We start from the raw sequence: 143199 nt of genomic DNA, 5'->3' as shown, positions 1-143199 counted from the left end.
CTTCCCTGGCTACATTCGAATAAGAAGAATTGTCTTGGGCCACACATAAAATATACTAATATTAACAATAGTTGATGAGCTAAAAAAAATCATAAAATATCTTATAATGCTTGAAGAATGTTTACAAATTTGTGTTGGGCCACACATGGCCCACAGACCATGGGTTGGACAAGCCTAGTATGGGATAAGAACAGAAGAGGACCCAGGATTTAGGAACTTCAACATTTAAAGTTTGGGCAAAGAGGGAGAAGCAGATAAGAAAATAGTTCAAGCTAGAGGAAGAGGTCAGGGGTCTACTCTACTGAATGTTCCTGAGACCCCATTGGACTTATATATTACATAATATGTACAATATATGTTACTTGGGTGATGGATACCCTAATAGCTTTGAACTGACCACTATGCATGGAACAAAATTGCACATGTATCCCATAAATTTTATATAAACAAAAGTAAATAAATGGAAGGAAGGGAGAAAGAGAGAGAAGGAAGGAAAGAAAGAAAGAAGGAAGGAAGAGCAAGGAAAGGAAAGAAGGAAGGGAGAGCAAGGAAAGGAAGGGAAGGGAAAGGAAAGGAAAGGGAAGGAAAAAATGAAGGGAGAGCGAGGAAAGGAAAGGGAAGGAAGGAAGGGAGAAAGAAAGAAAGAGGAAAGAAAGAGAGAGAGAAAGAAAGAGAGAGAGAAGAAAGAAAGAAAGAGAAAGAAAGAAAGAAAGAAAGAAAGAAAGAAAGAAAGAAAGAAAGAAAGAAAGGGAAAGAAAGAGAGAAAGAGGAATAGTGTTCATGATGTTTAGGAATCACCAATTCTGGGGGTGCTGAATTGTGTCCCCCCAGATTCCTATGTTGAAGAGCTGATCCCCACTGCCTCAGAGGGACTGATTTAGAGAAGGCATTCAAAGAGGTAAGTGAGGTCCAATGAAGCCATATGGGTGGACCTTAAACCAATATGGCAGGTGTCCATGTAAAAAGAAATTGAGACACAGGCAACACAGCCTGAGGACACAGCAGGAAGGGAGGCATCTGCAAGGCAGCAGTTCTCAGAAGAAGGCAAACCTGCTGACATTCCATCCTGGATTTCCAGTCTTCAGAGCTGTGAGAAGATAAACCACTCAATCTGTGGCAGCTTGTGATGGAAGCCCCTAGCACTCTTATATGGTGACCTTAGCACAAGCAGTTTCATAGGCTTGATGAAAGTGAAAGCCAAACTGACCTGAATAAAGAGTGAAAGGAAAATGAGCAAAAGGAGATAGTAAATGTGGAAAATCCTTGAGAAAAATTTGCCAAGAAAGGAGGAGATGGCTTGATAGCTAGAAAGACACACAGAGTCAAAATTAAGGTTCCTCCAAGATAGAAGATTTTTTAAATGAAAAATTTATATTTAAATGCTGACCGACTGCATCAAGAAGGAGAGAGATTGAAGATGCAGATGACAAATGGAAAAACAATGAACAGAATCCCTGAAAAGTCAGGAAAAGGAGGGAGATTATTAGAGGGATGTCCTTTTACAGTAAGAGGAATACTTCCTCCACTGGCCCCAGGATTTAAAAAGCTTATAAATCACAGGTAACATTCTACCTAATTATAGAGCTTTACACTTTTCAATAAATTTTGTTGTACATAATACAGTCACTCTATGAATTCAGTGAGACAGTTATCCACATTTTACATAAAAAGAAAGAAAAGGCAGAAAAGAAGTGATTTGCTTGAAGTGACACAGAAATAGCTGGTAGAACCATGCACTGTGTAGATGGCAGGGCTACTGACTTCTCATTTCACACCAGAAATGTAGACAGAATTAGATATAATGACAGTTATTATATTTTTAAACCTTTCAAATAAGAATATCCTTGGAATTTCATTCATTAACAAAGCACAAAGCATGTGATTAGCATCTGAAAATGTTTTATTATACAATCACTAGACACAAAAAGAGGTTTCCATTTTCCTGTGTATTTGAAAGAGTTCAACAGCCCTAAGTCACACAGTTGGAGGAAACTCAAACAAGGGAAAGTTCGTTTGAATTGATGAAATTAGCAGGATGAAGTTTACAATACAAAGATTTTTGTTTCAAGACTCTGAGGTTTTGTAGGGAGGAAGGGGAAAGGCAGATGACACCAAATAAGACTGGTCGGAGAGGGGATGAGAAGCATCAATTAGAAAGCTCTTCCAATTCAAACGGACCGTTCAAACCATCCTAGGACTAGACTCCAATCGGGAAAGACTCTGAAGGAAATGATCTCCTACTCCCACGAGATGGCTAACGTGATTTAGGTAAAAAGCTTTTAATTTTATGGCTGGAGAGGTAGCAATGAAGAAAATGAACCTCCTGCCAGTGATTCTTTTTCAAGCCCTGCCAATTCCTGTGTCTGGGGAAGCTATAAAGAATGCCCAACCTCATGTCAAAAGAATTGCCACAGATCTCCAGCTCACCTGCATTCAAACATTGAAACATCCCTAAGCCTGCTCCTAGGCCTGCCTGGAACAGAGAATCCAGGAGAGTCTTTTCTGTTCTGCTGCTGCAGCTACACTATCTACTTGTTAGCATAACCAGGGCCACCAGCAACAGATGCTAGAGAAATACAGGGAGCAAAAATCAGCAGCTGATGAAAAGCAGAATCTTTTCTTTTTGGCAGCAATACCAATAGCATGAAGCACTTCCCTTTTGGAGCTTTCCAAACCACTTCAAAAGCGAGTTTTCTGGTGTGGATCAAGAAAGCTAGCCAAATTGCCTCTGAGTGCATAGCCAATGGCCAAGATATTGATGACTGTAGGCAGCTCAGGACCCATCCTCGGCCCCGGTGCTGTCTTTCTCAGAGCTCTGTTTAATTCCATCAGGCACAGGCAGCATTTGCAGAAAGCTGTGTTGATTTTTGTGATCTTCAGCCAGCACAGAGGTGGCCAGTTCCCTAGCCTCCTAGCACCGTCCTTCTCCTGCCCTGCCCCTTCACGGCCTGCCTGGGCTCACTGGACCCAGACTTGCCTTTCGCAGCTGTCAAAGCCTCACAGTCCTGTGTGTCTGTTTCCCTTTGAACTACGCAAACTAACTAATTTGGTGAACCTATTAAGTGAACTTCTTTATACTCCTGGTCTAGAGTGCATTGAACACTAAAGCATTTGCTAGAGATTGTCAAAATCAATTCTGTCTTCTTCCAACTGGACCAAGGCTTCTTTGAGTTAATAAAACTCTGAGAAATCTGAGTTGATTTTTCGTAGTACCTCTTTCTATTCTTTTGGGGTTTTTTTTGTTTGTTTTTTACTTTTCATGGAGATTTTCCTTAATTTAACCCAAAAGATATACCCATATGACATTTGAATATGAAAGAGGTAGTAGGACAAATAATTTGAAGACAGTCTTTCAGAGCCCCACAAAGTACTTGAAATTTATCAATAAACCCCTCCCGGTGCTTCCCACCATGTTCCACATTCCATCTCCATTTTAAGCCATGAACATTCAAGTGGCATCTCCTCCTGTGAAACCTACAGTTTGGAGATAAATTATTGATGACTAATGACTCAGAAGAACCAAAGAAAGGATCCTCTAGTGGAGACACAGCATAGAAATGGTGGTCCAGGGTGAGAAGGAACTGCTTCCAGTCCCAGTGCCGCCTGTGTGGTTCCAGCTGTGTACTTCTCTTCCTCTAATCTTGTTTACTCATCTCTAATACGGGACTAATAACATACACATCAGACTATTGTGAGGGTTGAATGTAACGATATTCCAAATTGTTGCATGTGTCCAGTACTTAACATAGTGCCAAGAACAAAGCATGTATCAATAAGTATGAACAGCCTTCCCAGCACACACCTCCAAACAGTGGATTTCTGGCCGGTGACAAGCAATGGTTCCCAGTGGTTCTACAGGTTATGGTTTAACTTACCACTAGCCAATCAGTAAGTTTGCCTCAGACCACATCACAATTCTTTTGCAAGCCTGGAGCTTGGTGAAAAACAAGGGGGAAAATAATCAATGTCCCTAAGGCAGATGCTGAAAGATTAACCTCATAACATAATTCTCTCACCAGACTTGTTTCCTGAATGTCTATTTAAATTTTTATTCTGCAAATAAAATAAAATTGGTAATAATGAAGGTGATTAAGATGGCATTTGTCCAGGGAACGAATCTCCTCACAACATACCTAAGAAAGAGATATATGTACAGAAAACGAAGCACAGTAAAATACCTCTTCATTACTATGGGAGATTTTCCCCAAACACAGAGAAAGCTCTACAGAGCTGAGCTTAAGCCAGAACTCTGTTATTTACTTGGTCTAATGCCAAAACAGGCCAGAGACCCCTTTCACCTACTTCTCTTTAATCCCAAACCCATGTCTCTGTTTGATCTAAGAAAGAGCCAAATGCCCAGGAGGCGCCATGGTAGAGAAAAGCAGCCAGCCAGAGAGTGGCCTCCATGCCAGGGGAGTGTGTCTGAGCTTTGCTTTATTTTTCTTATTTGTCTGTAGTTGTATGATTGGTAGAAGAGAGTAGATATGAAGTCTACTGACACAGGATTGGTCTTCAGGAATGTCTTACCAAGCATTTGAGGGAACAGAGGGGTTTCACAAATAAGAGAGCAATGATCAGACTTTTTCTAAAAGGAGCAGCCATAAGCTACCTTAACTCTCCAACTTGCCCATTAATCTTCACCTAGAGTTAGGAAGATTTCACCATTAGCTGTGGCCCATAAACGATCCTTAAGCTTGACCAACCACAGAGGTCCATCTCCTTGAGGAGGAAGTGAAAGGGGTATGGATGTGAACTTTCTGTCCTCTGCAGGACCCCAGCTGTGTCTTCTACTTCTTGTACAAGATAGTCTCCAAATGATGTTTTCTGGCTGACAATGCCACAGAACTGATCCTTATCTCACTATGGAAATGAAAGATTTCAAAGAATTTTGTTGCCTGAAATATGGTGCCATAATCACGTATTAATAAAGCTGCTATCCAGAAATAAGGCAGATTTCAAAAGAAAGGCTGTTAGCATTCTCAGGGACCTAAAATGTACATATTGTAGAACAATGGTAAATAGATCTTGGAATCAGGTAGACTTTAATTCAAACCCCAGATATGCCACCTATTAACTTATGTGACATTGGGAAAGCCTCTCAAATTTAGATTTGCAAAACCAGAATAATATAAGTAGCCAACAAATAGGGTTTAATGGAGGTAATAATGAAGGTTATTAAGATGATAAAATTAAATAGTGAATATAAAGTGCTTAGCATTCAATAAATTTATTGTATGATTTCAAAGCACATGCTTTTACCTACAGTGCTATAAAGCTGCTTGCAATTGTCAAAGCTAATAGAAGCTCTCGTCAGAGCTAATAGAAGCCTTGAGTATGTAATTATTTAAGAATTCTGTAAATATACACAATAGGGTAGGAATGAGAAAATCTTTAGAGGAAATATTCAAGTATGTTTGATTTCTAGCAAATCCAGATAGATAGTTTTGGCAACAACCAAGTCATAATTTGAAGTCTTTTTATAGGAGCTAAAATTTTATTCAAGGGACAACTGACTTGATTAGATAAGATGCTGTGCACTGCATGTTTGCATCAACAAATGCACATGTTGAAACTCTAACAATAGAATGGCATTAGAAGGAGGACCTTTGGGAAGTAATTTGGTTTTGATGAGGATGGAGTTCCCACAATGGGGTTAGCATCCTAATTAGAAGAGTAGGAGACTAGAGCCCTCTTCTCTCAGCCATGTGAACATACAACAAGAACACCTGCAAACCAGTAAGAGGGCCTTCACCAGACACTGGTTCTGCTGGCCCAGATTTTAATCTTTGAATTCCCACAACTGTGAGAAACAAGTATGTGCTGTTTAAGCCACTCAGTCTACAGTTGTTTGTGGAAGCAGCCTGAGCAGACAAAGACATAGGGTTCCTTTTATTTTCAGAATTCGGTTTAGCTGTAATCACCTACCATCCTGAGATGCTGTTTCCTCCCTCCTCCCTTGAAATATAAGCTCTGGAACTATAGCTTCATGGACAAATTCTGAAGAATTTGTCTTTGCTCTTGTGGGATGCTAACCTAACCAATCAAGGAATGTTTGCTCAATGGAATGAAACATCTTAATGCAGCTCACCAGCCAATATCTGCAGAGCACACCTCATGGGTTCTGGCTGGCTTGGATTTCTGAGACTACTTCATCCTACTCATCAGACTGTGGACTCAGATTGAGCCAGGAGGCCCAGATTCTAGCGTCAGTTTTGCCCTTGGGATACAAATGCACGTCCTGCTTCACTGAATATGAAACCCTATTTGGCCATTATTCTGGCAATTGTCCTTTCTCCCTGTGCCAATTGCCAATCAACCCAACTCCCAGGCAGCCTTGACAGTTATGTTTGCTTGGCCTGCTGTAGCAGCCAATGACTTAGTAAAAGTCAGAACATAGATCTGCTAGCTCCCAGTCCAGGATTTCCCCATAACTCGTCCATGTATATATTAAACAATTAGCCTTGCTTTTAAAATTCTTTTTCATTTAGCCTCTTCTTGGAACTTATCATTTTGAGAATCCTGACCTGCCAATATTCCATAATCTTTCTGAAAGTGACACAGCAAGTACGATGCATGCACACTGCTAACTGCAGCTGATTTCATTTTCCATCATCTATAAAGCACATAAGGTAATTTCTAAACCAGCAGTAAAATCTATTTATAAAGATGCTGATTTGTTTTCTGCACTTTCCAAAACAGAGCTTCAATTTATTTCCTTAACATAAAAAACCATTACTTTTTAAAACAATCATAGTTAGTATATTTTCTAAATGTTTTAATTTTTGTAAAATCCAACTTGCAAATTGGAGTGTAAATAGCTTTCTTAAAATGGAAGGGACCGTGTTAGACCCAGTATGCTGATTGATGACTTCACTGTGCTTCAAAGCAGACGATTTCACAGTCATTGGGTATATTATGCAATGAGTTTTTATAAAGTAATTGATATCACTAAAAATATAATTATAATAAATAAAATCATAGGGAAAAGGAAATCATTCTGACAATGCCAAATTTTTTATCTAACTCATTGCTAAAAGATTATGTTTCTACATGAAAAATTTTACACATTCTTTCTATGAGATAAACCTGATAACATCTTGAAAACTTAATAGTTATGGAAAAGTAACTACTATGATTTTTTTTAGAGAATGTCGTGTTCTTGGTGTTCTTGAGTGAGCGGTCTCATGTTATTAGAAGGGAAACAGCAGCATCTTGTGGACAAACAAATAAAGTGAATAAATTTTTAGGACCCGGTGCAGTGGTTCAGGCCTGTAATCCCAGCACTTTGGGAGACCTGGGCGGAGGGTAACTTGAGCCCAAGAGTTCAAGACCAGCCTGGGCAACACAGTGACACGCCGATCTTTACCAAAAATTGAAAAATTCTCTGGGCTTCCTGGCTCATACCTCAGGTCCCAGCTACTTGGAAGGCTGAGATGGGAGGATCACTTAAGCCCAGCAGGTCAAGGCTGCAGTGAGTGTGATCATACCACTGCCTTCCAGCTTGGGTGACACAGCAAGACCCTATTTCAAAAAAATTATATTTATGTAGCACTTTCTACAAGGAATACAGTATCATGTTTGTATTTAAATGACATCAGGACCAGCATGGTGGCTTACACCTGTAATCTCAGCTCCTCAGACGGCAGAAGGCAGGAGGATCGCTTGAGGCCAGGAGTTGGAAGACCAGCCTGGGCAGCATAATGAAACCCTCATTTCTACAAAAATAATAATAGTAATCAAAAGCTAGACGTGCTGGCACACACCTGCAGACCTAGCTACTGTGGAGGCTGAGTGGAAGGATCACTTTGAGCACAGGAGTTTGATTGTATTGTGTATTATGAGCTACGATCGAGCCACTCCACTCCAGACAACACGGCAAGACCCAGTCTCTAAACAAAATAAAGGAACATCAGAGCATTGTTTATAGAGATGTATAAATGATCCCAAAATGTCTTCAGGGAGATAAATCATCTAAATATAGCTATATCGACTCTTCCTAAATTCCAAATTTCGGTGGGAAAAATAAATGAGATAGAAGACTTCTTGAAATGTATCAAGACTCAGGAAGACAAAACAAAAACTTTCATTAGGCAGTATCAAGAATGTTCATTAATGCTATTTCTAATTTATGATACGATCATCTAAAGAGGACATCCCAGCAACAAGAGGCCAAAGGAAAGGGAAAAGAAATGAAAAGAACGACCATACTTTCTACACATCCAACCTCTTCTCTACCACCTCTCAGCAAGACCTCCCACAGCCAATCACTGCTTTCTCTTGCGGACTTACCCTCTACTCTGTGAACACATGAGCCAGAGAACCCTGAGAAGTCCCTGAGTCCCTTCCAGGGGCTCTGCAAGGTCAAAAGTCTTTTCATAAAAATACACAGGTTTTGTTTACCTTTGCCACTTTCATTCTCTCATAAGTATAATTAGACTTTCCCAGAGGCTACCTGACATGGGATGTCACAAGAAATTAAACATAGAAGCAGAAAGGAGAACCAAGTTTTCTTCTATTAAACCAGACTTTAAAGACATACCTAAAAATATAAAACAACGTCACTGTTCTCACCAACTTTACTGCTTAAAAATGATAATTTGAAATAAAAATGTGATTTATGTAAACATATATTATTTTATTTGTTTTAATTTCTCAGTTTTAATGTTTAACATGATAAATATAGATAGATATAATCCAAATAAATAAATGCTCTTTGGGGTCCTCAATAACTTTTAAAAATGTAAAGTGTTCCTGAAACCAAAAAGTTTGAGGACTGATGCTCTAAAGCTCATACCCTTTGATGTAGCTTCCACCCAGGTCATTTCTTAAATACTTGATCAATCATTTCCCATGTCCCTCACCCTATACTTGTTGCAAAATTCCATTTTCCTACTCCAGCACTCCCTGTCATGAGAAAGTTCCCAGGTGGTAGATATGATTCACTAAATCTTTCTTAACAGCTTTATGATGATAACATGACATATACAAATTGTATAAATTTAAGGTAACTTAATGTTTTGATATTTCTATACTTTTTGAAATGATCACCACAATCAAGCAAATTAGCATATTATCTCTACATATTTACCATTGTGTGTGTGTTGACAGTAATTAATTTATGATCTAGTCCTTTAGCAGAACACAAGAATATGATACAGTGTTGTTCCATGTTGTACATTATATCTCCAGAAATTATTATAACTTGAACATTGCACAATTTAATTAACATCACCCCGTTTCCCCTCCCTGAGCCCCTGGCAATCACTGTCCTATTCTCTGTTTTTATGAATTTGACTGTTGTAGATTCCTCATGTAAGTGAGATCATGAAGTAGTTGTCTCTGTGCCTTGCATTTTTGCTTGGCGCAATATCTTCCAGCTCCATCCATGTTTTCACAAATAGAAGGATTTCCTTCTTTTTTAAGGTTGTATAATATTTCATTTTATGTATACACGTCACATTTTCTTTACCCATTCATCTGTTCCTCTGCCAAAGGACACTTAGGTTATTTTCATATTTTGGTCATTGTGTGTCATGCTGCAATGAACAGGGGATGACAGACACCTCTCTAAGACTCTTATGTCAATTTCACTGGACATACATCCAGAAGTGAAATTGTTGGATTATGTGGTAGTTCTTTTTTTTTTATTTTTGAAACCGGGTCTCACTCTGTCATCCAGGGTAAAGTCCAGTGGCAAGATCATAGCTCACTGCAGCCTTGAACTCCTGGGCTCAAGCGATCCTCCTACCTCAGCCTCCTGAGTAGCTGGGACTACAGGTGTACAACAACATGTCTGGTTAATTTTAATTTTTTTTCATAGATGGGGTCTTGCTATGTTACCCAGGCTGGTCTGGAGCTCCTGGCCTCCTGCCTTGACTTCCCCAAATCCTGGGATTACAGGTGTGAGACACCACACCAGGCCAGTGCTATTTTCAATTTTCTTTGGAAGAACCTCAATACTGTTTTCTGTGTTTTACTAATTTGCATTCCCGTCAATAGTGTATAATGGTTTTCTTTTCTCCACATTCTTACCAACACTTATCTTTTCTCTTTTTGATAATAGCCATTTTAACAGGTGTGACATGATATCTCATTGTGGTTTTGATTTGCATTACTCTGAAGTTTAGAGATGTTGACAACATTTTCATATACCTGTTAGCCATTTGAGTTTCTTCTTTTGAGATGTATTTATTTAGGTTATTTGCCTTAAAATAAAATTAGGTTATTCATAATTTTGGAATTGATGTGTATGTGTCCTTCTTATTTTTTGAACTCCTTATAAGAGATATGGTTTAAAACATTTTCCCCATTTCATAGGTTGCATTATCATTTCATTAGTTGTTTTCTTTGCTGTGCAGAAGCTTTTTAGTTCGATGTAATTCATTTATCTATTTTGCCTTTGTTGCCTGTGCTTTTGGCATCATATCTAAACAAATTATTGCCAAGACCAATGTCAAGAATGTTTTCTCTTGTCTTCTTCCAGGAGTTTTATGGTTTCAGTGATTACATTTAAACGTTTAATCCATTTTGAGTTAATTTTTACATAAGGCGTGAGCAAGGGATCCGATTTCATTCTTTTACATGTAGACATCCACCTTTCCTAACACCATTTGGTCAAGAGCATATCCTCTCCCTATAGTGTCTCCTTGTCACCTTCCAGGGTGATCAATTGCTGCAAATGTGTGGGTTATGCCTAGGTTCTCTATTTTGTTTCACTGGTTTATGTGTCTGTTTTTATGCTAGTACCATAGTGTTTTTTCTTTCTACAGCTTTATAATTTAATTTGAAGTCAGGAAGTGTGATACCTGTAGCTTTGTTCTTGCTCAAAATTGCTTCTGCCACTCAGGGATTTTTGTGATTCTATATGAATTTTAGGATTTTTTTTTCTATTTCTGTGAGAGATACCATTGGGATTTTGATATGGATTACATTAAATGTGTAGATTGCTTTGAGTAATATGGACACTTTAATAATACAGTACTAACTCTTTCAATCCATGGGTTGTCTTTCAATTTACTTTGGTTTAAATTTCTGTCATCAATCTTTTATAATTTGTAGTGTTTAAGTCTTTCACTTGTTTGGTTAGTTAGTTCCAAAGTAGTTTATTTGATACTGTTTTTTAAATTTCCCTTTCAGACAATTCTTTGTTAGTTTTTAGAAATAGCAATGATTTTTGTATGTCGATTGTGTATCCTACAACTTTAGTAAATTTATTATATAGTCAGTCCTTCATATCCATGTGTTTTGCAACCATGAACTCAATCAACTATGAACATAACTTGTACACATTTTCCATCTGTGGTGGTTTGAATCCACAGATGTGTACCCATGGATACATAGGGCCAACTGTACACGATTTTATGTGAGGGAGTTGATCATCACAGATTTTGTTATCTGAGGGGGTCCTGAAACAAATCCCCAGCAGATATGAAAGACTGACTATATTATTTGTAACCATTTTCTGTGGAGTCTTTACAGTTTTCAATGTATAATAATCATGTTTTCTGTTAACAGAGGTAACTACATCTTTCCTTTCAATTTTGATGCCTTTTATTTCTCTTGCCTGATTGCTCTGGCTAGGATTTCCAGTACTATGTTGAATAGGAGTGATGAGAGTAGACATCCTTGTCTTGTTCCAGATATTAAGAAAAAGCTTTCAGTTTTTCCCCACTGATTATAATATTAGATATAGGTTTTTCATATACAGCCTTTACAGTGTTGAGGTAAGTTTCTTGTATACTTATTTTGTTGAGAGTTTTATCATGAAAGTATATTGAATTTTGTCAAATGTGTTTTCTGCATCCATTGGAATGTTATTTTTATCTTTCATTCTGTTAATGTGGTATATCACATTATTAATTTTTACACATTGAAACATCCTTGTATCACATAGATAAGTTACAATTGGTCATGGTGTATGACCTTTTCAATGTGCTTTTGAATTCAGTTTGCTAGTTAGTATTTTATTGAGAATTTTTGCATCTATATTCGTTAAGGATACTGGTCTGTAATTATTTTTTCTTGTGTTGTCTTCGTCTAGCTTTTAAGTCATGGTAACATCGGCCTCATGAAATGAGTTTGAGAGTATTCTCTCTTCTATTTTTTCTGAAGAGTTTAAGAAGTTTTGGTGTTAGTTCTTCTTTGAATGTTTGGTAGAAGTTGCCCATGAAAGCATCTGCACCTGGGCTTTTCTTTGTTGGGAAATTATTGATTACTGATTAAATCTCTTTGCTTGCTTTTGGTCTGTTCTATTTCTTTTTTGTTCCATTTTGGTAGATTGCATCTTTCTAAGAATTTATCCATTTATTCTAGGTTATCCAATTTATTGGCATATAATCGCTTAATTGTCCTTTATAATCATTTGTATTCCTGTACATTTCCTATAATGTCTCCATTTTCATTTCTGATTATATTTACTTGAGTTTCTCTTTTTTTCTTAGTGTAGCTAAGGGTCTGTTATTTTTGTTTGTATTTCCAAAAATTCAACTCTAACTTTGTTGATTTTTCTATTGTTTTCTATTTTATAGTTATTTTATTTATATTCTAATCTTTATTATTTACTTCATTATGCTAACTTTGGGTTTAGTTAGTTTCTCTTTTTCTAATTGTTTATTTGTAAAGTTAGGTTGTTCGAGTTAGATCTTTCTTATTTTTTAATGTAGGTATTTAACACTGTAACATTTCCCTCTTAGCACTTCTTTTACTGAATCCTGTAAGTTTTGTTGAGTTGTATGTTCATTTTTGTTTGTCTCAAGATATTTTTAAAATTCCCTTTTGATTTCTTCTTTTACCCAATGGTTGTTTAAGCATGTGTTGTTTAGTTTCTGCATTTTTGTAAATGTTTCTGTTTTCTTTGTTATTGACTTCTAATTTTATTCCATTGTGGAATGAGAAGATACTTGGCATTATATCAAACTTCTTAAATTTGTAGTATGCCTTGTGACCTAAGATTTGATCTATCTCAGAGAAGATTCTGTGTGCACTTGAGAAGAATGTATATTCTGCTGCTATTGGATGGAAAGTTGTGTATCTGTCAGTGTTTAATCTACTGTGTTGTTCAAGTCAGCTGTTTCCTCTTTTTTTATTCCCTCCTAGATGTTCTATCCATTATTGAATTTGGGGTACTGAAGTTGGCTACTATTATTTTAGTGTTACTGATTTCTCCCCTTAGCTTTGTTGATATTAACTTTATATATTTAGGTGTTCTAATGTTGGGTGGATATATATTTTCAATCTTCCCATTGGATTGAACTTTTATCATTATATAATGACATTCTTAGTCTCTAGTGACAGTTTTTGATTTCAAGTCTATTTTTTCTGATCTAAATATAGATACCCTTGCTCTTTTTTGTTTACCATTTGTGTACAGTATCTTTTCCCATCCCTTCACTTTGAGCCTCTACGTATCTTTATATCTAAAGTGACTCCCTTATAAATATGTACTGATGAGTATCTTTTATGCATTGTGCCACTCTATGTCTTTTAATTAGATAGTTTAATACTTTCACATTTAAAGTCATTGTTGATAGGTAAGGAGTAACTTGCGTTTGGTTAATTGTTTTTCATATGTTTTGCAGTTCTTTTTTTTTTTCCTCTCTTGCTGTCTTCTTAGTTTGGTTATTTCTTGTAGTGGTTTGGTTTCATTTATTTTTCTTCACATTCTGTGTAGCTCCTATAAGCTTTTGATTTGTGGTTGCAAATTTACATCTTCTATAAGCAGATGTCTTAATGTTATCAGCTTTTTTGGAATCATTTTCTTTCTGTTTCCTCTTCAGACATATTTGCAAATACTGTTTTTCAAGACACAAGTAAATAGGGTTCTGGTTAGAAATTTATCAATACGAAAAAAAAGATCCTCTGAGTCTTTTGATAAGTTAGAAAATAATGAGAGACTGCGGTAGAATGTCATGTATTTCAAGCTCTGTCATCTATGTTACTCTGCAATATATTTTCTGTGTGTATTAGTCAGTTATATATTTATAAGGTAAATCCATAAAGCATACATTCTAGAATGCCCTAACTTAAGTCCTTAAGAGATATGCTCCTTATAGCCTTCTTGGCACTCCTGAAGTGTTAAATATTTCCATTGAAGAAGGTTGTATATGGCTTCTGAGATGAAGTCTAGACAGGTTAGGATTATTTTTTGCTCCTTTTGCCCACACAGCACCCACTGTCCCCTCCCTTTGTTATTAGCCATTATCTGATACCCTAGATGAAGCCATCTTCTATCCTTCAGTTTTGGCGTGGTGGCTGATTTCACCCCCAGTTTCAGGAATAAGCACAGGACAGCTACTAACAAGTATGTTGTTCACTCAAGGAAGAAACCCAGCTAAGGGAGAAAGGGGGGTTGAAATCCAGCCTGCATGCTCTTCTCCAAGCCACATGCCCTGATACAGGGCTGCATCTAACTGGAGAAAGGGGAGCCATTTTCTAATACTTGCAAAGGCACTGTGTGGACAGTGGAAACCCTGTATGAGCTCATGACACAGGCCTGGCCAATGAATATACTTCTAATCCTGGCACAGATGAAACTAGAAATGGACATGAAATCCAAGCCTCACACCCAAAGTCAATCTCTAGTCTCTTATTGAAACTATTAGAAGTGTTTCTGTTTTTGCTTTATTCTGGGGCTGTGGAACTAAGGAAATGTAAACTGGGGGAGTGATGATGGCCACATTGCAGCACAAAGGGAAAACTTGTCTGAGAATAAAATCAATGGGGAAGAAAAAAGCAAGGAAGCTGAGAGGAGCCAAGTCCTGAGTCCCTACATTCAGCCATTCTGAAGCTACACCCTGGATTTTTCCATTATACGAGTCCACAAATTAATATTTTTTTTTGGCTTAGACCAGTTTGAGTTTGAATTCTATTATTTATAACCAAAGGAGTCCTACCATATTATCTTAGCCGGATTTTCATAAACACGGTATATGTTGATCAACAAACTTCCTAAATGTTTCAAGTTCACTCCAAAGAGTGAGGGGAAAAAAGAAAGAAGTGGAAGAAAATAGTTACTTATCATCCACAGTAGTCAAGGAAGCTTCAGAAGCATCAAGCAAAAGCAGCAGAAGTTAGCTTTGTACTCCCACAAACCCTGCTCTGAAGTACTCCGCCTAGTGGCCCACAGCAGAAGCTGCATTTCTAAAATCTTTAAAAAGACAGAAAAGGAATCGCCACTTACCCTGGGAACCCTAACAGGGGAGCAGGCCATATGGGAATATGTCCCATTGGTTTGAGGTCGATAAGTCCATTTTCAAAGCTTTAGTAATTCCAGAAACAAGAACATGTTTATTTTACTTTGATCACACAATGCCTAGTTATATTAAAAGGAGACATTCAATAAATACCTTTTATGGAAATAAAAACAGACAATTTAGGAGAAAATTAACTATCGATGCATTGTTTTCAAAGGTAAAGAAAAAAAGAAATTATTCTGAACACACAAAACTATTTTATCAAGTATCATGGTAAATTAGCATTATATACTAGGTCACTTAATAAATTTCCAGAGATGATTGGAAAGAGTTTCCACAATAGATTTTGTTTCACCCCAGGAAGAAGTTTCACAAAAAGTTAGTTACTTATCTCCATTGTTACTAGTACCAAACTAATCCTATCATTCTGAGTCTAATTACAAATAACGTCCACACTTTTCTCCAGTGAGATCACAGGAGATGCCTAAGTGGAGTGTGTTTTAATGTGAGGGGATAATTGGTTTATATTTTTCACTGAAAATATCAAATTCTAGACAACTTAAGCGAAATAGGAATTCGATGAAAGGATATTGAATAGTTCACAAAATCACTGAAGATGCTGGAGAAGCAAGGTAAGAACTGAGGGAAACTCAGCACAGCCAAGCTCATTCGATGGAAGCAGATCTTGGGATGCCACCACTAGGATGTTGCCATTTGACACTTGTCACCATGTAGCTGGGCTCTGCTGAACCTAGGACCTTGCTGCCACATTCCTGGACCTGCATCTCTGCTCAATGTCTCAGAATCATCTCTGATTCTTTCAGGTCTTTTGCATCATTTCATCGGGTTCCAAGTTCTAATAAAGAGACATCCGTTGGCTGGGCCTAGATATGTGCCCACACGTGAGTGGCCAAGAAACTGGAAAAAGGATCATGCACTCCTTTCAGCTTTTGTAATGGAAGGTGGGGCCTGTCCTCATATTTCGCTTGGGGTTCAAAAAACTAGGAAGGGTGTTTTGTTGAAATGAAACCCAAAATTATAGCTATCCATTTATAGCAACTTATTTGTACAGGAAGAAACCATGAGACAAAATGTATAAAAGTGCATGGGAGGTATAAACATATGAGGGGGTTTCTGAGGAGAGAAAGATCATACTTGATTGGTGCCATGGTTTCACTGTGCCTCCTCCAAGATTCAGCGTTGACAATGTGATAGTGTGGAGATGGAGCCTACAGGAATTGATTAGGCCATCAGGACTCCTACCTCAGGAATGGGTTTAGGAGCCCTCATGAAAGGGCTCCATGGAGGGAGTTCATCCCTCTTGCCCTCCCGCCTTCCACAATGTGAGGACACAATGTTCCCTGTCTCTGGAAGATGCAGCATCAAAACACCATCTTGAATGGAGAGAACAGCCCTTTCCAGACATCAGACCTGCCAATGCCTTGATCTTGGACTTCCTAGTCTCCAGAACTATGACAGATAAACGTCTGGTTTTCATAAATTGCCTAGTCTGTGTTATTTTGTTGTAAGAGCATAAATTGACTAAGACAATTGGGGATTAGAAAAAGTTTTTTGAAGTGGCATTTGAGAAGGGCTTGATAGATAAGATCTCTACAAATAGAAATAGAGAGATGGTTTGAAATCACCCAGGTGAAAGGAGTAACACAGCCATGTTCAGTCTGAATGCAAAACGGAGATGGTAAAAAGTACATAGGATTCCACCACCAGTGGGAGGACAGAATTGCAATGTGGCAGCAATCTGTAAATATAATATTTATCACTCATTCACATTTATTTAGAGTCTAATGTGTCCTAGGCTCCGAAATTAAGCAAAGAAAATCTAGATATGCATAAGTCCAAGACTTTGCCTTTGTGACAGTCAAAATAATGACCCCATAAAGATGTTCTAGTCACTGGAATCTGTGACCATATTACTTTACATGGGGCAAAAGGGACTTTGGAGATGTGATTAACCCTTAAGTTAGGGGGATTATCCTTGATTATCTTGGGAGCCAATCTAATTGCATGTGTCTATAAAATCAGAGAATCTTTCCTAGCTACAGTCAGAAGGTGATATGGCTACAGAACAATGGCCACAGACATCCCACATTACTAGCTTTGAAGATGGAGGGATGGTCCCATGATCCAAGGAATAGGGACAGCATCTAAAAGTTGGAAAAGGAAATGGATTCTCTCTAGAGCCTCCAGAAAGCAATACAGCCCTGACAACACCTTGACTTAAGCCCAGTAAGACCACAGTCAGAGGTTTGCCCTACAGAACTATAGGGTTGTAAGTCTTTGATTTAAGCCACAAAGTTGTGGAAGTTTGTTATGGCAGCAATAGAAAATTAATTTTAAGAACTTTATTATTTGGAAGATAGGCAGACCAGACAATCCAAATTATAATATAATTCGATTAAAACCTATGGAGATTTGGGCTAGGTGTTTTAGAAAAGAATTGAGTATTAACAGACTAACAGAAGAAATGTTCTAAAATTTACACACTAAGTACATCACATTTTTCTAATGATCACTTTGACAGAGCAACGTTGATCACGTTGATAGATCACGTTGATAGAGCAATCCATGGTTTTAACAAACCAACAGGCTTATATACATATATATAAAATACTATATATATAATATATGGCATAGCCCCATGGGCATGGGTAGCCCTGGGTCAAAGGGCGGCACTGTACTAGCAGCCCACACCCCACCTCACCTGCCTACCCTGAGCTGACTTGTCTGCTAAATGATAAATAAACCTGTCAACCTGTCTGTTTTAACTTAGAAGGGCCTGGATGCAACAAGCCTGAGGGCTGTGACTGGGGGAAGAGAGAGCACAGACGGAGCTCCTCCTCCTTCTTCCACTGCCCACCAACTGAAAACCACCAACTGAAGTATGCTTAGATTCTCAGCCTACACCTTGTTCCCAACAAAACTCATGCAATACTTTGGCCCCCACTACAATCTCTGGAATAAAATATTCTACAGATCTGCTTTTTGAGCTGCAACTTATCTTACTAAATTCCAAGAAGCTTATGTAAGAGAAAACCACCAGATAATACAAGATTTTCAATGTGATCATCATTGCTACTTTTAACTGGAAATTATCCAGTAAATGTATTGTGAACTGCTTTGGGACTATGGCGATTTGTTTAGTCTTTCTGATCCTTGGTTTGATTATCTCAAATACATGAGTATCACCAATTTTATAAAGTTGCTCTAAAAATTAAATGAAAGAAAAATAATCCTCCTTCTCCATATATTGAACACTTACAAAATTATTGGCATTGTGTCCAGGTTTTTATATACTTACCAGATAGAAGTCTCCTAACAACGCTCTCTTTTAAATTACAAGCATTTTGCCATGGCATTTACACATGTACGTTATGGAAGCCTCGTAAGAATCACATCTTTTATAGATCGGCAAACTGAGGCTCAGACGAGTTAAAAACACATTCACCATCAAATCATAATGAGGGATGGAACTGGGATTCAAATCCGGTTCTCTCTGATGCCAAAAATGGTGCAATTTAACGAGCACCAAGTTACAGCCAGAACATGGAGGGATCAAAATATGTGGATTCCCTTTTCTGCCCCCTCATGTGGGAATTTCAATAGCTTTCACTGCCTCAGAGAAATCCTAAACTCCCTCCCAGGTTGCCTTGCAATGGCCCCCTTATTCGTGGGGATGATTAGGAATCTGCATTTTTGGACCACAAGCATCTATAAAGAGTTGTGTTGATCAAAAAATAAAATTTTCTAGGCCATAGGTTACTGTGAATTATCTAGCTTCTCTGCAAAAAATAAAGGGGCTATTCCATGTAAAAAAAACACAGGATCCACTGAATCTGTGCAGAAAGACATAGAACTATACTGCAGAAGCATCTTACAGACAGCTGCCCCTGAAGACCAGCCGAAACACACAAAGCAAGAGCACCTCCAATGACCAGGTGTGGTGGCTCTTGCCTGTCATCCCAGCAGTGTGGCCAGGGGTTTGAGACCAGCTTGGGCAACACAGTGAGACCTTGTCCCTACAAAAAAAAATCATTTTTTATTATTCGAATCAAGAAGAGTACCTCTAACCCCTTGCCGTTGCTTTAGGGTTGATAGCTCTGGTCTAGAACTCAAGATATGAAACTGTGAGTCCCAGTGTAGCTACTTAAGTTTAAATACAAGAGCTGTCAGACATTTCCTCTAAAGCAACGAAATCTGTAGCATCCATTTTGTACTTTGAAAACTTAGTTTTTGGCCAGCCTCTAGGAAGAAGAAGAGGGCCCATAACTGGGCATATGGGTAGGGAGGAGAAAAGAAACCAGCTGGATGCAACAGGGAAAGACCAAGGGATGGAGACGCCAGGCAGAGCCAGTCCTCATGCTTGGGGCCTGGGCCTAGGAAAGGAACTAGGTGAAGAAGGGAGGAGCCCCAGGCTGTGGATGTCTCTGGGGGAACCTTGGTTCAGCAACGGCCAGAGGAGCTCCTGAGGCCAAGTGGTATCTGTCGCCTCCCTACCTTTGGGCGTCTTCTGGTCTTCAATATGCTGCAAGTCATGGCTCCGGAATCAAATTGGGCTCAAATTGTGCGAGCTCCAACGCAGTGGAGCCTGGCGCTACTCCCACCTCCTCCTCGTGGATCTCAGAGCTGCAGGATGGCTCTGCCCACCGCACCCTAAGCTGGCCCCGCTTGGGGCTGGCATTGGGGGACAGCATGTTCTGGGCGTCTCTGCTCCTTTCTGCTGGTGCCTGTGCCTTTGCTGGCCGACGACTCATAGATATCAGAGCCACAGGACGGCCCCGCAGAACCCCTGCGCCGGCCCTGCTGGGGGCTGGCTTTGGTGCACATGCGACCAGTCATCGTGGTCCCCATGGGGCATCTCTGCTCTTCTCGAGGCAGCTTGGGCCTTCGCTTGCCCCTACGTCTGCAGAGCTGAGCACCTGCCACCTCTCCCCAGGAAAGGCAACCAAATGCCACCAACTTAAGGCACCCACTGAAGGCCACCAACTGAAGGCCGGTTGCCGTGCCAACTTGATGGTGTCCTGCTTAGGAAGAACCAATCAGGCCTTGAGTTCCCTCCATGCGCTGCCCTTCCATTTGTGACGTGGGAGTCCAGGCACTGGCTCACAAAGCCGCGCCCCCCAGCGACCCCGCCCCACCTTTCATTTATTGGTAGCTGGTAGCAAATTTCAGGTTTCCTCACTGTGAATTATGGATATGAATTATGATGCAATTACTATATCCTAATGTACCTCATGCACTATCTGACCACCAAAGTCCCCTCTTCCCCCATGGCCTCTGAGTTTTTTGGAAACTAGAAAGAAGATACATTTCTGCAGGTGCTTTCAGAAAAAAACATTGCCACGATCTAAGGTTACTCTGTGATGTCAAGTCATATTTCATATGCCATATATATTCATATTTATATTCATAATTCAAAATGCACATATTCAATCAAAATAACAGGACTAAAAAGGAAATTTTCTAAAATTTATACACTAAGTACATTATATTTTTCTAATGATCACTTTGATAGAGCAAACTTAGAAACTATGGTTTCAACAAATGAAGAGGCTTATGCAAGAGAAAACCACCACCTAACACAAGATTTTCAATGTGATCATCATTGCTACTTTTCACTAGCAATTATCCAGTCAATATATTGTGAACTGCTTTGTTACTATGGTGATTTATTTAAACTTAGTGATCCTTTGATTATCTCAAAAATATGAATAATACCAATTTTATAAACTTGTTCTAAAAATTAAATGAGAGAAAAATAATCCTCCTTCTCTATATATTGAAAACCTACAAAATTAGTAACATTGTGTCCAGATATTACACACTTACCTTATTGAAGCCTCATCACAACCCCGTCTTTTAAATTACAGGGATTATTCCCAGATTTTTAAACACTTACCTTATGCAAGTCTCATAACAATCCCATCTTTTATAGATGAGCAAACTGAGGCTCAGATGAGTTAAAAACACATTCACCATCAAATCATAATGAGTGATGGAATTGAGATTCAAATCCAGTTCTCTCTGACACCAAAGATGGTGCAATATAATGAAGACCAAGTTATATCCAGCACATGGAGGGATCAAAACATGTTGATTCCCTTTCTCTACCCTCTTACATGTGAATCTCAATGACTTTCACTGCCTCAGAACAATCCTAAACTCCCTCCCAGGTTGCCTTGCAGAGGATCCCTTCATTTTGGCGACGATTAGGAATCCGCATTTTTGGACCACAGGCATCTATAAAGGGTTGTGTTGATCAAGAAACAAAATTGTCTAGGCCATAAGTTACTGTGAATTGTCTAGCTTCTCTGCAAAAAATAAATGGGCTATTCTCTTTATTTTTTACTATTTCACTATTGAGAATAGCCTAGAATCAACCTAAGTGTCCAAGAAGTCTTGGTTTAACCCTGAGGATTACTAATGTTTTCACTGTGGTCATTGTGGTAGATTATATTATCATTCTCCCATTATCTGGTCTTCCTACTGCAGTGACCCTATCTCCTAGAAGATTATACATTTCTGTCCTATTGAAGGAAGGGTCAGATTTAGATATGTGACCTGTTAGGCCACTGAAATGCAGGTAGAAGTGGCATGTGTAACTTGTAAGCAGAAAATTTCCTTTTTCAAGGATCTGGGAGCCATCCCTTTCAAATGTAATCCTCCAGAAAGATAATACCTTATTTCCCAGTCTCCATGAGAGAGTAAGAGCCTAATCTTGCTCCAAGTTGTAAAAATTATCTTATATCATAAAGATAAAAGAAAGTTTATTTTTCCTTTGAGAAAAGACAGTTAGCAAAGACAGGTGGCCTATGATCGCCCCCTTACCCTCACTTTCAAAAACTCCACGGCCCTTTGTATCAGGGGAGCTGAGTTCAGACTAGGTCTGGCCTCTCTCCTGTATTGCAATAGCTTGAATAATATCTTCCTTACTTATTTAAATTTTTCCAGTGCAATTTTTTCTTTGACTCTTTCCTCCCTCTCTAAAACTTACATTGAAATTTTAGTAGGATTCAAGGCAGCCAATCTCGACCCTTGAATATGTAAAAGAACCCTTTAAGATTAAAAAACCCATGTTATCTTCCATAAATTATTTCTCCAGACTATTGCCTTATTAAAAGTTTCTATTTCTTATTTTTGCATTGAAAAGGAGAATGATGATTTTTAAATAAGTTCCTACTCACTTTTAATTTCTACTATCACAGTTTTATTGCTTTTCATGGCAATAGATTCCTCTGGTTCAACAGGAAGGCCAGAACAAGGAAGTGCAGAAACATCTCAATATATCTCAAAAAGTTATTTAACATGGAGAGTGTCATTTAGTATCTTTAACATCTTTATCAAACGGATGCTATTATTATCCCCCTTTTACAGGATATTAAAACTTACATACTGTAAATAACCAGCTGAAAGTCATATAGCATGGAAAATACAATAAGCATACAAAGAAGCAATGGTATTAGAAGTGGAGGAGGGTGAAGGATTAAAAGGCTAAACTTAGTTTGGTTAAGAAAAAAGAAAACTAGGAGGTGGCAAACTCTTGTTGGAAAGGGGAAGGATTTGGGCAGAGCAAGGTAGTGGAGTCGATCTCTCCAGTAATCATACCCCTATGGACACATCTATATGAAAAACTATCCACATATGAAATTACCTTTACAAGAGCTAACGAACCCTGAATACATGAGTGAGTCTATGAAGCCCCTTTGGACTGCAAAGAGGAGTAAAACCATGCTTGGACAGTAAGGGAAACAGTACTCTGTGACTGTGATACTTCTCCCCCTGGACATAAAGGTATTATATGCACAAAGTCCTACTGAACTCACAGTTCTTACACTGAATAAAGTGAGCAGAAGTTGAATATTTTTTTCCACCATACTGAGTGCCTTCACAGTAGACTCACTCCTGCATCAGCCCACAAGCAGCACCATGAGTGTCAACAGAGCTGAACCACCAGAGGCATGCTAGGGACATAGAGAAGGGATTGGGTTAGCGATACTTACTATATGAAACTTAGCAGTGGCTAGCCATTCCTACCAGAGGAAACATTATACCAGACAGGTTGTTTATGGGCACCACGTTGTGGGAAACATGATACACAGACTGTCCAGATTTGATGGCCTGACTTGTTCTCCCCCAACAGACAGCAGCCTTTCTGTGGATCACCCATGGGCCCGTCCATTTACATTGTATCAGTGGTGAAGCCCTATTGCAAGACTTATGTCTAACCTTTGCTTTGGGCACCTCCTAATGCTAAAATGGAATATAATGGAAATCCACACAGAATTTCTAAACAAGCCCACTGAGAAACAGTCAAAAACAAACCCAGACTGAGAAGACTGAAATAAATATTTAATTCATCAATGTGTAGAAAGAGATGTACATCTACAAAAAATAAGAATAGCCTAGGAAAAACTGCCTCACCAAATGGAGAAAACAAGGTGTCAGCAACTGAACCTAAAGACATGCAAATGAATGATGTGGCAGACAAAAAAATTCAAATAGCTGTTTTTTTTTTAAAAAAATCTGTGCACTTCAACAAAGTACAGAGAAACAATATGGAAATTTATGAGAAATTCAACAAAGAATTTAAAATAATGGGAAAAAATTATACCAAATCATACCAAAGAAATGTTAAAGAACAGTCTTCAAACTGAAAGAAGAGGGCACTAATTTGTAATACAAAAAATTGGAAGGTATAAATTTGCAGGTAAAAATAAATATTCAGACAAATTCAGGATGCTCTAATATAGTAATAATTGAATGTAAACCACTTACATGTTTTTAGTAAGAAGGTTAAAATACAAAACAAAAATAATAACAACTACAATAATTTGTTAAGAGATAAGTGATATAAAAGATGTAAATTAAGACATCAAAAATGCAAAATGTGGGGGAGTGATTGAGTTAAAGAGCAGAGTGATTGCTTTTCCCCATTTCTTATTATCAAAATTAAGTTGTTATCCATTCAAAATTACCTATTGAAACTATAAAATATTCTTCGCATGCCTCATAGTAACCAAAAGGCAAACATTTTTATTAGATACACTAAAAATAAAAGAACAAGAAACAAAAACACACAGAGAAAATCACTTAACTACAAAGGAAGACAACAAAGGGACAAAAAGGTACAAAAATTCTAAAAGACAAGAAGAAAACAGTATATGGCAGTACAAGTCCTTATCTATCAATAATTACCTTGAATGTACATAGATTAAATTATCCAGTAAGAAGACAGAGAATGGGTAAATGGATTAAAAACAAGACCTAACTATATTCTTTCTACAAGAGACTCCCATCACCTGTAAATACACACATAAATTGAAAGTGATCAGATGGAAAAATATATTTTATGACAATGGAAATCAAAAGAATGCAGAAGTAGTTATATTTATATCAAATAAAATAGACTTCAAGTAAAAAAAACTGTAAACACAGACAAACAAGGCCATTATGTAATAATAAAGGGGTAAGTACAACAAGAGAATACAATAATTGTAAATATATAATGCCCTCAACATTGGAGAACCTAAATATATAAAGCAAACATTAATAGATCTAAAAGGAGAGACCAAAAACTGTACAATAATAGTGAGAAACCTCGACATCCCATTTTCAGCAATGAACAGATCATTGAGAGAGAATGTCAACAAAGAAACATTTAAACTGCACTCTAGATCAAAAGAATTTAACAGTTATTTACATAACATTTCATCCAACAATTGCATAATTCACTGTCTTTTCACCTGCATATGGAATATTGTCCATGATAGATATGTTAGAGCACAAAACAAGTCTTAGCTAATCAAAAAATCAAATCATATCACTTGTTTTTTTTGACCATATGGAATAAAGCTAGACATAAACAACAGAAGGAACTTCAGAAATTGTTCAAATACATACAAATTAAACAACATATCCCTAAACAACCAAAGGGTCAATGAAAAAAATTTAATTTTAAAACATCTTAAGACAAATAAAAATGAAATCAGAACATATGAAAACTTATGAAATACAGCAAAACAGTTCTTAGAGGGAAGTTTATAGCAATACATTTTGACATCAATAAAGAAGAAAGATAATGAATAAAGCATCTAACAATGTATTTCAAGGAACTATAAAATCAAGAACAAACTAAGACCCAAATTAGCAAAAGAATATAAAGATCAGAGCACAAATATACAAAATGAAGACAAAAAAATACAAATGAGTCATTAAATGAAGGAATCTTCTTTGAAAAGGTAAAATTGACAAATGTTTTGTCAGACTAAGAAAAAAAGAGAAAATTCACATAAAATCAGAGATGAAAAAGGATATACTATGATAGACTCTAGAGAAATATAAGGAATCGTAAGTACTACAAACAATTATATGTCAATAAATTGAAAAACTTAGAAGAAATACGTATGCTCTGGACACATATAACCCATCAAAATTGAAGAAAGAAGAAGTAGAAAATGTGAACACACCAATGAAAATTATTAGATTGAAGGAGTGATTTAGGCTCTCAGTCAAGAAAAATCCAAAAGACTTTACACAGTAGCTCACATCTGTAATCTCACAGTTTAGGAGCCCAAGGCAGGAGAATCACTAGAGGCCAGGAGTTCAAGATTAGCCTGGGCAACACAATGAGACTGCATCTCTAAAAATAAAAATAAAAATTCCCCAGGTATAGTGGTATGTACTTTTACTCAGGAGGCTGAGGCAGGAGGATCACTTAAGACCAGGAGTTTGAGGCTGCAGTCAGCTATGACTGCACCACTGTATGCCAGCCTCAGTGATAGAGTGAGACCCTGTCTCTAAAAAAATAGAGGAAGAAAGAAAAATTCATGACTTGGTGGTTTTTGCTGACAAATTCTACAAAACATTTTAAAAACTTATACAAATTATTTACAAACTATTTCAAAAAAATGAAAAGGAGGGAACTCTTTGTAAACTCCAGGCCAATATCATTGATAAACATAGATGCAAACATTCAAAACCAGCAGTTCTAGCAATGATAATTCAAAAGCACATTAAAAAGATTATTCACCATAATCAAGTGGTATTTACCCGGGGAGGTAAGGATAGTCTAATACATGTAAATCAATAAAATGTGATACATCACATTAAACAAAGAAGGATAAAAAGCATATAATAATTTCAATAGATGCAGAAAAAAGCATTTGACAAAATTAGACATCCTTTTATGATCAAACCTTTTAACAAATTAGTTATAAAAGAACATAATAAAATAAAGACCATATGTGATAACCCACAGGCAACATTATACTGAATGGTGAAAACTTGAAAGCTTTGCCTCTAGGATCTGGAACAAGACAAGGATGTTCACTTTAATCACTTTTTTCAACATAGTACTGGAAGTCCTAGTCATAACAATTATGTAAGAGAAAGAAATAAAAGGCATCCAAATTGGAAAAAAAAGTCAAATTGTCCCTCTTTGCAGATGACATGATCACATATGTAAAAAACCCTAAGTACACCACTGAGAATCAGAAATAGTAAGTGAATATAATAAGGTTTCAGGATACAAAAGCTACATAAAAAATCAGTAACATCTCTACAACAATAGCAGACTATCTGAAAAAGGAATCAAGAAAATAATCCCATTTAAAATAGCTATAAAAAACCAAAATACCTATAAGTAAATTAAGCCACAGAAAGATGAAAATTATTAAACATTGATAAAAACAATTTAAAGAATTAAAATAAATAGAAAGATATCCCATGTTCATGGACTAGAAGAATTAATATTGTTGAAATGACCATACTACTCAAATCAATCTATAAATCCAATATAATCTCTATCAAATTTCCAACTTCATTCTTCACAGATATTAAAAAATATCTTAAAATCCATGTGAAACTACAAAACACCCCAAATAGCCAAATAAATCTTAAGCAAAAAGAGCAATGCTAGAGGTATTACACTATCTAATTTCAAAATATATTACAAAGCTATCCTAACTAAAACAGCATGGTATTGGCATAAAAACAGACATGTAGACCAGTGGAACAAAAATAGAGAGCTCAGGCATAAATGCACATATTTACATGCAACTTATTTTAGACAAAGGTGCAAACATTCAATTGGGAAAAGACAGTCTTTTCAACAAATGGTTCAGGGAAAAGTGCATATCCACATACAAAAGAATGAAAGTAGACCCCTATCTCTCATCATATAAAAAAATCAACTCAAAATAAATTAAATATTTAAATGTAAGGCCCCCAAACTATGAAACTAGTAGAAGAAAACATAGGTGAAATGTTATATGTCATTGGTCTGGGCAAGGACTTTTTAGAAAAGACATCAAAAGACATGCACAACAAAAGCAAAAGTAAACAAATGGGATAACACCAAATAAAAACTTCTGCACTGCATAGGACACAATCATGAGAGTGAAGAGACAACCTACAAAATGGGAGAAAATATCTGCAAACTATTCACTTCATAAGGGGTTAATACCCCAAATTTATAGAAAACTCAAACAACTCAATAGCAAAAATACAAATAATTGGATTAGAAAACAGTCAAGATAGCTGAATAGACATTTCTCCAAATAAGACAAAAAAATCACCAACAGGTATATGAAAAAATGCTCACCATCACTAATAATCAGAGAAATGCAAGCCAAATCCACAGTGAGATATCATCTCACCCTGCTTAGAATGCTTTTTATGAAAAAGTCAAAAAATAACAAATGCTGGCAAGGATGTGAAGAAAGGGGAATGTTCATACACTGTTGGTGGAAATGTAAATTAGAGCAATTGTTATGGAATACAATATAACTTCCAAAAACATTAAAAATAGACTTATCACATAATCCAGCAATCCCACTACTGGGTATATATTCAAAGAATATTAAATCAGTATGTCAAAGAGATTTCTGGACTCTCATGTTTATTACAGCACTATTCACAATAGCCTAGAATCAACCTAAGTGTCCATCAATGAATGAATGGAGAAAGAAAATGTGGCATATATGCTGTATTTGGTCATTCTTGCATTGCAAAAATAAAGAAATACCTGAGATTGGATAATTTATAAGAAGAGAGACATAATTGGCTCCTGGCTCCATGGGCTGTACAGGGAGCATAATGCCAACATCTGCTTGACTAGTCAGGAAGCTTGGGAACTCGTTCACTATCATGAGGATAGCACCAAGCCATGAGGGATCCACCTCCATGACCCAAACACCCCCTACCAGGCCCCATCTCTAACAGTGGGGATTACAATATAACATGAGATATGGGTCAGGACAAATATCCAAACTATATCATATGCACATTTGGCCATAATAAAGGGTAAAATCGTGTCACTTGTGACAACATGAATGAGCATAGACGACATTGTGGTAAGTGAAATAAGCTAACCACGGTAAGACAAATATCACATGATCTCATTTATATGTGAAATCTAAAAACACTGATCTAATAAAGAGTAGAAGAGTGGTTACCAGAAACACTGATCTAATAAAGAGTAGAAGAGTGGTTGCCAGACTGGGAAAGATAGGGAGGAGAGGTTTTAACAATGCATCATGTATCAAAATACCACATTGTACCCCATCAACATGTGAAATTATCATGTATCCACTTAATAAAAGCAAAGAAAAAAGAAAATGGAAGAGTCAAGATACTGAGGCACTGGAAGAGATAGAAGAGAAGGTGAATTGGCAGTAAGGAAGAGAGAGTCTGAAAGAGCAGGTCACAGAGTGGGACATTAAAGTTTATAACATTAGAAATCAATTTTTAAGTGATTGAAAAGTTAAGTTTATAGCCATGAAAGTGAGTAGCTCAATTGAAGTGAAAGTAAAAGTCAATGAAAGATTAAATTAGAAAATATATTGCTTGGCATTTAGTAGTTACTTCAGAAATATTAATAAATCTTAAGAAAATTAAGAACACCAAAGCATTCATAGTGGGCCATTATCATAATATGAATTTATGTGGTAATATTTTATTCTTTCCAGTGAAGGGAGTAATTCAGTCTTGATTACAGGTTAGAAAATGATTTTTCCAGGTGTGACCCACTGACCACATTCATTGTATTTGAATTGCTTGAGCAATTTGTTTCAGGAGAAAATGGAAAGATTTTAAGATGGACCAACGAAATTACCACTGAGTGTCTTTAATGGAAATCTCAGCCTTGTCTAGAATAACCTGAGTTATCTGTTTCTATGGGGTCTCTGTGCCTTTTGTTTTCTTTGTTATTTGCAATTCTGTTAGTTGTAGATTACTGATAGTAATGCAAATATTCATGTTTATAGACAGGCAAATGATTGATTTTGGTGGAAGTATAATTAATTTTCCTTTTCCCACCTTCCATCAAGAATTCAGTTTTGAACCTATCAAGCAAATTTATTTCAGTGTTCCTTAGTGCCTAGATATGTGTGGCTCTTTTAATTTTCCGTAAAACTCAGTATAACATCTTACTGGCTCCTTCATTAAACGAAAATCCTAGACAAGTGTTCATTTTATATTTGTAAGTTATAATTTACCCTATTTTAAGCAATTTTCCTTTATCATTCCTAAAAATACAGATTCCTATGCCCCATGCTAGACCTATTGAATCAAAATCTCAGGCCTAAGGCACGAGAATTTACATTGTTAGTAAGCTTTTCAAGTGATTTTTAGGCATACTAAATTGTATTACCCATTACCATTCTAATTATTTAAACTTGAATTATTGTATTTATAATTCCATCTTCATCAAAGTAAACTTTTGGTTAGCAAAAACGGTAGAAACCCCCTTATTCAATCAGATTGGGACCAGTAATAAACAGATTAATCACAAATTTAAGTTAGCTGGAGGAATCATAAGAAGTATTAGATGTAAGTCCTTAAAACTTAACTTTAATTTAAAAGACATGTGTAAATAAATTTGCCAGAATTTTGATGACAAGGTCAAACCCTTGCACGGATTCAGAGTGGAGTTTCTTGTGGAAACTATGCCAATGATATGTTGTCATTGATTTCTTGTTCACTTTCTGTGAAGACAACTGGGGTAAAGCAATCTGAAATCCTAGATTACACAATTTTTCCCATTTGTTTCTAGTTGTCTTGCCAACAGTTAAGCTGACAGCAACTGTTGAGTTTCTCATTTTTCCAACATATTTAGTTTATTTATCAGAGAAACAACAATACTACTCTTGTTATACTCATTTTCTCAGTTTACGTAATATTTATTTATTTATTTATTTATTTTGAGACGGAGTCTCGCTCTGTCACCCAGGCTGGAGTGCAGTAGTGCGATGTCTGCTCACTGCAAGCTCCACCTCCCGGGTTCTTGCCATTCTCCTGCCTCAGCCTCCCCAGTAGCTGGGAGTACAGGCACCCGCCACCACGCACAGCTATTTTTTTTGTATTTTCAGTAGAGACGGGGTTTCACCGAGTTAGCCAGGATGGTCTCGATCTCCTGACCTAGTGATCCGCCCGTCTCAGCCTCTCAACATCATATTTAATTAAATTGCATAACTACAAGAACAAGAACAAATGGCGTAAACATATTTAGGAATGAACACAGCTTCCTCTTAGAAACTGTACAATTTCTGTGATGGAAGGAGAAATGTACAGGCATTAAAAGCAGCTCAAAGGCTTTCCATTTGCAGTGGACATCAGTCAATAAGTTGTACAGGGGTACAAGAAAGTGCTGATTGTAAATCAGTTAAGTGGAGGTCAGTTAAGGCAACATCCACTGTATCTTAATTTGTAAAGTGAATGTTCTAAAACTGGGTTCACTTTTGCTATAAAGGACCAGATGAAAAATATTTTAGGCTTTGCAAACCATACGTTCTCTATAGCAACCATTCAACTCTACCATTGTAGCAGGAAAGCACCATAGATCCATGGATGTGCTCCAATAAAACTTTATTAAAACAGGCAGCTGGCCTGAAGGCCATGTATATATCTTGCTGTTTTCATACAATTTTCTAAGTTAGTAGTTCCTTGCTTTTCTAATAATCAAGGATTACTTTTAATCCTCTCGTCTGATTTTATGTTTCAAAAGCCTTAAGAAAAACCCACAAAATATATTTATTTTGTAATTTTGGGGGGGGGTTTATTTTACTAATAAGTAATCAATGATATATAAAGGCTACCCATTAGGTCAGTATGAAATAATCAACATTATTAACTCTAATGACTTAGTACTGGATAGAAATAAAAAGTATTCAACTATATACATATAACTTAAAACCTGTATAGATTTTTCTGGTGTAAATATATAACTTTTCGAGATTTTTCAAGTATTAAGTACAACTTTTAGGAATCCTCACACCTGGCTCCCTATGATGACATTCAAGAATTCCTTAGGATTCTGGGAATCTTCAAATGAAAGTCACTGCTCTGTAGGAATGAATGAATGAATGAATGAATAAGAAAGGGAAGGAAGAAGAAAGAGCATGTCTACTAAATGTAAATTAATCATCAAGGAATGTTTATTTATTAATAAATTTGTCAACTTTAGGTTGCCAAATCTAACAAGAGACCAACATGGCATTCATGGTGATCACACCTCTAGTCAAATTTTATTTTAGTTCATTGGCTATACTATTAATATCCTGTAATACTCAAAAATTTTGTCTTAATTCTGTGAATAATTGACTTATTAATCACCCTATACACTACTTAATGAATGGAATGGTGCTTGGAATAAAGATAATTATAGGGCTAAAAGGGTTTTCTCTAGAGGCAGGTTATAGGATTTTTTTGTCTGACTGGAATAAAACAAAATTAATCAATATTTTCTGCAACCAATGGCTTTTGACTTAGTCATCTATTAATATCTATCAATCACTATAACCTCAGTCCTATTTCCTCCATTCTTCTTTTTGCTATCATAAAAACTGGTCCATTTTTTTCCTGTTAGATCTATATGTTTCACCTCTTTTCTTTTCATCCAAACAACTGGTCATCAACTTAGTACAGATAATGCAATTGATCCAAACCCTACAGAACTCACTGTTTCAATTTACATAACTTACATAACTGTCAAGCTGAAATCACTCTCAAATTTTTTAATTCAAAATTTTAATTTCATTTAATCATATTTATTTATTCATTAATTAATTTATTTTGAAAATAATTTTAACTTGTATTTTACATTCAGGGGTACATGTGCCAGTTTGTTACATGGGTATATCCCATATTGCTGAATTTTGGGGTATGAATGATCCCATCATCCAGATGCTGATTTGGTATGGTTTGACTCTGTGTCACCATAAAAATCTCATGTTGAATTGTAATTCCCAAAGTAGGGGGAATGACTTGGTGGGAGGTGATTAGCTCATGAGGGCAGATTTCCCCCTTGCTGTTCTTAGGTGGTAAGTGAGTTCTCATGAGATCTGATGGTTTAAACATATGGCACATCCCCCCTGGCTCTCTTGCTCTCCTGCCACCATGGTAGAATGTGCCTTGCTTCCCCCTTCACCTTCTGCCAAGATTATAAGTTTCCTGAAGCCTCCCAGCCATGCTTCCTGTACAGCCTGTGGAACTGTGAGTCAGTTAAACCTCTTTTCTTTATAAATTACCCAGCCTCAGGTAGTTCTATATAGCAGTGTGAGAACAGATTAATACATGAGCATAGTACCTAATAGTTTGTCAAACCTTGCCTTCCTCCTTCTCCCCTCTAGTAGTCCCGGTGTTTATTCTTTCCATCTTTATGTCCATGAGTACCCAGTGTTTAGCTCCCACTTATAGGTGAGATCTTGTGGTATTTCATTTTGTATTCCTGCATTAATTTGCTTAGGATAATGGCCTTCAGCTGCATCCAAGTTGCTTCAAAGGACATGATTTTGTTATTTTTATGGCTGCATAGTATTCCATGGTGTGTGAAATGGTTTGGAAGGTGGCCCCTATAAATTTCATGGTGAAATGTAATCCTCAGTGTTGGAGGTGGGGCCTGGTAGGAGGTGTTTGGGTCATGGGGGTGGATCTCTCATGGCCTGATGCGTCCTTGTGATAGTGAATTCTTTCAAGATCTGGTTGTGTAAGGGTGTGTGGTACTTACCCCCACTCCCATTCTCTCTTGCTCCTGCTCTGGCCATGTGATGTACCTACTCCCTCTTGGCCTTCCATCATGAGTAAATGCTCCCTGGAGACTCCACAGGCGCCAGGCAGATGCCGTCACCATGCTTCCCGTACAGCCTGCAGAGCTATGAGCCAATTAAATCTCTTTTCCTTACAAATTACCCAGTCTCAGGTATTTCTTCATAGCAATGCAAGAATGGCCTAATAATACTGTGTGGATGCACCACATTTTATTGATCCAATCCACTGTTGATGGGCACCTAGGCTGACTCCATGTCTTTGCTATTGTGAATAGTGTTGCGATGAACATGCAAGTGCATATCTCCTTTTGGTAGAATAACTGACTTTCTTTGGGTCATATACCAGTAATGGAGTTGTTGGCTTGAAAGGAATTTCTATTTTAAATTCTCTGAGAAATTTCCAAACCGCTTTCTACAGTGGTTGAACTAATTTACATTCGCACCAATTATGTGTAAATGTTCCCTTTTCTCCACAGCCTCCCAAGAGCTGCTGTTTTTTGATTTTTTAATAGTAGCTATTCTGACTGGTGTAGGATGGTATCTCCTTTTGGTTTTGATTTGCATTTCTCTGATGATTAGTGATGTTAAGCCTAATCTTTGCCACCAGAAAACTGGGAAAATACAGTGTCGCTTGTCAAAATAAATTGTTTTACTTTGCTTTAAAAATAATCAATTGAGTAGTATATTTCTTCCAGCAAAATTAAGAAGTAAACATTTAGAAATGTACAGTACCTTGCTGTTAAGTCTTCGCATAAGTATACCAATCGAACATAAAAGCCACCTTAAACTTTCATTTGAAATGAAAGACAATTTTTAAGAGGTTAAGGGCTAGTAATTTGTTAAAGTCCTGAAGTTAAATTAGCTCAAGTAAATATAAAGACTTTCCTTTAATTAAAGCCTTTTAAATGAACACTTTAAAGCATAGTTGGTTTCTCCCTCAAATCTTGTCCAAAGCCACTGTTTACAACTCAGTATATCAAAGAAGGTTTCAGACATGATTATGAAGCTCCCTCAACTTACAACGTGCTATTTGCAACCTTAGATGCTATCATTCTGGCTTTTCTAACTTTTAGCAACAATAAGCACACCCTTCCCATTTCTCCCCCACCCTGACTTACCCCTCTTTGCATTTAATAGATAATTTTTCTCAGAGTGTTCTTACACATCTTCAACTGTAAATATGACAAAAGCACACAGTATAGTACATGTGCCACATGTATAAATGTTGTATCTAGTCATACAATTTTGCTTTTAAAAAAGAAATATTTTATTTTCAAAAAGCAAAGACTCTAGGAATCTTTTCCAGCTGCCAGTCATAAAAACATGAATTTCTGGTTAGAGCCCCAAATTTCCCTGACCATAAGAACCACTTGTGGTATTTGTCAAACACATGTATTCTGAGTCCCATCCGTGATCTCCTGAATCAGAATCAGCAGGAGAGAGGCCTGGGAATACACATTTTAAACAAATGTCCACAGTGATTACGATTAGTCAAGCTTGAAAAAAATTTCACTAGGATCATTATGACTGAATAACCTCACAAACATAGGAAAGTTACTGGAGAAAAATACGAGCAGAATTTCAGAATTCTGCCTTTGCTGAAAGTGTTTGTTCCCTCCTCCTCTACTCATCAAGACCTGACTGCTTATGTAACTCCCCCAAACCACCAACACCTGGGAGGAGTTGAAAATGATTTTAATGAAGAAGAAAAGCTGATGTTTAATTTCAAAACTGACGGTGACAATAGAAGGGAGAGGCATGAATTTATCTTGATTCTAACACAAAGCATTGTATTTGAGTCAACAAACAAAATTGGTTTCATTTTTATTTTTTGTAAGTTTTCACCAAACTCTATGCATATATAGAGGCTGGGCAAGAAAGAAAGAAATCCAGAAATATGGCATATGCCATCCCTTATTTATTTCCCCATGCGACCAGCCAACAGCTTCTTCACCTAGTCCCTGCTTCAAGCTGACTTTGTGTCTACTTCTCTATCGGAAATGGAGCTTCCCTAAAGACTGCCTCAATGTCAGTTACCCAGAGGCCTTTTTTCCATCTTGTGTTCCTAAACTTCTATGATATTAAATGATATTACCCTTTCTGGAAATTCTCCTTAGCTTTGATTTTATAATTTTACTCTAACTGTTTCATTCCTTCTTTTATAGCCTTTCTTTTCTCTATCCCTTTACTGCAGACATGTTGTACGGCTTTGTTCTTGACCTTCTGATCTCTCCACATTCATTCCCTCAGAGCATGTATCCATTTTCTTGGTGTCGGCCTTCCTGACTATCTGATTATTACCATCATATAACGATGTTGGTGATGAGCATAGCTAACATATCCTAGGCATTTTCCATGTAGGTTATCATAAGCACCCTATATAATTTGTACCATTTAATTCTTCAACCCTAAATGATACTATTACGAACCACATTGTATGAGATGAGGAAACAGATTTTCATCAAAACCATGGAAAGCCAACGTGAGGAGCCCCTGTGTGTCTCCTTTGTTAATGCCTCTGGGCATCATGGCATGTGGATTGCCCTAGAATGGTGATTAGGAAGCGCAGCACTGTGAAAACACCAGAAAATACGTTATGATAGCGGGTAAGGATGCTCATCTCCGCCCATTGAGATGGTTTTGTTTCTGAGTCAGGTTTGAGATGAGCCAATCCTGACTCCATGGTGCCACCAGGGATCACGAATTTAATAAGATCTTCGTGGATGCTTGGAACCCAACTGATCTCTGTTTTCTACTTTAGGGAAAGAGTCACAGCTTAAATTGGGTGGTTTTGGTGTCACATACGCTATCAATAATACCCACCGTTTTGGTGTCACATACGCGATTAATAATACCCACCGCTGCAGAGGAATCACCGTGGACTACTGCTTGTTTCATCCCATGATCTTGCGATGGATCCCTCTCACCTGTTTACTGATTTCATTCAAATTCTTCAGCGACCACAGGACCCCGACTTGCCTTCTCTATCCTGGTTCCCATCACGCTGATTTACAGGCCTGGCCTGCTCGCGGCTCCTCACACCAGCACTGCGCGTCTCCCTCCACGCCTCTGCCCTGTTTCCTCCATCAGACAGGACTAGCTTCCTCCATCTCTATTGGGCAAAAGCCTGCCCAGCGTTCAAGACCCTCCTCAGATGCCGGCTCCATGATTAGGCTTCTTCCTGACTCCTGACCCTGTAACACGCGCCACCATAACTCTCCACCTTGGCCCACATTCCCACAGCACTCGCGACGTCCGCGGCCCTCAACATGGCGCTTCATTCCATTTTAGGGTATTTCCTGCTTGTTTCCTGCACACACAGTCGCGCGAGGCACAGCCCCGAGTGACCCGCGCACGAGTGGCCCGCGCTCCCAGACGCACTGCCGCAGGCCAGGAGGGCAGCCTGAGCCGCTTCCCGCCCCCGCGGGACCGTCACCAGCCCACAGCTCTAGCGGGAGGCGGTTCCACAGCGTGCCCGGCAGCCCCGCCACCGTCAGCACCGAAGCCTCGGGCGGGCTTTCCCCACCTCTGGGAGGCACGAATCCTCAGGGGCTCCTCGAGAGGGTGCCAGGGAGCAGATGCGTGCGGACACCTTTCGGCCCTCTGCAGCCGCCGTAGCTCCGCCCCCCCCCCGCCCCGGGAGAAACCCGGAAGTGGAAATCTCAGCCATTCAGCATTTGGGTGAAGACGGAGGTGGGTTCTGGACAGACCTACGCTGTCAGGGAGTGTTTACTTCGCCTACACTTCTGTTCCTCCCCGCCCTGGTGCTGCTCCAGGTCACATACTCGTCCTGAGCTGGCTTCAGCCTCTGCACAGAAGTCTCCCGGAGCCATGGCCTAGTACTCTTATGTGAAGTCTACCAAGCTTGTGCTCAAGGGAACCGAGGTGAAGAGCTGGGTCCTGCAGCTCCGGCGGGAGCCTCCTCAGTTCTTTTCGGACGCACTCCACCCCCGCGAATCCGGTGGGAGCCGTGGTGCGGAGAGCCGGCTTCGTGGCCTCCCAGGCTTCGCTCTGACCCTGTCTGGGCTGGACGGAGGCCGGACCACCCTTCCTGGCGCCTGTGCAGAGAGGGGAAGCCTCCTGCGCGGACGACCCTGGAAACAGGATAGACAGGCGGGTGACCCGTGGCCCCGTACCCACGAGTTTGGGTCCCCTGAGGCATCTCTCCAGGCCTCTGCCTGGTGGGTGTGCGTTAGTCTGATCTTGTAGTTCATTATAATAACTTCCTTTATTAGGGATTATTCTTTTCTCCATTGTCTCTTCCTGGAAAAATTATTGATTAATTTTTTTCTAAGCTAATATGTAGAGTGAAACCAGGATGAATCACACAGTGGTTGAGGTGTATATGGACTTTGATAGGGATATGGGCTGGAACCTGCACTCTGTCATTTACTAATTTTGTAATTTGTGGCAAATTGGTTAATATGTCTGAACTTCCATTTACTCATTAAGAGATCAAGTATCTGAACCTCCGTTTACACATTTATACTTTCAGACCATTTTTTATACCTTTAGAAGACTGTGAGGATTAAATGAGAGAACATACATGCAGTAAATAAATTGAGCCAAATGTGAGGAGGATGTTGTAGTGGTAATTTATTAGCTCTTTAGGAGAAAAATAACTGTGCATTCATATCCCTGCTTCTTTTTTAACTGGCAGATTTGCCTGAGGTTGACTGTACATACAAATATTGAGCATTTCCTCCTGGCCTCCGTGATAAACAGAAGTTTTGATATTGTTAGGCGAGATGGAAAGAAAGTATCAAGGAGTGAGCTGAAGCCACTGCCCTTGAGAACCCTCTCGAGGAGTCTGGCCTCATGAAGATGCCAGAATAAATGGCAGGTATATCCTGAATGAATGTGAGATTTTTACTCTGTGAATTTCCTATGAGGAGTGGTGAGTTATCTTCTGAAAACTTTATGATGAAAATGCAGACAAGAGTGTCTTAAGATTATCGTAATAATCATAATTAATGCTTATATAGCACTTTCAATGCGCCAAGAAATTGTTGTAGGCACTTTGCACATTAACTTTTTTCAAATCCCTCTTGGGTTTTTATTTTTTTATTGCGATGTAATTCATAATTATAAAATTCACCCTTTTGTACAGTCAGTGGTTTTTAGTATATATTCAAGAGGTTCACCACTGTCTAGTTGCTCAGCATTTTCGCCACCTCAGAAGGAAATCTCTTCCTACCCATTAAAGCTGTCACATCCCATCTTCCCCCTCTCCTAGTCCATGGCAACCACTAGTCTGCTATCTATGTGAAATTGCCTATTCTGAATATTTCCTAAGAAATCATGCAACATGTGGCCTTTTGTATCTGGCTTCTTTCACTTACAACATTCTTGAGGTCCATCATTGTTGTAGCACTTGTTCCTTTTTATGGCTGCGTAGTAGTCCATTGTATGGATGTAATATTTTGTTCATCCATTCATCAGTTGATGAACATTTAGATTGTTTCCCCTTTTTTACTATTGTGAGTAATGCTAGTGTGAATATTCTTATGTAAGATTTTTGTGGGTGTATGTTTTCATTTCCCTTGGGTATACATATTTAGGAGTAAAATTCCTGGGTCATATGGTAACTCTTTAACTTTTTGAGGAACCCCAAACTGTTTCCTGTAGATGCTGCACCATTTTACATTTCCACCAGCAATGTGTGAAGATACATATTACCTCTTAATCCTCACAATAGCCTTAAGAGTTAAGTTGTTATCCTAATTTTTTAAATGGGGAAACTGACTCACAGAGACATTCAGTATCTTTTCCAAAAATTGCAGAGCTAAGAAGTGACAGAATCAGGATTTAAAATCTGGAGGTGTGGCTCTACACTCTGCTTTGAACTTTAACATAATATATACAAAGCCTGAAGCAAATTCTCAGTACTGTATTTAAGAGGGCATAGCAATGTAAGTCTTCCTAAATCAATAATTTATAAATGAAACAACTTAAAAGACTTCCAAGTTTCAATCTTATGATACTTATTTATCACACAAATCAGTATACTTAAACTCATCTATATAAATTATGTCCTGTAGTAAGAAGAAAAAGAGCAAAGATAAGAAGAGAAAAAGAGAAGAAGATGAAGAAACCAGCTTGATATGTTGGTGAGTCAGTTTTCAGTGCTTTATTCTGAAAAAAGTTAACATTTCTTGAGATCTCATTGAAAATATTTTCCTAGTTAGAAATTTATGATGTATTCATATTTGTCTTAAAGTGCTTAAATATTACCTACAGTTGTAAATTCCATTTATTCTTTAGCACAGTAGATGCTACTGATGCCTTTACTTCATTATCAGAACAGAGCACAGGAAAGAAGAATTACAACTCTCTGACTTAGTAGGCTCCATTAGACTGCTTAATAGCCGGAGATTCTGATACATAATTTTAAAGGCTTAATGTAAATGTTATTCAACCAAATATATTTTACAAGCTATTTTCTTTGAACATGTGTACATTTTAGTTGTAGAAGTCAGTTGTCTCTTAAACGAAGTATCTTCACAGGAAAAATCATTATTTTGTGAACTCTGAAATGAATGAAAATTTTAAATACAATATCAGGGTAGCCTGTAAATGATACTAGAAATAAACTGACCCAAACACACTTAACCAGCCTGTTTTCCGTTTAGCTGTTTCCATACTTTTTTTTCTTTTAAAACTTGGCAAGTTGCATTTTGAATCTTCATAAATTATGGTAGCTTAAAAAATATATAAAATATGGAATGGTGTAAAGCTAATGTTCTGGAAGAATCATTGCTTTTGAAATGGCAAATCAACAATTCTAAAATTAGGGTAAATATCTAGGGTAGATATGTAGATGTGGAATTGCTGTGTCAAAGGATAGGTGAATGTTTAACTATATAAGAAACTGTCAAAAATTTTCTAAAGTGGTTGTGCTATTTTATCCTCCCACCAAGAATGAATTAGTTCTCCAGTTACATCCCTGCCAAGAGTTGATGGTGTTATCAGTCTTTTCCCCCAGTCTGAGTTTTACCTTTTCAGTTTCTTAATGGTGGTTTTTGGATGGACAGCTTTTTTTTTTTTTTTTTTTTTTTTCCGAGATGGAGTCTCGCTCTGTCACCCAGGCTGGAGGGCAGTGGCGCGATCTTGGTTCACTGCAAGGTCCACCTCCCAGGTTCATGCCATTCTCCTGCCTTAGCCTCCCAAGTAGCTGGGACTACAGGCATCTGCCACCATGCCCAGCTAATTTTTTTTGTTTTTAGTAGTGACAGGGTTTCACCATGTTAGCCAGGATGGTCAGAAGCTTTTAATTTTTATAAAGCTTAGTTTATTTTTTTTCTTTTATGGTTACTGCCTTATCTCTTTGATCTAAGAGATCTTTGCTTATCCCAAAGTCAGGAAAATATTCTACATTGTCTTTTAGAGGAATCATAGTTTTAGTTTTTACGTTAAATCTGTCATTAATCTCAAATTAATTTTTGGCATGGTGTGAGTTTGGTTTCAAGATTTACTTTTTTTTTTTTAACATCTTGATAGTCATTTGTGCCAGCACCACTGGTGTTTCCTTTTTCCATTAATCCAGTTTCTTATCTTCATAAAAAGTCAATTAACTTTCCATGTATTGGTCTATTTCTGGACTCTGTTCTATCGATTGTCTGTTTTTCTTTTGGTATATTTCTCTTGATTGCTATAATTTCATGAAGTCTTGAGATCAGGTAGTGTGTGTCCTCCAACTTTGTACTTACTATTAGTTTATTAATTTCTACAGTGAAGCCTGTTGGATTTTCTCGGAGAATTGTATTGAGACCAGATCATTTGGGGGAGAATCAACATCTTAATATTGGGCCTCAATATTTCATAATTTTCAATGTAGCAGTCTTGCATGCCTGTTTAAAAATTTATTCTTAAGTATTTTATAATTTTACATTACTGTCAGTAGAACTTTTGGATTTGACTTTCCAGTTGTTTGCTGTCAGTATGTAGATATACAATTGATTTTTGTATAGTGACTTTATAGTCTGATAAGTCTGTTTCACTTATTACTTCTAGTGGTTTGTTTATATAGAAAACTAAGAAATTTGCAATTATGTTTCCTGTGACTATTGTTTTACTTCTTTCTTTCTAATCTTTATGTCTTGTCTTGCTTTTTATTGGTTTATTATACTGTCCAGGACTTCCATAGTGTTGAACAGAAGTCACGAGAATGGGCATAATTGCATTGTTTCCAAGCTTAGGCAGAAAGCTTTCAGTAGTCCACCATATGGTATGATGTCTGTACGATCTACAGAGAAAACCTTTATCAAAATGAGGACATTCCTTTTAAGCTTTGTTTCTTGGCAGTTTTTATCATAACGATGTTTAATGCTGTCAAATGTCTCTTTCTGTATCTGTTGAGATGATTATACAACTTTCTTCATTCTGCCAATGAATTACATTGGTTTCATTTTCAACTTTTAAACTAACTTTACATCCCTGAGATAAACCCCACTTGGTTGTGGTGCATTGTCCTTTGGAATATTGCTAGAGTTGATTTCTAGGTTTTTTTTTTTTTTAAGATTTGTATATTGGTGTTGATGGAGATATTGGATTTTTGTATCCTTTTCTTGTAATGTCTTTATTTGATTTTGGTGTCAAGGTGATATTGGGTGTCATAAAATTAGAAGGGAAGTGCTGTCTCCTTCCCTGTTTTTGGAAATAGCTGTGTAAGATAGGTATGATTTCTTCTTTACATGTTGGATAGGATTTACCAGTGAAGTAATCTGAACCTAGAGGGTTTTGTTTGGTTTGGTTTTAGTTTTTTGTGGGAGAATTAAGATTTTTTAGGAGATATTTTCAGATTTTTCTGTTGTCAGTTTTGGTAATTTGTGTCTTTTAGGAAAATTTCATTTCATCCAAGTTGTTGGATTTATTGGCATAAAATTTTTCAGAATATTCCTTTAATATCCTTTTAATGTCTGTAGAATCTAATCTGTATTGCAGTCTCTTCATATTGGTAATTTTTGTTTTTTCTATTTTTTCCTGGATCAGTCAGTCTAGCTGGAGGTTTATCAATTCTTTATAAGATCACTTATTTTAGATAATTAATGATCTTTTAGTACAGGGGTATTCACTCTTTTAGCTTCCCTGGGCCACAATGGAAGGAGAAGAATTGTCTTGGGTCACACATAGAATGCATTAACGATAAGCTGATGAGCCAAAAAAAAAAAAGGAAAAAAAAATCTCATAATGTTTCAAGAAAGTTTACGAATTTGTGTTGGGCTGCATTCAAACCTGGCCTGGGCCACATGCAGCCCTCAGGTTGGACAAGCCTGTTTCAGTATTACTTATTTTCTCTTTTTTTCATTTTTTATTTCATTTATTTTCAGTCTTTTTTTTCCCTCCCTTTAACTTATTTTCAGTTTACTTTGCTCTTGTTTTATTGCTTCTTAAGAAGAGAGTTAGATCTCTTCATTCCACGTTAGTTTTAGTTATAGTCAACACATTTTGCTTTCATTTTCATTCCATTCAAAATATCATCTAGTTTTCCTTGTGATTTTTCTTTTCATGGACACTAGAGTTATTTAAAAGTGTATTGTTTTTTAATTTCTACTACATAGAGATATTATAGGTATGTTATTGTTGCTGATTTCTAATTCATTTATAGTATAGTTGGAGAACATACATTCTTAGTGAATTTCCATGTACACTTGAAAAGAATGTGTGTTCTGTAGATGTTGGTTCAGGGTTTTTTTTTTTTTTTTTTTTTTCGGAGATGAAGTTGCACTCTGTTGCCCAGCAGGCTGGAGTGCAGTGGAACGATCTCGGCTCACTGCAGCCTCCGCCTCCCAGGTTCAAGTGATTCTCCTGCCTCAGCCTCTGGAGGAGCTGGAATTACCGGCACCTGCCACCATGCCTGGCTAATTTTTTTTATATTTTTAATAGAGGCGGGGTTTCACCACGTTGGCCAAGCTGGTCTCAAACTCCTGACCTCAGGCGATCCGCCCGCCTCGGCCTCCCACAGTGCTGGGATTACGGGCGTGAGCCATGGCGCCCAGCGGTTCAGTGTTCTTTAGATATCAGTTAGATCAACTGGTGGAGCTTGTGACTATGCACATCTTCTGTGTCCTTACTGATTTTTTACTCATCCTACAATGTATTGAGAGTTATGTTAAAATCTCCAGCTCTAATTCTAGATCTGTCTACTTGAGCAGTTTTTGCTTAAAGTATTTTGAAGCTGTCATGTGTACACATTTAGGATTGTTAAGTCTTCCTTATAAATTCAGTCTTTCATTTTCATAACATTTTAACCTTTATTTCTGTTAAATGTCTTGATGCCTAGTTATATTATTTGACCACACTTTTGCTCCTGTCAAGCCTGGGCCTTTGTTAGTTTGTGATTATTTATTAGGTTTTTGCCTGTAGACTTAGACAGTGACTCTTATTCTAGGAAAGGTTCAACCTCATGGGCCTCAGCCACATGTTCTATGTATACTTGATGAGTTCTCTCCACTCTGCTATGTCCCAAATTTGTGTGCTCTCTGGCATCTCCAGTCAGCCCTCAGAAGTGCCAGCCACTCTGCAGAGGCCTTGTGGAGCCTGCCTGCTGTATGCACTCCCCCCAGCCCTTGTCCCCAGACCTGCAGAGAACTTTTGCATTCTCTTTTGAGGCCTCACCTCTATGTAGTTCCCTCTTCTCCAGTACCTTATTCTATAAACTCCAAACATGTTAGCACTACAAGACTCTCAGCTTAGTGACAGTGACATTGCCTCATTTTTGGAGGTCTCTACCTCTCTCTGTGTGGTCAAGAAACTGCCATTGGGCAGAAAACAGAAGTGTGTGTGAGATTTGCCTCCTGTGTTTTCCTGTTTTCAAATATCACAGTCCTCTTCTGCCTGTGTTCCAATCCCCGAAAACAGTTTTCTCAAATATTCTATCCAGCTTCAGTTTTCTCGTTGGTCATGGTGGGAGGGCAAATCCATCTTGGCTGGAAGAGGAAGTCCTTCTGTGTCTTTTTCTCCTTGTCCCTCTACCTTCTTTTGCATTGTGGATTTTCTAAACTTGCCATATAAGTAAGCATGTGCCTATTTGTGAAGGGAAAGAAAAAACACTTTTAATTTTTTAAAGCTGTTCTGTTGGTTCCTCACAAGGATCTGAAGGGATTGGTAAATAGGATGAAAGAAATTCTGTCTTTCACATGGAGAATACCGTGTGTGACATTAATAAAAATGAGCATGCCTGTAAGCAAAGAGTTTCACTGAGCTCTGCTAGATTCAGAAGCAATTGAACTTACAACATCGTAGTTTGCAAAACACAGATTTGATTTACCCAGGAACTAAAGCTGAGTAAGCTATGGGTTAATAGAAGGTCTGTGAAGGGTACTTAGACTACAGTAAGATTGGGGAAGAAAATTCCATTTCCAAATCTAAGATATATCATTCCTTTGTGCCAAGCACATAATGAAGGTAGAGGTTTAAGGGGGCCCTTAGCACAGAAGCACTGGGTTAGTCAGAAGGTGAGGTGAGCTGTCACACAGCCTTGATGCTAGAATGAGGGTGCCCTGGTAGTATCTTATCAGCCATGACACTGGTGCATCGGGCCAGATTTTTTTTTTTTGTTTTTCTTTGAGACAGGCTGTTGCTTTGTTGCTCAGGCTGGAGTGCAGTGACATGATCATGGCTCAGTGCACCCTCGACCTCTTAGGCTCAAGCAATCCTCTCACCTCGAACTCCCGAGTAGCTGGGACCACAGTCTTCTACCACCATGCCCAGCTAATTTCTTAATTTTTTTGTAGAGATGGGGGTCTCCTTTTGTTGCCTAGGCTGATTTTGAACTCCTGGGCTTAAGTGATTCTCCTGCTTCCACCTCTCAAAGTGCTGGATTACAGGCATGCCAGACATATGGAAACATTCCCAAATATCTGAAAATATGTGAAAAGCTTTGTTATGCATTGTGAGACAATACATCGGGAATATTTCACAATCTGCCTAAGGTTTAAAAGGAAATAACTTTAAGCATGTGTCTAAATAGCAAGTAATGTTTTAGAGCGGATTCTCTTAAATTCAGCTTGGGCGTCTGCAGCATATACACAGCTTGAGCTGTAACCTGACATAGAGACAGGCAACTTCAGTGCCCACTGTTCTTAGGATCCACTGCTTTTTCACAGCTAAAACCCCTGAGTGGCACTGTTAAGTATTATGTTATGTTACTTTAGTCGTTAAACGTATAAGCATACCTCCAAAGGTTGAATGTAGGCCACTTGCAGAAAGTAGGCAGAATGCTCACATTTAATTCTTGATAATACTGTGTTTAGCTTTCTTATTCTTTGAAATCTCATTGAGAAGAAATACTGGCATCTGCTCAAAGTAATTTCTTTTTCTGTTGACAATATTATAAGTAATGTTATTTTATCATTTCCCTACTTGGACAGAGTGTGAAAATTTTGAGGAGCTTGTCTGCCAGAAATTTCTTCTTCATTTGCAAAACATTAATGAGATATTATATTTAAATGATTTTATTTAAGTGTACTTGGTGAAAGTGGCATAGAACATACAAAATAAAACTAATTTAAAATTATTAACTATTACATTTATAAGAAAGACTTGCTAAACATAACATTGTTGATAATGATTCTGAATAAAGCATTATTTCTTTTCCTGAAAACAATTGTAGCTATAACTCAATCATCTAAATTGCTTATTAGTTTTATTTCTTTTTAATTGTCTATTTTGATTAATTTTCTTTTTCTCCATTGGTTTCATGTGTGTGTGGAGGTAAAATATACAGAATATAGAATTTGCCAGTTTTTCTATTTTTACGTGTACACTTCAGTGGCATTTAAATACATGCACCATTTTACCTTCCCACCAGCATTGCACAGGGTTTCAGTTCCTCCACATCCTGCCCAACATTTGTTTTTCTGGTTTTCTTGGTTTCTGTTTTTTATTTGTTTTGATAATAGCATTCTAATGGGTGTGAAGTGGTATTGCATTATGGTTTTGATTTATATTTCCCAAGTGACTAGTGATGTTGAGCGTCTTTTTGAGTGCTTATTGGCCATTTGTATATCATCTTTGGAGCAATGTCCATATATATCCTTTGCCCAGTTTTGAATTGTGGCATTTGTCTTTTTGGAGTTCTCTATATAGTCTGGATATTAATTCCTTATAATGTATGTAGTTTACACATATTTTCTCCATTCTCTGGGTTGCCTTTTATTCTGTTGGCAGTGGTTCTTGATGCACAAAAGTTTTTAATTCTGATGAAGTCCAGTTTGTCTGTGTTTTCTTTTGTTGCCTGTGCCTTTGATGTTCTATATAAGAAATCATTGCCAAATTCATTGTCGTGAAGCTTTTCCCATTTTCTTCTAAAAGTTTTGTAACTTTAGCTCTTACATTTAGGTCTTTGGTCGATTTTAAGTTACTTTTTGTATTTGGTGTTAGATAAGGGTCCAACTTCATTTTAGCTAAAATTTTATGTATTTTAAAATTGATTATGAAAAGCATGAAATGTTTAGTTGAATAGAAAATTTTGTGCAGTGGAATTAACTGAATCTTTAAAAACTTTTTATTATGGAAATATCCAAATTAATTCATACATAGAAGAATATAATGAGTCCCCCATGTGCCCAGGCCCCAGCATTAATTATCAATATTTTGCCAATTTTGTTTCATTTACATACACACCCCCACAAACATTTTTTCCTAGAAAATTTTAAGTAAAATCACAGATATTACATCATTTTATCCATAAGTACATAAATGTACATTGCTTTTTTTTTATTTTTTTTATTATTATACTTTAAGTTTTAGGGTACATGTGCACATTGTGCAGGTTAGTTACATATGTATACATGTGACATGCTGGTGTGCTGCACCCACTAACTCGTCATCTAGCATTAGGTATATCTCCCAATGCTATCCCTCCCCCCTCCCCCGACCCCACAACAGTCCCCAGAGTGTGATGTTCCCCTTCCTGTGTCCATGTGTTCTCATTGTTCAATTCCCAACTCTGAGTGAGAATATGCGGTGTTTGGTTTTTTGTTCTTGTGATAGTTTACTGAGAATGATGATTTCCAATTTCATCCATGTCCCTACAAAGGACATGAACTCATCATTTTTTATGGCTGCATAGTATTCCATGGTGTATATGTGCCACATTTTCTTAATCCAGTCTATCGTTGTTGGACATTTGGGTTGGTTCCAAGTCTTTGCTATTGTGAATAATGCCGCAATAAACATACGTGTTCATGTGTCTTTATAGCAGCATGATTTATAGTCCTTTGGGTATATACCCAGTAATGGGATGGCTGGGTCAAATGGTATTTCTAGTTCTAGATCCCTGAGGAATAGCCACACTGACTTCCACAATGGTTGAACTAGTTTACAGTCCCACCAACAGTGTAAAAATGTTCCTATTTCTCCGCATCCTCTCCAGCACCTGTTGTTTTCTGACTTTTTAATGATTTCCATTCTAACTGGTGTGAGATGGTATCTCATTGTGGTTTTGATTTGCATTTCTCTGATGGCCAGTGATGGTGGGCATTTTTTCATGTGTTTTTTGGCTGCATAAATGTCTTCTTTTGAGAAGTGTCTGTTCATGTCATTCGCCCACTTTTTGATGGGGTTGTTTGATTTTTCTTGTAAATTTGTTTGAGTTCTTTGTAGATTCTGGATATTAGCCCTTTGTCAGATGAGTAGGTTGCAAAAATTTTCTCCCATTTTATAGGTTGCTTGTTCACTCTGATGGTAGTTTCTTTTGCTGTGCAGAAGCTCTTTAGTTTAATTAGATCCCATTTGTCAATTTTGGCTTTTGTTGCCATTGCTTTTGGTGTTTTAGACAGGAAGTCCTTGCCCATGCCTATGTCCTGAATGGTAATGCCTAGGTTTTCTTCTAGGGTTTTTATGGTGTTAGGTCTAACGTTTAAGTCTTTAATCCATCTTGAATTGATTTTTGTATAAGGTGTAAGGAAGGGATCCAGTTTCAGCTTTCTATATATGGCTAGCCAGTTTTCCCAGCACCATTTATTAAATAGGGAATCCTTTCCCCATTGCTTGTTTTTCTCAGGTTTGTCAAAGATCAGATAGTTGTAGATATGTGGCGTTATTTCTGACGGTTCTGTTCTGTTCCATTGATCTATATCTCTGTTTCGGTACCAGTACCATGCTGTTTTGGTTACTGTAGCCTTGTAGTATAGTTTGAAGTCAGGTAGTGTGATGCCTCCAGCTTTGTTCTTTTGGCTTAGGATTGACTTGGTGATGCGGGCTCTCTTCTGGTTCCATATGAACTTTAAAGTAGTTTTTTCCAATTCTGTGAAGAAAGGCATTGGTAGCTTGATGGGGATGGCATTGAATCTGTAAATTACCTTGGACAGTATGGCCATTTTCACGATATTGATTCTTCCTACCCATGAGCATGGAATGTTCTTCCATTTGCTTGTATCCTCTTTTATTTCCTTGAGCAGCGGTTTGTAGTTCTCCTTGAAGAGGTCCTTCACATCCCTTGTAAGTTGGATTCCTAGGTATTTTATTCTCTTTGAAGCAATTGTGAATGGGAGTTCACTCATGATTTGGCTCTCTGTTTGTCTGTTGTTGGTGTATAAGAATGCTTGTGATTTTTGTACATTGATTTTGTATCCTGAGACTTTGCTGGAGTTGCTTATCAGCTTAAGGAGATTTTGGGCTGAGACAATGGGGTTTTCTAGATATACAATCATGTCGTCTGCAAACAGGGACAATTTGACTTCCTCTTTTCCTAATTGAATACCCTTTATTTCCTTCCCCTGACTAATTGCCCTGGCCAGAACTTCCAACACTATGTTGCATAGGAGTGGTGAGAGAGGGCATCCCTGTCTTGTGCCAGTTTTCAAAGGGAATGCTTTCAGTTTTTGCCCATTCAGTATGATATTGGCTGTGGGTTTGTCATAGATAGCTCTTATTATTTTGAAATATGTCCCATCAATACCTAATTTATTGAGAGTTTTTAGGATGAAGTGTTGTTGAATTTTGTCCAAGGCCTTTTCTGCATCTATTGAGATAATCATGTGGTTTTTGTCTTTGGCTCTGTTTATATGCTGGATTACATTTATTGATTTGCATATATTGAACCAGCCTTGCATCCCAGGGATGAAGCCCACTTGATCATGGTGGATAAGCTTTTTGATGTGCTGCTGGATTCGGTTTGCCAGTATTTTATTGAGGATTTTTGCATCAATGTTCATCAAGGCTATTGGTCTAAAATTCTCTTTTTTGGTTGTGTCTCTGCTGGCTTTGGTATCAGGAAGATGCTGGCCTCATAAAATGAGTTAGGGAGGATTCCCTCTTTTTCTATTGATTGGAATAGTTTCAGAAGGAATGGTACCAGTTCCTCCTTGTACCTCTGGTAGAATTCCACTGTGAATCCATCTGTTCCTGGACTCTTTTTGGTTGGTAATCTATTGATTATTGCCACAATTTCAGCTCCTGTTATTGGTCTATTCAGAGATTCTACTTCTTCCTGGTTTAGTCTTGGGAGACTGTATGTGTCAAGGAATTTATCCATTTCTTCTAGATTTTCTAGTTGGTTTTCATAGAGGTGTTTATAGTATTCGCTGATGGTAGTTTGTTTTTCTGTGGGATCTGTGGTGATATCCCCTTTATCATTTTTATTGCATCTATTTGATTCTTCTCTCTTTTTTTCTTTATTAGTGTTGCTAACAGTCTATCAATTTTGTTGATCCTTTCAAAAAACCAGCTCCTGGATTCATTAATTTTTTGAAGGGTTTTTTGTGTCTCTATTTCCTTCAGTTCTGCTCTGATTTTAGTTATTTCTTGCCTTCTGCTAGCTTTTGAATGTGTTTGCTCTTGCTTTTCTAGTTCTTTTAATTGTGATGTTAGGGTGTCAATTTTGGATCTTTCCTCCTTTCTCTTGTGGGCATTTAGTGCTATAAATTTCCCTCTACACACTGCTTTGAATGTGTCCCAGAGATTCTGGTATGTTGTGTCTTTGTTCTCATTGTTTTCAAAGAACATCTTTGTTTCTGCCTTCATTTCGTTATATACCCAGTAGTCATTCAGGAGCAGGTTGTTCAGTTTCCATGTAGTTGAGTGGTTTTGAGTGAGATTCTTAATCCTGAGTTCTAGTTTGATTGCACTGTAGTCTGAGAGATAGTTTGTTATAATTTCTGTTCTTTTACATTTGCTGAGGAGAGCTTTACTTCCAAGTATGTGGTCAATTTTGGAATAGGTGTGGTGTGGTGCTGAAAAAAATGTATATTCTCTTGATTTGGGGTGGAGAGTTCTGTAGATGTCTATTAGGTCCACTTGGTGCAGAGCTGAGTTCAATTCCTGGGTATCCTTGTTGACTTTCTGTCTCATTGATCTGTCTAATATTGACAGTGTGGTGTTAAAGTCTCCCATTATTAATGTGTGGGAGTCCTAAGTCTCTTTGTAGGTCACTCAGGACTTGCTTTATGAATTTTGGTGCTCCTGTATTGGGTGCATATATATTTAGGATAATGTATAAAAGTAAAGAACAAAACAGGTGATGAGAGAAAGACATACCACGTCTTTCTCTCACAAGAAGAAGTGAGCTCTTCTTGTTGAATTGATCCCTTTACCATTATGTAATGACCTTCTTTGTCTCTTTTGATCTTTGTTGGTTTAAAGTCTGTTTTATCAGAGACTAGGATTGCAACCCCTGCCTTTTTTTGTTTTCCATTTGCTTGGTAGATCTTCCTCCATCCTTTTATTTTGAACCTATGTGTGTGTCTGCACATGAGATGGGTTTCCTGAATACAGCACACTGATGGGTCTTGACTCTTTATCCAATTTACCAGTCTGTGTCTTTTAATTGGAGCATTTAGTCCATTTACATTTAAAGTTAATAGTGTTATGTGTGAATTTGATCCTGTATTATGATGTTAGCTGGTGATTTTGCTCATTAGTTGATGCTGTTTCTTCCTAGTCTCGATGGTCTTTACATTTTGGCATGATTTTGCAGTGGCTGGTACTGGTTGTTCCTTTCCATGTTTAGCGCTTCCTTCAGAAGCTCTTTTAGGGCAGGCCTGGTGGTGACAAAATCTCTCAGCATTTGCTTGTCTGTAAAGTATTGTATTTCTCCTTCACTTATGAAGCTTAGTTTGGCTGAATATGAAATTCTGGATTGAAAATTCCTTTCTTTAAGAATGTTGAATATTGGCCCCCACTCTCTTCTGGCTTGTAAGGTTTCTGCTTGAGAGATCCGCTGTTAGTCTGATGGGCTTCCCTTTGAGGGTAACCCGACCTTTCTCTCTGGCTGCCCTTAACATTTTTTCCTTCATTTCAACTTTGGTGAATCTGACAATTATGTGTCTTGGAGTTGGTCTTCTCGAGGAGTATCTTTGTGGCGTTCTCTGTATTTCCTGAATCTGAATGTTGGCCTGCCTTGCTAGATTGGGGAAATTCTTCTGGATAATATGCTGCAGAGTGTTTTCCAACTTGGTTCCATTCTCCCCATCACTTTCAGGTACACCAATCAGACGTAGATTTGGTCTTTTCACATAGTCCCATATTTCTTGGAGGCTTTGCTCATTTCTTTTTATTCTTTTTTCTCTAAACTTTCATTCTCACTTCATTTCATTCATTTCATCTTCCATTGCTGATAGCCTTTCTTCCAGTTGATTGCATCGGCTCCTGAGGCTTCTGCATTCTTCACGTAGTTCTCGAGCCTTGGTTTTCAGCTCCATCAGCTCCTTTAAGCACTTCTCTATATTGGTTATTCTAACTGGGAGGCACTCTCCAGCAGGGGCACACTGACACCTCACACTGCAGGATACTCCAACAGACCTGCAGCTGAGGGTCCTGTCTGTTAGAAGGAAAACTAACAAACAGAAAAGACATCCACACCAAAAACCCATCTGTACATCACCATCATCAAAGACCAAAAGTAGATAAAACCGCAAAGATGGGGAAAAAACAGAACAGAAAAACTGGAAACTCTAAAAATCAGAGCACCTCTCCTCCTCCAAAGGAACGCAGCTGCTCACCAGCAACGGAACAAAGCTGGACGGAGAATGACTTTGAAGAGCTGAGAGAAGAAGGCTTCAGATGATCAAATTACTCTGAGCTACGGGAGGACATTCAAACCAAAGGCAAAGAAGTTGAAAACTTTGAAAAAAATAAATATACATTTCTTAACGTGGTATGTCTTTCTCTCATCTCCTGTTTTGTTCTTTACTTTTATACATTATACTATGTCATTATCAGACCTTGTAAAATTAACAAGAATTCCTTAATATGTCATATCCAGTTAATGATTGACTCATTTCTACTCTAGTTAAAGTACAATTTAGGAGGAGGTTTGAGGATGTTTTTTAACATTAAGATATAAACTTTTATAACAACTGCTAAAATAATTATTGCTAGAGTCTAACATTTATATTGGCAAATTGGACATTAGTATACATAGACATAGATTCTGCTCATTTTGCTTTCAATCTAAAATCGTAGTTAAGATTACTGGCTGGGCGCGGTGGCTCACACCTGTAATCCCAGCACTTTGGGAGGCAGAGGCGGGTGGATCACGAGGTCAGGAGTTCAAGACCAGCCTGGCCAATGTGGTGAAACCCCGTCTCTACTAAAAATACAAAAAAAATTATTTGGGCATGGTGGCAGGCTCTTGTAACCCCAGCTACTCGGGAAGCTGAGGCAGAGAATTGTTTGAACCCAGGAGGTGGAGTTTGCAGTGAGCCAAGATCGCATCACTGCATTTCAGCCTGGGTGACTGAGCGAGACTCCATCTCAAAAAAAAAAAAATTACTATGCTAGAAAGTCTTCCTGTAGAGGCATTTTTAAGAAGCATTATGATAGGCATTGCCTCTGGAAAGCAGGCATGAATAGATGGCTGGGGTCTATCATGAGAGAGACTGTTCTCCATATATCACTTTGTACCTTCACATGTTGCCTTTTGGTTTGTTTTGGTCTTTTTTTGAGACAGGACCTTGCTCTGTCACTCAGGCTAGAGTGCTGTGGCATGATCATAGCTCACTATAACCTTGAACTCCTGGGCTCAAGTGATCCTCTTTCACAGCTCCCCGAGTAGTTGGGATTACAGGCATGCACCCTCATGCCTGGCTGTATGTTGCTATTGTGTATTTTAAAACCTAATCCTGACTGTGCTGGTAGTCGCATGAATCTGTGCATATATATGCAAACAAGTACATGTAAAACTGGTGAAATCTGAATAAGCTTCATGGATTATATCAATGTCAGTTTCCTGATTCTAACAATGTATGATACTTATGCAAGATGTTATCACTGAGACAAAGCGAGTAAAGGATATGTGAGATCTTCCTAGTATTTCTTATGACTGCAAAATAAAGTTTTTAAAACTAAGTTATAATAACAAAGAACTCTGTGTCAAAACTAAAATATAAAGTTGTAATATCAATTTTATTTTTTAGGAATCTGGTGAACAGTAACAAACTTTGGTGAAATTTCAGGAACCCTAGCCATTGAAATGGATGAGGGAACCTATATACATGCACTCGACAATGGTCTTTTTACCCTGGGAGCTCCACACAAAGAAGGTTTGTGTCTGGAACGGAAGATCCTGCCACAAGTGTAGATTTTAGGACATTCATTCACTTAGGCCAAACTCTAACTAGTCTCAAACATTTTCCAAAGGAATGGAACCATTGCATTTGACTCTTCCATTTTTTTAAATTCCTTAATATTTACCAGCCATTGGCAAGTCCCTCTTTCTAATATAAGCATTTGAAAACATTCCGTATAGTTCCAGAAGAGTATCTTTGGAAATCAAAACAATATGAATAATTAAAATAGTAAGTGGAGAGAAAAAAGAAAACCTATTTGAGTCAAACATATTTGAATTTCTTTTTTATTCAGACCTATTACCAAAACTAACTTGGGTGCATTCAACAGTTTGAAGTTTCCACATTTTCTTTAGCCCATTAGAGGAAGCACTAATGAGATATGAAGTAACTAGAAGATAAAAAGCAGTATCATTTCATCAGCAAGGCCATCCATTGAATAAATGAAAGCATTTAGCTTTTTTAAATAAGTGCTTATTTATGACTGTATTTTAAAACATAAAGAGAAGCTATCTTGAAAGTTATTAAATAAGCATTATATCACCCTGTCTCACTCAGTGTATAAAATTAGCACTGTAGTTAAAAGAAGGTAAAATAGATCTTGATTCCAAAGATACAGTATTACAGTGACATCAGTATATCTGAATATTCTTACATTTAATTGCAGAAGAAAATAGCCACATTTTTTAAAGCAAAATAATGTCTTTATATTTATAGCATATGTCAAATTTATTTTCAAATATTTTTTCTCCAATAGTTGATGAGGGCCCTAGTCCTCCAGAGCAGTTTATGGCTGTCAAATTATCTGATTCCAGGTGAACTTATATTGTAATATAATTAGTAACCAGTTATTTTAAAAATTTAATTGTATTCATTAAAAATTTTAGTTTCTGTCTTAAGCCCATGGTAATTTTGATATAAAAAACAAAATAGCTTTTTTGAAAAGTAGATTTTGTGATCTACTTTTAGTGGATTTCCTATCAATATATAATGCTAGGCTGGAAAAAAGATATGTAAGTTAAAAGATGAAGATTAATAATTTCACACACCAAATAAGATAGATTAAAAAATAAATAGTACAAAACCTGGTTCACTGTTGCTATGATATTTAAACTCACTGTTTGGAAGTCTAAAGACAAACAGGAAGACTAAAAAAAAAGGAATATTGTTGAAACCAGCAGAGAATGTTACAGCATCATAACGACCAAAGGAATATTTTTACTCACTATTTTTACAGTCATTTTATAAAGTAACCTTTTTTATTCTCCCCTTGTGCAGAAGTATAGAATGATTCTTCGGGTAAAAGATACTGAAAGTGAATTTACATATTTTAGTAATTGGTTACATCAACATGATAATGATTTCTGTTATATAATCATTAACTTATAAAGGAGTAAAAGTCAATTCTCGCATCTGTGGAGATTCTTGGTAAGGTAAAAGAAATCATAATTTTAAAAAATCACATTAAGATGATTATTTCTATACTTTCTTTGAAAGTCTGATAAGTAGGGTGAAAAAGAATAAAAGCAGAGGAAGAAAAATTCAATAGTTTTAAACTGCTTTACAATTATAAACAAAAAAGGATTATAAAGAAAACTGACAAATGAGAAAATATTTGCAACAATCTTAATAGGCAGTGAGTTCTTACTCTTCATATGTATCTTGTATAGAATTCATAGCACTGAAGACCCCAGTAGAAAAATTGCGAACAATCAGATCTGAATAGAAAAATGGACAAGGAACATTACCAGATAATCTAAAAACTAAAAAGGAAAGGAAAAGAAAAACAATTGTTATTCTAGTTAACTACTAAAATGCAAATTAATAGGATACTGTTTTTTTCATATCAGGTTTTCAAGTATTTTTTTAGAGTCATAACGTTTAAAAAAAAATCCATGATACAAAACATGCTCTGTTAATTTAAGAATGTAAATGGAAGCAGCATTTTCTGGAAAACAGTTTGATGACATAAAGTTTTAGTAATTTATTATTGAAGTTTTTAACTAAAGAGGTATAATTGAAGCGTGATGAATTTTGAAAATATTTATTATTTAATATATAAGGTACAATGTTTCTATTAAAAAAGCAAAATATAAAACTAAATTTAAAACTGTGCTGTCCAATATGGCAACAACTAGTCACATGTAGCTTTTTTTTTTTTTTTTTTGAAGGCACAGAGTCTCAATCTGTCACCCAGGCCGGAGGGCAGTGGTGTGATCATAGCTCACTATAACCTCAAATTTCTGGGCTCAAGCACTCCTCCTGCGTCAGCCTCCCAAGTAGCTGGTATTACATGTGCACACCACCATGCCCAGCTAACTTTTTAAATTTTTTGTAAAGATGGGGTCTCACTATGTTGTCCAGGCTGATCTTGAACTTCTTGCCTCAAGCAATTCTCCCATTGGCTTCCCAAAGCACAGAGATTACAGGAGTGAGTCACCACTCAGCCACATGCATCTTTTGAACACTTGGAATATGTCCAGTCTGGAATTTTAGATATGTACACACCCACACACATACACATGTCCTGTTTTGATGACCTATAATTAATTTTCTCTCAGTTTTTAACTTTTATCTATCTTATTAATGTACAGAATCACCCTGAAACCGGGCTGTGGAAAATATCTTGGTATAAATTCAGATGAACTTGTTGTTGGCGTTCAGATGCAATTGGACCAAGAGAACAATGGGAACCAGTCTTTCAAAATATGAATGCTGTTATTGTTTATAAAAACTTCCTGTCAGTTTAACACAAAGTCTGTAACAGTCAATAATAATATATTTAAAAAGAAAAAGTAGGATGCAATAGTATAATACATTAAATTGGAATAAATCAGTAAGAACACAGAGCCTTAAAGAGATCTCAAAATATAGTGCAACAAAAATAGCTTTAGTACTTTTGCCCACAATTATTTCTGTATACCCTTAGTGCCCGATATGGATCTCATTTCCATTGAAGAACCAGTCAATTTTAGGTCACAGAGTAGGAAAACAGAATCGTTCCTAAGTATCTTCTTTGTAGCAGAAATCATGGATGCTTTCAGAAACTTTAGCGACTGTAAGCGAACAGTGGAGCTAGCTAAGACCAAGTTGTGACAATTTGCTAATAAAATATAAATAATAATAGTTCATTGAAGTAAATTATCTCTAAAAGACTCAGTTCATAAGCTTAAAATAGTGTATGAAAAGATAGTTTTAATATAAGAAGAAAAAACATAATATACTAATTCTTAATTTTAGTAAGTAGACAGTTGTAGTGTATGGATGTTTTGTTAAATCTTTGTTGATACAGTATACATAATTTCCTTTTTCTGTTTGTGTGAGAAGTAAAGATTGAACAAAAATATGTGAGTGCTAAACTGTCTTTAAAAAGTAGATAACTATATCAAAAACAGTAAGGACCATTGGGCACCATGCAGAACAAGCAAATAGAAGATAAGCTCAGCCTTTGAGTAGCAGCTTTGGTTGTATACAATAATGAACTGAAAATAGGAACTCAGCAGTGTTTTCTAAGATGACAGATTAAACAAACATCCCACCAGAAAGAGGTAATCACTTAGACTAATTTCCTCATCCCCTAGGATAAAATCTTAAGTCAGTGACTTGAAAAATGTTTTGACCCAATCCATTGAGAAATGCATTTTTACATTGCAGCCCAGCACACACATATGTATAACTGAAGCAAGAGTTGTACTTAACAATACTTACTTATCCGTGTGTTATGCGTCTTGATATTTCTTATTCTCTTTTACCCCTTCCTCTGTGTGTCTGTGTGTATTCTTCCCCCCCCCACCCAATACCGTTCAGGAAACACTACATTGATTTCATTACCTGCTAATGTGTTGCAACCCCTTTGAGATGATCCTACTAGTTATGATGAGATGCTTCTAATAAAAGTTACACCAGTAGAAAATGCCAATATTTCATAAGACCAGGATGATGACTTAGATAGTACTAATAATACAACACTTTAGGAAACTTCATTTCATTTTATTTTTAGGAAGGACACTAAGTTTCAAAAATTTAAATTTAAATGAAAGAGGGTCTTAAAACTCTATTGCAAAAAGGACTCAGCTGAATAATCTGTGGCACAGGTTTAAATTGCCTTGGACCACACCGCCATGTTCCAGGGCTCACCGGGAGCCATCAAGATGAGAGACCACCCAGCCCTTGTGACTTGACTAAGAAATTAAATCCATGTTATCAGCACGTTTTTAACTGGATGTGATATAAGGTTAACATATATTGTAATCATTGTATTTATAAATATTTTATCTAAATGTTATTGTATTCCTAGTTTTCCAAAAGAATCAACCAAATACAAGTTATAAATAAACATTATATTTGTTACAGGAGTTAAGCTAACCAAATTTATAACCCAGATTTAGATACACAAGAAAATCAGTTTTTAAAGTTTTGTTTAATAGAAAGCAGTGTAATACATCAAACATTAAACAACTAAAAATGTATATGAATATTTATTTTCACACACAAAAGTCCCTCAGACATTGATTCTTAAATTCAAAACACCAAAGGCATTGTATATGCCTTTTCATGTTTTCTAATTGTGAAGAAAATAAATTTTACTTAAAATGCTAATATTTGAATAAAGTATGCATTCATAATTATGTTCTTGTCTTTAAAGCTAATTTTTCAAACAGAACTAAATCAGTTTTATCTTCAGTAGATCTTTTAGAAAGGAAGTAATCCTACCTCATCTAATTAGAATTTAGTCCTACTAGGAAGATACACTACAAATATTTATTGTGGCAATCTTTGAATAGCAAAATGAAAGGTGATTTTGGTTTCCTTTTCTATATGTTCTTGTATTATATTTTTCAGGTTTTTCTCTAAGTTCTTTTCTGTGATTTTTAAATCAGGGAGGAAAAATTCATTCAGTCTAAACACTTAATGTTTCTTCTACAAGAAGTATCCTCATGGCTATTTTGTTATTTTGTTTCACTTAGGGGAAAATGGCTTTGTTGGCCTCAAATAGATGCTTTATTAGATACAATGAAGCAGGGGACATAGAAGCAAAAAGTAAAACAGCAGAAGAAGAAATGATCAAGGTAATGATGACATTTTATACAGATGACTGCATTCACACATGCGATGTGACTGTATCTCTTTAAAATGTTAAGTCATCATTTACTGTCACTTTAAAGATTTACTTAATAGCTTTTTATAGTGTGGTGTTTCAAATAGACTCATTTTTAATTACAAATCCCATAGTTGATGGCTTGTTTATACAATGTGGTAGAGAAATCAGTGCATCTAGGAGCTACCTTGTCATTATCTCCATGGATTAGTATATTTTTCTGGTAGTTCCACATGCTCTTTTTATGCTTTCATTTTCTTGTTTTCTTGCTTGTATTTTAAAATCTAATTTTTAAAATAGATAACATGTACACGTGGTCCAACATTTTTAAATAAAAGCATAGGAAGTTGAAGACATATACCTGCCATGCATCTTACTCACCTGTGTCCCAGTTCCTGTTCCTCTTTCCCTTTGTTTTGTTTTTTTATAGCCTCCTAAAATTTCTTTATAAACATATGAATATATTTATAATTTTCAACTGTCTTACACTAAAGGCAGCCTCCTCTATTGTCTTCTCGACTTTGATTTTTTTTTTCCTTAAAATTGTGTCTTGGAGAGTTTTCTACTATTAGTTTGAATGTAGAAAGTTTTCTCTTTTTCTTGCTTCTCCTCTCTTTCTCTCTCTCTCTTTTTTAACAGCCACATAATATTCCATTTTAGGGATGTACCTTTATTTATTTAGTCTTTTATAGATGGAAATTTAGGCTGTTTCCAGTCTTTTGCTCTTACAAACAGTGCTGCAGTACATAACATTGAATATACATCAATTTGTAGATGTGTGGGTGGACCTGAAGATAAATTTCAAGAAGCAGAATTACCAGGTCGGGGTATACGCGTTTGTATTTACATAATGCTTGAGCTTCTGTGATGATAATCACTCTATGAAACATAAAAAATCATAGCAGAACTTCTGGGGCCTTAGCCCTTACATTTTAAAAATATTTTTAGTAATAGTACCCGTCTTCTTTGCATTAGGAGAAACATGAATCACATAAAACATGATTTTTATTTTATTTTTAAAATTTGTGTGCGTCACTAAGCTGGAAATAAAAGTTCCTTATTCCAGGCTAAATTCCCTCATCCGTAGTCAGACGCGTTATCCATTGCGCCAGTGGTCTGTGCCCTCCCTAATCCTACTCTTTGTTTTACATCATTGTAAAAGTTACACAGACATCTTCATATCAAGGTGAAATTCTAAATAATACTGTTAATATAACCTAGATAAATCAGGTAGTTAACTGGAATTTGATGAAAACATTTAAGGCTTAATTTTTTAGACTCACAAAAGCCACTGATCTTTAATGATAAACATATATCAGGATGTGTCTAAAGAATAACTCCCCCCTTGACACATGGTTTTTCTGTGTCTTGGCATTCCATCGCAGTACTGAGCATCCTGAACCTTGCTTTGTTTGTCTCTTTTGGGAATCACAGGTTGCATCCAGTCTGACCCAGATTTGTTCTGTCAGACATTGTGGGGGCCAGAGTGGAAGGCTCTAAGAGAGGGGGCAAATGCCTTTTCTAAAATGCCCTTCGTTCTTATAATCAGAGCATAAAAATTTATGTTACATTTTTCTCTACTACCAGTGTAATTTAAAAGCATCTATCAATTCTCTGTATGTGCTTCATGTTAGATTTCCAGTCATGTGTTTGATTTTCTTTTTAGAATAGTCTTGATTTCAGATAATTTCAAATCTAAAGCTCAAACAATTTCAATCTAAAATGTAGGTATTTTCTTACAGTTAGAGAAGTGAAGTGTTATATTTTTTCATTGCATGCATCCGGCACATGCGTTGTAGTCTTGAATTTCCATAATGCTCCTGTGAGGTGGATGTGAGCTCAGCCTTACAGACAGTAAGACAGCCTCCGACCCTCCTTACATCCTCGTGGTTTTTGTCAGTCAGTTCATGGAAATCACAGTGATTTCAAGGTGTGGTAAGACAGGATGTGTACCCAGGCCCAGCTGACTCCAGAGGCCAGTCTCAGTATTTCATAGCACATTGCTTCTCAGGAAACAGGTCATTGAGGAAATGCAGATGGGTTTGTGACTTACATTTAATTTAATTTATTTATATTTTATTGTATCATGTTTAAATTATTTTTCATCTGGATATCATCACAAAAGTGTTATTGAAGGCAACAATTGCAAATATATGTGCAGTGCTTTGCACTTATACAAAGATACAAAGATACTTACACAAAGATTGCATTTTTCACTATTTAAAGCAATTTTCAGATGAAATACAAAGTTTTCTGGGTCTCTTTGGTTAGTCAAGTACTTGGAAGTTCTGAACAGTGATTATTTAGGACTCTTTTTGTACCATTTAATTACAGGCTCTCCTAATCTCTGTCAGCCCTTCACCTTTATGACCTTGCCTTATCTATCAGAACACAGATCCCTCTTACTAAAGGTAGCATTGTGCTACAGGCCTTAGCAGGGAATGTTTTCAGGTCTGGGACCCCTCTAATCAAAACTGTCACAAAGATGTCATTGGCACAAACATGTTATTTGTCATCACTTTCTAAGCAGCCCTGGAACTAGACTCTGGCCACAGAGATCCCTTAGGAGACATGAGTCCTTACCATTGCCAATTGCCTGTTCTGTGGGTGATCCTAATTGTTGAATGCAGATCAATTAACTTATGACATGTGATAGTAAACATCTATCCAAACTTAGGAGGATATAAGAAGCTAGTAAAAGAGGTGGGTTCCAATTAATTAAAAAGAAGTTGTGTAATGTTAAAAGTTTTAATACTTTGGTAATAGTCTGTGCAATCTAAAATAGCTATTAAGCTTTCAATTTGATCAAATGAACACTTGTCTACTAGGGATAATTTGATCCTAGTGTATTGACTTGGAGGACAAAATTAAATTAGTTAATGATTGCTTTACTGCCTAACAGGATCTGATGTGTAAAATGTTTCTGAAATAATTTTGTCTGTAGTGTTTCTGACACAAGGGCTGCGGAGGAAGCATGTGATAGCACTTACTCATATAGATTATATATATGAAGTAAAAACACATAGCCAGAACCTGTCTTTTTCTGAATATAGTTGCTCAGTTAATTTTTTCTTCTGCATAAGAAATCATCTCGAATGTTCTTATGTGATACGTAAAGTGGGGAAGGTGGAAGATAAACATATAACCCATTGGATTCTCTTTTCCAATATCTAGATTAGATCCTGTGCTGAAAGAGAAACCAAGAAAAAAGATGACATTCCAGAAGAAGACAAAGGAAATGTAAAACAATGTGAAATCAATTATGTGTATGTATGCTTTTCCTTTTAGACCTACAGATTTGACAGTGAAGTGCTTCTCAAAGTGCTTTCAAAATAAATTACCTAATTAGCTGGGGATGGTGAGGCATGCCTGTAGGCCCAGCTACTCAGGAGGCTGAGACAGGAGGATTGTTTGAGCCCAGGAGTTCAAGGCTGCAGTGAGCTCTGATCACCACTGCATTCCAGCCTGGGTGACAGAGCAAGACCCTGTCTGAAAAAATGAAAACTGATGGACAAGAAGAGGCAACACAACGTAGCCTCTAGGACAGAGCACTGAGCTAAATGCTTTTCTTTTCTTGAGGGTTCATTTTTCCTAATCATCCTAACAGCTCCCAAAGCTAGTCACTCAGGTTAGTCAATCTCTCTATTCATTCATAGAATGGGCGTGATGCCAGTCAAAGGCTGTGCTATGACCAGGACACAGGGGACTCCAGCCAGCATGCCCTAATAGAAGTGGGGCCTTCTGCTACCCAGTCAATGAGTGGCCCTCCTCTTGAGAGGTCACGAAGGTTATCTTTGTTGTTCAAAAGCTCCAGCTTATTTAAAAAAATGTAATTAGACTTTTTTTTTTCTCCCCCAAGACGGAGTCTCGCTCTGTCCCCCAGACTGGAGTGCAGTGCCACGATCTCGGCTCATCGCAACCTCTGCCTCCCAGGTTCATGTGATTCTCCTGCCTCAGCCTCCTCAGTAGCTGGGACTACAGGCACGCGCCACTACGCTCGGCTAATTTTTGTATTTTTAGTAGAGACGGGGTTTCACCATGTTGGCCAGGCTGTTCTCGAACTCCTGACCTCGAGTGATCTGCCTGCCTTGACCTCCCAAAGTGCTGGGATTGCAGGCATGAGCCACTGCGCCTGGCCTACAATTAGACTTTTTTAATAAGTGAAAAAGAAATTAACAGTATTTATAAATTTAATAGTAAATATGTATAATCAGAGTTTGAGGTATTTTTCAATGAAGGCATTTTCTTTGCAGAAAGAAATTTCAGAGCTTCCAAGACCACAAACTTAAAATAAGTAAAGAAGCAGTAAAATTCTTAAAAAGATGCAGAAAGATGGATTTTTGCATGAGATGCTTCTGGACAGGTAGCTATTTATTTACTTATTTCCACTATTTTCAGTAGCCAATAGAAATGGCATATAGAAAACCTACATTCTCTTAAATTACTGTAGTTTTCACATTTTTGCCTTTATTTCTAATTTATGAATGTGGCAATATTACCTAGAGAGGACATCATGAGTTTGGGAAAAGACTGTCAAGAAAGAATATCTAAAAATTATAACCGATTCTAAGCATATACTTTAAGAAATTCAGGTTTGACTGTATCTACTTCATAAATTTATCATTATCTTTTTATAACTATTAGAACCAGAGTTAGAAAGAAGCAGTTTGACTAATATAAAAATTATGTGGATTCTATTAGAGTAGTTCAGGTTCCTTAAAATAAGCATAGATGAACTAAAAAACTAAGTATAAAAGCTAAACAAGTGAAATTGAAGCAGTTTTATTGTAAGATTTGGAAGAGTGCAGGATGTTTATCATAGCACATTATTAATATTTATTACTATTCCTATGTACATAAGTGATGTCCTAGATTTACAACATAGAAAAACAGGTAGAGACATTTAGCTGTGAGTCTACAAGTATAAATCAATTAAGTGCCAGATTTTGATAATCACCAGCCGCTCATTCAAGTCCTATGTTGGAAAGTTACTCTTACCCTTTTTTTACATTACTTGATAAAGGCAATGTTTAATTACATATTTCCTGTTAACCAGCTGGTAGAGTTCATACCTAAAGTCAGTAAATAACGTTAAGAATTTTTTCCAGCTGAGCAAATGAGTATGTATCTAGTTGTAAGAAATCAAGAAGAGGATATAAAATATAATCAGGATGTGGAGTCTAAAATGGAATACGCTTTATGTCCTGTAACTTTTTTCACTTGTAATAATACAGCATTCTCACCCTGTTAAATGGAAATTTAGAGCACCCTTAAATTCCAGAATAATTAAAATTGCTATTTGGATTGAAAAAGCCCTTAGGCAACATTTATTGAATATTAGGAAATAACTTTTATAAGATTAGAATCCATTTTTTATAGAAACCAAATTTAAAAGTATACATATTTTAATATAAGTGTTGTGGTAATACACTAACCAAAATTGAACACACAGTTTTAAAGCTTTTTATATTTAGTAGCAATTGAATATATATGACATGTTTTACATAGATTAATTTTACTATTTTTCTTTATTTAAACAAGAGAACCAAATTGAAAGCCGACAGATACTGCAAATGACTGGGATTTTTGTTTCTGCCTTATCTTTTTGTGTTTTTTTCTGAATAAAATATTCAGAGGAAATGCTTTTACGGAGTTCTTGAGTTGTTGTGAACTTATTGTTTAGCTAGTAGCTAGTTTAACCAGGATTAAACAAGTTTAATCAGGATTCTTCACGGATGTACTTTTTAGCTAACTACAGTTTTTCACATGGAAATGAAACTTACAGTAAACACTTAATGTACCACAGAATTTTTTTCTGGATTTCCGGTGCTGAAGCATGAAGTACTAGAAACCAATTCTTCCTGCGCTACTTGCGGAATCTTTCTTACTGGATCATAATCTTACTTTACTTTATACAATAGATGCTTAATCAGTGCCTTTAATAGGAAGTGGGAAATTCCAAATCCAATCAACAAGGCTTTGATTCTACCTCCTAAGTACTACCCAAATCACAGACAATCCAAATATCAGAACTAGGGGGCTGGGCAGAGAGGACAAATCATCTATTAGGGAGTGGGACAGAAAGTGGAAACATTACAAAGGAGCAAGTAGGCTCAGAACAGAGGGGAGAGTAGTACTGGGGAAACTCCCTACTGAGGACAGGTTTGCCACAGTGGATATGTATGTGATGCTTTTGTCCTCATGGGCTGGAATGGAAGCTGATAAAGAAGTTCAGATGCTACGTGTTGCTTAGGTCTGCTTTGTTGAAGCCTGTCTCTTTCAGAGTTCCTAAACACAATATTCCCGTGGCATCTAATCCCAGTGAGTGCTCCAAATCCAGGCTGTGTATCAGATGCCACGGGAAATTCTGCCTCAGAACTGAGGTTGGTTCAAGCATCTGGATGATGTCAAAAGTCCAAGTTGTGTGCTGGCCTAACCTGAAAGACCCTGTCTAGTTCTGGCCTTTAAATTCCTTCTGTCACCAAATCTAGAGTTACATGGCATCTGTACAAGCTAGGTAGCTGAGGCATGGGATCAAGCTCTATAAAGGAGCTTTTGGAGCTTTTGTTGTAGGTCTAGCTCCAACTTGGCACTCCAGTTCCAATAGCTGGACTTTCTCTCATCGTGTGTTCTGATCCCTGGATTGGGAACAAAGTAACCACTCTGATCTCACAAAGCAGTGGTTCCAGTTCCCAACTGGTGACTATTTTGCCTCCCACGGGACATTTTTGTTTTCACAACTGGAATACGGTGTTAGAGAGTAGAGGCTAGGGATGCTGCGAAGCATGTGGCAGAATCCTGTTCCGCCCAGAATGCTAACAGTGCCAAGGTTATGGAGCCTTCCCACCCGAGGGCTTGGTCTATTCCTTGCTTTTGCCAGCTCCCTAACCCTTAAACACAACAGTTCAAATCTATATGCATAAGCATCTCCTAGGGACCCGCACGTTTCCAATATCGACTACTGAGACCCATCCGTAGAGATGTAGGCTTAGGAGGTCTAGGATTGGGCTCAAAATTTGCATTTTAACAAGTACTCCAGGTCATTCTGAAGCAAGTGATACAAACCACAGAATGAGGAACACCGCCTTCAAGAGACTGAATCTTGCTTCCCAACACTAGCTTGGTATCTGAGACCATCTGCCTGCTGACTGGCTTTCCTGGCACAAACATTCTGCATGTAGGCACAGTGTGTTCCTGGACTCCATGTCAACCCGTTCACCCTCATGTTCCCTTGGTTCCTGTCCCCAGTCCAGCGAGCAGAACTGATTACAGATCTTGACAACAGAAGATACAGATTTAAAATAACTTGCCTGTTCCCGTGGACTTTATCCACTAGTGAAGGAGGACAAGTGGACAAGGGGAGAGGGTAGGTGGGGGCTTCTTCCCTATTCCTCCCATTCCACTTTATACAAACCCCAGCTAGATCACTGGGAGAGCAACGGGGGTTAAGAATGACTCCATCTAAATATTGTCATCTGGTCCACTCTTCTTCCATCTTGTACACAAGGATATCATGAGTTTTGTTTAAATTACTGGGAATTTCGTCTGCTCAGTGTTTGTTTTGTCTGCAGCCATTCCCAGAATTCTAGGGCAAGACTAGCTTCTTTGCCAATGGGGTGAACAGGAAGGAACCCAAGTAGGAATTGCCTTTTTAAAAAAAATCCCTTCCCACCCTCTTAATTACGTAATGCATGCATTTTTATAGCTTTTTTGCTCATTCCATTACCTGAGGTCAGCCACTGATATTTAACCCATCCTTAGCCTCGGAGGAGGACAGAGGAGCACTCGTCATATTGATTTCGCTAGCGGTGACATGATTTCCTCCTGTGCCACTCAAATTTCTCTCCTTCTTTAACTTGATGCTCAGTAGGTTGTGTTTCACTCGTCTTTGCAGATTGTTAGGAAGATGAGAATTAGCTTTCATTTTTGATGTTGCCATAGAGAAGACTCCATGGTAATGTTTATTTGCACAATCAACTTTTTCTTTTCCCCCAGAAATTGCAAATTCTTATGTGAGAGGCAGCTTTCCGGAGTCTGCAAGCATAGATTATCGTCTCTCTTTTGATGGTAAATTTCTTATATCCTCACCAACAATAAAATACTTACATATAATTTTGGCATGTCATATTGATTGCCAACTACAAGTAAGAATATTCCTTGATTTTAAATCTAGATTAATTATGAAAATTTGAGTAGCCACAAAAAATTATTGTGTACAAATTTATAGACCTCTTCTTAGGATTAAATGAGTTAATATTAACTAATATTTGTTGTGTAGTTAAGGTATGGCAGAAGCTTCCTATGTACTATTTCATTTTATACTTAAAACAATATTCCATGCAAAATGCTATAATTTCCCTATACCTCCAATTTGCACATGATAAAACTGGGCCTCGTAAAGTTTTCACCCCAGAGTTCTCTGCTTAGTAAGAAGTAGAAGGAAGTCTAAACCTAGGTCATCTGATTTCAGAGCCCATATAGTTAAAATGCTCTAAATGCAGCTTCCCATGGTGATGGTGACTATGAGAGCCTGTCACATATGATGTAGGACCCCAGTGCTTCCCTGTAACATGTGCAAGATTCCTGTGATGACGGTGACTATGAAAGCCTGTCACATACGATGTAGAACAGTGCTTCCCTGTAACATGCGCAAGATTCCCATGATGATGGTGACTATGAGCCTTTCACATATGACGTAGGACAGTGCTTCCTCTGTAACATGCACAAGATTCCCGTGATGATGGTGACTATGAGAGCCTGTCACATATGATGTAGGGCCCCACTGCTTCCTCTGAAACATGCGCAAGATTCCCGTGATGATGGTGACTATGAGAGCCTGTCACATACGATGTAGGACAGTGCTTCCCTGTAACATGCAGAAGATTCCCGTGATGATGGTGACTATGAGAGCCCGTCACATATGATGTAGGACAGTGCTTCCCTGTAACATGTACAAGATTCCCGTGATGATGGTGAGTATGAGAGCCTGTCACATATGATGTAGGACAGTGCTTCCTCTGTAACATGCACAAGATTCACCCGTGGATCTTATTAAAATGGAAACTCATAGACCACACTTTGACTAGCTAAGATAGGAGCATTTAAATGGATGTCTTGGTGACAGTGCTAAGATGCTACTGTTCATGTGGGCACTGGCTCACCATATTAATGAAGCTTAGGACCTCCAGTCCCGGCTGGAAAAGAAATACAGATACATAGGATGTGACTGTGCATATGGAATGTCTGTTGTGTTCTGGACATTGTACTAGACAATAGAGATAAAAAGTCAAATATCCCTTGCCTCTATCTGAAAGGAGCTTCCTACTCAGTGGCTTCTGACTGCAGTGTATATGTTCTTTTCTGTCCTGGGTGGGTGAGCTCTATCTCAATGTTGGTAACTGAACACTGCCCAATGGGTTTGATGAGGGAGATCATAGCTAGCTGTGCTCCCACAAAGCTATGACCATAGCATATCTCGTGATGCCATTTCCCCCTTGTCAGAAGGGTCCCTCCAGTATCATACATGCTCCCCATGATTATAAATTCTTCCTCTTTGCACTAAATGTTCCTAAATCTTGCAAAGATAAAAACATAAACCACATTCTCATCATATTAGTTATATAAATATATATGCACCCAATACAGGAGCACCAAGATTCATAAAGCAAGTCCTGAGTGACCTACAAAGAGACTTAGACTCCCACACATTAATAATGGGAGACTTTAACACCCCACTGTCAACATTAGACAGATCAACGAGACAGAAAGTCAACAAGGATACCCAGGAATTGAACTCAGCTCTGCACCAAGCGGACCTAATAGACATCTACAGAACTCTCCACTCCAAATCAACAGAATATACATTTTTTTCAGCACCACACCACACCTATTCCAAAATTGACCACATACTTGGAAGTAAAGCTCTCCTCAGCAAATGTAAAAGAACAGAAATTATAACAAACTATCTCTCAGACCACAGTGCAATCAAACTAGAACTCAGGATTAAGAATCTCACTCAAAACCGCTCAACTACATGGAAACTGAACAACCTGCTCCTGAATGACTACTAGTTACATAACGAAATGAAGGCAGAAATAAAGATGTTCTTTGAAACCAACGAGAACAAAGACACAACATACCAGAATCTCTGGGACGCATTCAAAGCAGTGTGTAGAGGGAAATTTATAGCACTAAATGCCCACAAGAGAAAGCAAGAAAGATCCAAAATTGACACCCTATCATCACAATTAAAAGAACTAGAAAAGCGAGAGCAAACACATTCAAAAGCTAGCAGAAGGCAAGAAATAACTAAAATCAGAGCAGAACTGAAGGAAATAGAGACACAAAAAACCCTTCAAAAAAATTAATGAATGCAGGAGCTGGTTTTTTGAAAGGATCAACAAAATTGATAGACCGCTAGCAAGACTAATAAAGAAAAAAGAGAAGAATCAAATAGACACAATAAAAAATGATAAAGGGGATATCACCACCGATCCCTCAGAAATACAAACTACCATCAGAGAATACTACAAACACCTCTACGCAAATAAACTAGAAAATCTAGAAGAAATGGATAAATTCCTCGACACGTACACTCTCCCAAGACTAAACCAGGAAGAAGTTGAATCTCTGAATAGACAAATAACAGGATCTGAAATTGTGGCAATAATCAATAGCTTACCAATATTAGTTATATAATAATGATAAAAGTTCCTTACTTTTCTTTCTTTCTTTTTTTTTTTTTTTTGAGACGGAGTCTTGCTCTGTTGCCCAGGCTGGAGTGCAGTGGCGCGATCTTGGTTCACTGCAAGCTCCGCCTCCCAGGTTGACAGCATTCTCCTGCCTCAGCCTCCCGAGTAGCTGGGACTACAGGCACCTGCCACCATGCCTGGCTAATTTTTTGTATTTTTAGTAGAGACGGGGTTTCACCGTGTTAGCCAGGATGGTCTTGATCTCCTGACTTTGTGATCCGCCCACCTCAGCCTCCCAAAGTGCTGGGATTACAGGCGTGAGTCACCGCGCCCAGCCCAAGTTCCTTACTTTTCATGTGTTTAATATTTTCTCCCAGTTTATAGAATATATTGATTGAGAATAAATTTTAGCCACGCATATCTATTAAAAACTTCATGATACACTTTGCTATTTTTAAATTTCTTATGCTCTTATAAAATGTGTGTTCTGGACTCATGTTGGCTTCCATTTCTTCCCTCTGGCTTCTGTTAGTTTAGGCTATGAGCAGAGATGGACAAGGTGGCTACTGTAATGGATCAAGGCTATGAGCATCTAGTGAAGTAGGATGTTAAATCTGTAAATATCAGAATGAATCCAAACTTATCAATTCAAAACTGCATTGTAAAACAGCTCAAAAAAGACTAAAAACACAGCTCTACACTTTAGGAGGCTGAGGCAGGCAGATTGCTTGAGCTCAGGAGTTGGAGACAAGTCTAGGAAACATGGAAAAACCCTGTCTGTACAAAAAAATATATTTTTTAATTAGCTGGGTATGGTGGTATGAGCCTGTGGTCGCAGCTTTTCAGGAGGCTGAGGTGAGAGGATTTCTTGAGCCTAGAAGGTAGAGGCTGCAGTGAGCTCTGATCACGCCACTGCATTCCAGCCTAGGTGACAGAGTGAGACCCGTTTCAAAAACAAACAAAGAAAAATAACTGAAAAAAACAGGTCTAAACGAAGGTGGCCAGAAAAGTAGCTCAACTTGTTCCTGTCTGGTTAAATACAAACATAAATGAACTACTTATATGCTTCAGTGGCTTCATAATGCTGAAAGCAAAGTCAATTGTTCTAGCAGGTTCTGGAAACCTTATCATATCATGGGGTTCAATGAAAATATCAAATCATAAATAAAATAATCAAATCTGAAAGTGAATCTTGTTTCAAAGACCTCAGAAGCCACTGTGTCGGAAGCTCTTTTCAAATACAGACAAGGGATTATTTGACTCCTTATCTCTGTTGTCTAGCACAATGTCCAGAACACAACAGATATTCCATATGCACAGTCACATCCTATGTATGTGTATTTCTTTTCCAGCAAGGACTAGAGGTCCTAAGCTTTATTTATATGGTGAGCGAGCCAGTTCCCAAATGAGCAGGAGAATCTTAGCACAGTCACCTACACACTCATTTCAATGCTCTGGCCCCTTATCCAAGCTAGTCAAAGTGTGGTCTATGGTTTTGCATTTTAAGGAGATCCCCGGGCGAATCTTGTGGCTGTCAAAGGCGGAGAAGCACTGCCGAAAAGGTGAACTAATTTATCGAGGTAGGCTGGCTATTTATTTATTTATCTTGTTGATGGGAAGATTCAAATTGACATACACAATCACCTCCATAAAGATTTCAGGTAAAAAACAAAGGTTTAGATATCAGATGTGTTTTACAATTACCACACCACTCTTTACTACAGCATCCAGTAGCACATTTCCAATAGACTTAGGTGAAAATTTCTAACTCATGAGCCTTCTGTCAGTACTTTTAAAATTGGATACTCAATAAATAGTGGCCAAATTGAATCTCTTACAGGCATCTCACTCAAACTGCAGTCATACTTTCCAATAGGCCCCATAAAAATCCTTGTTCTGGAGCAATCTAATATATTTATCCACCTCTTTAGACACTTAGGTAAGTATAATAATACAAGTTTGTGTGTGTGTGTGTGTATTGTGTACCTTGTGGCCTCTTGCCCAGTTTCTGCAACACCTGAAGCTGAGGCAAGTTTAATGTAAATAACGTCCAGCAATGTTAGAAATGTTGACTTTTATGTGTCCATCAGGAAAAAAGGATGAATGTTATTGTAGAGGAAATTTTCATTCTGGAAAAAATGCATACTGTTTGAATATTACTTTCATGCTTTCCACAGATATTATACACAGATATTATATTCCAAGGGTTATGTTTCAAAGTCATCAAAAATAGAAAATACCTTTTATATTTCTAGCTGAAAATAATAACAGTGATTAGCCTACCTTTGGAGAAATGTGATAAAAATACTAATGACCATCACAACTGATTAAAAGCATAAAATGTGCAATGATTTAAACTACATGTTCTTTATATGAATTATATGCATAGAAATATAGACACATTTGATAAATTCTATTTAAAGTCTGAGTGCTTTGGTAAATGATTCAGTCATCTGTAGATTGAAGGGATTACTTTTATCTGCCTTCATAGTGAGAATTAGATTTCTATTCTTTATAAAGCAGGGAATATAGATTGTGCATGGAGTAAAAGCATTCAATCATTATTAATAATGATGGTAGCGGCGCTGCAGAGGAGAAAGCCTGTCAGAGTAACGTATTCAGTTTTACATCATAATCAGAGTGTGTCGATCTCTGCTGAAGGCAGAATTAAAAAGCCCTTCAACATTTTTTAAATAATAGATGAAAAACATATCAGAGTCACTTTTAAAAATTTGAATTGACGATTCCACATAACAGGAAAAGGACCAAGAACATCTTAAAGAAATACTTCACGATGAAAGTGATGTTTTAAGTGCAATTTCATCAAGGAGAAGTTTTTCCAGAAAGTCTTTTGACCTCAGGAAGAATCTCATTAGTTTACTCTGGTAAATAGTTTCTAGTAAAATGAGAAAGAGTTGACTTTTTAAAAACAATAAAAAATTTACACGGTTTAATCTCATGTTGTGATTTCGAAAGTGCTGCTTGGGCCCTCATAGTTATGCATGTGTATTTATACGCATTTTCTTGGCTCACTCAAACGCCAATAAAATACTTTACTATCCAGGCTCCTTAAAAGCCAAATTAATTTCTAAAAGTGAGGATTGTATGTATTCTGTGAGGTGTGTGCAGGTGTATGCATGATATGTGTGTGTGGTCTGTGTGTGTAGTAGGTACACGGGGTATGTATATGTGTGTGTGGAGTGTATTGTGGGTGTTATGTGTGTATACTGTGTGTAGTATGTGGGTGGTGCATGGTGTGTATATGTGCTGTGTTTGTGGTGTATGTGTGTTTGGTGTGTATGTGTACTATATGTGATGTGTGCATGTGATATGTGTGTGGTGTATGTGATGTGTGTGTTTTGTGTGTGTATGATGCTGTGTGTGTGCAGTGTGTGTAGTGTTTGATGTGTGCTTGATGTGTTTGTAGAATGTGTGTGTGGTGTGGTGTATGTATGTGAGGTATGTGTTTGCTCTATGTGTGTGGCACTGTATGTACGTGTGCAGTGTGTGGGGAGTATGTGTGGGGTGTGTGGTGTGTGTGGGGAGTATGTATGGGGTGTGTGATGTGTGTGGTGCTGTATGTGTGTGATGTATGTGTAGTAGATTCGTGTGTGGTGTGGGGGTATGTGCACGGGTACATGTACTGTGTGGTGTGTGTGATGTCTGTGGGGGGGTGTGTGTGCACATGATGTGTACACAGTGTGTGTGGTGTCAGAGGTATGCATGTGTGCACATCGTGTGTGTACAGTGTGTGGGGTGTGTGCATGTATACATGGTGTGGGTGCAGTGTGGTGTCTGTGTGTGGTGTCTGTATGGGGTGTATGCATGTGCACATGGTGTGTGTGCAGTAGGTGTGTTTGTGGGGTGTGGGCAGTGGGTATGGGGTGTGTGTGTGCATGCGCACATGGTGTGTGTGCTGTTTGTGTGGTGTCTGTGTGTGGGGTGTGTGTGCATGTGCACATGGTGTGGTGTGTGCAGTGTGTGTGTTATGAGTGACTGCTTTTAGCATGTGGACATCAGTCTTCCAGACCAGCTTTCTCCATGTGTCTGGGAACATAAGAAACAAGTTTCTGCAATAATTGTTACACAGCTTTTCCAGAGAGGGACCAAATCTCTGTCGTGAGTGGGTATCTGCATCATTTCGCAGGAGGGAATGTGATGTCCTGGCTTGGCTCACACCCTCTGTGGGTTTAGGCACGGGTTCCTGCTGGATCCCTCACTGTGGCCAGAGAGGGAGGGCTCTGTTTCACCACAGGGCACCAGAAGAGGACTGGTGCGTGGGAAGACCAGGTAATCATAATGCTATTAATAATAGCAGTAATCATATTGTTTTATACATTGTATATGTCATAAGGATTTTAACTTTCATGTAACATAATTGCTGTAAAAGTTTCCCCAGTTTGTTTTGTGCTATTTACCTGGTGTTAAAATGTTTAAGAATTTACATATTAGGTACGTTAGGTTTATTCCTTTTTATATGGTTTCTGTTTGAAATTTTGGTTTTAGAAGACATTCATTCTCAAGGTCATAAAACACACACATCTAATTTTCTTTTTTCTCTCTCTTTTTTTTTTACATTTAATACTGGAATTAACTTTTATGTAAGGTGTAGGACCATGATTCAATTCTGTCATTTTATATTCTGAAATCATTACCCAATATTTTAATACCACAAATGGAACAATCGCTCTGTTTTGTGGGTTTAAAATGTTACCCTGTTACTAGATAAAATTACACTCAATTTCTGTGTTTTTAATTCTCTTTCATTAATGTGTTTATTTTTGTGCCATTTCAAATTTGTTTAATTTTGGATAGTGATAATAATCTTAAATATCTTATAGTAAATTTTATAATAATGGCTCTCATTGTATGTGTGTGTTCAATATATGGATTTAAAATCACATGTTCTTGTTCGAAAATATTTTTCTTGGAATTTTTATTGGAATTTGAGCATATTTTTAAATGATTTACAGCCAACTAAAGAGTTAATATTATTGAGTCCTGTCATCCAGAATGTGACATGCAAATTCCTCAGACCTCCTTTAATGCCATTTAGTCAGAATTAATATGTTAAATCAATATAAATTAGTATAAATGAGTATAACTAATGATTAAAATAAATTAATGTGTTTGGCTCCACATTTCTGTCTTCTGCCTTCTATCACTGATGTTTTATTCCTATCCTTGTTGTTTTCTATAGTTTCTTTTATTATGTCTTTTTCTGTCTTGTGATTTGAAAACTATATAACACATTGTAATGTTTTAATTTTTCTAATTTTTTGCTTTTAATTTTAACTAATTTTATTTTTTAGAGAAGTGCAGGTTCACAGCTAAACGTAGCAGAGAGTACAGACTTCTCATATGTCCCTTTCCCCACACACAGCCTCCCCACTACAGCTTCCTGCCTCACAGGAGCACACCTGTGACAACCAGGAACCTACCTTGATCCTTCATTATCACTCAAAGCTTACAGTGCACATTCACGTTTACTCTTCACGTTGTACGTTCTGAGTCTTGACAAAAGTATAATGGCAACGGGATATTATTCACTGCTAACAGGAGATGAACTATCAAGCCACAAAAAAATACATGGAGGAAACTTAAATGCATATTGCTAAAAGAAGAAGCCAATCCGAAAAGTCTACGTACTGTTCGATTCCAATTATATGACGTTCTGGAAACGGTGAAACTATGGGATCAGTAGAAAGATCAGTGGTTGCCATGGACCAAGGGGAAGGAAGAGATGGATACACAGAGCACAGAGAATCTTCACGGCAGTAAAACCATTCTGTATGATACTATAATGGTAGATATATACATTTGTAAAAATCTATCTTAACTTTTAATCTTTTAAATTACATTTTTTTTTGATGGAGTCTTGCTCTGTCGCAAGGCAGGAGTGCAGTGGCACGATCTCGGCTTACTGCAACCTCCGCCTCCCGGGTTCAAGCGAGTCTCCTGCCTCGGCCTCCCGAGTAGCTGGAACTACAGGTGCCCGCCACTGTGCCTGGCTAATTTTTGTATTTTTAGTAGAGACTGCGTTCACCATCTTGGCCAGGCTGGTCTTGAACTCCTGACCTTGTGATTCACCCGCCTTGGCCTCCCAAAGTGCTGGGATTACAGGCGTCACACACCGCACCTGGCCGTTTTGTTTTAAGAACTGCAGACAAGCTGGGTGCAGTTGCTCAAGCCTGTAATGTCTGCATTTTGGGAGGCTGAAGTGGCTGGATTGCCTGAGCCCCAGAGTTCAAGACCAGGTGGGCAACATAGTGAGATCCCGTCTCTACAAAAAAAGTATTTAAAAAAAAATAGCTAGGCATAGTGCTGCATGCCTGTAGTCCAAGCTACTCAGGAGGCTGTGGTAGAAAAATCACTTGACCCAGCAGTTTGAGGCTGCAGTGAGCTATGATCATGCCACTGCACTCTGGCCTAGGCGACAGAGCGAAACCCCATCTCAAAACAAAGAACAACCAAAAACCTAGAAGCATACTCAGAGATATTGTGGGTTTGGTTCCAGACAACTGCAGTAAGGCAAATGTTACAAACAAAAACCTACAAGCACACCTCAGAGATAGTGTAAGTTTTGTTCCAGAACACTTCAATAAGGCAAATGTTACAATCAAGTTAGTTGCATAAACATTTTATTTCCCGGTGCTTATAAAAGTTATGCTTAAACTATATTGTAGTCTAATGAGTATTTAATAATTATTAGTTATTAATTAATAGCATGTCTAAAAAACTGTGTACATACCTTAAGTTAAAATACGTCAGAGCTAAAAAATGCTAATGAATATCTGAGACTTACCACGTCATAATCTTTTTGCTGGTGAGAGTCTTGCCTCTATATTGATGACTGCTGGCTAATCAGCGTGGGGGCTGCTGAAGGTTGGAAACCTGTGTCAATTTTTTAAAACAATGAAGTTTGTTCCTTTCACAAAAGATTTCCCTGTAGCATGTGATGCTGTTTGACAGCATTTTATCAACAGTAGAACTTCTTTCAAAATTGGAGTAAACCCTCTCAAACCCTGCTGCTGCTTTATCAACTAGGTTTATGGAATATTCTAAATCCTTTGTTGTCATTTCAACAATGTTGATAGCATCTCCACCTGGATTATATTCCATCTCAAGAAAATATTTTCTTTGCTCGTCCATAAGAAGCAACTCCCTATTTGTTCAAGTTTCATCATGAGTTTACAGCAATTTCATCTCACCTTAAGGCCCTAATTCTAATTCTAGTTGTCTTGTGATTTCTACCACATCTGCAGGGACTTCCTCCACTGACATCCTGAGCCCTCAAAGTCATCCATGAGGGCTGGAATCAACTTCTTCCAAACTCCTGTTAATGTTAATATTTCATCCTCCTCCCATCAATCACAAATGTCCTTAATGGCATTTAAGGATTGCTATTAAGGACATTTGTGATTCACGGGAGGAGGTTCAAATATCATGAAAGGATTAATGGTGAATCCTTTCCAAAAGGTTTTCAATTCAGTTTATCCAGATTCATCAAAGAAATCACTATCTATGACAGCTATACCTTTACAAAATGCAATTATTAATTAATAAAAACACTTGAAAGTCAAAACCACTCCTTGATCCACAGGCTGAAGGTAAATATTGTACTAGCAGCCATGAAAATAACATTAATTTCCAAGTACATCTCCATCTAAGCTTCTGGGGAGCTAGGTGAATTGTCAATAAGCAGCAATCTTTTTTTCTTTTTTCCTTTTCTTTCCTTTGATTTTTTCTTTTTCTTTCTTTTCTTTCTTTTCTTTTTCTTTTTTTTTTTTTTTTTTTTTTTTTTTTTTTTTTTTTTTGACGTAGTTTCACTCTTGTTGCCCAGGCTGGAGTACAGTGGTGCGGTCTCGGCTCACTGCAACCTCTGCCTCCAGGGTTCAAGCCATTCTTCTGCCTCAGCCTCCCGAGTAGCTGAAATTACAGGTACTACCACCATGCCTGGCTAATTTTTTTTGTATTTTTATTAGAGATGGGGTTTCATCATTTTGGCCAGGCTGGTCTTGAACTCCTGACCTCAGGTGATCCTCAGCCTCCCAAAGTGCAGGGATTACAAGTATGAGCCACTATGCCTGGCCAACCAACAATCTTTTTAAAAGAATCGTTTTTTTTTTTTTTCTGAGCAGTAGGTCTCAATAGTGGGATTAAAATATTCAGTAAACCATGCTATTAACAGATGTGCTGTCACCCAGACAGTGATGTTCCATTTCTAGAGCACAGAAAGAATAGATTTTGCATAATTCTTAAGGGCCCTGAGATTTTCAGAGTGGTCAATGAGCACTGGCTGTAACCTAAAGTCACCAGCTGCAGTGGTCCTCAAAGAGAGTCAGCCCATCCTTTGAAGTTCTGAAGCCAAGTGTTGACTTCTCTCTAGCTATGAAAATTCTACATCTTCACTAAGCTTAATCATTTCTAGCTCTGGACTTAAAGTGAGAGACTTGCAAGTCTTCCTTTCATTTGAGTTCTTTGAGGCCACTGTGGTTACTAATTAGCACCCCTGGTGGGTGTCACCCTCCTCCCTCCTCTATCGGGTTCACCTACACCGGGGCGTGGGGAACGTCGCTTCCTGCACCCCACATGCCCTGCGCTCCTGGGGCTCTCCCACAGGGGGCTTTCGTGAGCCAGGAAGCAAGGGTCATCCCCCTGCTCCAGCCCAGCCAGGCTGCACAGGCAGAAGGACTCTCCCAACCTGCCCGAGCATGCGGGGCTTTGTGTTCACTGTCCTGGCCCCTCCCTCCGAAACTGGGGCTCTCCCATCCTCAGACTCCCTGGTGGCCTCCGAACCCCAACAAATGACAGGAAGACCAGAACCCACAGCGCGACGGCCTGCTGGGCGCGTGCTCAGTGGGACAGCTTGGGGCCCCTCAAGCTGAGTCACAGGGGAAAGGTGTGCTTGCACCACCCACGTCCCACCGGAGTCCGTGGTGGGGCTGGAGCCCCAGGTCGCCAGGGCGGCATGGGAACCCGAAGACGGGGCACCTTCACCTCCCGAGCTCGTGACCCCGGAGGCCTCCGCGTCAAGCGCAGATGCCAGCCAACCGGGCACCTCCCAACCGCTCCAGGAGCCGGGGCTCTCGTCTGCACTCACCTCCAGCCTGTTAGATGAGCTCCTGTCAACCCCAGAGTTTCAGCAAAAGGCACAACCTTTCCTAGATCCGGCGCCACTGGGGGAGCTGAAGGACGTGGAAGAGCCCGCTTTGCTGGAACCACTCCTCAGACAGGAAGAACACAGGGCTCTGCTGGAGGAGCAGGTTGGGGCGGGTTTGGGGCAGGGTGGGGGCAGGGTGGGGGCAGGGCGGCGGCCTCTCTTTTGCAGTGAACCTCAGGCTTGGTATGGAGAGGCGTGTCTTCCCTTCCAGCTGACCTCCCTAGGATCCCTGAGTTCCAGGTCCAGCGAGAGACTCCACACAGAGTAGGGCTGTCAACAATGAAAAGAAAGCATTCCTGAGCATCCCGGGGATCCCAGGGCCGGTCCAGGTACAGGGAGGTGGGCTGTCTACTGCGCATGCGCGGGTTTCCAGGCAGCAGCCTAGTCTTCTAACTAGCCCAGGCGGAGCTCTCCTCCCTTTCCCCCCCGCGTTCTTCAATCGGGTTGGCGGAGACCTCAGTCCGCGAAACACTGGGCCGGGGCAGAATCCAGGCCAGTTCTCCTTTCTGTGGCTCAACTCCTCCGCCTCTTCGCTCACCATCACTTGCCAACCCGTGTCCCGCCAGCCTCCTCGCCAGCACCATAGAGCGCCTTACAACTAAATAAAGACCCGAGACCTCGCGCAAACCAGGGTGCTGCCCTTTCCAGGCAAGAGGGAAGGCAGGCAGAGATGAGGACAGGAACAGAGACAGAGTGAGATGGAAGGATGGAGCTAGGCAAGGATGGGTGGAAGGAGGGACCCCGGAAGGGAGAGAAAGAGGGAGGGAGGGAGAAAGGGAGGAAAAAGCCAGGGGAGGGAGGGTAGAACAGATGGAAGGATGGACGGAGAGACAAAAGGAGCAAGAAACAGAGAACAGAAGGCAGAGACAAAAAATGTCTTATGCCTCCAGAACCAACAGGACCCAGAACTCCGGGAATATGTTGGGTGCCCAGTACAGGCTGAGTGCTGGGCCCACAGCCCCGTTGGCCGGCGGGGCGCTCAGCGGCCCTCTGGATCACCAGCCTGGGTTACTTCATCCCGGAGCAATTCAGACCAATTCCGTTTCCGAAGGAATGAGCGAATTCCCCAGAGAGCAATGAGCCGAGACTCAGGTAGTTGTCTGTTTTTCATCCACATGGTTCACAGATGACATATCCCCACGTTGAGCCCTGCAACAGAGCTCGAGGCAGATAGTCCCATCCACACAGGAGTCACACCCAGGCCAACTGAAGCGTGATTCTGGATTCCACGTTTCTTTGCCCTCTGTAAAGGTGCCTGTTGCTCAAGTTTCTGCCCCCCGAAAGCGTGACCATGTTGACTGTTTGTTTCGCGAGCTCTGTGGGGCCCCAGAAACTTCCAGGAATGCGTGGAAGACCAGCATCGTGTCGGTGCTCTCCTTTCCAGTTTTCAAACAGGCTATATTGGAGACTCCACATTGTACAGGAAACAGGAATCCATTGTCAGGCCGTGATGCACGGGATGTTTCTTTTCTCTGTGGTTTCGCTCTCGTTGTCTACGTGAAAATGAACGAGATGAACACACCTGCGTGTGTGAGACTATCACGGCAACTGTGACACCCAGGCGTTGGCAATAGAGTTGGCAGCCTGATCCTGGGACAAAGGTACTGATGGACATCCAGACACACCCCACCACAGTCACTAGCAAACCGACTCCCAAACACACAGACACACACGGGCGCACACGCGGGAACACAAGCACACACACAGACACACAAAGACAGACAGCTTGAAGGAGAGCAAGGGACAGAGGGATGAGAGATAGAAACGGAAGGAGAGAAACAGCGATGGAGAGAGACACAGAGAGGAACCAGGGAGATTGAGAGAGAGAGAGAGAGAGCAAGGTGGAGAGGGAAGTAGGGAAAGGGAAAGGGTGAGGGAGCTTGAGAGGGAGAGCAACAGAGCCTTGGAGAGGGAGGCTCTATCTGGTAGACAGGGGCCCCTTTGGCCAGGGTAGGGTGGAGGGTGCCTGGGCTGGGCTGGAACAGGGGGGCAGGGCCTCCCACTCGGGAAAACCAACGGAGCCCTGAGACATGTTTTTACTTGGATTTGTTGGTTGCTTTGGGGGTGCTTTTCGTAGCGTCATTCCTTTGTTGGCTCCTCCCTGTCCTCTTGGTGCTGTGGGCCCTGAAAGTTGTAGAGTGCGCCCCTCACTGTGGCAGAAGCAGTGGCGCTGAACGTGCCCACGGGCCGCAGCTTGGGTCTCTCTCGTTTTCCAGGTGGTATGGCCGTAGACAATGGCAGTGGCGCCTGGCTGGCCCAAGAGCCCAGTCCAGCTACGCCTGCCTGATTCCAGGCGTCACCACCAACCCGGGAGCGCGAGGCTGGGATCAGGCACCCCGGAGCCGCTTGCCTGTGGCCCGGCTGCTCTCCCCCTCTACGCCCAAGCACCACCATCGCCACGCTGCGCTTTTCGCCGACCTCCCAGAGCGTCCCGATGTCGCCGGCGGCCAGACCATGCGCGAGACAGCCCAGGCGCCAGAGGCCTCCATCCCCTGCCAGGGCTCTGGACTCTCCAGGCGGCCACCCTCTCGCTGAGACTCCAGGCCTTCCCCAGGCTCTTGAGCTCCCGAGCTTCCAACACCTGGGGCCCGCTTAGGACGGGGTGTGCTCCGAGGCGTCAGGGCCCAGGGCCCGCGGTCCTGGGGTCCCCTCCGGTCCTCCGCCTTGCCGCGGAAAAATTATTTTGGATTCCTCGCCGCCCCTCCTGCAAGGCCCCCTCTTGCCCCACACACCCAGAGCCGCCAGGGCTGCCCAGGGGCGAACGGCCGGCCCAGCCCCACGGGCCCTTTTTCTCACAATGCTCACACCATCGTCGCTTGTTCTGACGGGGACCCGCCATGGCCAAAGGGGCAAGAAGGCTCTGCTTTGCCCCGCCCTGGCACTAGAGCCCCGGCAGCCTCATCCTGAGAAAGAGGGGCTGACGGACACCCAGACACACCCCACCACTACCACGAGCAAACCCACCCTGACACACACACGGATACACACGGGTGCACGCGGGCAGACACACACACACACACACCACACCCGGGCACACACACACGGACACACAAAGACAGACGCAGATAGCTTGAAGGGAGACCACCCCTCATATTGTCTTATGCCCAATTTCTGCCTCCAAAGAAAGAAGAAGTAAAATCTAAAAGGCAGAAATGAAATCCACAAGCAGACAGCCCCGCACCACACCCTGGGCCTGGTAGTTAAAGATCGACCCCTGACCTACTCGGTTATGTTATCTATAGATTACAGACATTGTATAGAAAAGCACTGTGAAAATCCCTGTCCTGTTTTATTCTGATCTAATTACCTGTGCATGCAGCCCCCAGTCACGTACCCTCTGCTTCCTCAATCCATCACGACCCTCTCACGCGGACCCCCTTAGAGTTGTAAGCCCTTAAGAGGGACAGGAATTGCTCACTAGGAGAGCTCAGTTTTTGGAGACGTGAGTCTGCTGATGCTCCCAGCTGAATAAAGCCCTTCCTTCTACAACTCGGTGTCTGAGGGGTTTTGTCTGCAGCTCCTCCTGCTACAGAAGGAAAGCAAAGGAGAGAGGGATGGAGAAATAGAACCAGAGGGAGAGAGAGAGACAGCGATAGAGAGAGAGAGAGAGATAGAAAAGGGGGGAGGAGAGAGAGAGGGGGGAAGAGAGAGCACCACAGTAGAGCACGAGGTGGAGGGGGAAGTAGAGAAAGGGAGAGGGTGAGGGAGTTGTGGAGCGACAGCGACAGAGCCTTGGAGAGGGAGGCTCTGCTCAGGTAGACAGGGCACCTTTCAGCAGGCCGGGGTGGGGTGCAGGGTTCTTGGGCCGGGCTAGAACAGGGGGTCAGGGCCCCCCAGCCAGGAAAACCAATGGAGCCCTGAGACGTGTTTTTTTTTCTTGGATTGGTTGGTTGCTTTGGGGGTGTGTTTCATAAGGTCCTTCGTTTGCTTCTTTCTGTCTCCTTGATGCGATGGGCCCCGAGATTTGTAGAGTGTGCTCCTGTGTCTGGCGGGAGCCGTGGCGCCGAGCCTGTCCACGGGGCGAGGCCTGGGTCTCTCTCCTGTCCTCCGGACTGGAGTTTACACGAAGTCGGTGGCATTGGGAAACAGGGTGCACAGGGACGGTTTTCCTCGTGGCTGGCGAAGAAAATGTCCTTCCTCTGGGGAAAGCAGCCCTCGGGTTCTGGAGCGGAGGTCTTGGCTGGGGTCTGTGGCACCCGCTGCCCCTGCTCGCCCCTTCCACCGGCTTGGACGGTTGCAGTGACGCTGAATGAATGAATACAATTGCCTGGGAGTCCGGGGAGCGTGAAGACACCCGGGACCTCAGGGAACCCGCGCCTGCACCCTCGGGGTTGGTCCCGTCCCGCCCGGGTTGGGTGGGGCTGCCGCGAGTCGGAAGAGGTGGGATGCTGCTGCCTGGCGGTGCTGCAGTGGCGGATCTTCAGGAGGAGGACCTGGGCTTCTGCTGGGGCGCGGGGGCGGTCAACCGGGAGCAGAGGCGGGGGGCAGTTGGGAAGCACGGAGACAAAAGGAGGAAAGAGGGAGGGAGCGGGAAGCCAAAAGCCTACGGTACCGCTATTACCAGGCGGAATCCCATCCAAGTACTAAACAGTCCCGACCCTGCTTAGCTTCAACAGATCAGAGGCGAGCCGGCGCGTTCAGGGTGGTGTGGCCTAGACGCCAGCAGCGGCACCTGGCTGCCCCAAGAGCCCGGCCCAGCCAAGCCCGCACGACTCCAGGCGTCACCGCCACCCCGGGGCCGCGGGTCTAGGATCCGGGACCCCCAGAGGTGCTCGCCCGTGCCCCCGGGCAGCTGTCTCCCTCTACACCCGAGGACCGCCGGCCTCCCAGAGAGTCCCGCCGTCACCGGTGGCTAGGCCTGGCTCAGGACCAATATGGCACCACCCTGCTGTTGCTGGGGGGCGCCGGAGGCCTCTGTCCCCTGCGCAGGCTTCCGGCTCTAGGGGCGGCCTCCTTTCCGCCCACGCTCCAGTCCTTCCGGGAGCTCCGGAGCTCCGGGGCTTCCACCACATCTGCCGGCTCAGGACGGGTCGTGTTCATCCCTTAACTTTTTAACTTTTTGTTGTTTCTATTTATATTTTATTGTGCTATGTCTTGAAATGTTGTTGTAGCTATTACTTTTGATTGGATATTATTTAGTATTCCTACTTTAAATAAGAGTAGTTTGCACACCACACAGCTATAGTGTTATAATATTCTGTTTTGTTTTGTATCCTATTAGCAGTGAGGATTTTTTTTTACCTTTAGGTGATCATTTATTACTCATTAATGTCCTTTTCTTCCTGACTGAAGTACTCCCTTTAGCATTCCTTTAGGACAGGTATGGTATTCATAAAATACTTCAGCTTTTGTTTGTCTGAAAAAGTCAGTATTTCTTCTTTTTTTTGAAGAACATTTTCACTGTACATTCTATTCTAAGGTAAAAGTTTCTTTCCTTTAGTACTTTAAATATTTATTGCTTCTCTGTCCTGGCCAGTAGAGTTTCCACTGTAAAGTCTGCTGCCAGACGTGTTGGAGCTCCCCAGTAGGTTATTTGTTTCTTTTCTCTTTCTTCCTTAAGAACTTTTATCTTTGACTTTTGGAAGACTATTGAATGCTTTGAAGTAGTCTTTTTTGGGTTAAATCTGCTTAATGTTCTATAACATTTTTGTAGTTGGATATGGCTGTCTTTCTCTAGGTTTGGAAAGTTCTCTGTTATTATCCCTTTGAATAAATTTTTCTACCCCTGCCTCTTTCTCTACATCTTCTTTAAAACCAATAACTCTTAGATCTGTCTTTGTGAGGCTATTTTCTAGATCCTCCCCTGCCTCTTTCTTTACATCTTCTTTAAAACAAATAACTCTTAGATCTGTCTTTGTGAGGCTATTTTCTAGATCCTGTCGGCATGATTTGTTGTTTTTATTCTTTTTCTTTTGTCTCTTCTATGTATTTTCAAAGAGCCTGTCTTCAAGCTCACTATTTCTTCTGCTTGATCCATTCTGCTATTACATGGCTCTAATGCATTCTTCAGCATGCCAATTGCATTTTTCAGCTCAGAATTTCTGCTTAATTTACTGTAACTATTTCAATCTATTTGTTGAGTTTAGCTGATAAAATTTGGAATTTCCTTACTTTGTTATCTTAAATTTCTTTCAGTTTTTTTTTAAATACAGCTATTTTGAATTCTCTGTCTGAAACATCACATATCTCTTTTTCTCCAGGATTTGTCCCCAGTGCCTTATTTAGTTCACTTGGTGAGGTCATGTTTTCCTGGATGGAGTTGATGCTAGTAGATGTTCTTCAGTGTCTGGACATTAAAATCTTGGGCATGCAACACCATATGAGAGGTTTAAAAAATAAAATTTAAAGAGAGAAAAGGTGAGTATTTATTGTAGTCTTCACTGTCTGGGATTATTTGTAGCTGTCTTTCTTGGGAAGGCTTTTCACATATTTGAAAAGAGTTGGGTGTTGTGATCTAAGCCATATCTGCTTTATGGAGCACCTTATACCCAATAATGCTGTAATTCTTCCAGACTCAGAGAAGTACCACCTTGACAGCCTTCAACAAGACCCAGGAGAATTTTCTGGATTACTAGCTACAGACTCTTTCCCTACCCTTATTTTCTCTCAAAGATACAGTCTTTCTCTCTGTTCTAAGCCACCTAAAGCTGGGAGAAGAAAGACACAAGCACCTCAGGCCACCACCACTATGACTGCCCTGGATCAGACCTGAAGCTAGCACAGCACGGGTCTTGCTCAAGTCCTGCTGCATGCACTTTCTGACGACTCCCTATGTTCACTCAAGGCCTTTGGTCTCTACAATTAGCAGGTGGCAAAGCCAGACAGGCCTGTGTTCTTTCCTTTAGGGCAGTGAGATCCCTCAGTCCCTGGCTGGGTCCAGAAGTGCTATTCAGAAGTCAGGGCTTTGGCCACTTTTTAATAGGGTTTTTTGTTTTTCTCTTGTAAATTTAAGTTCCTTATATTGAATATTAGATCTTTGTCAGATACATACTTTGTAAATATTTTTTCCTCATTCTATAGGTTGTCTGTTCACTCTATTGATGATTTCTTTTGCTGAGCAGAAGCTTTTAAGTTTAATGAGATCCCACTTGTCAATAGTTGTATTTGTTATTTTTGGTGTCTTTATCATGAAATCTTTGCCTCTTTCTATGTCCAGGATGGTATTGTCTAGGTTGTCTTCCAGAGCTTTTATAGTTTTGGGTTTTACATTTAAGTATTTAGTCCATCTTGAGTTGATTTTTGTATATGGTATAAGGAAGAAGTCCAACTTCAATCTTCTGCATATGGCTAGCCAGTTATCCCAGCACCATTTATTGAATAGGGAATCTTTTCCCCATTGATTGTTTTTGCCACCTTTGTCAAAGATTACATAGTTGTAGGTATGTGGTCTTACTTCTAACCTCTCTATTCTGTTCCACTGGTGTATGTGTCTGTTTTTGTGCTAGTACCATGCTGTTTTGGTTACTATGGTGCTGTAGGTTAGTTTGAAGTCGGGTAATGTGATGCCTCAAGCTTTGTTCTTTTTGCTTAGGATTGCCTTGGCTACTTAGGTTCTTTCTTGGTTCTATATGAATTTTTAAATAGCTTTTTTCTACTTCTGTGAAGCATGTCATTGGTAGTTTAATAGGAATAGCTTTGGACAGTACAACAATTTAAATGATATTAATTCTTTCTCTCCATTAACATGGAATGATTTTTCATTTATTTGTGTCTTCTCTGACTTCTTTGAGCAGTGTTTTGTAATTTTCATTGTAGAGATTTTTCACCTCCCTGGTTAGCTGTATTCCTATGTACTTTATTCTTTTCGTGGAAATTGTGAATAAAATTGCCTCTCTGATTTGGCTCTTAGCTTGGCTCTTCTTGGTGTATAGGGATGCTAGCAAATTTCGTACATTGATTTTGTGTCCTGAAACTTTGTGGAAGTTTTTTATCAGCTTAAGGAGTTTTGGGTCACAACTATAGGGTTTAGATACAGAATTATGTTGTCTGCAAACAGAGGTAGTTTGACTTCTCTTTCTATTTAAATACGCTTTATTTCTTTCTCTTGTCTGGTTGCTCCAGAAAGGACTTCTAATACTATGTTGAATAGGAGTGGTGAGAGAGGGCATCCCTGTCTTGTGCGGGTTTCAAGGAGGATGCTTCTAGATTTTGCCCATTTAGTATAATGTTGGCTGTGAGTTTGTCATAGGTGACCTTTATTATTTTGAGGTATGTTCCTTTGATACCTCATTTATTGAGAATTTTTAACATGAAGCTTTGTTGAATTTTACTGAAAGTCTTTTCTGCATCTGTTGAGACAATCATGTGGTTCTTATCTTTAGTTTTATTTATGTTATGAATCACATTTTATTGATTTGCCCATGATGGACCACCCTTCCATTCCAGGGAAGAAGCTTACTTCACTATGGTGAATTAGCCTTTTGATGTGTTGCTAGATTCAGTTTGCAAGTATTTTGTTGTGGATTATTGAATGGATGTTCATCAAGGATACTGGCCTGAAGTTTTCTTTTTTTGTTGTGTCACTGCCAGGCTTTGGTATCAGGATGATTCTGGCCTCATAGAACAAGTTGGGGAAGAGTCCCTCCTCCTCTATTTCTTGAAATAGTTTCAGTAGGACTGGTACTGGCTCTTCTTTGTACATCTGTTAAAATTTGTTAATCTATCAGGTCCTGGGCTTTTTGGGGGGTTGGTAGGCTATTTATTACGGATTCAATTTTTGGAGCTTATAATTGGTCTGCTCAGAGACTGAATTTCTTCCTGGTTCAGTCTCGAGAGAGTATATGTGTCCAGGAATTTATTAATCTCTTCTAGGGTTTCTAGTTTGTGTGTATAGAGGTGATCGTAGTAGTTACTGGTTGTTATTTTTATTTCTCTGGGGTCAGTGGTAACATTCCCTTCATCATTTCTAATTTTCTTTATTTGAATCTTCTTTCATCTTCTTTATTAATCTAGCTAGTGCCCTATCTTAGTAATTTTTTCAAAAAACCTTGATTAAGTGATCTTTTGAACAGTTTTTCATGTCTCAATTTCTTTCAATTCAGCTCTGATTTTAGTTATTTCTTGTCTTCTATAAGCTTTGTGGTTGAGTTCTCCTTGCTTCTCTAATTCTTTCAGTTGTGATGTTAGGTTGTTAATTTGAGATATTTCTAATTTTTTGATATGGGCATTACTTCTTATGCCCTACTCTAAATTTTGGTCTTCTAGAAAACTCAGAACTATGCTTTCTAAACCAATTCAAACTTTCTCAGTGAATCAACCTGGACTCCCTGAGGCCAAGTTAGCAATTTTCCATTACACGTGGTTCTCTTTCTCTGTAAGAATATCTAATGCAACAATGCAAGTGTTTCTTTCCCTCCTGGTAATGCGGGGAACTCCTTTTGGCTGAGACCAAGACTTAAAACCTTGTTCTTTCAACATTAATGAAGATCTATTTAGAAAGCCTCCATTTTTGCAGAAAAGATATATAAACACCAATGAAAATCAATATGAAATTATATGACATACAATTATATTGTGGAAAGACTGAATAAATAAGTGAACTAAGCTCTAAGAAAAAAAGATGATGATATAAAATGATATAGAAGTAAAAACCTGGGCTGGTATAGCATAATTAATGTATCAGTAAAGTATGTACATTGTAGAAGTGGTAGAAAGACAGCATAGAGAGTGAGACCTGACCAAAAGCTTTAAGGAAAGTTCTATACCCTTAAATGAGATTAAAGTGGACTCAGGAAAACATGGGCCACATGAGGGGAAGGACACATGTTCCAGACGAGCCAAAGCTCAGAGCATCTCTACCTTCTCCAGGAGGAAAGAGGAGGCAAAGCAGCAGGCAGAAGACAGCATGGCCAGGTCAGCACAGGGCACCCAGGCCAAGCCAGGTGGGCTCCATCGTACAGGTAGTGAGGAGACACTGCCAGGTGGGCTTTATTCATTAGTTTGTTTTGTTTCCTTTAGTAACGAAGACACATGATCAAAGTTGACCTTTGTAAGTGTTGCTGCAGCTGAACAAAAAGATGGATAAAACCAGTGTTTTAAAAATTATGTTGTATAGAGCACTAGCCTCAGTGAGGTATTAGTAGAACACACAGGCACACACATGCACACACACTCACACTAAGCCCAGATTATTCTGGCAAATGCTGGGTTAAGCAAACTAAAAGAAACATCTTTACTGCTGGACTTCTCAGAACCTGGAATGTGGCTATATGACTCATAAAACAGCAAGGTTAAGACAGAGCATGTCATTTTTTCCCAGAAATGCTGAAACGCTTTCATTCCCTTGGCTTCAGTGTCACCTTCTTTCTCCTGGTTCTCCATCAACCTCTTTGGCTGCTCCTTCTTGATTTCCTTTTTGACAATCTGCTGCTGCTCAGCCATTCTCTTTTCATTCCCCATGGATTTCTCAAGTGCGTTTCTATTCCTGCATTTTAAACTTTCCTTGCTTTTCCTGACACCTCTCCTTGTCTGACCCACCCTTGTTCTAAGGCAGGTGTTCCATCTGTGTGCACTTTTGGCATCCTGGGATGCTCTCAGCATGTTCCCTGCCACACTCCATCAGGTTTTCTCCGCAGACTCTGTGAGGGCAGCAGCCCTGTCTCCACCATTCCTTCAATGCTCAGCACATAACACAGAAGCTGACTCCATAACATTTAGTTGGCCAACCGAGACTAAATATATGTTCCTCTAGATCTTAAAAAGTTACAGAAACACAGCACAATAGACAAAATATTCTCTTTAGTCAGGAGTTCTCTATATATGTACAACAGTTTGAAGTCATTATTAAAGCAAAGTGAAAGAGAAACTGTCACAGAATTCCCTAAGATAAATTATTTTGCTTTAGTCTTCATCATGTGAGATAATCAAGACCATGTGTTATTGTAAATATTTCTAGCTTACAACACAATGACCTGATTTTTATTGTTTGAAATAACCGCAATATAAATCAGTTAATTAAAAATTGCATAAATAATCCTTTCAAATAAAATTCTGCCTAAATTTTACATTACTCATATGTTCAAATGATAATGAGCTCATAGGCTTTTCCAATACCTCAGTCAAAACATTGTACTGATTCCAGCTGTGGGAATAGTATCTGAAAGTTATTTTACAGATGGGGAACAGGTACTTACGTGACATTGGCCTTTGCACTACTGTGCGCTTTTAGGTCAGGAAAAAGCTGTTCCCTTAAAATCCTAAAATCTCTTCTGTCAGGTCTGAAGGGTGGGTGGGAAACACAGTTTTACAAATTTTAGCCACAGATATTTTATTCCTTGCTTAAAGCAGTGACTAGATAAAGGCCACTAGAAGAGTCTCCAATGTTTCTTTAGAAGCGTGTGCCTGAGAACATCTTCCAGAAACACTCCCTTGTCTCTGCCCAAAATCACCTTAGGTAGGAAAATAGAAACTCAGCAGGCTGAGGAGATCCAAGGGGATCACTGAGCTCTGAGTCTTATGAGAGAAGAGAGAGAGGTCTAAGACTTTTTGTGTATAAATTTATGGGTTCCAAGTGTAATTTTGCTGTAAGTATGGATGGCATAGTGGTGAAGTCAGGGCTTTTAAGTATCCATCACCAGAATAATGCACATTGTACCCAGTAAGTAATTTCTCACTGTTCACCCCTTCCATCCCCTCACCCTGCTGAGTCTCCATTATCATTCCACTCTCTATGTCAATATCTACACATCTTTTAGCACCCGCTTATGAGTGATAAAATACGATGTTTACTCTGTGTCTGGCTTGCTTCACTTACAACAATGGCCTCCAGTTCCATCCATGTGTCTGCAAAAGTTATGATTCTATTGTTTTTTATGCCTGAATAGTATTTCATTGTGTATATTTTCTACATTTTCTTTCTCCAATCATTTGTTGATGGGCATTTAGTTTGATTTTATGTCTGTGCTACTGTGAATAGTGTTGCAACAAATACACAAGTACAGTTATCTTTCTGATACATTGATTTCTTTTCCTTTGCATAAATACTCAGTGGTGGGATTGCTGAATCAGACAGAGCCAATAGATGATCAGTAATGGTGGCCAATCATCAGCTAGAAAGAAAGTGCTTAGCAGGGCTTGAAAACACCAAAACTCTGAGACCACTGACCTTCAAAAACTTCAACAGCCCTGAGTGAAAAGCCCAAACACATTTATCTACCATTCAAAGACGCTTCATTGTCTGTTCTCTGTGCATCTCAGTAGTCTCTTTTTACCACACTGTCTATATACTGCATGAGCCATTTATATGAAACTATCTGACACTCCAAGGCATCTTATACTATATATTCAACCATGTATCCCTAGTACCTAGCACAGTCCTGGCATATAGTTTGCTACTAAACTTTTACAGAATGAAGGAATTATCTTGTATCCAGGTTCCAAGTTTTAAGGTGATTCTTCACTAAAAAAAGTATTACAGTTCACAAATAATCTACTTCCCTTTTTACAAATGGGATCAATTTTAATCTTATCTCCTAATAACATTACTTTCATTTACTCTGATCTAAATATACTGTCCTAAGAGAGCAATAAGAAAGAGAGTTGAAGCTGGAGTTTGAAGAATTGTACATGGTCCTGTGATACCCTACCTTGTTTTAACCTGAGTGACTCTCTCCTAGCAGAGAGAGAGCCGGACAGACTCCATTTTAGTTTCTTCACGTGCATCCCCCTTTACCTCCCACCCTTAATTGCATAACTAGTGTAAACTAACTCAAAGCAGGTCCAGGAATGCACTTACTGATAAGATATTGAGGCAAGCTGCACCAGCTGCTCCTGGGTACGCACTCGGTGAATGTCACGCAAAACCCCTGCATTTCTCTCTTTGTGATGGTTTAAGCCCCTGCACCTGGAACTGTTTATTTGTTTTGTAACTGTTATTGTAACCAATTAATTTTTTAACTATTTGCCAGCTCTGCTTCTGTAAAACTTGTTTCAGCTAAACTCCCCCCTCCCCTATTTAGACCACGGCATAAAAACAAAACCAGCCCCTTCCTCGGGGCCAAGAGAATTTTGAGCATTACATGCCTCTTGGTTGCTGGCTAATAAAGGACTCCTTAATTTGTCTCAAAGTGTGGCGTTCCTCTATAACTCGCTTGGTTACAACAGTCCACACTGTGGCCTGAGGTGCATCGCCCACCTGAGCTTCATCTGTTATGTATGTCAGGGAATATAAGCAGGGTGAGAGTGGCCTCATCAGAGGACCCCAGATCTCTGGCTTACCCATCTGGCAAGCGCACCTCTGTGAGCAAAGACTTCAGAGCCAGATGACAAGAACGGCCCAAGCAGTCCACCAGGGAAACCTGGGCCCAGTGTACATCAATGCAGAGCATCAAGCATGGCGTAACAGGTGCACAGTTGCCTACTCCTGTTCAGAGATGACTGCATCCCACATACCGTAAAATGAGGAAATGCAGAGAAGCAGAAGTAACTGAAGAAGACAGCAGAAGCAACAAGGAGGGACAACCAGGACCTAGGAGGGCACCATGCCAGAGACGCCTGGACCCCACGCTAGGCTCAGTGCCTGTTATACTCTTGGGATCCAGCACTTTCCCTCTCCATCACATGGCATACTTGCCATTATTTGTTGTGTAAAATATTGTCCTTAGTTTTCACCTTTCCTAGGAGACACAGGCAGAGCCTGTGACACTACAGCTTCTGGCACACAGTAGGTAGGTGCATCACAAACATCTGCTGAGTTCACACACTCTTGCCTTCTCAAACCTTCCTGTCAAGTCTTCAGTGAAAAGGAATTGCTGATTGAGCAAGAATTAAACTTCTAGAGACTCCTGGATCCACTGAAGTTTGAGACAAGGTGAGATTTGTTTACTGTCATATTCCTAGCTCATAACATATTGTAGTCACTTAAAAAAGTTTGCTGAATAAGTGAGTAAATTGATTCATACGTCATACTTAGCTATATATTTTCTGAGTAGAATTGATAAAGTTAATAGTTTAAGTCTAGTATAATTTTGCTTTACTCATTCAACGAACCTGACAATTCAACTAGGTGCCAGGCACACTGCTGCTGAAGAAAAAGAGGTATAAGATATAATTTCTGTCTACAAGAAAGCCACAGTCTAAAAAGTAGAAACATGAACAAATTGTAACAATAAATAGGCTAAATTCAAAATCAGAGGAGTTTGTTTCTATTTTAAACAGCTCTAGTCAGGAAGTGTTAGAGAGTTCTAAACAGGAAATGTTCCAACACACCATCTAAGCATGAAGCAGGAGACACCCATAATTGAGTTTGCTGCCACCAACCCCAACAGCAAGAATTCCAGTCCTGCTGCTGCAAAGTAAGTGTCACTCTGATTTTATTGCTGCTGTGTAACCCAGTTTTAGACTCTCTGGTTCTCACTTAATGTTCTAAAAAAGTATTAAAGAGAAAATTTTATTCTGGTGATGAGCCCATCCACTGCAGCCATCTCAACATCATACCAATTATAAGCCTATCATTTAAAAAGAAAGCTGTTAGTTTAACTTATTTATCCAAATATCAGTATTACATAAACATATTTGTCATCAGACTTTGGACTTATGGGTTAAATAGCATATAAATATGATTAGAGCCTTAAAGTTTACACTTCTCTGGTTCGCTCAAATTTTTTTCAAAATAGCATATGCCTTTCTAAACAATGGTTAGTATATTTTTCAAAATGAACATTAAAATGTATATTTTCCAAAAACAAAATACAGCTCCCATTGGTAAATGATGCTATTGAGACACAACAGACAACTTCTCTTGGGAACCATTTAATCAGTGCTCACTTTTGCACTCTTTCCAGAAATGTCAATGGCTTTGAAATATAGAAGTATATTATACAAATAAACTTATACTTATTCAGTATTGTGCAATATTTAGTATTTCTTCTAGCCATCTCTTGCTGAATAGTAAGCCATTCCAAAACTTACGGAATTATTTATTGTTTAATATTGTTTATTGTTATTATTTGTTTAGTAATTTTAATAACGTTATTTCTCATGGTTTTGTGGGTTGATGGGCACTACAAAAGTTCTCTTTTGGAGTCTTTCTTGCAGTTGCGGTTGCTTGGCTGCTGCTGAAGTCACCTGAAAGCTCAATTAGGCTAAAGAGTCTAGACGGGTCACTTACATGGTTGGCAGTGCATATTGGCTGCTGAGTGTGATGCCTATCTGACCTCTCCATGTTACCTGGAGTGCTCATAACGTGGTAGTTTGTCCCAAGACACACAGGCAAATACTATAAAGCTTCTTAGGACCTAGCCTTGGAGGTCCTAGAACAAGACTTCTGCTCCATCCTTTTGGAAAAGCAAGTCATTGTGACCAGCACAGATTCAAGAAATGGGAGATTCGACTCTGCCTGTCAATGTAAACAGCAGCATGTGCATGCAGGGAGGAAAGAAATCGAGGGCATCATCTAGAAGACTATCATATCACACCATTATTCCAACTAATGAACATTATGTTTTAGATGGGTAGTACTAGCTACTCATCTCTCCCCCAGAAACCCAAGCTAAGCATGGACATATTGAAGAGAATGTCAGCACCATTAAAAAAAAACTCTAGAAAAATCACATGTGATGACTGAGGTTAATTCAGTCTGTCAATTACATCAATATAATTGCCTTCTTGTAGCCCTAAGTATGGTGAAGCAGAATTGAATTCTACAAAAGTCTTTCATCTGTTTTCCTATGGAATAATTAACAAACCCAATAAATGTATAAATAGCATGAAGTCCGACTTATTTTAGATTTTTACCTCATAATTTCAAAGCTTATAGAAATCCAGAGAACTAATCATCATAATCCATAATGCCTGGACCAGAAGTCCTTGTTCTAAGAGTATCTTGTGGCATGCTAAAAATGTATTACTAACTAGGAAATTTAAAACTTTTTTGTTAGTGGTTTTAAGAGAGCTGACTAGCTCATCACCACAATTCACACAGATTAAGAAAGGAGGTTACTCTGTGGAGTGGATTCATAGTGATCAGAAAAAAAAAAAATCACAAAAGAGGAAAGGAGATAGGGAAGGGGAAAGATACTGTCAATCCCTAAGTGATTTTTCGAATGGTTTGATTTTGTATTTGCAAAGGAAAGGCAGCTTAATGTGATAGAATAAGAATCCCACTTCTGTATCTTTTTTTTTTTTTTTTTTTTTTTTGAGACGGAGTCTCGCTCTGTCGCCCAGGCTGGAGTGCAGTGGTGCAATCTTGGCTCACTGCAAGCTCTGCCTCCTGGGTTCACGCCATTCTCCTGCCTCAGCCTCCCGAGTAGCTGGGACTACAGGCGCCCACCACCACGCCCGGCTAATTTTTTGTATTTTTTGTAGAGACAGGGTTTCACCGTGTTAGCCAGGATGGTCTCGATCTCCTGACCCTGTGATCCCCCCACCCCGGCCTCCCAAAGTGCTGGGATTACAGGCGTGAGCCACTGTGCCTGGCTCGTCTTCTTTTGAGAAGTGTCTGCTTATGTCCCTTGTCAATGTTTTAATGGGGTTGTTTTCCTAATGTCCAACATCACTAATCATCAGAGAAATGCAAGTCAATGTGAGATACCATCTCATATTTGTCAGAATGGCTACTATTAAAAAGTAAAAAAATGACAAATTCTGGTTAGACTTCAGAGAAAATGAAATGCTTATACACTGTTGGTGAGAATGTAAATTAGTTCAGCCACTGTGAAAAGCAGTTTGGAGATTTTTCAAAGAATTTAAAACAGAAGTGCCATTCAACCAGCAATTCCATTACTGAGTATATATCCAAAAGAAAATTAAGAATTCTACAAAAAGAAACCCCACATGCACTTGTATATGCGTCATATTGCTATTCACAATAGGGAAGGCATGGAATTAACTTATGTGTAAATCAATAAATTGGATAGAAATATGTGCCACATATACACCATAAAACACTATGCACACGTTAAAAAGAATACAATTATGTCCTGTGCAGTAACATGCATACGTCTGGAGGCCATTATCATAAGGAAATTAATACAGGAACAGAAAACCAAATACCATATATTCTTGCCTATAAGTAGGATCTAAACATGGGGTACTCATGAATATAAAGATGACAACAATAGACACTGAGAACTACCAGATGAATGAGGGAAGGAGGAGGGCAGGGGGTGAAAAACCATAGGTGCTATGCTTACTGCCTAGGTGATGGGATCAATTATATCCCACAATATATGCTCACTACCTTGGTGATGGGATCAATAATATCCCACATTGCTCAGCATCACACAATATATCCATGTAATAAACCTGCAAATATACTCCCTGAATCTAAAAAATTTAAGGCAGAGACAGAGTAAGAGGGCAGAATAGAAGCCTACATTCTCATCACCACACAAAAACACCAAATTTTCACAACTAACTACATTCAAGAAGCACTGTCAAAGGGACCAAAAATTGGGTGAGCAATCACAGTACCTGGTATTAACTTCATATCACCGAAACAGACATTGGAGAAGACAAAAAAATAAAAGGCGGTCTAGAAGCATGGATGCCACCTCTTTTTCAACCACCAGTAGTGGCTACATCGTGCAGAGATAGTATGTTTGGGAGAGGGAGTGCATAGTTTGTGAGGCTTTGCAATAAACTCAGCACTACCCTGTCACAGTGAAAAGCAGAACCAGACTGTACACAGCTGACATCTGCCAATGGAGGGAGCATGTGTATTGGCCCTAGAAAGAGGAAAACCTCCCATCCTAGTGTTGGGAGCTTGAGTTTTTACAAGTCTTGCCATCATGAGTTGACGTGCTATTGGACTCTAAGGAACTTAAGGGGCAGTCTAGGCCACAAGGACTTCAATTATTAGGCAAGTCATATTCCGAGCTGGGCTCAGAGCCAGTGGAATGTGGAGGGTGGGGAGTATGGGGTCTACAGAGACAGCAGCCACAGCAGCTAAGGGAGTGCTCACAACACCACTCCCCCACCCCCCACCTAGCAGCAGCCACACAACACACAGAAACCTGTGAATTTGGGAGAGGGAGAGCACAGTGACTGGAGGACTTTACATCAAACTCAGTGCTGCCATGTCAGTAAAGACCTGGCAGAATTCATCACCTGCTGACTAAAGAACCCCTGTACCCAGAATAAAAAAACAGTGACAACCAGGTAATACACCATGGGCATTGGGCTCTGAGAAGTGCTAAGTTCAGGTGTGACCCAGTACATTTCTAGCTGTGGTAGCTATGGTGAAAGACTTCTGTTTGAGAAAGGCAGGGGGGAAAGTAAAGGGAACTCTACATTGCACCTGGTATACCAGCTCAACCACAGTGGGGTAGATCACCAAGCAGATTCTTAGAGTCCCTGAGTCCAGGCCTAGGGTCTTCTTGGTCAGCATTTCTGCACTTGCCCTGGGCCAAAGGTCGAGTCCCAGGCATTGCAGAATTTATCACAAGCTAACTAAAGAGTCCTTGGGCTTTAAGTGAGAAAGTGATGATGATTTGGTGGAAACCCCCCATGGGCCAGTAGTGTTGGCAGTCATAGAAGAAGCTCTTCTGCCTGCAGAGAGGGTAAAGAAGAGTAGAAAATACTTTGTCTTATTCCCTAAGTGCCAGGTTAGCTACAATAAAATAGAAGAGCAGCTAAATTCTGAAGATTCTAAGCTTTAATCTCTGGCTCCCAGGTAGCATCTGTGGACCCACTCATGGCTAGGGGAACTTGCAACCCTATAGGCAGAGACACAAACTTGGCTGGCATTGCCAACTATTAATCACAGAGTCCTGGGGCTTTGAATAAACTTATATGGTAGCCAAGTAGTGGTTGCAGTGGGCTTTGGGTGAGACCAAGTTCTGTGCCTACTTCAGGTGTGAACCAGCACAGTCTCAGTGGTGGTTGCCACAGGAGTTCTTCTGTTGCCCCAACCCCAGCTCCACATGTCTCAGCACAGAAAGAGAGACTGCTGATTTGAGAGAAAGCAAGGGAAGAGAACAAGCTTCTCTACTTGATAAATCAGAACAATTTTTCTTGATATTAATCCAAGGCCACCAAGGCAGTACCTCTACGTGTTTGCATAAACTACTGTGCTATTGGGTTTGGGACCCAAGTTTCTTTGAATACCTGAAAAGTGTTCCCAAAGATAATGGACACTAACAAGCCCAGACTGTGAAGACTACAATAAAGACTGAATTCTTCAATGCCCAGATACAGATGAATATCTACAAGTATCAAGGCCATCCAGGAAAACATGACCTCACCAAACAAGCTAAATAAAGTACCAGGGACAAATCCTGGAAAAAGAAAGATATGTGACCTTTCATACAGGAAATCCAAAATAACTGGTTGAAGTAATTCAAAGAAATGTACAATATAACACAGAGAAGGAATTCAAAATTCTATCAGATAAATTTAACAATGAGATTGAAATAAAAAGAATAAAGTAGAAATTCTGAGGTTAAAATGCTATTGTCATACTGAAGAATGGATCGGAATTACTTAAAAGAATTGACCAAGGAGAAGATAGATTTAGTGAACTTGAAGCCAGACTATTTAAAAATACAAAGTCAGAGGAGACAAAAAGGAATAAAAAATAAAGCATGCCTATAGAATTTTAAAAATAGCCTCAAAATAGCAAATCTAAGAGTCATTGGCCTTAAAGAGGAGGTAGAAAAAGAGATGACTTGAACATTTATTTAAATAAATAATATTAAATAATATTAAACAATTCCTCAACATTTGATATCAACATTCGAGTAACAGAAAGTTACAGAACATAAAGCAGACTTAACCCAAAGAAGACCACCTCAAGGCACTAAACTGAACTCCCAAAGGTTAAGGATAAAGAAATGATTCTAAAAGCATCGAGAGAAGAGAAACAAATAACATTCAGCGGAACTCCAATACATCTGACAGCAGACTTTTCAGGGGAAAATTTACAGGCTGTGAGATTGGCATGACATATTAAAAAACTGAAGGAAAAAAAGACTTTTACTTTAGAATAATGTATCTGGCAAAAACGTCCTTTAAACTTGACGGAAAAATAAGAACTTTTTCCAACAAACAAAAACTGAGGGATTTCATTAACACCAGACCTGTCCTACAAGAAATGCTAAAGGGATATCTTAACCTAAAAGAAAACAAGTTAGTGAGCAATAAGAAATCATCTGAAGGTACAGAACTCACTAGCAATAGCACATGGAAAAACACTGAATATTACAATATGGTAATTATGGGGTGCAAAAATCTCAAATAGAGTAAACAATAAACCAATAAAAATAATAACTACAACAAATTTATTTCCAATACATAGACTGTAAAATAGGGGATGAAGAGAAACAACAAAAAGTTGAAAAGAATGGCAGTATAGGGTTTTTATTAGTTGTTTTGCTTGTTTCTTTTTTTATTATACCTTAAGTTATAGAGTACATGTGCACAATGTGCAGGTTTGTTACATATGTATACACGTGAGATGTTGGTGTGCTGCACCCATTAACTCGTCATTTAGCATCAGGTATATCTCCTAATGCTATCCCTCCCCCATCCCCCCACCCCTCAACCGTCCCTGGTGTGTGATGTTCCCCTTCCTGTGTCCACGTCTTCTCATTGTTCAATTCCCACCTATAAGTGAGAACATGCGGGTGTTTGTTTTTTTGTCTTTGTGTTAGTTTGCTGACAGTGATGGTTTCCAGCTTCCTCCATGTCCCTGCAAAGGACATGAACTCATCATTTTTTATGGCTGCATAGTATTCCATGGTGTATATGTGTCACATTTTCTTAATCCAGTCTATCATTGTCAGACATTTGTGTTGTTTCCCAGTCTTTGCTATTGTGAATAGTGCTGCAATAAACATACGTGTGCATGTGTCTTTATAGCAGCATGATTTATAGTCCTTTGGGTATATACCCAGTAATGGGATGGCTGGGTCAAACGGTATTTCTAGTTCTAGATCCCTGAGGAATCGCCACACTGACTTCCACAATGGTTGAACTAGTTTACAGTCCTACCAACAGTGTAAAAGTGTTCCTGTTTCTCCACATCCTCTCCAGCACCTGTTGTTTCCTGACTTTTTAGTGATCATCATTCTAACTGGTATGAGATGGTATCTCATTGTGGTTTTGATTTGCATTTCTCTGATGGCCAGTGATGATGAACATTTTTTCATATGTCTTTTGGCTGCATAAATGTCTTCTTTTGAGAAGTGTCTGTTCATATCCTTCACCCACTTTTTGATGGGGTTGTTTGGGTTTTTCTTGTAAATTTGTTTGTGTTCATTGTAGATTCTGGATATTAGCCCTTTGTCAGATGAGTAGATTGGAAAATTTTTCCCCCATTCTGTAGGTTGCCTATTCAATCTGATGGTAGTTTCTTTTGCTGTGCAGAAGCTCTTTAGTTTAATTAGATCCCATTTGTCAATTTTGGCTTTTGTTGCCATTGCTTTTTGTGTTTTAGACATGAAGTCCTTGCTGATGCCTATGTCCTGAATGGTATTGCCTAGGTTTTCTTCTAGGGTTTTTATGGTTTTAGGTCTAACATTTAAGTCTTTAATCCATCTTGAATTAATTTGTGTATAAGGTGTAAGGAAGGGATCCAGTTTCAGCTTTCTACATATGGCTAGCCAGTTTTCCCAGCATCATTTATTATGTAGGGAATCCTTTCCCCATTTTTTGTTTTTGTCAGGTTTGTCAAAGATCAGATAGTTGTAGATATGCAGCATTATTTCTGAGGGCTCTGTTCTGTTCCATTGGTCTATATCTCTGTTTTGGTACCAGTAACATGCTGTTTTGGTTACTGTAGCCTTGTAGTATAGTTTGAAGTCAGGTAGTGTGATGCCTCCAGCTTTGTTCTTTTGGCTTAGGATTGACTTGGCGATGTGGGCCCTTTTTTGTTCCATATGAACTTTAAAGTAGTTTTTTCCAATTCTGTGAAGAAAGTCATTGGTATCTTGATGGGGATGGCATTGAATCTATCAATTACTTTGGGCAGTATGGCCATTTTCATTATATTGATTCTTCCTACCCATGAGCATGGAATGTTCTTCCATTTGTTTGTATCCTCTTTTATTTCATTCAGCAGTGATTTGTAGTTCTCCTTGAAGAGGTCCTTCACATCCCTTGTAAGTTGGATTCCTAGGTATTTTATTGTCTCTGAAGCAATTGTGAATGGAAATTCACTCATGATTTGGCTCTCTGTTTGCCTGTTGTTGGTGTACAAGAATGCTTGTGATTTTTGTACATTGATTTTGTATCCTGAGACATTGCTGAAGTTGCTTATCAGTTTAAGGAGATTTTGGGCTGAGACGAAGGGGTTTTCTAGATATACGATCATGTCATCTGCAAATAGGGACAATTTAACTTCCTCTTTCCATAATTGAATACCCTTTATTATGACCACTATGAAGGAGTTTATGACCGCTAGGTTTGTTCTTCAAGAAATGCTAGAAAGTCCTTTGAGATTAAAAAATGAGAGTACCAAAAAAGCCATAGAATACTATAAAGCTCTGTTGTAAAGCAAATATATAGAGAAATATAGCATCCTATATTATTGTGATGTTGGTAAGTAATTTCAATCCCCTTATAGAATTTGACACCAATATACAAAAATATTTTATATGTATGTTAAAGAATACATCATGTAAAAAGGCCTAATTTGTGACATCAAGAACCACATGTGTGTTGGGAAAGACAGTCACGCAAAAGACTGGAGTTTTTATATGCTACTGAGATAACATCAGATTAAACTAGTTTGTTATAACTTTGAGACGTTTCATGTCATCTGTATAGTAATCACAAAGATAATACATGTAGAATGTATACAAAAGAAAAAGAAATAAAAACATATTAGTACAAAAATTAATTAGACAAAAAGGAAGACAGCAAGAAATAAAATATATAAACAAAAGAACTACAAAAGAAACACAATACAATTAACAAAATGGCAGTAGTAACTCCTTAACTGCAAATAATAACCTTATATGTAACAATGTTAAATTCTCCAATAACAGACAGAAGGTCACTGAAAAAATAAAAATATAAAATCAAATGAATTCTGTTTATAAATTGTTTATAAAAATAAAAATATAAAATCAAATAAATTATGTTTATTTAAGGATAAACATGGAATGAAAGTGCAGGGATGGAAAATTATATTCTATATGGTAACCAAATCATCCTAAATAGCAACCAAAATAGAACAAAGTGGGTCACATTTACATTAGATGATTAGACTTTAAGCAAAAAACTGTCATAAAGACAAACAAGGACATTATATAATAAAAATAAATCTCCAAGAAGATATCATAATTAAAATATGCACATGAATCAGCAACTATTCCAAACACATAACACAAATAATGACAGAATTAAAAGGAGAAATAGGCTGAGTACAGTGGCTCACGCCTGCTTGTAATCCCTGCATCTTGGCGGGGGCAGAGGCAGGAGGATGGCTTGAGCCCAGGAGTTGAGACTAACCTGGGCAAGACAGCAACACTTCGTCTGTGTAAAAAACAAAATTATAAATAAAAATAAAGGGAGGATTAGAGACCACCACCAAAATGATAGGAGACTTTAATAATGGAGAGGACAACCTGGGAGACCAAATGAAGACAGAGGATTGAGCAAGGAGTGATTCAACCAAATCCAACAGACTTTTAGAAACGGTCTTCTCAACAACAGAATGCGCATGATTCTGGTGCGCACATGGAACATTCTTGAGACTATATCACAAATCGGACCACAAAGAAATCAATTCAAGAAAATTAAAATCATACGAAGTATCATTTACAACTAAAATGGAATGGAACTAGAAGTGAATACCAGAAGAAAATTTTAAAAATTTGCAAATACATAAAAATCAAGTAACATGCTCCTAAACAACATTATGGGTTAAGGAAGAAATCACAGTGAAAATTTCAACATAACTGGAGACAAAGCATAACAAAATAATTGAATGCATCTAAAGCTTGTATTCAATTGTAGTAGTAAATGTGTGCATTTAAAAAAATCTATCTAAATCAACTAGGAAATGTAACCACACATCAGTAAAGAATAAGAATTTCAGCAGTTATAAATAAATAACAATTAAAAGCCATGGAAAAATCAATTAAAGTTTGGTTTTATTGAAAAGATTAAGAAAACCGACAAACAGATTAAAAGAAAAAAGAAGATACCTCAAATAATTAAATTCATAAATAAAAGAGGAGCTATTACTACTGATGCCACAAAAGTAGGAAAAGAAGAGACTATAAAAGTTTAATTCCAAGTATATGCCAAAAATATGATAAGCTAAGAGAAATAGACAAATGTCTAGAAATATAGATTATACTAAAAATAAACCATAAAAAAATCTGAATAGGCATATAAGTAGTAACAACAACCTCCCCTCAAAAAGCCCAGGCCCGGATCACTTCATTAAATACATATTTTTTTCAAAATGTTAAAGCAGGGTTAACACCAACCCTTCTTAAACTACTTCAGAAAAATGAAAAAGATAAAACAATTTCCAACTTATTTTATGAGCCCAGCATTAACACAACACCAAACCCCACAAAGACACTAAGGAGAAAAAAAAATACAACTACAAATCAATTTTCCTGTTGACTATTGATGTAAAAATTCTCCTCGGAACATTAGAACACCAAATTCAATAACATATTGCAAGGATTATACACGATGACGAAGAAGGAGTTATCTCTCCAATGAAAGTATTGTTCAGCACTTGTAAATCAATCTATTTGTTTTTTATTATACTTTAATTTCTAGGGTACATGTGGACAACATGCAGGTTTTTTACATAGGTTTACATGTGCCATGTTGTTTTGCTGCACCCATCAACTCATCATTTACATTAGATATTTCTCCTACTGCTATCTCTCCTCTAGCCCTCCAGCCCCTGACAGGCCCCATTGTGTGATGTTACCTGCCTTGTGTCCAAGTGTTCTCATTGGTAAATTCCCACCTATGAGTGAGAACATGTGGTGTTTGGTTATCTGTCCTTGTGATAGTTTGCTGAAAATGATGGTTTCTGGCTTCATCCAAGTCCCCGCAAAGGACAAAAACTCATCTGTTTTTATGGCTGTGTACTATTCCATGGTGTATACGTGCTGCATTTTCTTAATCAGTTCTATCATTGATGGACATTTGGGTTGGTTCCAAGTCTTTGCTATTGTGAATAGTGCTGCAATAAACATACGTGTGCATGTGTCTTTATAGTGGCATGATTTATAATCCTTTGGGTATATGCCCAGTAATGGAATTGCTGGGTCAGATGGTATTTCTAGTTCTAGATCCTGGAGGAATGGCCACACTGTCTTCCACAATGGTGGAACTAATTTGCAATCCCACCAACAGTGTAAAAGCCTTCCTATTTTTCCACATCCTCTCCAGCATCTGTTGTTTCCTGACTTTCAAATAATCACCATTCTAACTGGCGTGAGATTGTATCTCACTGTGGTTTTGATTTGCATTTCTCTGATGACCAGTGATGATGAGCTTTTCTCATGTGTCTGTTGGCTGCATAGATGTCTTCTTTTGAGAAGTGTCTGTCCATATCCTTTGCCCAATTTTTGATGGTGTTTTTTTCTTGTAAATTTGTTTAAGTTTTTTGGTTTTTTGTAGATTCTGGATATTAGCCCTTTGTCAGATGGATAGATTGCCAACAATTTTCTCCCATTCTGTAGGTTGTCTATTCATGCTGTTGGTAGTTTCCCTTACTGTGCAGAAGCGCTTTAATTTAATTAGATCTGATTTGTCTATTCTGGCTTTTGTTGCCATTGCTTTTGGTATTTTAGTCATGAAATCTTTGTCCATGCCTATGACCTGAATGATGTAGCCTAGGATTTCTTCTAGGGTTTTTATGGTTTTAGGCCTAACATTTAAGTCTTTAATCCCTGTTGAATTAATTTGTGTATAAGGTGTAAGGAAGGGATCCAGTTTCAGCTTTCTACCTATGGCTAGCCAGTTTTCCCAGCACCATTTATTAAATAGGGAATCCTTTCTCCATTGCTTGTTTTTGTCAGGTTTTTCAAAGATCAGATGGTTGTAGATGTGTGGTGTTATTTCTGAGGCCTCTGTTCTGTTCCATTTGTCTATAGATCTGTTTTGATATCAGTACCATGCTGTTTGGTTACTGTAGCCTTGTAGTATAGATTGAATTCAGATAGTGTGATGCCTCCGACTTTGTTCTTTTTGCTTAGGTTGTCTTGGCGTTATGGGCTCTTTTTTGGTTCCATATGAACTTTAAAGTAGTATTTTCTAATTCTGTGAAGAAAGTCATTTGTAGCTTGATGGGGATGGCATTCAATCTGTAAATTTCCTAGGGCAGTATGACCATTTTCACAATATTGGTTATTTCTATCCATGAGCATGGAATTTTCTTCCATTTGTTTGTGTCCTCTTTTATTTCATTGAGCAGTGATTTGTAGTTTTCCTTGAAGAGGTCCTTCACATCCCTTGTAAGATGTATTCCAAGGTATTTTATTATCTTTGTAACAATTTTCAATGGGAGCTCACTCATGATTTGGCTCTCTGTTTGTCTGTTATTGGTGTATAGAAATTCTTGTGATTTTTGCATATTGATTTCTTATCCTGAGACTTTGCTAAAGTTGCTTATCAGCTTAAGGAGATTTTGGGCTGAGACGATGGGGTTTTGTAAATATACAATCATGTCATCTGCAAACAGAGATAATTTGACTTCCTAATTGAATACCTTTGTTTCTTTCTCTTGCCTGATTGCCCTGGCCAGGATTTCCAACACTATTTTGAATAGGAGAGGTGAGAGACGGCATTCTTGTCTCGTGTCAGTTTTGAAAGGGAATGGTTCCAGTTTTACTGATTTAGTATGATATTGGCTGTGGGTTTGTCATAAATAGCTGTTATTATTTTGAGATACATTTCATCAATATGTAGTTTATTGAGAGTTTTTAGCAGGAAAGACTGTTGAATTTTGTCAAAGGCCTTTTCTATATCTATGGAGATAGTCATGTGGTTTTTGTCATTGATTCTGTTTATATGATGGATTACATTTATTAATTTGTGTATGTTGTACCAGCCTTGCATTCCAGGGATGAAGACTACTTGATCGTGGTGGATAAGCTTTTTGATGTGCTGCTGGATTCCATTTGCCAGTATTTTATTGAGGATTTTCACATCGATGTTCATCAAGGATATTGGTCTAAAATTCTCTTTTTTTGTTTTGTCTCTGCCAGGGTTTGGTATCAGGATGATACTGGTCCCATAAAATGAATTAGGGAGGATTTCCTCTTTTTCTATTGATTGGAATAGTTTCAGAAGGAATGGTACCAGCTCCTTTTTGTACCTCTGGTAGGATTCAGCTGTGAATCCATCTGGTCCTGGATTTTTTTTTGTTGGTATGCTATTAATTATTGCCTCAATGTTCAGAGCCTGTTATTGTTCTATTCAGAGATTCAACTTCTTCCTGGTTTAATCTTGAGAGGGTGTATGTGTCCAGGAATTTATCCATTTCTTCTAGATTTTCTAGTTTATTTGTGTAGAGGAGTTTATAGTATTCTCTGATGGTAGTTTGTATTTCTGTGGGATCAGTGATGATATACCATTTATCATTTTTTATTGTGTCTATTTGATTCTTGTCTTTTTTCTTCTTTATTAGTCTTGCTAGTGGTCTATCAATTTTGTTGATCTTTTCAAAAAATCAGCTCCTAAATTCATTGATTTTTTAAGTTTTTTTTGTGTCTCTATCTCCTTTAGTTCTGCTCTGATCTTTCTTGCCTTTTGCTTGTTTTTGAATTTGTTTGCTCCTGTTTCTCTAGTTCTTTTAATTGTGATGTGGGGCTGTCGATTTTAGATCTTTCCTCCTTTCTCTTGTGGGCATTTAGTGCTATAAATTTCCCTCTACACACTGCTTTAGATGTGTCCCAGAGATTCTGGTGTTTTTTGTCTTTGTTCTCACTGGTTTCAGAGAACATCTTTATTTTTGCCTTCATTTCGTTATTTGCCCAGTAGCCATTCAGGAGCAGATTGTTCTGTTTCCATGTGTTTGTGCCATTTTGAGTGAGTTTCTTAATTCTAAGTTCTAATTTGATTGCACTGTGATCTGAGAGACAGTTTGTTGTGATGTCTGTTCTTTTACTTTTGATGAGGAGTGCTTACTTCCAATTATGTGATCAATTTTAGAATAAGTGTGATGTGGTGCTGAGAAGAATGTTTATTCTGGTGATATGGGGTGGAGAATTCTGTAAATTTCTATTAGGTCCACTTGGCACAGAGCTGAGTTCAAGTCCTGGATATCCTTGTTAACCTTCTGTCTTGTTGATCTGTCTAATATTGACAGTGGAGTGTTAAAGTCTCCCATTATTATTGTGTGGGAGTCTAAGTCTGTTTGTAGGTATCTAAGGACTTACTTTACGAATCTGGGTGCTCCTGTATTGAGTGCATATATATTTAGGGTAGTTAGCGCTTCTTACTGAATTGATCCTTTTACCATTATGTAATGGCCTTCTTTGTGTCTTTTGATCTTTGTTGGCCATTTACATTTAAGGTCAATACTGTTATGGTGAACTTGATCCTGTCATTGTTATGTTAGCTCACTGTTTTTCCTGTTTATTGATGCAGCTTCTTCATAGTATTGATGGTCTTTAAAATTTGGCATATTTTTTGCAGTGGCTGGTACCGGTAGTTCCTTTCCATGCTTAGTGCTTCCTTCAAGAGATCTTTTAAGGCAGGCCAGGTGGTCTCAAAATCTCTCAGCATTTGCTTGTCTGTAAAGGATTTTATTTCTCCCTCACTTATGAAGCTTAGTTTAGCTGGATATGAAATTCTGGGCTGAAAATTCTTATCTTTAAGAATGTTGAATATTGACCCCCACTCTCTTCTGGCTTCTAGGGTTTCTGTTGAGAGATCTGCTGTTAGTCTGATGGGTTTCCCCTTGTGGGTAACCCGACCTTTCTCTCTGGCTGCCCTTAACATTTTTTCCTTCATTTCAACCCTGGTGAATCTGAAAATTAGTATCTTGGGGTTGCTCTTATCCAGAAGTAACTTTGTGGTGTTGTCTGTATTTCCTGAATTTGAATGCTGGCCTGCCTTGCTACATTGGGAAAATTCTCCTGAATAACATCCTAAGGAGTGTTTTCCAACTTGGTTCCATTCTCTCTGTCACATTTAGGTACACCAAGCAAACGTAGATTTGGTCTTTTCACATAGTCCCATTTTTCCTGGAGGCTTTGTTCATTTCTTTTCACTCTTTTTACTCTAAACTTGTCTTCTCACTTTATTTTATTAATTTGATCTTCGATCACTGATATCCTTTCTTCCACTGGAGTGAGTCAGCTATTGAAGCTTGTGCATGTGTCACAAAGTTCTTGTACCATGGTTATCAGCTCCATAAGGTCATTTAAGGTATTCTCTACACTGTTTATTCTAGTTAGCCATTGTCTGACCTTTTTTCAAGGTTTTTAGCTTCCTTGCGATGTGCTCAAACATGCTCTTTTAGCTTGGAGAAGTTTGTTATTACCAGCCTTCTGAAGCCTCCTTCTGTCAACTCGTCAAAGTCACTCTCCCTCCAGCTTTGTTCCATTGCTGGTGAGGAGCTGCAATCCTTTGGAAGAAAAGAGGTGCTCTGGTTTTTAGGATTTTCAGCTTTTCTGCTCTGGTTTCTTCCCATCTTTGTGGTTTTATCTACCTTTGGTATCTGATGTTGGTAACTTACAGATGGGGTTTTGGTGTGGATGTCCTTTTTGTTTATGTTGATGCTATTCCTTTCTGTTTGTTAGTTTTCCTTCTAACAGTCAGGTCCCTCAGCTGCAGGTCTGTTGGAGTTTGCTGGAGGTCCACTCCAGACCCTGTTTGCCTGGGTATCAACAGAGAAGGCTGCAGAACAGCAAATATTGCTGCTTGATCCTTCCCTGGAAGCTTCGTTGAAGAGGGTCTCCCACCTGTATGAGGTGTCTGTTGGCCCTTACTATGAGGTGTCTCCCAGTTAGGCTACACGGGGTTCAGGGACCCATTTGAGGAGGCAGTATGTCCATTCTCAGAGCACAAACACCATGCCAGGAGAACCACTGCTCTCTTCAGAGCTGTCAGATGGGAGGTTTAAGTCTGCAGAAGTTTCTGCTGCCTTTTATTCAGCTATGCCCTGCCCGCAGAGGTGGAGTTTATAAAGGCAGTAGGCCTTGCTGAGCTGTGAGTGACTCTACCCTGTTCAAGCTTCCTGGCCACTTTGTTTACCTACTCAAACCTCAAAAATTGTGGATTCACCTCCATCTGCTCAGCTGCAGCATGAAGGTTAATCTCAGACCGCTGCACTGGCAGTAAGCAAGGCTCTATGGGTGTAGGACCCAATGAATCAGGCACAGGAGAGAATCTCCTGGTCTGCCAGTTGCTAAGACTGTGCGAAAAGTGCAGTATTTGGGCAAGAGTGTCCTGTTTTTCCAGGTACAGTCTGTCATGCCTTCCCTTGGCTAGGAAAGGAAAATCCCCCAACCCCTTGCACTTCCTGGGTGAGTTGATGCCCTGCCCTGCTTCAGCTCACCCTCCATGGGATGAACTCACTGTCCAATCAGTCCCAATGAGATGAATCAGGTAGCTCAGTTGGAAATGCAGAAATCACCCATCTTGCATTGATCACACTAGGAGCTGCAGACCAGAGCTCTTCCTATTTGGCCATATTGGAATGAGAGTTTAAATCAATCAATTTAATATATCATATTAACAGAGTAAAAGATATAAACCACACAATCATCTCAAATAATGCAGAAAAGTCAACTGACAGTATTAATCATCTTTTCAAGATAAAAAAACAATAAACTAGAAATAAAAGGAAACTAACATAGCAAAAGATATGTAAATAACTCATCACCAACTGGGTTCAACAGCTTATGCCTATAGTCCAAGCAGTTTGGGTGGCTGAGGTGGGTGGATGATTTTAGGTCAGGAGTTCCAGACCAGCCTGACCAACATGGCGAATCCCTGTCTCTACAAAAAATATTAACATTAGCTTGACGTTGTGGTGTGTGCCTGTAGTCCCAGCTACCAGGGAGGCTGAGGCATGAGAATAGCTTGAACTCGGGAGGTGGAGGTTGCAGTGAGCCCAGATCATGCCACTGCACTCCAGCCTGGTTGACAGAGCAAGATCCTATCTCAGAAAAACAAAAACAACAACAAAAACAAAAAAACAAAAACAATCATCACTAATATTATACTGAATTCTGAAGTGTGGAAAGTTTATCCTCTAAGATTAATAATAAGGCAAGATATTCACGGTTGCCACATCTATTCAAAAATAGCAGTGAAAGTCCTGGCAAAACAACTAGGCAATGAAAAAAAGAAAAGATCCACATTCTAAAGGAAGAAGTAAAATTACCTGTTACTTATGATATGATGTTATATACAAAAAAATCCTATACACTGAAAACAATACCTGTTAGAACTAATAGTTGCATTTAGGAAAATTGCAGAATACAAAATTAAGTGTATTTCTCTTCATTACACGGTACAATCCAAGTTTTTAAAATTCCATTGAAAATAGCATTAAGAAGAATATACTTTGGAATAAACAAGCAAAGAGATGTAAGACTAGTATACTAGAAGTTACAAGATGTTGCTGAAGAAAAGTCACAAACAATGGAGAAGATATTCTATATTTATAGATTAGACAATTGAAAAGATATCCCATATTCATAAATTAGAAAACAATATTCTTAAGTCTATACTAATGAAATCAACAACAGATTAAATGCAATAGCTTTATAAATCATAACAATATTTACTTGCAGAAATAAAAAATTCTAAAACATATGAAATCTCAAGATTTAAAATAGCCAATTAAACTTGTAAAATAATGTCAATTGTGGAGCCCTCACAATTTTTAAATCAAAAACTAATTGCAGTGCTGTTGAACTCTTTTCAAATGTGGTATTTTGAGGCCAGGTTCTATGGCTTACACGTGTAACCTCAGCACTTTGTGAGGCTGAGGTAGGAGGATTGCTTGAACCCAGGAGTTCAAACCACACTGGACATCCTAGTGAGAACATCCATCGCTAAAAAAAAAAAAAAATTAAAATTAAAATTAACCTGGCAATGTGACATGAACCTGTAGTCTCAGCTATTCCAGAGGCTGAAGTGAGAGGATTTTTTTAAGCCTGGGAGAGCAAGGCTGCAGTGAGCCATGGTCGCACCAGTGCACCCCAGCCTAGATGACAGAGAACCTGTCTCAAAAAGTAAAAAGGAGAAAATCTAAAAAGAAATGTATTAAATCAAGACGTGTAGACATAGAAAATAATAGAGACCCCTCTCTCCACAAAACCTTGTATATATGGTCAAAATGATCTTCAACAAGGGTGCAAAGGCCAAACTATGGAGAGGGAATAATAGCCCCCTTTAACACAAAAACGGTATGAAGATTTGCTATCAACATGTAAAATATAGAAGTCAGAATTGTAGATTATACTATATTTTTTTAAAAACTCAAAATGTTTAAGTCTGAAAGTCTTACACAAAAATATAAGGGAAAAATATCCAAAATTATGCCATGGAATTTGGCAATGGGTTCTTGACTGCCAGCAGCCCCACATCCCTGGAGCATCCATCCGCTCACCGCTGCCTGGTGCTGGGTCCTTCCACACCTGTCACACTGCTTTGTGCGGGGCCCTGAGGGGCACGAGCCAGGACACCAGGCCGAGCACAGGGCACAGGCCGGGCGTTCTCCGGCTATTCGAGGGCAGGCTGTCCCCATGACAGCCTCAGGCGCAGGAGGGATGACGGCCTGATTCGAGTCTGTGGAAGGAGGAAGAAGCTCGTTTCCTGAGCCAGCAGGGACACAGAGGCCAATGCGGGACACAGGGACACAGGGGTGGATGCCATAAAAATATATGGCATATATTTTGAAACATGGCCGCAATTTGAATAATTAGAGTGTTATGCTGAAACTGCACCAAAATTTATCATTCCAGTGACTACAGGGAATTTTTAATAGTTGTTATTTTTATAATAAAATTAAACTTTAATGAAATAACTGACTTTCAAACTTCAGCAAGAGGACAAATATTCAGCCAGAGGTATCAGTTCCCGGTTTCTGCTTCGGGTCCTCTCTGGTCTCCCACAGCCCCTCCTGCATCACCCAGGTCTAAGGGGCCACCTGGCCTGGCCTGTGTTCCCTCGTCCCTCCCCTTCCCCACCCAGATCCTGCAGCGCCTTCCTGGGGCAGGGGCGGCGAACCGTCCAGAGCGGGAGGCTCCCTCGCCCAGGGCAGCACAGCTCCGCCCCTCTCCACACCTGCCCAGCCCCTGGCAAAGGAGTCGCCTGGGCCTGGCCCGCTGCCCGCCCCCCAATGCCTGCCCTGTGCCTGCAACTGCGACGCTGCCAACAAGAGGTGCCAGAGACCGCGGCGCAACCCGCCCAGAGAGCAGGGTCCCACTCAACTGGGAGCGGGGGCACGTCCCTTCCGGTAGGCGATGGAGTTAAGATTGTTTCCTTATTTATTTTACTTAAAACTGGTAGAATGTCACTATTATATGAAGTATCCATGACTCTCTCAGTAAATTTGAGCAAATGTTTATTAGTTTTTGTCAGTTTAACTAGTTCTTTTGTGTCTATTATTAAGGTGAAATTTAACTTCTATCTGAAATCAGTAAGATACAGAGAGATTTTAATGACAAGTGAATATTTTTTTCTCAGGGGGAACTGAATTATGAATTGAATGAATGAATTATGAATTAAATGAATGAATTCATTAGCAAAGTAGAGAGGACACTAACCAATCGGTAGTTTTAATCAATCTGTATTCCCTCCCCCCTCCCTCTTTGTTTTTTGTTTGTTTGTTTGTTTTTGAGACAGAGTTTTGCTCCGTCGCCCAGGCTGGAGTGATGTGGCGCGATCTTGGCTCACTACAACCTCCGCCCCCCGGGTTCAAGCGACTCTCCGCCTCAGACCCCCGAGTAGCTGGGATTACAGGCGCCAGCCACCATGCCCAGTTAATTTTTGTGTTTTCATTAGAGGCGGGGTTTCACCACGTTGGCCAGGCTGGTCTCAAACTCCTGACCTCGGGTGATCCGCTCACCTTGGCCTCTCAAAGTGTTGGGATTATGGGCGTGAGCCACCAGTCCCGGCCCCTCCCACCCCTCTGTATTATGACCCTGTGTACCCAGCATTTAGCTCCCACTTATGAAAGAGAACATGCGGTATTTTGTTTTTTGCTTTTGCATTAGTTTGCTGGAAACAATGCATTCATGTTGCCTCAAATGGCATAATTTTGAGTTTTTTCTGGCTGTATAGTATTCCATGAGTCTTTATCCAGACCACCACTGATGGATGTCTGGATTAAGCCTATGTCTTTGTGATTGTGAATACTGCTGTGATAAAACTATAGCTACATGTGTCTTTTTGATAGAATATTTATTTTATTTCGGGTATATACCCAGTAATGGGGTTACTGGATTGAATGGTAGATCAACTCTCAGTTCTTTAAGAAATCCCCAACCTGCTTTCCACAGTGGCTGAACTAATTTACATTCCTTCAGAAAGTGTATAAGTGTTCTCTATTCTCTAAATCTTCACCGATATGTGTTTTTCTTTTGACTTTTCAGAAAAAGCCATTCTGACCGGTGTGAAATGGTATTTCATTTCGGTTTTGATTTGCATTTCTCTAATAAATAATGACGATGAGCACTTTTACATATGTTTGTTGGGTGCTTGTGTGTATGTCTTCTTTTGAAAAGTGTCCGTTCATGTCCTGTTGCCCACTTTTTAATGGAGTTACTTGCTGCTTGCTTGTTGATTTGTTTAAGTTCCTTATAGGTTCTGCATAATAGACCTCTGTTAGATGCGTAGTTTGTGAATATTTTCTTTCATTCTGTGGATTATCTCTTTACTACCTTGATAGTTTCTCTTGTTGTGCAAAAGTTTTTCAGTTTAATTAAATCCCACTTGTCATTTTTTGTTTTAGTTGCAATTGCTTTTGAGGACTTAGCCATAAATTATTTGCCAAGGCCGTTATCAAGAAAAGTATTTCCTAGGTTTTTTCTAGGCGTTTTATAGCTTGAGATTTTTCATTTAACTCTTTAATCCATCTTAAGCTAATTTTTGTATTTGGTGGAATATGGGGGTCTAGTTTTATTCTTCTGCATATGACTAGCCAGTTATCCCCGCATTATTTATTAAATAAAGTCTTTTTCCCATTGCTTACTTTTGTCAACTTTGTTAAAGATGTGATGGTTGCAGGCATGTGGCCTTAGTTTCTAGTACTCTAGTCTGTTCCATTGGTCTATGTGTCTGTTTTCCTACCAGTATCATGTTGTTTTGATTACTATAGTCTTCTAGTATAGTTTGAAGTCATGTAATATGATGTCTCTAGCCTATGTCTCTAGCCTTAGTATTGCTTTGGCTTGGCTATTCAGACTCCTTTTAGGTTCCATATAAATTTTAGATGTTTTCTATTTTGTGCAAAATGACATTAGTAGTTTGATAGGAAAAGCATTAAATCTGTAAATCGCTTTGAGCAGTATACTCATCTGCACGCAGATGATACTCCAGTATATGTTCTGTGGTTGATGAGTGAAGTGTATTGTAATTCCAATTGGTCAAGCCAGACCCTGCCCCCGCCCGGCTCCTCCTATGCCAGAGCTCCACACCTCTAGCCAAGGGCCCTCTGCAGCCATGGGGGATAGGGCTGAGGGCCGGTTCCCGCCCCCGTGCAGCTGCTGCAGGGCAGACTGCCTGGCTTGGCCGCAGCCACAGGGACATCTGGCCCTCGTTCCGAGATGTGGGAAGTGAGGGCGGACTGGGGAGTTGCCTGGAGGTTGCTGCCTGCACACAGAAGGCGGCTGCAGCTTGGGAGCCCAGGCGGGCTGGAGGTGCATGGCCTGGTCGGCCTCGGGATCGCCAGCGCGCCCAGCCTGAGGGCCCCCAGGCTGTGCCTCCCGCCCAGTCCTCCACCTGAGGGAGATCGGGGCCGTTGGTATGGGCCCTCAGCAGTCACCCCGTGTGGGGTTGAGCGGCGGCTTCTCAGTTCTCGCTCCTGTGCAGCCGCCGCCGCCGGTCAGAATGCCACTGGGACACCTGGCCCTGGTTCTGCGATGCTGACAGCGCGAGCGAGCTCGGGGGTTGCCAGGCAGCTGCTGCCTGCACACAGAGGGCGACTGCAGCTTGGGCGCCCAGTCGGCGGAGCATGGTCTGGGTGGCCTCTGGAATGCGTGCGCTCGAGGCCTGAGGGACCCGCTGTTGGTGCCACCTGCCCTGCTCTGCGCCTCTCCGCGCCTGGGCCCCCTCCGCGCCTGCGCCCCCTCCGCGCCTGCGCCGGCGCTCTGGGCCTCTCTGCCTTTGCGAAGGGCGCTCTGCCTTTGCTAGGGCAGAGCTGCCTTCTCCTCAGCACAGACCAGGAGAGCATCGCGAGGGCGGAGCTGAGTTCTCCTCTGCACAGACTTCGGAGATACAGCGAAGGCGGAGCAGTGTTTGCCTCAGCACAGACCCAGGCGGGCGGGCCGGGGGTACCGCGAGGGCGGAGCTGCGTTCTGCTCAGCACACACCCGGGGGACACCGCGAAGGCAGAGCAGCGTTCTCGTCAGCACAGACCTTGGGGGCACTGCCTCGCTTTGGGACAACTCGGGGCCGCATCAACGGTGAATAAAATCCTTCCTGTTTGTAGCCCTGAATAATCAGGGTCAGAGACCAGTTAGAAGGGTTCAGTGTGGAAAACGGGAAACCAAAAGCCCCTCTGAATCCTGCCCACCGAGGTTCTCCTCAGCCAAGGCGAGGCGGCCGCAGTGCGAGATCCACACTGCAGCCTCGGAAGACAAATGCGGCATTCCTAATGCAGACATGACACCCAAAGTATGACACCCCCATTGCTCATGTAACAAGCACCTGTAATGCTAATGCGCTGCCTCAATACAAAAATATTAATATAAGATCCGCAATCCCCTCGCTGCCGTGCAGTCCAAAGACAGCCATCATAATAATCAACATTGACATAGTCAATACAAACTTAGTAACGAACCTAGGGTTAAGGTTGGTGTTAGGGTTAGGGGTTAGGGGTTAAGTTTAGGGTTAGAGGTTGGAGATAGGGATTGGGGTCAGAGTTAGGGGTTAGGAGTCAACGTTTAGAGTTAGGGTTTAAGAGATGTTAGGGGTTAGGGATTAGGGGTTAGGGCTGGGTTAGGGTGAGGGTTGGGGTTAGGGATAGTGGTTAGGGTTTGTGTCAGGGGTTAGGGGTCAGGGTCAGTGGTTAGGGGTCAGGGTCAGGGGTCAGGGTCAGGGGTCCCACTCTGCGATTTGTCTATTTACTCTGCTGACTGTTCCCTTTGCCATGCAAAAGCTCTTTAGTTTAATTAAGTCCCAGCTATTTATCTTTGTTTTTATTGCATTTGCATTTGGGTTCTTGGTCATGAAATCCTTGCCTATGCCAATGTCTAGAAGGGTTTATCCAGTGTTATCTTCTAGAATTTTTACAGTTCAGGAATTAGGTTTAAGTTCTTAATCCATCTTGAGTAGATTTTTGTATAAGGTGAGAGATGAGAATCCAGTTTTATTCCCCTACATGTGGCTCGCCAATTATCCCAACTTCATGTGTTGAAAAGGGTGTCCTTTCCCCACTTTATGTTTTTGTTTGCTTTGTCAAAGATCAGTTGGCTGTAAGTATTTGGGTTAATTTCTGAGTTCTCTCTTCTGTTCCATTGGTCTATGTGTCTATTTTTAAACCAGTACCATGCTGTTCTGGTAACTATGGCCTTATTGTACAGTTTGAAATCAAGTAGTGTGATGCGTCCAGGCTTGTTCTTTTTGCTTACCCTTGGTTTGGCTACATGGCACTCTTTTGGTTCCATATTAATTTTAGAATTGTTTTTGTAATTCTGTGAGGGATGATGGTGGTATTCAGATGGGGATTGCACTGAATTCGTAGATTGCCTTTAACAGAATGGTAATTTTCACAATATTGGTTCTACCCATCCATGAGCATGGGGATGTGTTTCCATTTGTTTGTGTCATCTATGATTTCTTTTCTTTCTTTTCTTTTTTTTTTTTTTTTTTTTTGAGAGGTAGTTTCGCTCTTGTCGCTGAGGTGGGAGTGCAATGGTGTGATCTCAGCTCACTACAACTTCTGCCTCCCGGGTTCAAGCGATTCTCCTGCCTCAGTTTCTCGAGTAGCTGGGATTATAGGCATGCACCAACGTGCTTGGCTCCATCTATGATTTCTTTCAGCAGTGTTTTGTAATTTTCATTGTAGAGGTCTTTTGATTACTTTGCTAGGTATATTCCTAAGTTTTGTTTTTTTTTTTTTTGTTTGTTTTTTGCAGCTATTGTAAAAGGGGTTGAGTTCTTGATGTGATTCTCAGCTTGGTAGCTGTTGATGTATAGAAGAGCTACTGATTTGTGTACATTAATCTCGTATCTGGAAACTTTGCTGAATTCTTTTATCAGTTCTAGGAGCTTTCTAGAGGAGTCCGTAGGGTTTTCAAGGTGAAAGATCATATCGTCAGCAACCAGTAACAGTTTGACTTCCTCTTCACCGATTTGGATTTCCTCTATTTCCTTCTTTTGTCTGATTGCTCTGGCTAGGACCTCCAGTACTATGTTGAAAAGGAGTGGTTAGAGTAGGCTCTTCGTCTTGTTCCAGTTCTCAAAGGGAATGCTTTCACCTTTTCCCCATTCAGTATTATGTTGGCTGTGGGTCTGTCATAGATGGCTTTTATTACATTAAGGTATGTCCCTTGTATGCCTATTTTGCTGAGAGCTTTAATCATAAAGCAATGCTAGATTTTGTCAAATGCTTTTTCTGCATCTGTTGATAAAATCATGTGAGTTTTTTTTTAAATTCTGTTTATTTGGTGTATCACATTTATTGACTTGCATATGTTAAACCATTCCTGTGTCACTGGTATGAAACCCACTTGATCATGGTGGATTATCTTTTTGATATGTTGTTGGATTCAGTTAGATAGTATTTTGTTAAGGATTTTGGCATCTGTGTTCATCATGGATATTGGTCTGTAGTTTTCTTTTTTGGTTATGTCCTTTCATGGTTTTGGTATTAGGGTGATGCTGGCTTCATAGAAAGAAGGGAGTGTTTCTTCTTTCTCTGTCTTGTGCAATAGTGTGAAAGGATTGGTATCATTTCTTCTCTGAATGAAAGAAAATATTCTTTGAATGTCTGGTAGAATTCTGCTGTGAATCTGTCTGGTCCTCGGCTTTTTTTGTTGGTAATTTTAAAATTACCATTTCAATCTTGCTGCTTGTTTTATTGGTCTGCTTGGGGTATCTACTTCTTCCTGATTTAAGCTAGGAGGGTTGTATTTTTCCAGGAATTTATGCAACTCTTCTGGGTTTTCTAGTTTTTGTGCCAAAAGGTGTTCATAGTACCCTTGAATAATCTTTAATATTTCAGTGGTGTCAGTTGTAATATCCCCTGTTTCATTTCTTAGTGAGGTTATTTGGATTTCCTCTCTTCTTTTCTTGGTTAATCTTATAATGGTCTATCGATTTTGTTTATCTTTTCAAATAACCAACTTTTTGTTTTATTCATGTTTTGTATTTGTTGTTGTTGTTGTTGCTGTGTCAATTTCATTTAGTTCTGCTCTGATCTTGGTTATTTCCTTTGTTTGCTGGGATTGGGTTTGGCTTGTTCCTGCTTCTCCAGTTCTCTGAGATGTGAACTTAGATTGTCTGTCTGTGCTCTTTCATACTTTTTGACATAGGTGTTTAGGGCTACAAACTTTCCTCTTAGCACTGCCTTTGCTGTATCCCAGAGGTCTTGATTGGTTGTGTCATCCAGTTCAAAGAAATTTTTTCCATTTCCATCTTGATTTTGTTTTTCACCCAGTGCTCATTCAGGAGCAGGTTATTTAATTTCCATGTATTTGCATGGTTTTGAAGATTCCTTTTGGAGTTGATTTTCAGTTTTATTCCACTGTGATCTGAGACAGTGCATGGTACAATTTCAATTTTCTTAAATTTATTGAGACTTGTTTTATGGCCTATCATATGGTCTATCTTGGAAAAAATTCCATGTGCTGTTGCATGGAATGTGTATTCTGTGGTTGTTGGATGAAATGTTCTTATATATCTGTTAAGTCCATTTGTTCCAAAGTATAGTTTAAATCCAGTGTTTCTTTGTTGACTTTCTGTCTTGATGACCTGTCTAGTAATGTCAGTGGAGTAATGAAGTCCCCCACTATTATTGTGTTGCTGTCTATCTTATTTCTTATGTTTACTAGTGATTGTTTTATAAATTTGGGAGCTCCAGTGTTAGGTTCATGTATGTTTAGGATTGTCATGTTTTTCTGTTGAATGAGACCTTTACCATTATATACTGTCTGTCTTTGTCTCTTTTAGCTACTGTTGCTTTAAAGTTTGTTTTGTCTCATATGAGAATAGCTACCGCTGCTCGCTTTTGGTGTCCATTTGCATGAAATGCTTTTTTCTACCACTTTCCTTAAGTTTATGTAGGTCGTTATGTGTTAGGTGAGTCTCCTGAAGGCAGCAGATAGTTAGTTGGTGAGTTATTATCCATTCTGTGGTTCTGTATCTTGTAAGTGGAGCATTGAAGCCATTTACAACCAACATTAGTATTAAAAAGTGAGGTACCATTGCTTTCATCATGCTCTCTGTTGCCTCTGTACTTTGTTTTTGTTTTTTGTTTTTGCTTTTTAACTTGTATTTTTGTTTTATAGGTCTTGTGTGATGTATGCTTTAATGAAGTTCTGTTTTGATGTGTTTCCAGGGTTTGTTTCATGATTTAGAGCTCCTTTTAGCAGTTCTTACAGTGCTGGTTTGGTAATGGCAAATTCTGTCAGCATTTGTTTGTCTGAAAATGACTGTATCTTTCTTTCATATATGATGTTTAGTTTTGCTGGATACAGAATTCTTGGCTGATAATTGTTTTGTTTGAGGAGGCTGAAGAAAGGGCCCCAATCCCATCTAGCTTTTAAGGTTTCTGCTGCAAAATCTGCTGTTAGTTTGATAGGTTTTCCTTTATAGGTTACCTAGTGCTTCTGTCTCACAGCTCTTAAGATTCTTTCTTTTGTCTTAACTTTGGATAACCCAATGACAATGTGCCTAGGCTAAGATCTTTTTGTGATGAATTTCCCAGGTGTTATTTGTGCTTCTTGTATTTGGATGTCTAGGTCTCTCACAAGGCCACGGAAGTTTTCCTTGATTATTCCCCCAAATATGTTTTCCTAGCCTTTAGAATTCACTTCTCCCTCAGGTACACCAATTAGTCTTAGGTTTCATTGTCTTAGGCCCCACCACTGGGGCCGCTACACGTGACATGGGATGTGGGCCATCGGGCAAAGGGCGCGGAGATGGGGCGCTGCCAGGGGAGCCAAGGAGGAAAGAGAGCACTTTCCAAATTGTCTTCCAGGGTTTCAATGTGCATTTTATTAACTCAGAATCTGTCGGGAATAATACTAGGGAGCTACCTTTCCCTGGAGATGGGTCTTGTCAGTGGAGTGAGATAGGCTGGGGGGAGGAAGAGGAATGGGAGGCTCAGTTTATAAATATTAAGATCAGCAAGGGTGTGCTGCTGGCAGGAGCAGAGGGAGCCTGGAGATTTGGGTGGCTGCCGTTGGTAAGTGGTTGCAATCCAGAGAGTGGGATTGAGTTCCTCCCTTGTCATGTTAGCATCCCGTTTCCTGGGCGCGGGTCTAATGCCCTGCAGGTGGTCATTTCACTCATGGTGGCTTTGTCTCTCTTCTGCCATCTCCAGACTCAGCTTCGCACTCCAGGGCTGCGTACCACCAGCCACTGTCATGTTAACCCCTTCCCAGGCCAATGTGTCCTTGGTCTGGAGCCCAATCTGCTGGACAGCCTGGGACCGTCCATTTTCGGGGTGGTGGGCAACCTGGTGGCCATCGTGGTGCTGTGCAAGTCGCGCAAGGAGCAGAAGGAGACCACCTTCTACACAGTTATGCGGCTGGTTGCCACCGACCTGTTGTTCACTTTGCTGGTGAGCCAGGTGACCATCGCCATGTACATGAAGGGCGGGTAACCTGGGGGCCAGCTGCTGTGTGAGTACAGCATCTTCAGCTTGTTCTTCTTCAGTCAGTCCGGCCTCAGCATCGTCTGTGCCATGATATCTATACAGGTAATTTGTGTTAGACATTCTTAGAAGAGTTTCAAAAGTTTTATGTTTTTATCTGGGTTATAAACAGAGTCCTCAAATGCATACAAAGGAAATCATGCCATGATTGAATTTCAGCAGGAATAAGTTTATTTTACCTATTCAAAATTAAAATACTTTTGTTGTGTTTGAAAATGTGTTTTAAAGATATGTTTTTGAAAAAAGTTTAAGTAAATATTTAATCATGTCCCCTTTTCTATCCCAAGAAATAATTTCATATATAGTTTATTTAAATTTTTTAACAAAAATGTAGCATAATTTTTTTAAATTATATATTTTATTTAACCCAATATATATCCAAAATATTGGGTCAATATGTAATCAATATAAAAATTATTAGAGATAGTTTGCATTCTTTTTTCATATGAAATCTTTGAAATCCATTGTGTATTTTACATTTTAGGATGTCTCAACTCAAATGTGAAATTTTCATGGAGAATATTTGAACTGTATTTAGATTAATACAAATTGCAGTTAAAAAGTTTAATATAGATTTACCAGGGGGCGTGCAGCCCGCTTGCCAATCAGATCGCTGCTGAGCGGTCCCACAGCCAACCCCCGAAGAGCAGCCTGCTGGCTTCCCCAGTGCCCAGGAGTTGGGGATGTCCTACAAACCTACCACCCCTGCCCCCAGCAGCACCCCCGGCTTCAGCACCCCTGGGCCAGGCACTCGGGTCCCTACAGGAAGCGTCCCGTCGCCGTCGGGCTCAGGGCCGGGAGCCACTGCCCCTTGCAGACCGCTGTTTAAAGACTTTGGACCGCCTACCGTCGGTTGTGTGCAGGCCATGAAACCACCTGGTGCCCAGGGCTCCCAGAGCACCTACACAGAACTGCTGTTGGTCACAGGGGAGATGGGCAAAGGGATCCGGCCCACCTATGCTGGCAGCAAGAGCGCCGCGGAGCGCCTGAAGACAGGTATCATCCATCCCTAGTCAGAGTGCCTGGTGGAGACAGAGCGGAACGCCCACACTTAACAGGAAGCTCCTAGGCCTCTGTGTCTGGACTTCAGAGCACCTGCTTCTCCCTGGCCTTCATCCCTAGTTGCACTAACCATCCTGGGCTTCCTGTCCTGTGTCCCTTGATGGGTGCCCTCCAGGAACCAAGGGGCGGTTCTCACTGCAGGTGGCAGCACTAAGGACCCCCCTCCCCACCCCACCCCGCCAACGCAACAAGAGTTAGCAGCGAGGTCCCCGTGAGTCCCACCCATGACCTACAGACAGTGTTGCCCACTGGAACTTTCTGTGGCCCCCACCACTCAGCCCTTCCCAGCACTTGTCCAGAGCCTCTTTCTCCCTCAGCACAGCTCAGGCCTCAGGCCTGACACTTCCCTGCCTTGTGTCTTTTGCTAAATATGACCTTTCTATATTAATAAAAGATGCTTTGGAGTTGTGCTCTCTAAAAAAAAGTTTAATATAAAGGAGAAATAAAAGGAAATTTAGCAAAGAAATATGTAGATGAATATTTAAATACTCAGAGGTGACATTACTACCAGACATAATGAGATTATCAGATGTTTCATTTACTTATGATTAATATGTTTGTATTTATTTTTTATTCATTTTATTTTATTTATGTATTTATTTATTTTTATTATACTTTAAGTTCTAGGGTACATGTGCACAACGTGCAGGTTTGTTACATCTGTATACATGTGCTGTGTTGGTTTGCTGCACCCATTAACTTGTCATTTACATTAGGTATTTCTCCTAATGCTCTCCCTCCCCCAGCCCCCCACCCCATGACAGGCCCCAGTGTGTGATGTTCCCCTGCCTGTGTCCAAGTATTCTCATTGTTTAATTTCCACCTATGAGTGAGAATATGCAGTGTTTGGTTTTCTGACCTTGCGATAGTTTAAACAAACTAGGAAGTTCAGAAGTCACTTTACAAGAGAAATAAAGAAAAATAAAGTATTAATGACATTGGTAACAGAATAAAAATTAGAGTTAGACAAAGTATTAACAAGCAAGCTTATATATTTATAAGAGATGGGAAAATATTAGAAAGGAATAAATCATGTCTTGTCAACATGAAGAAAAAGTGTATTTTTTTTGTTAACTTATTATTGTGTTTCCTTGTATAATTTTCACTTGGTTTTGTTGGTTTTACTACTTGCTTCATTCTTTCAAAAACTACATCTTCATAGACCATTTCAGCTTTTGCTATGTGGGCAGAATTATAAAACCCAATTTCAAAATTTCAACTGAACGTTGTCAGCATTTTTCTTTGGGCTTTTTATTGAAAAAAAATCCTAATTGTGTGTGTGTGTATTTTAGTATGACCATGAATGTAATAACAATAAAATAAAACAAAAACAAATGGATATGCAATATGTTGGACTAGCATCTCAAATATGAAAAAGGCATTGCCAACAGTGATATAATTTTTTTTATAATGGTAAGCTTTTTAAAGTATAATCTTATTTTAACCTAAAATCTTACTATCAGAAAATGCAGTGTACATTAAAATGTTCTGAAATGCTTTATTCACATTTATTAAATGGTTGTACTCACTCAGATATCTACAAATTGGTTTTTCACTTATGTAATTATCTTATAGAATGTTCAAAAGTCATGCAGAATGTGAGATAATTTTCTATTGAATATGATTGTTTTATCATTGCAAGACATCAAACATCCCTGTTTCCTGCCAAATGAATGTACAATAGCAATAAATGTAAAGATGTGTTTTTTGGAAAAGACACATTTTTGAGTTATAAAACAAGGATTTTAAAACTTGAATTGTTACAGTGAGTATGTCTTAATATAGGCTACAGTCACTTTAGATAAAAAATTACCTCACATCTATTTTCAATATTACTTAAAGATGTTCATTTAGTGGCAAATATTTTTTTTTTTGCCTAGAGGCAGATATTTTGCCACATGGCTATTTATGAAACTGTATTTAAATGCATGTACACATATAAAAGCTGCCACTGTGGCTGTAAACTATTACAAGTTATCAAGATTAAAAAATAAACAAAAAATATTTCAGTTTTTCTATGAAATGTCTTTACTCGAGTCCAAATTTAGAGGTTTAAAATGCTTCAAATTAATAAAACCAAGTGTTTCACATATTTCAGTTGGAATGGCATTTGTCCTAGTTTTATTAGTGAAGCAGCAGACTGCATTTTTTCACTCTCATACACCTTCAAAAGATGGACAGAAAAATTTGATAAAACTTCTAGGGCATTATCTGATGAAACACATTAAACACTAAAGGAGATATACAACTTCATTGCTTGTAAAAGACATATAAGAAGGAAACCTACATACATATATCTATCAGTTTTGTATTTTCAGGAAATATTTGCTTTAAAGTGAGCTTCATAACAGTATGTGTTCTCCAACAAAGCCAAGGAAAGTGAGTTTGACACAAGGATCTGGAAGTCTACCTGTGTGGCATAATTACGTTGAATACATTCCACAAATAAGGCAGAAATGTATAGTAGAGTGTCCATTATAGAGGAACACTCAATAAATATTTAATAAAGTGCTTAAAATTTCTCATTATTGACCTGAACAATGAGTATACTTATTATGTTTGCCAGTGACAGATATTAAAAGTGGAGATTGAAGGAAAAATGATGTATAGAAGAGAGATTTTACCTTCAAAGTGACATAAATAATTTGAAGGAATTGAGGGAAGTGACTTGCTTAAATATCCATACAGTAAATATTTATTGTATGCTTACTGTGTGCACTGGGAATTAAGCAGTGAAAAAAATACAAAGGAAAACATCAACAACATCTCTTCTATCATGGAGCTTACATTCTACCAGTAAGAGAAAGACCATCAACAAATACATATGTAGTATAACATGACTATGAATGGTATGGAGAAAAATAAGAACAGTAAGGGGGATGCGGGGGCCTGGGGATTTATTTTATATAAGGTTAGACAACAAAGGCCTCATTACTAAGTAATTTTATGCAATCCTTTTTTCAATTTATTTATTTGTTGATTCCATAATACTTATTTATGTATTTATGTATTTTTGATTTATTTTTTATTTTTAGAATCAGGGTCTCACTCTGTCACCCAGGCTGAAGTGCAGGGGCGTGATCATAGTTCACTGTAACCTTACTCCTGGGCTCAATTGATCCTCCCATCTCAGCCTCCCAAGTATCTTGGTCTACAGGCACCTACCACCATGCTTGGCTAATTAAAAAAAAAAAAATTAGAGATGGGGTTGTGCTACGTTGCCCAGGCAGGTGTCAAAATCTTGGCCTCAAGCAATGCTCCTGCTTTGGCCTGTCTAAGCATTGGGATTATAGGCATGGGCCACCGTGCCTGGCCCTGTAATATGTATTTAGCATATACACTGTGATAGGCACAAGAAAGTCTCTGATAGTTCAGTAAAAAACTGCAATGATGTTTGCAACAGGTAATTAAGTTTGGCCACGATTCTTTTGAGTGTCATAACACTGTCCTAAGAAAAAGTCTATATTTCCACTTTACTGGGTGTGTGAAACTCAAACTCAAGGTTAAAAAGCTCTGATTTTTGGTTGAAATCATAATCCAACTAAAAGCCAGAAATGTGGAGCCATTTTTTTTATTTTAAGTGAATCATAAGCAGTCTTGTATTTAAGACAGATAAAATTATTGTACAGTATTATGTTTTCTGTACTTAAAATGAGAGAAAACCACGAGGGTTGTTAATGTTTGAAAAAAGAAGGCATCTATGAGGAAGCTTTATATTGGTAGAAAGTGTGAAAGGAAAATAAAATCTCAGGACCCCAAACTCACTATGACAAAGGAAAATTAAGCTTGGAACCTGAGTCATGCAAAAACTGCCATCCTTTTGTTCCCAAACAGCTGTAATTTCATATGCTTACTTTAACTTATGTAAAATGTAGATTTCCTGAGAGAGAAGATGAATGCACAACTGACTCCTTCCTCCTGTTTTTGCCACATGTAACATATAGATTCACTGAGCACTAATCAGAGCCTCACAAGAATGTAGCCATTAGCTTTCTTGCCTTCCCTCTCTCCTTCTTTTCCTCCCCTGTTTTAGTTTCCTGCCTGCTTCCTCTTTCTCCTTTAAATATTGAAGTTCCCAAAACCCTCTTTAGAAAAAGCACAGGACATCACCTACTTGTGACTTGTGACCCTTTTCCCAGGTGTATCCTCCACCTTGCAAAGCAAAATCTCTAAATCACTTGAGATCTGCCTCATTCACTTATTGGTTTACAAAAGGAAGTTGGAAAAAACCACTCTTCTTGCAATGCACAAATGACTGTTTTATAGTAACTTTATTGCCTATGCAATCAATCACATATTTGATATAATTATAGTATCAGATGATAAATGTAGATGTAAAAAATCTATCTGTAAAAGTGACTTTTCTTATTTCCCCTCTCTCCTTTTCTCCCCTACTGTGCTTTGAATTCTTTATTTTCATATTCACTTTGCTGGCTTCGGATCATTTCCAAACCTACTCTAATGGTAGCATGATAGCATCCAGTGAGTTTGTTGTTGTTGCTGTTGTGATAGGACCATAGACTTTCACATCTAGTTGTGATATCACATGCTCACATTGTCTAACTACTTCATTTTACAGTTGAAGAAATTGAGACACAAGGTAAGGTGACCTGCCCAGTTCCAATCTAGTTATATAATAAAAGAATGGCTAATATTTAATAAATAATATGAGTCAGGCACTGGGAAAATAAGGCACTTTTTTTTTTTTTTTGAGACAGAGTCTCCTTCTGTCGCACAGGCTGGAGTACAGTGGCGCGATCTCGACTCACTGCAAGCTCCGCCTCCCGTGTTCATGCCATTCTCCTGCCTCAGCCTCCCCAGTAGCTGGGACTACAGGCGCCCACCACCACGCCCGGCTAATTTTTTGCATTTTTAGTAGAGATGGGTTTTCACCTTGTTAGCCAGGATGGTCTCGATCACCTGACTTCGTGATCCTTCCGCCTCGGCCTCCCAAAGTGCTGGGATTATAGGCGTGAGCCATCGCGCCCAGCTAATTTTTTGCATTTTTAATAGAGATGGGGTTTCGCCGTGTTAGGCAGGATGGTCTCGATCCCCTGAACTCATGATCCGCCTGCCTCGGCCTCCCAAACTACTGGGATTATAGGCTTAAGCCACCGCGCCCGGCAGTAAGGCACTATTTTTATCTCTATTTAAAAATGTAGAAACTGAGCCAAAGAGAGGATATGGTATTTGCCTGGGATCATAGGATTAGTAAATGTCTGAGTTGGTATTTAAAGGCAGGCTTCCAGATTTCATAGCCCATCCACAATCGCATGCCACTCAAGTCTTCTGGCTCCGACTTCTCTGCAATTTACACAGCCCTACACTGCCTTCCTCCTAAACTCTCCAACCTCCTATTTTTTTCAGCTCTAAACTTTGATTCCCTAAACACAGCAGTCAGGGACAGGTGGAAGATTGTTGTGAAAAGAACAGGCAGCAGCATTACGGTTTAGCCTGTTTTTATATCTATTTTATTCTACAGATTAGTGTACTTTTCTCAATTATGCATACTTTTCCATTCTGCCAAAAATTTATTTTAAGGCTGTTAAAGCTGTAGTCAATTTTCTCACTTTGATCTTCCAAAGGAACCTGCCGTATCTTTTTCATTCTGTGCAAAATAGGCATTTTAGGATCCACTCAATGCTAAAGTCACTGAGTAGCTACAGACTTGCTATTTGTTTCTCCATTGTTATATTTTCATAGTTTTAGAATCTGAGCAGCATTTAATTTGTCTATGCTTTATATTTTCCTTTAGAGAAAGAACACAGTGATACTTGCTCATAGTGTTAGAGGAATAATCCCAAAGAGAGAAATTATTCTTCGAATATCCACCATGACTGAATACTTAGTAATACTGAAACCTACTTATAAAACAAAACAGAAAACCTCCAAAAAACCAAATAAACAACAAAAAAAACTTAAAACCAAAAAAGTACTGGAAGTCTCAGAAGTATTTAGCAGTTATTCTTGCTCCTTCAAATGAAAAGATGCTTTATCGTATCCTCTATGGAGAGAATTCTGACAGTATTTATCAAAGACCTTACATTTATTCACCTTTTGCCCTAAAAATTTCATAACTTAAAAATACATACAACAATTTATAATATAGCATTTTTTGTAAAGGGAAATAATCAGAAAGAGCCTAAGTGTTCAACAATAGGGCACTTGTTGAATTATGATACAATCACACAATAAGGTCTTCATAGAGCCCATTAAAATGATGTTATTGATATTTATTTATTAATAGGAGAAATCATTTAGAATTTTTGGTTAAGACCTTTAACTAAGCACAAAGTCTATGAAATAATGTGCACAACATTCCATATTTTCATAAGGGGAATGACTTTTAAAACTACCCTGCAATCATCTCATTTTACACAAATGTCTAGGCAGGTTTGTTACCCAGGTATATTGTGCCATGCTGAGGTTTGGGGTATGACTGATCTCATCATGCAGATACGAAGCTTAGTACCCTGTAGTTTTTCAACCCTGGCTGCCCTCCCTACTGCCTCTACTAGTCTCCATTGTCTATTATAGTCATCTTTTCTTTTTTTAAAAAAAATCTGTTTTTCTGATTTTTTTATTAGGTAAAAAATGGAAAAACAAAATATAATTTTCATTCAATACATATTTCATCTTTATGCGTTATTTTTTGAGAAAGTGAAGTCCATTTAGAATGATAGCAGTTCATCAACCAAATAATTCATCTTCACACAGTTTCAATTACTTCAGAAATTTTCTTCATCTCTCTCTCTGTAGAAATTCTCAAACTGTGGAATGGTCATCTTTATCGTCATAAATACTGTCATCTTTATGTCCAAGAGTATCCAACATTTAGCTACCAAACTACTACCCAAATCTGATTAATTGATCATGTTGATTCTGTCACATTCTACTTGTCATATCAGATTTTTATTAAAGAAATCATTAGCTTATCTATTATTGTTACTGGGGCTGTAAGAAAATTTTATAAGTCATTTGGATCAATCCTCTTCTTTATGGTCTTATTTGAGAATAAAACTTGGTTCTGTCTTAGCCTGTCATTGAATAAGCCAGTGATCTGGGGCAAATCTAACTGCTTCATCTGTAAACTATGAATGATAATAGAGTCCCTCTGCCTGTCACACATGGGTATAGTAAGGTTCCATTTTAAAAATAGCTCTTATTATGTTACCTGAAAGGCATTCTATAATGATGAGTGGCAAGGTGGTCTTAGCAACAGTGTGGTGAAAATTGGGACCATTTTCTGTCGCTATCATTTCTATTTTTGTGATACCCTCTTTAAATTAGTCTTAGGATGTAATTCAAAGGAGTGATGTAATTGGAATTTTCTTCTTTTTTTTTTTTTTTTTTTTTGAGACAGAGTTTCCCTCTGTCGCCCAGGTTGGAGTGCAGTGGCGCAATCTGGGCGCACCGCAAGCTCCGCCTCCTGGGTTCACGCCATTCTCCTGCCTCAGCCTTGTGAGTAGCTGAGACTACAGGCGCCCGCCACCGCACCTGGCTAATTTTTTGTATGTTTGGTTGAGACGGGGTTTCACCATGTTACCCAGGATGGCCTCGATCTCCTGACCTCATGATCCGCCCAGCTCGGCCTCCCAAAGTGCTGGGATTACAGGCGTGAACCACCGCGCCCGGCCCATAATTGGAAATGTTTGTACTGTTAGATCTAAGAGTATTTTATGTGGTATAATAAAAGATTAATTTAGTGAACCTCATTAGATAATTAGCATGGAATATATTATGCACTGCCATGCAGGGGCCTAAGAGAATGGTCCACACGTCTTGCGAAGTTGATATGAAGACAGGCAACAAGACAGTCTAGCTGAGTAAAAGTCTGTAGACATCTCTAAGGAGGAGTGGTTAGAGAATGCCCTGACGGTGGATAGCTGGCATATTTTACCCCAGAAAGAAGAGCACAGAGTGGCAGAGAGTACTTGAGATTTAAATAAGAAAAGAGGATGAAAAAATTACTTTCACTAATTATAAATTTTCTCAAGAATGGACTTATTCTCTATTTTCTATTGCCTCTTGAGAAATCATTATTTTGCATTCAGTCAACATGATTATTAAGACTAATTGTGGAGGGTGTTCAAAATGGAAAAACAGCGGTCCCTAGGATTATATTGTATTTATGAATGATCACTCATTTGTAACTTTTCCTTCAGTTAGATGTTTTTTAATGCAAAAATACCTTTTAAGCACCAGTACAATTTGTGAAACGAAATGTGAAATTCAGGCATATATGTAATTTTATGTGTAAAATATTCCCTTTTTTTCTGTTAATGAAGTAAGTATGTTTAACATGAGATATATCCTCTTAATAAATTTTTAACTGCTCAATAGAATCTTGTTAACTATAGGTGCTCTGTTGACAGCAGATCTCTAGAACTTATTCATCTGTTATAACTGAATTTTATACCCATCAAACAGCAACCCCCATTTCCCCTCCTTCAAGACCCTGGCAACCAGTATTCTACTCTGTTTCTAGGAGTTTAACTATTTTAGATACCTTACGTAAGTGGAATCAGGCAGTATTAAAACATACTTTCAATTAGTAATGACTATAATTCGGATAATTTAAATAAGAGAAAGCAAACATCACTACTACTAGCTTTTGGGGGAAAATATTACAAATAGGGATATTGTGATAAAAGTGTACAATATTTTTTATATTTGTGCACTTAGATCCGTGTTCAAACTTTGCCACCTATACATGTATAGCACATTTGAATATGTGCTACAGTATGCCATTTATAAAGACTGAAAATAACATTTTATAAAATATTATTATTTATTTGGCAACCTCATGAGCTTTGGCTTCAAAAATACCTGATTTACAAAGCATAATCCTAGTGCTGGAGAACAGATCAGTGGCTGCCAAAGGTTAGGGTTGGTTGGAAGATGTGATTAGTGAGGGATAACATGAAAACATGTACTTTCTTTGTGGTGATAGAGCAGTTCTGCATCCAGATTATGGTGATGGTTACATAAATCCGCACTTCATAGATCTATACACACACATCACACATACACTCACACACACCTACACAAGAGTACATGTAAAATCCTTAGAAATATGAATAGGGTCTGAACCTGAGTTAATGGTATGTAAACAATGTCAATTTCCTGATTTTGGCAATGTGCTAGGTTAAGTTATATATAATTATTGGGGAAAGTTGGCTGAAAATAACACGGTCATTCTTTTTACTATTTTTTAACTTCTTGTGAGTCAAATTATTTAAAAATAATTGGTATTAAACAAAGACAAAAAATCTAAAATTTCTAAAATCAAAGCCCTTATGAATTTGAACATATTATTTGATTTCTTTTGTAGACCTTGATTTCTTCACCTGTAAAAATGGAATGATAGTAGAATTTCTATCTCATTATTGTCATGCTTAAACCATAACATTTATGTAAGTGCCCAGTACTGTGTCTGGTGAACAATAATGCTTAAACACTGAGTTCCCCACTTTTTTGTGGCTGTTGGTTTTCAGGTGGTTTTTAAGTTCCTAAGTGGAAGTTTGTTTAAAAAGAGGCAGTCAAAATAAACAGCGATGTCTCAGAGCATCATCTGAACAAGAAAGGAAGGTGTTCTCCATCCCTTGAAGTGGTCTCAGTCCTCTTTTATTGTTTAGCTCTCATGTGAGTCTTCAGAAATAACCTCAAGAATTGCTACAACATCAACAGAGAATTAACTCTCATTGAGTTTTTAGCTCAGTAGATTCTGGGTCCTAAAATTTATGGACTCACCTGCTTTTTAAATTTTTCCCATTTAGAAATATTCAATTTAAATCTTCCTTCAGTAAGTAATTGTTAACTATTAACAATCCTAACATTATAATAAAGTCAGAAGTAACATTTATTACTTTTGTTTTCCACTCATACTGCTTGCAGTCCATAAGCATACAGCATTTTGGTCTTTCCAAATATCTAAAGGAAGATAATCAAAATCAAAACTAAGAAATCCTACTCTGAAGTCATATCTCTCTAACTAGATTGTATATTTATTGAGGGTGATGACTATATTTTCTTTTCCAGGAGAACAAAACAAATACAAGGTTGGGATGAAGTGAATTTAGTGGGGGATGGAGAGGGGAAGGAGTCAAGTTTCTTCATCCTTTTCCATGCTTTGATAACTTTATCTGTGAGATCCTAGTTAAAAGAACATGACTATCTAAAGAAGTAAGTGCTTGAAAGGCCCACTGTATTAGGAGATTAGGAATTGTTAGCTTGAAAAGACATAAATGGAAAGAAAACATAACATAGAGACAAAATACATGAAATTTTTATTGTGGTACACATGTGCTTTGTGATCATATTTCTGTGTCATAAACAAAAAAAAAGTATAAAGCTTAACCAAGAGAAATTTAGGGCACATAGAAGCATTTACGTGTTTTCATACTATGAGCTGGGGCTAAGGTGTCCTTTACCATGACAGTTGGTGAAGCATAAGAACAAATCAATTCACAAATGTTCTGGTAAATTCCAATTTCCGCATCTTAAATCATAGACCTAAGTCAGTCAAAGTCAGTCATATATATAGATATGTGTGTGTGTGTGTGTGTGTATATATATATATATATACAGGCACCTACATAAGTGGTATGATTTAAGCATGACAATAATGAGATAGGAATCATACTATTATTCCATTTTTACAGGTGAAGAAATCAAGGTCTATAAAAGAAATCAAATCATATGTCCAAATTCATATGGGCTTTGATTTTTGAACTTTCAAATTTTTGTCTTTGCTTAATACCTTTTGTTTTAAAACAATTTGACTCATAAGAAGTTAAAAAAAGAAGTAAAATGAATGACCATGCTATTTTCAGGCAACTTTCCCCAATGATTTTATCTAACTTAACCTAGTACGTTGCCAAAATCAGGAAATTGACATTGTTTCCATACCATTAACTCAGGTTCAGACCCTATTCATATTTCTAAGGATTTTACATGTACAGATGTGTTTGAATGTATGTGTGATGTGTGTGTATAGATCTATGAAGTGTGGATTTATGTAACCATTACCATTATCTGGATGCAGAACTGCTCTATCACCACAAACAAAGTACATGTTTTCACGTTATCCCTCACTGATCACATCTTCCAACCAACCCTAACCCTTGGCAGCTACTGTTCTGTTCTCCAGCTCTGGGATTATGCTATGTAATTCAGGTATTTTTGAAACCAAGCTTATGAGGTTGCTAAATAAATAATAATGTTTATAAACTATTATTTTCAGTCTTTATAAATGGCATACTGTAGCACATATTCCAATGTGCTATACATGTATAGGTGAGCCAAAGTTTGAACATGGATCTAAGTGCACAAACATAAAAAATATTGTACACTTTTATCATATCTCTATTTGTAATCTTTTTCCCCAAATACTAGTAGTAGTGATGTTTGCTTTCTCTTATTTAAACTATCAGAATCTTTAAACTTTCTCTTATTTAAACTATAGTCATTACTAATTGAAAGTATGTTTGAATACTGCCTGATTCCACTTACACAAGATAGATATATATATCAGTCATATCTATGTGTGTGTATATATTTATATATATGTCAGTCATATATATGTGTGTGTATATATTTATATATATATGTCAGTCATATATGTGTGTATATATTTATACATATCACATACCCACATATATAGACGGAGTTAGGTCTATGATCTCTGTATAAATTTATATACACACATATGTATTTTTAAACTATTACATGAAGCAAATAGTACAGTTGATTTCATATAACAAGACTTACTGGATGTATATGGGCAAAAGTTAATGCATATGGGCAAATAAATTGATGAACTTACAGACTCATTTATTTGACATATATTTATTGTGTGGTCTCTATTGAATGCTGGGTATCTTCCAGGAGCCTAAAATTCAGCAGTGAACGTAACAGGCTCAAATCCTTGTACTCAAGTAGCTAATATTCTAATCGAGGGAGAAGACAATAAACAAAGTTAATAAGCAAAATATTCAACATACTAGTTGATAGGAAGTTCTGTGGTGAAAAATAAAGTAAGAGGAAAAGAATGAGAGGAAGCTCTAAAAGCAACTGAAGATTTACATGAAGAAGCTGCCCAGGCATTGGCCCAGAGTGGGAGGAAGCGCCATGAGTTCAACAGGCAGGTCCCAGTTCAGTGGAAAGAAAAGGATTTCCAGGGCATGTTGGAGTGCCACAAAGAGGGCGAGGCCCTCCTCATCCTCAACCTGGTGACAGACTTGAAGCCCCAGATGCTGTTGGACACAGTGCCTTGTCTCCCCGCCTACATCCCCTACATGTGCATCCGGCTCGCGGACCAAACCAACGATGATCTCAAGGTGCACTCCCTGATGACCTCCACCACCAACGGCATTAAGAAAGTCCTGAAGAAGCACAGTGATGACTTTGAGATGACGTCATTCTTGTTATCCAACACCTGCCACCTTCTTCACTATCTGAAGCGGTACAGCGGGGATGAGGGCTTCATGACTCAGAATACTGCAAAGCACAACGAACACTGCCTTAAGAACTTTGACCTCACTGAATACCGTCAGGTACTGAGCGACCTTTCCATTCAGATCTACCAGCAGCTCTTTAAAATTGCCAAGGGTGTGTTACAGCCGATGATAGTTTCTGCCATGTTGGAAAATGAGAGCATTCAGGGTCTATCTGGTGTGAAGCCCACTGGCTCCCAGAAGCACTCCTCCAGCATGGCAGATGGGGATAACTCATACCACCTGTAAGCTATCATCTGCCAGATGAATGCCTTTCATACAGTCATGTGTGACCAGGGCTTGGACCCTGAGATCATCCTGCAGGTATTCAAACGGCTCTTCTACATGATCAACGCAGTGACTCTTAATGACCTGCTCCTGCGGAAGGACGTCTGCTCTTGGAGCACAGGCATGCAACTCAGGTACAATATAAGTTAGCTTGAGGAGTGGCTTTGGGGAAGAAATCTTCACCAGAGTGGAGTAGTTCAGACCATGGTACCTCTGGTCCAAGCGGCCCAGCTCCTGCAATTAAAGAAGAAAACCCAGGAGGATGCAGAGGCCATCTGCTCCCTGTGTGCCTCTCTCAGCACCCAGCAGATTGTCCAACTTTTAAACCTTTAGCCTCCCCTGAATGAATTTGAAGAACAGGTAACAGTGGCCTTTATACAAACGATCCAGGCACAACTACAAGAGCAGAATGACCCTCAGCAACTGCTATTAGATGCCAAGCACATGTTTCCTGTTTTGTTTCCATTTTATCCATCTTCCCTAACCATGGAGTGAATCCCAGCATGTCTCAATCTGGAGTTCCTCAATGAAGTAGATGCATGTTTAGTCTGATTCCCAATGTGAGCAAAAAGGAAGCATAGACAGTAAAGTAAATTCAAGGATCTGTTAAATCTGGTAAAAGTAGATCAAATCAGAGATCGACAGCCTGTGGAGAGTGCTGAACTATACAGAATTAGACACAACTATGGCATTATTTTTTGTACGTACTGCTCAGAATAAAAGCACTTGAAATGTGGAAGATTTTAAGTTTGATTTCAGTCCAACAAATATACATAATAATTTATAATAATTTATAGACACCAAGCAGTCCCCATAGCCATATAAAAGATGCCAATTCTATAAAATGAAGCTGCCGAGTTTTAATCTTTGCATATAACTGGAGAATGTCCAGATTAAAATACTAACTATATATAAGTCACATAAATTGCCTTCAAAGTGCTTTTAACAAATAATAGTACTAATAACCATGATAATGGCATATACTGACATTTCCCAAAGTTTGCAAACCATAGGTGTGGTAGAGTTTGTGGTGAGATGTGTTAAGAACAAAAATATGGGGATGAGACTTCTGAGAAATGTCCCCAAAATATTTTTTAATGGCTGATTATACAAAGACAGCAGTGTAACTGACCTCCAAACCAGACATTTTGAGTACTGGTTTCTGAAGAAAAATTAGAAGTGCCAGTCCTCAGTGTCCTCAAACGCTTTTGTGTAATCTTGGTTTAATGGAAGAGATGATTAAAATGCTGCTATCTGAAACTCCAAGTGAGAAAGATGAAAAATAATTTGTGTCTGATGCTAGTCCATACACTTTCCAAGTCCCACAAAGCTCTCACAAAAATGTATATAAGCTAAATATTACAAAATGATAACAACTTGTTTTATTTATAGATGTAAAAACCAAACAATGTGAAAGCTTTTAATCTCTTAATACCATTAAGCCTCCAGTAAGAGCCTCATATAATGCTCTACTATTCCAAACAACTGAATAGTAAAACAAACTAACCTCACACATCAGATTATCTGAAAAACCTTCAAAAATACTCAGTTCAGGGATTACTATTATACAAAAGTTTGGGGTTTTTTAAGAGAATAAAATGGCTTAGGTCAACTTTCCCCTTTCAGGTTATTTTCAACGTTTTTCAAACGTTGTAATTCAAAATTGTAAATATCTCTCCTATGAAATAAGGATTTTAAAAAAGAGTAATTCAGTAATATAACAGACGTAGATGTTTGCTGCTCTTAGAATTTTTTGTTTGTTTGTTTTTGGGCTCTTCAAAAGCAAGCATTCAGTTAGAAACCCATATTATTCTTTCCACACTTTTTTTATTATACTTAAATTTCTAGGGTACATGTGCACAATGTGCAGGTTTGTTGCATATGTATACATGTGCCATGTTGGTTTGCTGCACCCACTAACTCGTCTTTTCCATTAGGTATATCTCCTAATGCTATCCCTCCCCCCTCCCCCCACCATACAGCAGGCCCTGGTGTGTGATGTTCCCCTTCCTGTGTCCAAGTGTTCTCATTGTTCAATTCCCACCTATGAGTGAGAACATGTGGCGTTTGGTTTTTTGTCCTTGCGATAGTTTGCTGAGAATGATGGTTTCCAGCTTCATCCATGTCCCTACAAAGGACATTGAACTCATCATTTTTTATGGCTGCATGGTATTCCATATTCTTTCCACGTATTTTTTTTTTACTGTCTTTTCCCTATTTCTTGATAGCAGTATGCTGTTTCCATGATAAGAACAAATAGTGTTTGCCAATCATAGAAGAACAGCCTCTGCATTACATTGAGAAAATGAGATTTATCCATGGATTGGAAGTAGAACAGCCTGCCTCCACCCTCCTTTACTCAGCCACCCAACTTAAAAGGCTCTCGGAAACATAGCACACTCCAAGCTACCTTCTGTACTGTGCCCTTAGAGCACAGCTTCCTCAATCGTTCTCTGCATCTCCTGGGGCTTAACCCAGTCTTAGCCTGCGTTGAGGCTGCTGACAGTTGTGTTCCAATCAGTTGCCATGGACATTATCCCTTCTACATCCACATTAAACATGCCAGCTTCTCTTGGGTGTCTGCAGAGCTGTGCCTTTTTCTTTCAGTTACAGTTACATAATCACTGACGTCCATGACACTCACACATGGATCCATGTGCTGACTTCATTTAGAAGGCCAATCTAAAACAACTGGGTTTGTGGCTACCTCTTTAAAGTTGTTTGTGAAGTATAATTTGCTTTTTGATGCACTTTAGTTTGAAACTGAGTCCCTTATGTAAGGACTGTCCTTAATCTTAAAAGACCAAAAATGCCTTGTTAGAGTGTTAAGGAGTTTTGACATGCAGTGGTTCCACAAATACAGTGGCTTACTGTCCTTATATACTGTCTTACACCATCGTTCTCTCCATCTCTCTTGGTCACTACTGTCTGCTGTCACTGGTTAATCACTAGATGCCAAGAGCTTACTGAACACAAGCTTGGCAGTCAGAATAAATGGGGAGGGAAGGACCTTATGAATCATCTATTTAGCCTAAGAAATGGCAGGTTTAGTTCTTCTCTTCCAAAAGATACAGGTATATCACTGGAATTGTACTTAAAATTTATAGATGACTAGCAAATATATACTCTATATGTACTTAACATTTAGATCAGTCTTATTTAATACTTGGAGGTTAGAAGAAGCATCTTTAGGGGAACTATATAATATTCTCTTAGCATTTTCTCTGCATTTTTAAAAATCATTTCAACTCCAACACTTATCAGCGTCATGAAATCAGTAATGACTCTTAAACAATTCAACATAAAGGTTTGAACTCTGCACTAGATGTCTCTTTAATTTTTTAATATTTAAAATTTAGTTCAGGCTTTTCTCACCAGGTGCCTTTAGTGGTGACTAAGATAACTGACTTAATTGTTTCTCTGAAATAAGTGTTGCTGTGGGAATAATTTTAATGTTCAATGTGATATCATGGTGGAGTTTTGTCTTTTAAAACATTAGAAGCATTTTAAATACTAAGAATCAAATATTTATAGATCAAACACTTGTGTTTTAAGTATGATACAGGACCTGTTTACATATAGTAAATGTGTATGTATACATGAGTTGTTGCTGAAGCCGACAAGCATATTACATACATGCATTTTCCCTGTGCCATCATAGTTGCAGTTAGAGTTCTAGTACCTGTAAGCTCGCCTGGGAGGCAGATTAGACCCAAAGGTAGACATTTTTCCCTTTCCCTGAAGCATGATGGTGGGAGTTGATTCTTTGATTTCCTTAGTACCAAACTTTAAGGCTTTTGTAAAAACAAAACAAAAAAAATCTAGGAGCTTGGAACATTTAAAAATTAACGCTGCTACCATCAATTCATCAAATATTTACTTAGAACCTTCATACATTAAGATGCAGGTAACCAATAAATTAGAATTTATTTCTTCTGCATAAAGTAAATTTTCATACACTCGACCTACTGAGACAGCAAAGGTGTCCTAATTTGAGGCATTTGTATAATGCCTACATAACTAAATGGTAACTAAAATGGGACAGCATGGGGCAAGACCTTGCAGTTCTTCACAGACCATTTGTCATCAGTTTCTCCAATTAATTTGCTGCATGAGCCAAATAACCATAATTCACCTTTTGTAACCACTGGAGCCATAATTAAAGAATTAGAGGGTGTAGACAGAGGTTAATGCCAGTGACAAACACAGGGCAGGATTTATTATTATTATAAAGAGTCATTACATACAAAAGATTTTTTTTTAATTCCTAATTCTAACAAAGGGGATCAACCAGAAATGAAACTAAGCTACTTTCTGAAGTGACACTGTATCAGAATAATCCAGATTTGAGTATAACATTTTGCCACCCACTGACATTTAGATGAAGGACTGCCTCTCCGGAAGAGTTCAGAACATATTCAGGGGTGAACCTAACACCAAGGAAGAAAGACTACTGATGAAAATATTTTTCCGCTTTGAACAAATCTGTAAACTACATCTTTCTTTATAGAAAAATGCTTGGAATAGTCACTGTAATATTTAGCTGTGGATAAAAATTTGTGGAAATAAATACTTTTGAATTAGAAAAAGCAAGGAAGAAGAATGGGGTTGATAGGATGTATATTTAAAATAGATTATCCAGGAACAACTGCACTGTGTTATATATATATGTGTGATAATATATGTGTAATTATATATCACTATATATGATAAATATATCTTTATATCTGGTGCAGGTGAGTAAATAACCCATGCAAATATTGGGGGGAGGAACAGTCCAGGCACTGCAGGAATATCAAAAAGGTCAATATGACACAAGCAGAGTAATGACAGAGTGACATGGAGTGAGGAGCAGATGAAATAATAAGAAAAGTAGGCAGGTCGTTTTGAAGGGTATGCTTCTCAAATTCTAATTTGCATATAAATCACCTAGGTTTCACATTAAAATAAAGATTCTGATTCAGGTGGTCTGAAGAGTTTATATTTCTTACAAGTTTCAGGGGATGCTGGTGCTACTGGTCTGTGTATCACACTTTGAATACCAAAGGACTGGAGATGCGTGCATGGTAAGGAGCTTTGGGTTGAGTACTGTGGGTTGAATTGTGTCTTCCCCAAAAAAGATGTTCAAATCCCAACTCTCAGTACTTGTAAATATGACATTACTTGGAAATAAAATCTTGCCTAGTCAATCAAGTTAAGTGGATTCAGATGGGCCCTTATCAAATGACTAGTGTGCTTGTAAGAACGTGGATATTTAGAAAAACACACGGTGGATAAAGTATGTGAAGAAGAAGGAAGAGATTGGAGTCACGTAACTACAAGCCAAAGAATGCCAAGGATTGATGGCAACTGTGAGAAGCTAGGAAAAGACAAGGAAGGATCCTCCCCTGGAGTCTTCAGAGACCATGACCCTGATGACACCTTACTTTCAACTCCTAGCCTCCAGAACTGTGAGAGAATAAATTTCTGTACTTTTAACCTGCTCAGTTGGTGGTAATTTGTTACAGTAGCCTGAGGAAACTAATACCTTGAGTGGGATGGAGAGTGAAGTCATTGGAGGGTTTTAAGAGAAGAATGGCTCGGTCTGACATATTCTTAAAGAATCACCCTAATTGCAGAAACTAGAATAGACTGAAGGCAAGGGGCTACAGGGAAGTAGGAAGACCAGTTAGGCGGCTATAGCAGTAAACCTAACTGGAGAGTGGAGAGATGGTGGTTTGAATCAGGGTGGTAGTGACGGTGGTGAGACAGGAACAGAATCTGAAGATGTTTTGAATTACTATTGATAAAATTTGTTAACATAGTATGAGCTATAAAAAAATGAGGGTGGCTGGGAATGGTGGCTTACTCCTGTAATCACGGCACTTTGGGAGGCTGAGATGGGTGGATTACCTGAGGTCAGGAGTTTGAGACCAGCCGGGCCAACATGGTGAAACCCTGTCTCTACTAAAAATACAAACATTAGCCGGGCATGTTGGCGGGTGCCTGTAATCCCAGCTCCTCAGGAAGCTGAGGCAAGGGAATCACTTGAACCCAGGAGGTGGTGGTTGCAGTGAGCCAAGATCATGCCATTGCACTCCAACCTGGATGACGAGAGTGAAACTCCATGTCAAAAAAAGTAGAATAATTTATAATACTTTGGGTAGAAACCTAGTAATGGGATTGCTGGGTCAAATGGTATTTCTGGTTCTAGAACCTTGAGAAATCACCACACTGCCTTCCACAATAGTTGAACTAACTTACACTCCCATCAACAGTGTAAAAGCATTCCTATTTCTCCATATCCTCTCCAGTATCTATTGTTTCCTCACTTTTTAGTGGTCGCCATTCTAACTGGCATGGGATGGTATCTCACTGTGGTTTTGATTTGCATTTCTCTAATGACCAGTGATGTGGGAGATCGGTCAGGGTGGTGGGAGAAGCTATAAGGAAAGACGCAAGCCTTCTTGAAAGGTTGGAAGGTCTTGCAAAAGCTTCATGAGAGAATAAAGGTGAAGGAAGAAAATTCTCTTTCTCTGAGGCTAAGGGTGAGAAGTAGGTGCAAGGAAAAGTAAAGAAGTTTATCTAAATAGGCTTGTTTACTTATGTCGCCAGGAAACTGACTTTTGAACTTCTGAGCATGAGACTGCTCCCTGTAAGAGGGAGCAAAAATGTTAATTACCCAGCAATTGTGTTGACTCCAGGCCTTGGATGTTATACCAGTACTGAATAAATACAAGCAGCTCTGGCTTATCGAGACTGCTAACTCTCCTCTGCCCCTAGGGCTCGCAGCCTCCTAGCCTGCTCTTACCCTGTATATTTGTGTCTGAGTACTCCTTTCTTCTGTTGCTCAGCCAGGGTCTGCGGGATGGACCCGGCACAGTGATGATGAGCTTTTTTTCATGTTTGTTGGCCACATAAATTTCTTCTTTTGAGAAGTGTCTGTTCACATCCTTTGCCCACTTTTTGATGGGGTTAGCACAAGCACATGTATGTTTACTGCAGCACTATTCACAATAGCAAAGACTTGGAACCAACCCAAATGCCCATCAATGATAACCTGGATAAAGAAAATGTGACACATATATACCATGGAATATTATGCAGCCATAAAAAAGAATGTGTTCATGTCCTTTGCAGGGACATAGATGAAGCTGGAAACCATCATTCTCAGCAAACTAACACAGGAACAGAAAACCAAACACTGCATATTCTCACTCATAAGTGGGAGTTGAACAGTAAGAACACATGGATACAGGGAGGGGAATATTACACACAAGGGCCTATCAGGGGGTGGGGGGTAAGGGAGGGATAGCATTAGCAGAAATACCTAATGTAGATGACAGGTTGATAGGTGCAGCAAACCACCATGGCACATGTATACCTATGTAACAAACCTGCATGTTCTGCACCTGTATCACAGAACTTAAAGTATAATTTTTTAAAAAAATAGGGCTGCCAAGGGTATAAACAGGGTGTTTTGTGGCTTAATAACTGTATAACTATAAGGATGGAGTCTATTACCTCCTGATATGAGGAACATGATGAGAGAAGGTGAGAATGGGGAAGATGCTGGGTAAGTGGGGAGAATAGTAGGAGATTAAGAGCTCTTTTTGAGGTAGGTTCGCTTTGAGATGCCTATTTTGCCTGCAAGTGGAGATAGTAATTAGGCTACTTGGCGTAAGTCTGGAGTCCAGAGCATAGGTCTCCACTGGAGATTTATCTGATATGAGTTATTAAGAGAAATTATGATGTTTGGCAAGCATGTCCTTAAGTTGTGAGATTAACATCAAGAAGGACAATCATGTACTTCTAAAACATGGTGTTCCGTGTCACTTATTTGAAAACATACTGGGCCATTATTTGACCTGTGACAGTTCTGACATTCAGTCTAAGACTACCAGATATGAAAGTCAGGAGACTGATTATTTTCTTTTTTGGTGCTTTTCTCACTCTAAACTTCAACTTTCCATATCATTAAAACCACTAAGGTAAACAATTAGCCTAAGAGGTATATTCATTATTTTTTTGCTGCCTTTAAATTTGATGCCTCATTGTAAAAAATATGACCTCACTTGTATTTGTGTGGATGATATTTTAAAAGATCATACTGGGCAGAGAATATGGACACTTTCATTATTTAATACTTTAGACTAATGCCAATCATTCAAACATGAATTCTTCATTCATCTGTCTTGTCAAAGAAACAGAGCTCATATTGCATATGTGAAATATCACCTAGTGTCTATTTCAATCGTATATATTTTCTGTTTGTATCTTAGAAAAATTATTTCACCTCAACAAGCATATTGCTTTTTGGAATTATCTGGATATAGTGATAAAATAATTATTTTCATCAACATCTGAAGAAAATGCCTATGTATCTGTTGGGATGGGAGGTGGGATGGAGAGGTGTGCAGTTGTCTAGCACCACTTGTGGCTGGGAAGGTATGTGTGTCTACAGTAACAGAAAAATCTATTGTTACCCCAAAGATTCCCCATAGCTCCTTTAAAAATAAACCTGCCATCTTGATCTCCATCTGCCTGAATCTTTGCGTATCTCTCCCTTAGTTCCAAATTCTGACAGAGAATAGAAGCATATTTATCAATCCTTCAAGCCCCAGTAGAAGCATCAGAGGGAGAAAACTTACCTATTTTGAAATGGTTGACCAATTCTCAGTGACAAAGCTATAGTTACAGTCTGATTTTCTTGTCCATTGCCAAGAAAAAATGAT

At 38.9% G+C, this 143199-nt stretch overlaps 1 long non-coding RNA gene, 1 other non-coding gene and 7 pseudogenes across 4 annotated transcripts, besides 18 other annotated features; 5 read left to right on the top strand and 4 right to left on the bottom strand.

The window, feature by feature from the left end:
* Window positions 23021–23688: an enhancer, noted in NCBI's record as "OCT4-NANOG hESC enhancer chr9:68468609-68469276 (GRCh37/hg19 assembly coordinates)". NCBI's record gives its function as "activates a minimal SCP1, AML or CMV promoter by ChIP-STARR-seq in primed H9 embryonic stem cells {active_cell/tissue: H9 hESC(primed)}" and the evidence as "EXISTENCE:reporter gene assay evidence [ECO:0000049][PMID:30033119]".
* FRG1JP (FSHD region gene 1 family member J, pseudogene) lies at window positions 36929–64513 on the top strand (annotated as a pseudogene). Its single transcript, NR_033907.2, has 9 exons — window positions 36929–37434; window positions 37914–38096; window positions 39295–39363; window positions 52182–52352; window positions 53614–53739; window positions 58731–58832; window positions 62036–62127; window positions 63115–63224; window positions 64403–64513. The product of NR_033907.2 is annotated as an FSHD region gene 1 family member J, pseudogene (transcript).
* Window positions 43192–43392: a silencer, noted in NCBI's record as "peak7254 fragment used in MPRA reporter construct". NCBI's record gives its function as "represses an SCP1 promoter by STARR-seq MPRAs in K562 erythroleukemia cells {active_cell/tissue: K562}" and the evidence as "EXISTENCE:reporter gene assay evidence [ECO:0000049][PMID:32103011]".
* Window positions 66011–66618: an enhancer, noted in NCBI's record as "OCT4-NANOG-H3K4me1 hESC enhancer chr9:68425679-68426286 (GRCh37/hg19 assembly coordinates)". NCBI's record gives its function as "activates a minimal SCP1, AML or CMV promoter by ChIP-STARR-seq in naive and primed H9 embryonic stem cells {active_cell/tissue: H9 hESC(naive and primed)}" and the evidence as "EXISTENCE:reporter gene assay evidence [ECO:0000049][PMID:30033119]".
* Window positions 67228–67836: an enhancer, noted in NCBI's record as "OCT4-NANOG-H3K27ac hESC enhancer chr9:68424461-68425069 (GRCh37/hg19 assembly coordinates)". NCBI's record gives its function as "activates a minimal SCP1, AML or CMV promoter by ChIP-STARR-seq in primed H9 embryonic stem cells {active_cell/tissue: H9 hESC(primed)}" and the evidence as "EXISTENCE:reporter gene assay evidence [ECO:0000049][PMID:30033119]".
* Window positions 68034–68328: a silencer, noted in NCBI's record as "tiled region #11770; HepG2 Repressive DNase matched - State 25:Art, and K562 Repressive non-DNase unmatched - State 25:Art". NCBI's record gives its function as "represses a minimal TATA promoter and a strong SV40 promoter by Sharpr-MPRA in HepG2 and K562 cells {active_cell/tissue: HepG2 | K562}" and the evidence as "EXISTENCE:reporter gene assay evidence [ECO:0000049][PMID:27701403]".
* Window positions 70894–71188: a silencer, noted in NCBI's record as "tiled region #9804; HepG2 Repressive non-DNase unmatched - State 25:Art, and K562 Repressive non-DNase unmatched - State 25:Art". NCBI's record gives its function as "represses a minimal TATA promoter and a strong SV40 promoter by Sharpr-MPRA in HepG2 and K562 cells {active_cell/tissue: HepG2 | K562}" and the evidence as "EXISTENCE:reporter gene assay evidence [ECO:0000049][PMID:27701403]".
* Window positions 71617–72118: an enhancer, noted in NCBI's record as "NANOG hESC enhancer chr9:68420179-68420680 (GRCh37/hg19 assembly coordinates)". NCBI's record gives its function as "activates a minimal SCP1, AML or CMV promoter by ChIP-STARR-seq in primed H9 embryonic stem cells {active_cell/tissue: H9 hESC(primed)}" and the evidence as "EXISTENCE:reporter gene assay evidence [ECO:0000049][PMID:30033119]".
* Window positions 76909–76989, bottom strand: MIR4477B (microRNA 4477b). Its single transcript, NR_039689.1, has one exon. It is a non-coding gene; the product is annotated as a microRNA 4477b (primary transcript).
* A 544-nt stretch (window positions 76990–77533) lies between these two features.
* Window positions 77534–83622, bottom strand: LINC00537 (long intergenic non-protein coding RNA 537). Of its 2 annotated transcripts, none has more exons than NR_146625.1 (2): window positions 82023–83622; window positions 77534–80208 (listed from the first exon to the last, which is right to left on the bottom strand). It is a non-coding gene; the product is annotated as a long intergenic non-protein coding RNA 537 (long non-coding RNA). The 2 variants fall into 2 exon arrangements; NR_146626.1 differs by having other exon boundaries at window positions 77534–78985; window positions 83447–83622.
* Window positions 77856–78392: an enhancer, noted in NCBI's record as "H3K27ac-H3K4me1 hESC enhancer chr9:68413905-68414441 (GRCh37/hg19 assembly coordinates)". NCBI's record gives its function as "activates a minimal SCP1, AML or CMV promoter by ChIP-STARR-seq in naive and primed H9 embryonic stem cells {active_cell/tissue: H9 hESC(naive and primed)}" and the evidence as "EXISTENCE:reporter gene assay evidence [ECO:0000049][PMID:30033119]".
* On the top strand, window positions 78062–79054 carry DUX4L50 (double homeobox 4 like 50 (pseudogene); annotated as a pseudogene).
* Window positions 78393–78931: an enhancer, noted in NCBI's record as "H3K27ac-H3K4me1 hESC enhancer chr9:68413366-68413904 (GRCh37/hg19 assembly coordinates)". NCBI's record gives its function as "activates a minimal SCP1, AML or CMV promoter by ChIP-STARR-seq in naive H9 embryonic stem cells {active_cell/tissue: H9 hESC(naive)}" and the evidence as "EXISTENCE:reporter gene assay evidence [ECO:0000049][PMID:30033119]".
* Window positions 80516–81044: an enhancer, noted in NCBI's record as "H3K27ac-H3K4me1 hESC enhancer chr9:68411253-68411781 (GRCh37/hg19 assembly coordinates)". NCBI's record gives its function as "activates a minimal SCP1, AML or CMV promoter by ChIP-STARR-seq in naive H9 embryonic stem cells {active_cell/tissue: H9 hESC(naive)}" and the evidence as "EXISTENCE:reporter gene assay evidence [ECO:0000049][PMID:30033119]".
* Window positions 81045–81573: an enhancer, noted in NCBI's record as "H3K27ac-H3K4me1 hESC enhancer chr9:68410724-68411252 (GRCh37/hg19 assembly coordinates)". NCBI's record gives its function as "activates a minimal SCP1, AML or CMV promoter by ChIP-STARR-seq in naive H9 embryonic stem cells {active_cell/tissue: H9 hESC(naive)}" and the evidence as "EXISTENCE:reporter gene assay evidence [ECO:0000049][PMID:30033119]".
* On the bottom strand, window positions 83256–83373 carry RNA5SP284 (RNA, 5S ribosomal pseudogene 284; annotated as a pseudogene).
* Window positions 86911–87412: an enhancer, noted in NCBI's record as "OCT4 hESC enhancer chr9:68404885-68405386 (GRCh37/hg19 assembly coordinates)". NCBI's record gives its function as "activates a minimal SCP1, AML or CMV promoter by ChIP-STARR-seq in primed H9 embryonic stem cells {active_cell/tissue: H9 hESC(primed)}" and the evidence as "EXISTENCE:reporter gene assay evidence [ECO:0000049][PMID:30033119]".
* Window positions 90393–90894: an enhancer, noted in NCBI's record as "NANOG hESC enhancer chr9:68401403-68401904 (GRCh37/hg19 assembly coordinates)". NCBI's record gives its function as "activates a minimal SCP1, AML or CMV promoter by ChIP-STARR-seq in primed H9 embryonic stem cells {active_cell/tissue: H9 hESC(primed)}" and the evidence as "EXISTENCE:reporter gene assay evidence [ECO:0000049][PMID:30033119]".
* Window positions 111401–111900: an enhancer, noted in NCBI's record as "H3K4me1 hESC enhancer chr9:68380397-68380896 (GRCh37/hg19 assembly coordinates)". NCBI's record gives its function as "activates a minimal SCP1, AML or CMV promoter by ChIP-STARR-seq in naive H9 embryonic stem cells {active_cell/tissue: H9 hESC(naive)}" and the evidence as "EXISTENCE:reporter gene assay evidence [ECO:0000049][PMID:30033119]".
* Window positions 111401–112402: a biological region, named in NCBI's record as "H3K4me1 hESC enhancers GRCh37_chr9:68379895-68380396 and GRCh37_chr9:68380397-68380896".
* Window positions 111815–112133: a silencer, noted in NCBI's record as "fragment chr9:68380164-68380482 (GRCh37/hg19 assembly coordinates)". NCBI's record gives its function as "represses an EF-1alpha promoter that drives an FKBP-Casp9 reporter gene in an ReSE screen in HepG2 liver carcinoma cells {active_cell/tissue: HepG2}" and the evidence as "EXISTENCE:reporter gene assay evidence [ECO:0000049][PMID:32094911]".
* Window positions 111901–112402: an enhancer, noted in NCBI's record as "H3K4me1 hESC enhancer chr9:68379895-68380396 (GRCh37/hg19 assembly coordinates)". NCBI's record gives its function as "activates a minimal SCP1, AML or CMV promoter by ChIP-STARR-seq in naive H9 embryonic stem cells {active_cell/tissue: H9 hESC(naive)}" and the evidence as "EXISTENCE:reporter gene assay evidence [ECO:0000049][PMID:30033119]".
* LOC107987021 (translation initiation factor IF-2-like) lies at window positions 114184–114851 on the bottom strand (annotated as a pseudogene).
* Window positions 114547–115048: an enhancer, noted in NCBI's record as "H3K4me1 hESC enhancer chr9:68377249-68377750 (GRCh37/hg19 assembly coordinates)". NCBI's record gives its function as "activates a minimal SCP1, AML or CMV promoter by ChIP-STARR-seq in naive H9 embryonic stem cells {active_cell/tissue: H9 hESC(naive)}" and the evidence as "EXISTENCE:reporter gene assay evidence [ECO:0000049][PMID:30033119]".
* On the top strand, window positions 120286–120667 carry PTGER4P3 (prostaglandin E receptor 4 pseudogene 3; annotated as a pseudogene).
* CDK2AP2P3 (cyclin dependent kinase 2 associated protein 2 pseudogene 3) lies at window positions 121242–122115 on the top strand (annotated as a pseudogene).
* On the top strand, window positions 133745–135218 carry MYO5BP3 (myosin VB pseudogene 3; annotated as a pseudogene).

This window comes from Homo sapiens, chromosome 9 (genome assembly GCF_000001405.40).
Source record: "Homo sapiens chromosome 9, GRCh38.p14 Primary Assembly".
Lineage (NCBI taxonomy): Eukaryota > Metazoa > Chordata > Mammalia > Primates > Hominidae > Homo > Homo sapiens.
The sequence above is the reverse complement of the archived record's forward strand: the minus strand, read 5'-3'. Positions and strand labels throughout refer to the sequence as shown.